We start from the raw sequence: 144179 nt of genomic DNA on the forward strand, positions 1-144179 counted from the left end.
GACTTATTAGCCGAGTGAAGATGACAAAGCAGTGAAACAGTGAATTGGAGGACAGATAATAGAATTTGCCAATCGGAACAAGGAACAAACAGACTCATCAAATAAACGCTCAGAGACCTGTGGGATCACGGTTGGAAACATCCCAAATGATACGGATAGGTTAACAGAAAATGAATGGGAAAAGTTACATAAGGAAAAAACTCACTGAAATAAAAGGCAGGGGTGGCTGTATTAATATCAGGCAAAGGGGACTTCAGAACAAGTGACATCATTGGAGACAAAGAGGGACATTTTACAACGACAAAGGACAATACACGGAGGGCCCCAAACAGTAGAGGCATAAGCACACAATGTAAAAGTTGACAGAAATGAAAGAAAAAATAGACAAATCTACAATTGAAGATGGAGAGATCAGCACCCCACTTTCAGTAATTGATGTAACTAAATAAGGAAAATAAGCAAAAGTATAAAAGAGCTCAACAATACCTTCAACCAACAGGCACTAACTGACACATATAGAACATTGTATCCAACAACAGCAGAAGACATATTTTTTTCAGGCACTCATGAGGTAGTCACCAATATGGACCATAAACCTGTGCCAAAAACCCAAACTCAAATCCTATGATTTCTGTGTATTTTCTGACCTTAATCGACTCAAAGTAGAAATCAGTAACCGAAAGACAACAGGAAAAGCTCCAAACACTTGAGAATTAAACAATACACATCCCAATAATGCATGGATCACCTACAGGAAAAAATTATAATTAAATAAAAATAAGCATATAATATATCAAAATATGTGGGATGCAGCTAGAGTAGTGTTGAAAGGGAAATTCATAGCACTAAATGCTCACAGTAGAAAAGAGAAACTTCTTAAGCATCAGAAAACAAAAAAAAAAAAGGCAAAATATACTCAAAGAAAGAAGAAAGAATAAAATACAAAGCTGATATTGATGAATTTAGAAACATAAAAAGTAGAGGAAATAAATGAAACAGAAAGGTAGTACTCTGAAAAAAATCAAACAAACCCCTAGAAAAACTGACAAAGATAAACAGAGGACAGGAATAACCCGTTTCAAGAATGCAATAGATCATGTCACTTTGCAGTCACTGAAATTAGAGTAAGATAATAACAGAAACAGTTTCACAGCCATAAACTGGACAATTTAGAAGAAATCAACCAATTCTGCAAACCCCACAAACTACCAAAACTCAACCAAGAGGAAATAGAGGACAGAGGAGAAAAAGGGAAGAAAAGAATATTTAAAGGAATAGTGGTTGAAAACGTCCCAAACGATATAGATAGTTTGAAAGTAAATGGATGGAAAAAGTATAACCAGTTCTATAACTGACCATTAAAAAATTGAATTCATAATTAAAAAGCCCTCATAAGAAATCCCCAGTACTATATAGTTTGAATTGAGAATTCTACCCCATGTTTAAAGAATTAACACCAATTTCACACAATCTCTTGCAGAAAACTAAAAAGGAGAGAGCACATTCAAACTCATTTTATGAGTTAATTCTACCCTGATACCAAAACACACAAAAACTCTAGAAAAAAGAAAGCTATAGACCAATATCTCTCTTGAACTTAGATGCAAAAATTCTCACTACAGTATTTGCAAATTGAATCCAGCAATTATAATAAAAAATAATTATAAACTTTGACCATGTAGGATGTATCACAGGTGTGCAAGGCTGGTTCAGAAATCAAGCAGCATCAGCCACCATATTAACATGTAAAAGAAGGAAAATTATACAACCATCTCAATCGATGGAGTTAAAACATTTGCCAAAGTCAGCATGGCAAAAATTCTCAGCACACTGGGAATGGAAGGGGATTTCCTTAAGGTAATAAGAATATTTACCAAAAAAATAAAATTGACAGCAACAACAACACATTCCTTACATTGTAACTAACATTGTATTGATGTGAAAGACTTCACGTGTTTCCATTGCAATCAGGAAAAAGTCAAGGATGTGTGTGCTCTCTCCACTCTTAGCTGACACGGTACTGGAAATTCTAGACAGTGTAATAGGCCAGGTGCAGTGGCTCACCTATAATCCCAGCACTTTGGGAGGCCAAGGTGGGTGGATCACCTGCGGTCAGGAGTTTGAGACCATCCTGGCCAACATTGTGAAACCCTGCCTCTACTAAAAATACAAAGATTAGCTGAGTGTGGTGGCAAGTGCCTGCGATCCCAGCTACTTGGGATGCTGAGGCAGGAGAATTGCTTGAACTCGGTAGGTGAAGGTTGCAGTGACCCAACATCGTGCCACTGCACTCCAGCCTGGGTGACAGAGTGAGGCTCTATCTCAAAAGAATAACAGTAATAATAATAATAAATAGTGCCATAAGGCAAGAAAAATAAATAAAAGGCCTACAGACTAAAAACGAAGAAACAAAACTGTCCTTATTTGTGGAAGACATGGTTATCTACATTAAGAACCCCAAGGAATCTATAAAACAAAATGGAACAAAATTCTCTATAAGTAATAAGTGGAGTTAAGCAAAGTCACAGTATACAAGATCAACACAGAAAACTCAATCGCAGTTCTGTGTATTAATAACAAAGACATGGAAACCAATATTAAAAACACAATGTCATTTACAATTGCCCAAAAGAAAATTAAATTCTCAGATATAAATGTAACCAAGCTTGTATATAATCCTGTATGTTGAAAAATCACAAAATGTGGATGAAATAAGTCAAGGAAGACCTAAATAAATGGAAAGGCATACAATGCTTAGATTGGAAGACTCATCACAGTAAAGACGCCAACTAAAACAATGTTAAAAAAGAAAAGTGAGATCACTATACCTGACATTAAGCTTACTATATACCAAGAGTGATCAAGACAGCACTGTGTCAGTGAACACATACACACAAATATCGGTGAGACAAGATAGAGAACCCAGAAATAGACCCATGCATATACACCCAACTGATTTCTGACAAAAGTACAAAAATAACTCAATAAGAAAGATAATTTTCAGTGGGGCATGGTGGCTCATGCCTATATGCACTTTGGGAGGCCAAGGCAGGCGGATCATGAGGTCAAGAGATTGAGACCATCCTGGTTAGCATGGTGAAACCCCACCTCTACTAAAAATACAAAAATTAGCTGGGCATGGTGGTATGTGCCTGCAGTCCAAGCTACTGGGAGGCTGAGGCAGGAGAATCGTTTGAACCTGGCAGGCGGAGGTTGCAGTGACCTGAGATCGTGCCACTACATTCTAGCCTGGTGACAGAGTGAGACCTACTCTCAAAAAATAAAAACAAAAAAGACAGTTTTCTGGGTGCAGTGGCATGCACCTGTGGTTTCAGCTACTCCAAGTCAGCTGTGATTATGCCACTGCACTCCAGCCTAGGCTACAGAGTGAGGCTGTGTCTCAAAAGAAGAAATAAAGTTTTTAAAATAAATGGTGCCAGAGAAATTAGCTCAACCTAAACCTTGAATGGATCACAGACTTAAATGTGAAACATAAAACTATAAAAGTTTTAGGGAAAAAGGAATAGAAGAAAATTCTCTGGACTTAGGACCAGGTGAAAAGTTCTTAGATTTGACATCAAAAGCACAATTCATAAAAAGAAAATTTGATAAATTGGACATCATCAATTTAAAAACTTTTACTCTGCGAAAGATTTGTGGAAAGAACTAAAAGACAAATCTCTGACTGGGAGAAAGTATTTGCAAAGCACATATCTGACAAAGGGCTTTTGCCTAACCTGTAAACAGAATTCTCAAAACTCAAGAGTGTAAAAAAAAAAAAAATCCAAATAAATCTAATTTTAAAAAGGGTGAAGGACACTGAGAGACTGAATGTACAAATGGACATTGGCCAGGCCATAAGTAAAAATAGAACTTTGGCCCACATCCTGCAGCAACCTACCCAGGGTTCCTGCAACAAACAACGCAGGAAGCCAGCCTGCCGAAAGCCAGATTTGCAGGAAGCCAAATTGCTCTCTCTAGTGACAATCCAGGAAGCTGAACAATCACTTCTATAACATTTGGCCCAGAAGGGCAAGGGCTTGATTAGAAACTGACAGTTTCCCTAATTTTTGTCCCTGCCTCCATCATAGAACCTTCCAGCGTGACCCAAATGTGCTCTCCTAAACAATCACATAGGATGCCTTGTTCCTAGTTTGCTTGTCTACAGCTTTCCAATGCCGGCAGCCTCCAATCAGGGAAAATCTGAAGCCCTCCCATTTTCTGCTATAAGCCTTTCCACTCCCCTGCCTGCCTTTGAGTCTCTGCCAAAATGCAAGTGATGGTGGTTGGCTTCATTGCTCTAGCAAGCTCAGGACAAATAGCCTTTGCTTTTCTCATTTTGTTGATCTTTGTTTATTTTCACAACATGAAGAGACATTTCACTGAAGAGAGTATCAGAACTGGTGCACTCCAGATGCGGAATGAGCACATGAAAAGATGGTGAACACCATCAGCCATTAAGAAAATATAAAGTAAAACCACAGTGAGATATCACTACACATCTATTAGAATGGCTAAAATAAAAAAAAAGTGGTAATAGGAAATGTTAGTGAGGATGTGAAGAAACGGATTACCTCATTCATTGCATATAATGGAAAAGTCTGTAAAATGATGTAGTCACTCTGTCTATAAAATGGTACAGTTACTCTGTCTGTAAAATGATACAGCCACTCTGGCAGTCTCTCACAAAAGGAAACCGATCAATGCATCATCTTGTTTTATGGTTATTTCTGTTGAAACACCACTTACTTAATATTATACAGTATTGATACCGACAGGAGGTGGGGAAATACTAGGTAGAAGATGGCAGTTCCTTTGCAAAGGCCCCACTCTCAAGCCTGGAAACTGTGGTCCTAAATGAGAACAGTTATCCCTGTTTTCCTGCCCAAATGTTACCTTTTTGGCCTTCCCCAACCCCCATCCTGTGCCCATATAAACCCCAGACTTCAGCTGGCAGAGAGACAAGTGGCTGAACATTAAGCAGAGAAGAAGCAATGAGCTTCAGAGACTATGAATAGACACAGCTTAACTTCAGAAGGCATGACTTCAGAGAGGAGCCTGGCCAGAGATGGTGGGCTGCAGGGAAAGATCATCTTCTTCCCACACCATCCCCTTTCCAGCTCCCCTTCTGCTGAGAGCCACTTCCACCTCTTCATACAATTCTTCATTTCCATCACCCTTCAAACTGTTCATATAACCTGATTCTTCCTGGATGCTGGACGAGAATTCAGGATGCCCTGGGTGCAGGAACCCAAAAAGGGTTATCACACTGACTCTTCACTGAGCTGCTTAACACTTAAGCTATCTGTGGATGGCAAAGCTAAAAGAGCAGTAATTATAACACACTCCTAGATGCTGCTGTGGGACTGGAGCCCAGAAGTGCTGGCCCTAGCCCTGGCACCCACTTGCCTGTGTACTCCTTCCCAGGAGGGGTTGAACCCAGTGGGTTGGAGTGAGTGAGGGTCATCCCTGCTGTAGCCAAAGTGGCTGGCTGGACCCAGAGCCACTGAACTCCAGTTCCAGCTTGTGAAGGGGTCAGGGAACTGTCCCATCTCAGTGTTGTCGATTTGCTAACCTTGAACTCACCAACAACAGCATCTTAACTCAGGCCTGAACAATGCTTATTCAACACAAGTACTTTCTCAGCAAGGCACACATAGCCTTTGTGTGCTCAGGAACACTAGACAACGTGTCAGCACTGTGTTTGGGACCATTAGGTGAGTTTTAGTGAATAGTGAGATTGACTCATTGCATACACACACTCACTCACACACCCACTCCCCCCACCCACAGAGAGAGAGAGAGAGAGGGTTGGGAAGGCAGATGGATCCAGCTTTGGAGTAAGTGCTATTGACAGTAAAAAGAAATTTTACACTTTACCAAAGGATTTGCCAAAGGCATTCTTTAACCGCTGTGCTCTCCAGAGATCACAACAAAGGGTTTTGATTTACAAACAGATTTCTTCCATGCTCAGATGCAACCTTTGAGGGCGTGTTCAATTTCTGTTTCAAGGTCTGTACAATTCAACCAACATTTCCCCAAGTTCCTACTAAGCGCTGGCACTGTGCTTGGCACTGCTGGGGAACAAAGGTGAAGACAAGGTCTGTGTTCAAAGGGAACTGGCACCAGCAACTCTCCCAGAGGAGGCTTTTAAAGACAAGCTGCCCAAAAGCTGTGGCCACGGGCAATTTAGCAAGAACCTCCTGATTTTCCAAATCCACCCAGAAGCTCAGATTAAAAAGGCAACTCTGCTCTCACAGACTCCTGGGTGGGGGGGTGTTCAGAGAGTTGCAGGTGCAGGGAGAGGGGTAGCTGGAGATGGAGGCACAGCTCCTCTGCCTCCCTTCCCACCATCATTGTGCATATTCCACTAAAAGAGCATCTTACGAACAGTTTTTTAGGTTATGTGTAGACAAGATGGTCTCTGAAACTATGATAAAAAGAAGTTGGGGGAAGTGTGTGAATTCAAGCCTAGTTTATGCTCAGAGAAGATCAGTGAGGCACAGGTGGTGCTTTTCCAGACCCTTGGCCTCCCACCAACCAGGCATGAACCCAACAGCTCAGCAAGTCACAAGGAAGAGCAAGGTCCTGGGGAGGTCTTGGGCAGTTGGAAAGAACCAGTTCACTTGAATGGACTGTTTTTCTCTGGGCCACTGCCAGCAAATCAATCCTCAGCTGTGCCACCAGGGTTGTACCCGCCTCCCTGCTCAGGGATACCATGAAGAGCAGTAATCTTGACAAGATCCAAATAGAGGTGTGCTGAGTAGTGTGGACAGAGACCACATGCAGGCGGCTCTGAGGGAGTCCATAAATCTGGGCTGATGAATTACCTGGGCAGGTGCCTCTGCCACCAGCCTCCCAGCTCAGGACAGGAGCAGTGTAATTACCTGTCTGGCAGTGGTTGTCTGGAGCGAGCTGGCCCATTTTTCTCTTTTATTATTATTGAATTTCAGGAAAGTGTCCTCTGCAGGCCCCTTTCTAAATGTTGGATTTATGTGATGACCCCACTAGTGACAAGGGCCAGAGTGTGTCCTGTGGTGAGGAGGACTCGGCCCCTGGGCCCGCTGCCCAGAGGCTTCTCTCAGAGGGTGTGATGGGTGGGGTCCTCATAGCCACCACTGTCCTCCCCATAAGTGGCCTCGTAAACATCCCTTCCCGCCCCTTCCCCTGCTCTGTGGATTGGGCCCGCCCTAACCTGAGGCAGCTGGGAATAGCTGAGGTGAGGAAGTCTTTGGGGTGTGTCTGGGGGACATCTCCAAAAGAGACAAAGGAAACCCCAGTTTCCTGAGGGGTAACTGTTTCCTGTCTGCCCAGTGAGGACTCCTGGCTGGCTGAGGGCATGTGGGTGCTGTGTGCTTGTGACACCAATGAAAATGGACAGGGACAACACTCCCTCATCTCACGCCCAGTGCCAGATGCATCACCCCTCCCCTCACTCACTCTTCATAAAATGCCATTTGCAGATCAGAGAGTAAGGCACAGAGAGGTGGTAACAGACGGGAAGTGGCCTTCCTGGAGTTCCAGCTCAGGCAGGAGGGACTCCACACACCTTTGTCAAATGCCAATCCGTGGTCTTCAGTCCCCACAAGGGTCGTCTGACCCTTCATGGACTCACTGCAGCTGTGGCTGGTTAACTGACTGGCAGTGTTGCAGTCCATATCTCCGCCTGCCTAGGTGCATTCTCTATGAGGGACCAGACCCCATCCTCTCCCTACTGTACCCCAGCATCTAGCAGAGGGGCTGGTGCATAGTAGGAGTTTAATAAATGCATGCAGGAGAGTGGAAGAATACAGGCGTGAGAAGAAGTTTCTGAGCATCAGTCCACAAAGCCTGTTTGTTGTTTATGTCCACAGTGTGGGGCGGGTGGGGGGAGGGGGCGGTGTGGCCAGGCAGCAGCACCTGTTCCATTGGTTCATTCATTTGTTCATTCATTCACAAGCTTCTGTTGAGTGCCTGTTATCAGTCCAGCTCTGTGGGGAAGTATCTGGAGAGACCAGGGGTAAGGAAACAAGAGTTCTGCCTTCACGAAGGCAGCAAGAAACGCAGGACATTGAAGAAGCAATGATGGCAAAATGTAAAGTTGTCCCAGGAGCTCTGAAACATAACAGAAGGACTGAGTTACATTATGAAAGGCCGCTCAGAAAAAGTGATGTTTAAGCTGAGATTGAGAGAATGAGCCTAAAAGGGTCTGGTGGATGTAAATTTAGCACAAATCAACACTATTATACACCAATAAACCCTTAGGCTGAATTAATGAATGGCTGATATCTAGAACGTGGGGAGTGAGAGTCTGTCTCTGTCTATTCTGGGCTGGTCAGAGGTTGCCTGAAATGTTGAATTCATAAGAGAGAGGCTATTATTGTCCTCCTGCCTTTTTTTTTTTTTTTGAGACAGTCTTGCTCTGTTGCCAGGCTGGAGTGTAGTGGCACAATCTCAGCTCACTGCAACCTCTGCCTCCTGGGTTCAAGGAATTCTCCTGCCTCAGCCTCCTGAGTAGCTGGGACTACAGGTGTGCATCACCACACCCAGCTAATTTTTCTATTCTTAGTAGAGATGGGGTTTCACCATGTTGGCCAGGGTGGTCTCGATCTCTTGACCTCATGATCCATCCACCTCAGCCTCCCAAAGTGCTGGGATTACAAGCGTGAGCCACCGCGCCCGGTCTATCCTTCTGCTTTTATGAACAAGGGCTCTGAGGCTTAGAGACGTGAAGTAACTGCCAGAGGGTCACTCAGCCAGTGAGTGGCAAAGCTAGTATCACCAAAACCCAAGCTGTGGAAGGCACGGTCTTTTACTTTAAAGGCACAATCCAGAGGTTGCTCCTGTGTGCATCCAGGTACACACAGACACACAGACATGTACACACACATACACGCAACTTCTGCTCCAGCACCATTGGCAGAACTGGGCCATGTGAAGGGAAAATAAATCTCGGGACCCCAAAATCACTAAGCCAAAGGGAAAAATCAAGCTGGGAACTGCACAGGCAAACTTGTCTCCCATTTTATTCTGTTGAATTTCACCCTGGTAATGTACATTGATCACTAATCTTCACAGGTGCAGGACAAAGGACAGAACTCTAAGTCATCCCTCTGCTCACCTGAGACAGATGCATATCTGATTGCTTCCTCCGATGTAAAGATGCAGATTCACTGAGCTAGACAAAGACATAAGTGACTATTCCTCTGCCCACCTCCCATGTAAATTGTGTATTCGGGTAAAGGTTGATCAAAAAGACTCAAAAGAATGCAACCATTTGTGTCTTATCTACCAACACCTTTCATTTGTTTTTTTTTTTTTTTGAGATGGGGTCTCACTGTGTTGCTCAGGCTAGAGTGCAGTGGCACAGTCTTGCTTGGCTCACTGTAACCTCCACTTCCTGGGTTCAAGTGATTCTCCTGCCTCAACCTCCCACGTAGCTAAGATTACAGGCAACTGCAACCGCGCCTGGCTAATTTGTGTATTTTTAGTAAAGATGGAATTTCATCGTGTTGGCCAGGCTGGTCTGGAACTCCTGAACTTAGGTGATCCACCCACCTCAGCCTCCCAAAGTGCTGGGATTAGATGCATGAGCCACCGTGCCCAGTTTACTGACACCTTTTGAAAATTTTTCCTCTTTTTTTTAATATTCACCCTTTCCTCTTTAAATATTGGAGCCCTCAAAATCATCTTTGGAGAAAGGCACAGACTTGCCTTTTGGGCAGACATCCTGAACCTTAGCAAAATAAACTTCTAAATTGATTGGGACCTGTCTCAGATGCTTTTTGGTTTAGGCTCACATGACCACATCTTGTTGCAGGGGATGCTGGGAAATTGTAGTATTAGTAATTGTTCTGGGCAGCCATATGAACACTAGAAACCAAAGGTTCTATTAGCAAAAGAAGCGTGGAAGAAAGCGTTGGGAGGTGACTGGCGGACTCTGCGCAGTGCCGAATGTGCGTTAGAAGAATACCTCCGTGGACTGGGGCGGGCTGGCAGAGGGAGGGAGAATGAGACGGGTCCATTCTGATGTCTCCATCTTCCCTTCCCCTTGGAGACTCCTTTGTGCTTTCTTCATCTTGACACTCACGTGTGGTTCTTTTCTTGCCTTAATTTGGATTTGCCAAACTGCCCTCTAAACCACCTTGCAGATCTGGGATTCTGTGAACTGGTGAGACTACCAGAAAGCATGTTAATGAGGGTGACACATTCCCCCATTTCCAGTGACCACCGTTGAAACTCTTGGTGCCTTCATGAATTCACCCATCTTTACCGGGTACCTGCTCTGTGCTGACACTGGGCCAGGTGCTGGGGATACAACAGTGAGTAGAAACAGAGGTGATCCATTCCTCCCAAAGACTAGACTACAATGGAAGAGAGGCATTCTACCACAACAACATTCATACAGGTATATGCAGAACTGCATCTTAGTGCTGCTGAGTGGAGGCGGTAGGGAAGCTGGAGAAGTCCTCACCGAAAAGGTGACATTTAAGCTGATTACTGAACTTTGAACAGGGGTTTTTCAGGTGAGAAGGGGAGAGGAGAGCATTCCAGGTATAGGGAACTGTGTGTACAAAGGCCCTGGGGTTCGGAGGTCAGCATGATCAGGAGGTATATATGGGTGGATCAGATGACAGGCGAGGAGTCCAGTGAGGTGAGAGGGGCAGAGGCTGTGACCAGGATGGAAAGGGCTTGGTGGGCCACGCTGAAATTTCCACATCTCCAGTAAGGGCTCAGGACTATTTTAAGAGATTTGAGCAGGAAAGCTTAGCTTCCATAGTCAGACAGGTCTCCTTGGATTCTCCTCCAAATGTAGACAGCCAAGACCCCCACTGAAGAGGTGCCTGTGTCCCATGTGGCTTTGGCTTCTGGGCCATCTTTTCTCTGAATGCTTGATGTTGGAGAGGCTGTGGCAGATTCAGAGCATCCTGTGGGATATGGAGAAGGGAACAGGGCGGGGCATGGACTGCATCAGAGATTTCACATCTATCCCTCTGCATAGAGACCCGGAGCACCAGTGGGCTTTGCTGTCAAAGGCTTGCTGTGAGCACCTGCTAAATACTTTCAGGAGATGCAACATAGTCCCCATAAGCCCTTGCTGACCTCATTCTTATCAAAGAATAAAATGTAAAACTGTCTCTGGATTAAACGTAGCCCTCTGAACCTTGACTTCAAAAATAAGAAAGATCAATTCTTTCAGGACACAGTCAGAAGTGTTTTCTCCATTGGGCATCTGCTGTTCCCCACCCCTTCTAACTCCTGGGAAAGTCTGGGGAAGGATGCTTCCAGGGCACAACGCACACTCAGCGCCCCTCACTTTCTTCTTCACATTCTTTAGTGGGGTAGAGGAAAGTTGCAGCTGGCTGAGGGTCTGCACATAACCTCAGTCCACCTCATCTGTATCATGACTGGGTTTATAGGTCCAGGGGTAAAATGAACACTGCAACCCAGCAGGCTTGGCTGGAAAGATCAGCAGAGGCAGGGACCAAGACCCTAGACTGGGACAATATAGATCAAAAGCTTTATCTGCTGAACAGGGTGTCAGAACATCCAGGAGCTGGTGGTTGAGGCCACTGGGGTTGCCAGGTGAACCAAGGGTCAGAGTAATGGACCCAATGGAGCAACACCAAGAGAGAACCCAGATGAAGCAGTTGGGAGCTTCCAAAAACTCTGTTCAGGTCCACAGCTCATAAGCAAGGTACAGAGAAGTTAAGTAACTTACTGAAGGGCACACAGTTAGTAAGCCCCAGGGCTAGAATTCAAATGCATACTTCCCTGGAAGAAGAAGTGGGCTCCTACTCGACATCTTCCACCCACTTGGAGCCCAGAGAGCAAATAGCCTGCTTCCAACATTACGGGTCTTCTTCACCAGCTAGCTGTCCCAGTGAGGAAGGAGACAGAAGTAGATTCCAGAAGCGGGGCTTGGACAAAATTGATTACTAGCTAAAACAGGGCCATGATGGAAGCAGCTTTCCATCAGATATGGCCATCAGTGTGCCATGTCAATTTACCATTGCCATGGCAACACCCAGGAGTTACCGCCTGTTTCCATGGCAATGATACAATGACCCAAAAGTTACCACCCCTTTCCTAGAAATTTCTGCATAAACCATCCCTTAATCTGCATACAATTGAAAGTGGGTATAAACTTGACTGCAAAACTGCCCCAAGCTGCTATGCTCCGCCTACTGGGTAGCCCTGCTCTGCAGGAGCAGTCGTTGGAATTGTGACACTGCCTCTTCAATAAAGGTGTTCTCTTCTACCTCTGGCTTGCCCTTGAATTCCTTCCTGGGCCAAGCCAAGAACACTTGCACTCTAAGCCCCACTTTGGGGCTCACCTGCCCTGCCTCAGCTTGGTGCCCAATAGGGGCACAAAGAAAGAAGATGGCATGAGAGATGGCAAGGCGGTTGCCAAGGCAGCAAGATGATGAGCCGAGAGGTGGGAAAGCAGAGCTGTAGCAGCTGAGCTCTGACACTAACCAAAGCTCTTTTCAGTCATCCTTTTCCCTGGTAGGTGGCAGAATCCAGCAGATGGGTAAGCGGCCATAGTGCCACTGCCTTGCTTGACACCCATGCTCGGCCCCCCTGGCTGGTGGGTTATCAACCCCATGCAGGCCCTCCCATCAGCGGCAGCTGAGCGCATCCATGCTGAAGGATCCCGGAGAAATTTTCACCTGGGTCTCACATGGGATATCAGTTGGTACCATTTCTGCTCTAACAGATGTGTGAGTGTCCCTTCTGCCCCGACTCCCATAGCATCAGGAGAACTAGGGAATAAAATGAGAGCCTTTGGTTAGGTGATCAGTCAGAAGTCCCTTGTTGTTTCAGAGCCCAAAAGCACAGCCCTATCAGCCCTTCCCCCAGTCCTTTTCTCTCCTGACTCGGCTATATTGTTCCATCAGTCATTTCATTTTCAGTCCTAAAACGTGCGCAATATTATGTTTGCTTTTAACGTCCTGTCAATTGTGTGTGGGCAGTTGTTTAAGGCAGGACACTTGGTTGTGACAGGTCCTCCATTGTCTTGACTCTGGGACACCACAGTCATGTTGTTCTGTGTCCCTAGCTGGGTCTGGGGTTCACTGCTAGCTGCCTCCTGGGTGGCCCAGGGTTTTCAGCCTTTGCAAGGGGACCCTTGTCGGTTGAAACTCGAGCATTCCAGGTGTTCAGCTTTGGTGTTTTGGCCACCCCAGGATGCCCTGAGGTCTTTAGCATTGACAGTTCTTCTAGGATTATGGGTTAGAACCTCCCCTTTAGAGTCTTTCCTTTTTCTGCCCTAAGGTTAGAAATATCATTAAGTTGGTGCAAAAGTAATCGCAGGTTTTGTCATTACTTTCAGTGGCAAAACCTGCAATTATTTTTGTACCAACCTCTATTTTCCCAGTAGCCAGTGGTTAGCCCCTTCCTGTGTGCTGTCTTACAACTGCCTTTCGAAAGCCCCTCTTGGCCAAAATAACTGGGAGTTCCCAGGCCTCCAGGACAGCTCCCCACAGGAGTAGACAAGTGGCCACCCAAATATTATTTTCTATGTCCCCACTACTGGGAAGGTTCTCCAACAGATCAGGGCCTCTGTGGTCTCCCTTTGGGCAATGCCCTTTACCCCTTCTCTTCCTCCCTCCCACAGTCAGCATTCACTTCGCCTACCTCTCTGTCCAGTCCTTGCTCTCTGTGAAATTTAGGCTCAAAATCCCACTACCCATTTGTAGCCTGTAATCTGCTTTTGTCACATCTTGCTCTCTATACTTTGTAGAAAGGGGAAAATTGAAAAGGGAAAGTGCCTGGGCATTTGCTAAGCTCAGGCTAACTGAAATCCCCTGTAGAGATCCTTACTAGAAATGAGCACAACAGCAAGCATTCCAAAAGACTCGCCATTATCTTTTAGATAATCGGAGTAAGTTCAAATTACTAGACAAGTTGAAAAAGAAAAAAAAAAAAAAACGCATTTACTATTGCAATAATGTTTGCGTTCAATACAAATTGGGCAAACCAGCAGAGCTGGCCTAAACGTGATTCTTTACATTATAATGATATTGTACAATTAGAGTTGTTTTGCAAAAAGAAAAGAAAATGGGAAGAAGTTCCCTACGTGCAGGCTTTTATGGCCTTCTACCAGGATTCTAACTTAAGGGCTAGCTGTAGAGTCTAGCTCATAATACTCCCATGCACCCAGAAGCCACACCTGAAATCCTGGATGACCATCTCCTAGCTTCTCCCCTTAGGAGTCCTAAATGCTCCCCCTAGGAGGCCTGTGTCCCCTCCTTGTCCTCTTCTCAGTCCCTTTGTTCTGAGGTGGGCCCTACCAGTTCTCTAGTGCAGGATTTCACCCCAAGGTCATCAGACACCCCTCCTCCTTATCCAACAAGCCCTGGCCTACATCCCCCAATACCTGAGAAAGTAAGTGCAACCAGTACCACCAGGAGTCAGGCCTCACATCAGCCCCGCAAATCAAACCTGTGTGCATTGTGAGAGGTAGTTGACAGACATGGAGGGACGGTCAGAGCAGATGTGCCTTTTTCCATGTCCGATTTGGCTTGATGCAAGGAGAAATTTGGTCCATTTTCAGAGGATCCAAGGAAGTTTGTAGAGGAGCTTGTTAAGTTTACCATGTCTTTTGATTTAATTTGGCATGATGTACAGATATGATTATCTGCTTGTCCTAGAGAGGCAAAACAAAAATTCTAGGTACTACTGGGAAACATGCAGACAGAGTGGCTGCAGGTAAGCCAGGCCATGCCATTTACCTTGTGGGAGAGATGCAGTTCTAGACCCTCAGTGGAATGACCAGAGAGGATCTCCAGATGTTGAATGCAGAAACCACATGCTAACTTGTTTGATAGACGGTACGACACAGTGTGTGATGAAGCCAGTTAAAGTGAGAAAAATAGCTCAGGAAGAAGATGAAAATCCTGCTCTAATTCAGGGTTGCTTCGTTGCGGCACTCAGGAAATAAACTAATACAGACCCAGACTCCCCAGAAGGGAAGGTTTTCCTAGGTGTGCATTTTATTACTCAGTCTGCTTCCGACATTAGGAGAAAGTTACACAAAGTAGCAACGGGACCTCTCTGGAAGCGCCTCTTTTGTCCTTGTTGGGTATAGAGGCCACTCTGAGGCCCGACCAGATACCACCTTGTCCCTGTCAATCCTGTTTGCTCTCCAGTGACCCCGATCCAGTGCGGGTGGAAATATAACTGTACAGTAAATATTTCAACCCTGAAAGCCTTGAGGAAGCACCTTCATGGTTGCTGGATTGTCACCAACATCCCCAGGGTAGAGGGTTCTCTCTTCTGGCTCACACATTGCTTTTGGGATTCACATAACAGGGACAGGGCAGAATAAGAGGCAAAAACCAAAAGAATTGGCCAGAAATCACAATTGTTAGCTGCCAATTTAGGCCCCCAGCTGCCTCAGGGTTACCCACTTCAAGGAAATGTGCTGATATTGGCATCTGGGGTACTCAGTTGGGAGTGCCCCACTCACCAGCCTCTAGGCCAAAATCAGTGTGCCGTCTATAAGCAAGAAGGCCACTGGAAGAAATTACAAAGGGCAACCCACAGGGGAAATGGTTAACCCCCTATTAAATCAGGAGACTTAGTCTCACTACAAACTTGGGAAGAAGGATCCCCTGAGGATTAATTACAACCAAAATGAAAAGGCCCATATCAGGTGTTGCTGAGTACCCCCACTGCTGGGAAACTTCAGGGAATAACTATTTGGGTTGCTTGTGCAGGATTAAACCTGTTTCTTATGAGTCGCAGGCACAAAAGGAGGACACCATGACCTGCACCTGTGAGTCTTTGAAGGAGCTTCGCCGCCTGTTTAAAAGAATCAACACTCAGCCAGAGGTGGCAGCATGATGCTGCGGGTGGGAACTGGGGCTTTAATTTTTCTTTTCTTCCCGACTGCAATACTTGTTTTCTGTCACTTTAGCCAACCTCTTGGGAAGCACCTTTTCTGTCTTGTTGAGTGTAGAGGCCACTCTGAGGCTCCACTGGACACCATGTTGTCCCTGTCAATCCTGTTTGCTCTCCCAGTGGCCCTGATCCAGTGTGAGTGGAAATATAACTCTCTAGTAAATATTTCAACCCTGATAGCCTCAAGGAATCATCTTCATGGTTGCTGGATTTGTCATCAACATCCCCAGGTCTATCTTCTGGCTTATCTGGGAAATCTCACCACTATTCCCTCAGACCCCCTAACTAACTGTAGCTCTCCCAAAATACTCCAACCCCTACTAGTTAAGTGAAACTCTACCCCCTCCGCTACCACTATTACCTGGACCTGGGAAGTTGGGTCTCTCCATCTTCAGTGCACTTAAGATTCTGTCTTTTGCACCCACTGTTGTGTTAATACCACTGAAGCGGAAACTTCCCTGCCATGCTCTGATCTGACTCTAGTTACCCAGTTCCCAAGGCCACAGTAAGGTAAGTGGGATTCCACTTGTAAGCAGGGAGACCGTGTATGGTGCCTTCTTACGGATCAGAACACACAAGGGAGAACAACTGCGTAGTCCGGGAAGGCGGGAGTGCTCCCCACTTCTGGAAAACAAGGATTGCCTGATCACCCTCATTGGAACAGGGATGCAGTAAGTGGTGAGAATATCTCTGCGGACCCAACTTGGCAGCAAAGGATAAACTATCACAGCCTGTAGGGCCTCTATTTGTGCCTCAAATGGGATCATTTTTGTTTGTAACCAAAAACAGGAAAAAGTCATACCCCATAACTGCTCCCAACTCCCTAGGGAGTCATTTGTTCTTTTAGGGGCAGTTTTCTCTTGTATATCCCAAAACTTGGGGCTGAGATGAATGTACGTTGGCCATTCTTGATCCTCTAGGGGTCACTGTCTCTAATCCCATAAGACCCAAGGATACCATGAGTGAGTGAATAATAGAATTAGTTATGTCAGGAATTGCGACAGTGATGGGACTAGCAGCACCCCAGGGTGGCTTTGTGTGGGAAGTAAAAAGTTCCTTTTTAAACTTTCCTTCTTGTTAAAGAATAAATCATACGTGTGCTAATCACTCTCTGTTAGAGCCTAGCCTATGTAGCTGTTAGACAGGCCATGCTTACAGGCATATAGTATATTCTATGTCTTTGTACGTTAACCGAGATATCTGTGCTGGACGTGCTCACAGGCATGTCCCGGCTCTCCACTGCTTTTACCTGTATAAAAAAGTTTTAAGTTATTAGCCAGTGGGTTTCAGTTTAGATTGTGAGGTCTGGCTCTAGCCAATGGAGATCAGACATAGCAGTAAGAATGACCCTAAATGCGTAAAGGATTAATATGTCTGCTTTCCTTTGTTCATTGTACTAGTGATGGCTAGTGAGGGTACCCTTCCTGCAGTCCAAGAAGTAAAAATTGCATTGTGGAAAGATCCTTTGTGCTAATTTTTCTTTGCAGCACTGAGCATGTGTTTCCAACACTTTGCTTACCGTGAGTCAACCCTAAGGAACTTGATCAAACCCTTAGCCATCAACACAGGTCAGACATTAAAGGGAATTCAAGAGTCCCTAGACCCTTTGGCAAATGTAGTTCTCCATAACACACTAGCATTGGATTACTTACTAGCTGAACAAGGTGGAGTCTGCGAAGTTATTAATAAAACCTGCTGCACATATATTAACAACTCTGGATGAGGTGGATTAACTTTCAAAAGATCTATGAGCAAGGCACCTTGTTACATAGTGATAACCAGGGCACTGACCCCAACTGTATCTGGTCAGCTAACGGAAGTGCCTTCCCAAGTCTCACCTGGTTTTTACCTCTCCTGAGACCTTTGATGGATGTCTTGCTGCCAATTTTTGGCCCATGATTGCTTAACCTCTTAAAAAAGTTTGAGTTTTTTTAGATTACGACAGTAATCCCAGTAAAAACAAAGCTGGCACCAGGCTTCCAACTCATTTCACCTACTGACCCAGAGGATGAAAGCATCCTGCCTCTGGGCCCCTTAGATCAGATATCCAGAGATTTTTACTCCTCCAGTGCTAGGCAGGGCCTATGCCTATTAACTCAGTGGGAAACAGGTACAGAAAACAGATTTCCACCCTTCTGCAGCCCCCTTAAGATTAAGGAGGAGGTTCTAATCTCTGAGAAGGGAATGAGGTAGGAGGAAGGACTCAACTCTGGGGGCAGGGCAAAGACATCCAACCAAATTGAAGACTAGGTAAAACAGAGCCAGGACGGAAGCAGCTTTCAATCAGACACGCCCACTGTGTGCCAGGTCAGTTTACCATTGCCATGGTAACACCGGGAATTACCTCTCCTTTCCATGTTAATGACACAATAACCCAAAAGTTACTACCTCTTTCCTAGATATTTCTGCATAAATCTCCTCTTAATCTGTATGTAATTAAAAGTGGGTATAAGTGTGACTGCAAAACTGCCGTGAGCTGCTACTCTCTGCCTACGGAGTAGCCCTGCTCTGCAGGAGCAGTCACAGAGCTGTGACACCGCCTCTTCAACAAAGCTGTTTTCCTCTACCTCTGTCTTGTTCTTGAATTCTTTCCTGGGCAAAGCCAAGAACCCAGCGGGCTAAGGCGATGCCTGCCCTGCATCACCAGCACGACTTTCCCCCGGAGTCTCCGCATGACACAAGCCAGTGTTGTTACTGGGGTTGGTGTTACCTGAACCCATTCCTAGGTACTGATTCCATTCCTCCTGTGGGGCTGCTGAGCTCAGAGCTGGGACCCACAGGAAGCTGTGGAAATGGAAGAGGTGCTCAGCTCCCAGCCACGGTAGGTGCTTTGGCCCAGCAGTAGCTCAACTGTGGCCAAGATGGAGATGCCACGGCCCAGGGCGAGGCAGTGGTAGCTGGCTGAGCCTAGAGCCACTTTGCAACTGTACAATCTTGGGCAAGTCGCTCATTCTCTCAGGTAATAACCCCTCTCTGTGAGTTTGCTTAGAGGGAAAAATGAGTGTCCTATGTGAGGGATGGGGCAGACAGCTTGGCACAAAATAGTTCCTCCAGAACTGCCAGTCTCCTGCCCACTGAATGGCCATCACACACTCACACCCTTTGACATACACGTGGACCAGTGGCTCCCAGAGATGGAAGGAGCAGCCCACATCCTTGGGTCTCTGGGACCTTACATAGGGCCCAGCTCTCAGAAGTGCCTGGTGAGCAGTGGGTACCTAATAATTGCTGGTTGACACAGCCAGGGCTGGACTGACATATGCTGGTTTTATCTGACACTTCATTTCTAGAGGTGCAGGAGCCTCACTCTGGGAAAGAGACAAAGAAAATATTCTAATTCCAAAGAGTAAATGTCAGGAGCATGGAAAGGAGTCAGGGTTCTGAAGATAAATACCAGGCACTTGCACCAAAGTGAAGGAGTGAAGGAAAGAGAGAAAGGAGGGTGACCTCCTTCGTGACACTGCCTCCTCCTCCCAGAAGCCTCCCTTGGTGATACCAATCTACAGAGATTTCATCCTTTCCTCTTCTGAATTGTGTCTGCACCTTCTACACGCTTCCCTTCTTGCTCCTTTCAAGGTAGATATCAGAACATAATTTGTATTAGAACCTTCCTCCCCCCATGAGACTGAGCTGCTTTAGGCTAGGGGTTGTGTCTGATTCACTTCTGTGTCCCATCTCTGATAGCAGCTTGGGTCTCATGAAGTGTTTCATTAATGGACTGTTCACTCTGGGTAAGTGCCTGCTCTTTTCTTGATCTGTTTCTTTTCCTATAAAATGGGGTGCTAGTAACACCCAATACGCGCCTCACCGGGGGCTGTGAAGAGACAGCACGGAGATATATATGATATGCCCAGCTCAGTGCCTGCACTCAAGAGGCATTACTGCTGTGAGTGGGGCTGCTGCTATAATGGGAGGGGCTGCTGCTCTGATGGGAGGGGCTGCGGATATGTGGGTGGGTGGGGCTAAGGCTACGATGGACAGGGCTGCTATGATGGGAGGGGCCGCTGCTATGTGGGTGGGGCTGCTGCTGTGATGGGCAGGGCTGCTGCTATAATGGACAGGCCACCACTATGATGGGAGGGGCTGCTGCTATGATGGGCGGGACCACTGCTGTGATGGGAGGGGCTGCTGCTATGTTGGGTGAGACCGTTGCTCTGACGGGCAGGGCTGCAGGGTATCTATCTGGAGCCTCTGGTCCACTTCTTACTACCTCACCTCCACCCAGAAATCATTTGCTGCCATTTCCTGGAAGCTGTTTGGAGTCATCACTGGTCTAAGCTTTTCAGCTGCATTTTACTATTTTGTCCCTACAACCCACAGTGGGGCCGAGATAAAGGTTCCGGGTGATCTGTTTGAGATGCAAACCCCTCCTGTCCTCCCGCTATTTAAAGCCCCTCAGAGGCTTCCCCTGCTCTTAAAGCAAAGACCCAGACCTACAAGGCCCAGCTCCTGTTCCGCCCCATCTTGTCCCACCCACAGCAGTCCAGGTGTGGAAACTGAGGATCTGAGAGGTGATGAGACTCACCCGAGGCTACTCCATTTGGGGATGGAGACTCAAACCCAGAGCCAGACTCAAACCCAGGCCTGCTGGGATCCATTGCCGGGGCTTGGCCAGCCCCGGCAATGGGTGCCCATCCAGTTGGCCTCTTAATAGCTAGCAAAGATGCTTCTTCCCCGTATCTGAGTCACCCATGGCCACATGCTTCTCAAGGTGGTAAAATTTGCCCAGCAAAGGGCACATATTGATCTGAGTGCCACAGCGAGTGGACTCATCCCTGAGACCGCCCATCCTCCGTCTCCTGCAGGCCTGCCCTGAGTTCTGACCCACCCTGTCTGGCTCCCCTGATTTCTCATCTATTGATTTAGAAAGCATGCTGTGGGGGATGCAGGAGGCTCTTCTGTGGCTCTGTGTTTGCCTTCGAAGGGGATTAGAAATTCATAACCACTGTGATTTGGATCCCAGCCTGAGGCCCGTGTGGACATTCTCTGGGCTCCTCATTAAAGAGTGAATAGGCTGGTTTCGGAGGGTCTGAGGACAGTGCAGCCAGTGTGGCTCTTCCGCCTGTTGCTGGGTCTTTCAGGGTGTCTAGTTGTGAGACTGCTGGTGCCTCTGAGCATCAGGGCCTGAGGATCCCTGGCTGGGCAGCTTTGCTGGTGTAGACGCCCCCCAGAGTCCAGCTTACCCTGTGACAACATCGGCCCATCGACAAAAGTTGAGGGCAGAGGGGAGCTCCCTGTCTTCCTGAGGTCTTCTGGGCTCTTCCTGCAGCAATAGCCTAGACATCGTCAGGATCCTGGACCAGCCAATCACCGATGAGCTGGGACTCCAGGCACATTCCCCTTCTCTCCTCCCTTATTCACCAAGGATGGGCAGGAAGCCCTGAGGCCCCGAATTGGGGGCATATGGGCTTATGGATCAGGGTGCCCACCGTCAGGGGCTCCAGCCTGATGGGAAGGGACAAGCATGATGCAGACTGTTGTGCTCTGTTGGGTGGGTTAGCGTGGCTTTGTATTTTGGTAGCATTGAAATGACACAGTGTCACATCAGAGGCTCTGGGGCTCTGAGGTCCGACTGTGCCATTGACTGGCTGTGGAACTCTGAGCAAGTGACATATGCTGAGCCTCAGTTTTCTTCCTTCCTTCCTTCCTTCCTTCCTTCCTTCCTTCCTTCCTTCCTTCCTTCCTTCCTTCCCTTTTTGAGATGGAATCTTGCTTTGTCACACAGGCTAGAGTGCAGTGGTGTGATCTTGGTTTACTGCAACCTCTGGCTCCCAAGTGATGTAAGCCTCAGTTCCAGCAGTTCAAGTGATTTGAGCCTCAGTTTTCTAATCTGTGTAATGAGGATTATGTTAGGATTTGGGAGGAACAGATCAGTTGATGCAATTACATTTCAGCATGGTTTCTGGCACATAGTAGGTGCCTACTGAGCAGCAAGTCTTATTTATGCATCCAGTAAACAGATGTTTAGTGAGCACCTGCTGCATGCCAGACCCTGCTCAGGGGAGTGAGAACTTGGTGGTGAAGAAAAAGCTAAACGCTTTGTCCTCAGACATCTTAGAGTCTGGATCAAAGGACTGAGTGTGAATCACTTACAATCTACTCTGAAGGGGAGGGTGGGGTCCTAGGAGTGTCCGTGACAAAGGACCCTACTGGGAAGATGGAGAGAAGACATGGGCTCAGAGGCACTGGGGTCGATGGACAGGCCTGGCTGCCAGGTTCAGTGAGGAGAGGAGGTGCCCAGGATGGCATCCAGGCTCCTGGCTGCGGCCACTGCACAGACCGATGGAGGTGTTATTCATGGGGCGAGGAGACTGGAGAAGCTGGGCTTGGGGGTGCAGCATTTATGATCTTGGACTTGTATGTGTTGGGTTTGCAGTGATTTTTGAAACTCTGCACTTGATGTATAGTTGGGGGCTGGATCTTACTTTGCAGACCCCTGGTGGGGAGGCCCTGAGGGGAACCAGAGAACGGTCCAGATCTGCTCTCAGGGGCTCATACTTGGCTGTGGAGGATCCATGAACCATCACAGGTAAAGGTCGTTGTTGAGGAGAGGGGACACTCCTACCCTGATGGGGGTGTGGGGTGGCAGAGGTCAAGCTCCACTCTCAGAGTCACCTCTGAGCTGAGTCCTAAAGGATGAGCGCGACTCACCAGGAAGAGAAGGGGACGGATGCTGAGGGCTGAAGGTTCCTGCAGAGGCCCAGGTGCTGAGGAGGGAGAGCCATGTGGTCGTGGAGCTGGAGGGATTCAGGACAGCTGTGTGGCAGCGGGGAGGAGGAGGCTGTCCAGGAGGCTGGGAGCCACAAGGATCAGAGCAGGAGGGGCCTTGAATGCCGGTTGTAGGGTTTGCATTTAACTTGTGGGTCTTAGGGCCTCATCAGCCCATTCCGTTTCATCAGGAGAATGTGCTCAGGGCTGCCATGTTTGAGGAAGGAACTTGGGTGCAGGTGAACAAGGACAGGGGCTCTGGCAAGAAAGAGATTGGCTAAGAGGCCAGTGATGGTGCAGGTGACAGGAAAGGGCAGGGCAGCTACTTGGGGACAGCAATAAGCGAGTGCATGGGAGCAGCCTCAGGGAGACATAGAGACTTGGGCCAGTGAGGGGCACAGCATGGTTTATGGTCAGAGGACTCGGGCACGGGGAAGAGTGGGTAACACTGGATGTTCTGTGGATCACCAGCAGGGATGACAGACGCACCCTGCAGGGTCATCCTGCAGGGGATAAAGTCACGCAGTATGGATTTGGGACAGGACATCATTATACGGACAAACGTAACAATCCTCCCAGCAACCCTGGGAGGGAGGTGCTGCTGTCACTCCTATTTTATAGATGAGCAAACAGAGATGCAGAAAGGTTTAGTAGCTTGCCTAAAGTCACACAACTAATTAGCAGCAAAGCTGGGGCTTGAACCCAGGCACCGGCCCCGAGTCCATGCTCTCGAGTGTGGTGCTGCCTGGGCTGTAGGAGACAACTGTGCTGTGCTGCTGCCTCAGGAGCTCCAGCGCCACAGATGGAGCCACAGGCAAACTGGGTGAAGTGGGCCATCACCTCTGGCTGTGGGAATCAGGAGCTCCAGCGCCACAGATGGAGCCACAGGCAAACTGGGTGAAGTGGGCCATCACCTCTGGCTGTGGGAATCAGGAGCTCCAGCGCCACAGATGGAGCCACAGGCAAACTGGGTTAAGTGGGCCATCACCTCTAGCTGTGGGAATCAGAGAAGACTCCCAGGAGGGGGTGTCATTCTAACTTTGTCCTTAGGGTATGGAGTGTTTGAACAGAGTGGTGGCATGTCAGTCAGGGTGGTCACTGCAAGCAACAGAAAGTGATTGTGGATGATGAAAGCAAAAGCAGATGAGGTTATTTCAAGAGTCACTGGGACAGTCAGAAAGCCAGGGCTGTGGCACCAGGACAAGTGACACAAATCAACCAATGGATGGCAGCGTCTCAGCCTCCTCTGACAAGTCCTGGAGCCTGCAGCTCCACAGGCTTCACCACCTCCACTACCACCACCTGACACTTCGGGCTCCAGCAGAACCCCTTCGGTCTCTTTCCCCACGGAGCCTCCAGCCTCTGCTGCCACCCTTGCCACCATTAACGGAATAGGCTCAGCAAGGAGAACCATTGTCATTGAGCTTCTGGCCCCAAGTCTAGACTGGGAGGTGGGGGGAGCTGATTGCAGAAGCCTCATCACGTGACTTCACTCAAGCTGTAAGGGAGACCCGGAAAGAACATCTTCGGCATTTTCAGGCTCTATCTCCTAAGGTGGGGGTGGGGTCCCCCAGTCAGTAGGAAGAGATTTTTCGATAATGTAACAAACACACTGGACAGGGCCATGGCCATCATGTCAGGCGACAAGGTTGGTAAATGTGATGGTGAAGAGGAGGGAACAGTATAGACCACAGGGAGGGCGGTTGGGTACAGCAGACAGATGGGAACACAAGCTCTGTTCTTAGAAGGTGCTTCTCAGCTGCTATGTATCAAGACAACTGAAAACAGCAGTGACTGAGCAGTGTGTGTACGAGAGTGCTTGTGAGTAGCTGTATCATAACAGGGCTGACACCGGCTCTCCCTGTGCTGTGGCCTCTGTGAACTCTGCTGGCTGAGGCTGAATGACAGTGGCTGAGGATGTACTTTCTGGCAGCCTCTGTGTCCGTGCTTGGCCTCCCCGGGTGCTGGCAGTTGGCTGCCTACCTGCTCTGCATGCAGCATCCCTGCTGAGAGCAGAACCATGACCCGTCCTGCACCTCTATTTCTGGGACATCACAGCCCTCAGCTTTCACTCCTTCACACTTTTACTTACTAATGTGCACTGAGCACCTCCCGTGAGCAGGTGGCCCTGCCCAGCATCCCTGCTGAGAGCAGAACCATGACCCGTCCTGCACCTCTATTTCTGGGACATCACAGCCCTCAGCTTTCACTCCTTCACACTTTTACTTACTAATGTGCACTGAGCACCTCCCATGAGCAGGAGGCCCTGCTCTCCCGACTCCCATCTGCTTTTTGATATTTGTCACCTACAAAGGCAGCTAAGCTGGGAAAGGTGCTGACCAGGAGGTCAGGTTCCCTCTGGCTCTAGTGAATTACTCTGGACACTCGGGCAGGACACTGGACTTCTCTGTGCCCAATTTTCCTGTCTGTGAGACGTGTCCCAATGACCCTACTGTGTGGTTTTTTACTTCAGCACGGCAACTGCCCCTGCTGAGACCACTTCCCATTTTGTGTTCTGTATCTCATCATGAACTCCCACCTCTTCTGGATACTCAGATGTCTCTTCTCCATCACATAGCCTGCGACTCTCAGATTCCCTGTTCCCCTGCTGGAGAAATCCAGGGCTAGAGAGGGAGGTTGTCTGGCTTTTCCTAACCCACAGGACCCAGTGTGTGCATGGATACACCATTTAATGAAGATGCTTTCTTCACTACCAGCTACATTGCATGGCCCTGCCAGGCTGGCAGACCAGCACTCTAGCACTTTGCAGGCCTGGTGCTAAGCGCCCGTGGTGGTTGGGGCTGTGACCCCTCCCCACAGTGGCAAGAGAACATGCCTGGAGAGAAAAGAAGGGGGAAAGAGGAGAAAGGGAAGAATGGGAAGTGATGGAGAGAAGAGAAAGAGGAGAAACAGGGAAGAGAGAGGAGGAAGAAATGAGTGAAGGAGAAGATGGAAGGTGGGGGGTAAGAAGGGCAAAGAAAGAGAGACATAAAAGGACAAGCAAGGGGCTGGGCGTGGTGGCTCACACATGTAATCCCAGCACTTTGGGAGGCTGAGGTGGGCAGATCGCTTGAGGTCAGAAGTTCAAGACCAGCCTGGCCAATATGGTGAAACCCTGTCTCTACTAAAAAATACAAGAATTAGCTGGGTGTGGTGGTGAGTGCCTGTAGTTCCAGCTACTCGGGAGGCTGAGGCAGGAGAATTGCTTGAATCCGGGAGGCGGAGGTTGCAGTGAGCCAAGATGGCGCCACTGCACTCCAGCCTGGGTGATAGGGTGAGACTGTCTCAATCAATCAATCAATCAATCAATCAGTACTACAGGGAGGGCCGAGGGGAGAAGATACAAAGGAAGAAGAAGGGAGGGAGACCGTACAGTAAGGAGGGGAGTGGAGAGGAGAAGGGAGGACAGAGGCAGGGGTGGAAGAAGGGGTTATAGAGGCGGGGAGTGGGCAGGAGGGGAAAGCAGAGAGAGCAAGGGGGAGAAGAGGGGGCAGGAGCAGAGATGGTTGAGGAAAAATGGGGGAGGGAAGGAAAAGAAATAAAAACAAGGAAGAAGCAACTGCCTTAGAGGGTGAAGAAAGGGATGGAGTAGAATGGTGGAGGGGGATTAGGGGAAGAAAGAGGTGGGGGAAAGGAAGGAGAGGAGGAAGGCAGAAGCTGCCCTTAGAGCCAGCTTGCAAGGGCTCTGCCCACCTGGACTTCCCCAGAGCAGAAGGGTTTTGGTCTCTGAGATGAGACTCCCCAAAAGCTTTCCACCTTTGCTCACCAGCAGGTCTGGCAACTGGGGGACAAGCAGGCCTCATGCTCAGTGGCTGCTTGTTAAAGGACCCCAGCAGAAACAGCTCCAACAGGCCTCTCTCTACCCACCAACAGCTCAGCCTGCCTCAGATCCTAGCAGGCCAGGAGGGGCTGGGCAGCAGGGCCAGGGTCCACATGTAAGGATGCCATGTGGCATGGCCAGGCACAGAAGCTCAAACCTGTAATCTCAGTACTTTGGGAAGCCGAGGTGGGAAGATCCCTGAGGTCAGGAGTTTGAGACCAGCCTAGCCCACATGGTGAAACCCTGTCTCTACTAAAAATACAAAAATTAGCTGGGCACAGTGGCAGGCATGTCTAATCCCAGCTATTTGAGAGGCTGAGGCAGGAGAATGGCTTGAACCCAGGAGGTGGAGGTTGCAGTGAGCTGAGACTGTGCCACTGCACTCCAGCCTGGGCAACAGAGCAAGACTGTTTGAAAAAAGAAAAGGCCTGTGGCAGGACAGGAACTTGGCTGGACTTCAGGACAGTTCAGTGCCAGGCACATGTCAGCCAAGAATTTGCTGAGCAACCTTGGTCAAGCCACTTAACCTCTCTGGGCTTCAGTTTTCTTCTCTGTAAAAAGAAGAGCTGGCATGGTGTTCCCTTTCACTTTAGGTTTCTGTGGCTTCTGAATAAGAATAACTGAGAAATACATTGATTACTTACTATGTGCCAGATACATATAGATAAATCATGTATATAAATATCTCGGAAAGAACTCCGTGTCTGTCACTGCTCCAAGTTGCTCACAGGAACTTGGAAACTGCATAATGTGCCCGAGGCCAGGCAGCAAGTGAGTGACAGAGTAGGCTTTCCCCAGCCCACACTTGGGCGAATCCCGAGCCTGCCCCCAAATCGCTCCATTTCCCCAGAGAGAGGGCCGCTTCGTTACAAAGGTCCCTCTCCACAGAGACAGATCATGGAAGCCGATTAAAGCCCTTCAGCTCCAGCATCATTTTTGTAATTGATGCTCTGTGATTGTGAACCGGGCATCTGTTGGCAGCTGTCTAATTTTAGCTGGGTCTTTTCAGGCTTCTCACCAGGCTCACCCGCCCCTGTGAATGGGCAGAGAGGTTCCAAGAGGCAACATCAATCTTTTGACTAAAGTATCTTCATGAAATACAAATCTGCTGTTTCTCAGCCCACCGTCTGTCGTGGCGGCACAGAAGAGATGCCACCGGGAGAGCGAGAACCGTAATTTCACGTAAAACTGCACATCTTGCCTGGTCCCCCGCAACCCATCTCTTCCCTGCCTTGGCCTTGGCCTCCCAGCTCAGTCCTGGGAAATCGATGCCTTGTACTGTTTCAACTTTGGCACAGAGCAATGGGGGAAAGCTGTCGATAGGTGTTAAAGACATTCCCAGTTGTTGGCAAGCTCCCTGTTGGGGGACCCTGGCCTCTGGCAGAGAGGTGGCACTGATTTACTTGCATGAGGGGGATTTAGTGCTCCTATTCTTGGGCACACTGCCCAGTGTAAGTGGCCAAGGAAGCAGCAGGGGAGGGCCTGGGTCCAGAGAATGAAAACACTGTCCTTAAATAGCAACAGCCTCTCATGAGCATAGCGGCCTGACGGGTAGGACCCTTACCCACAGAGGGGGAAAGTGACTTGTTCTAAGGCCGCACAGCAAGTTTAAGTACAATCACAACTTCACCACTTGCTACGTGGCCACAAGCAAGTAATTGGACCTCTCTGAGACTCAGTTTCCTCAATTGTGAAATGGGGTTATGCTTGTACCCACCTTTTAGGGTGACTGGGAGGGTTAACTGAGTAAAAGCACTTTGAGTACTTAGTATGGTGCCGGAAAGACAGAAATCCACTGAAATAATAGTTATTAATACTAGTAGTATTTTTCAACGTTAACCTGTTTGCTTTCCTTAAGATGACATCTATCAGAAGACACACCATCAATTTAATAACAGCTTTTAGACGGAAGAAAACAAAAAAGAAATAGAAAATGAAATGTCTGTCAATTGAAGGATGTGTCTTATTTTAGAACGTTTAAATATATGTCCCAGAATTGAAGAAATACGATATCAACATCAGAGAGCTCTTTTTAGATCTCAGATTCTTGGGACCCTCCCATTAGCTATCGAAGTGTGAGAACGGAAGCAGTGCTGTCTGGGGAGAAGGCCAGAGCTTACTCTGCTACCAAGTGTCAGGGTGACCCCAGGGAAGTCCCTCTTCTTTTTGGCCTCAGTGTTCTGTCTAGACAGTGCACAGGTGGCACGTGATGATCCCTCAGGCCCTTCTAGCCCTGTGTCTGGTGGGAGAGGTGCAAATTCTTCTCTCTGTCCATCCTGCAAAGCTGAGGGCTTCTGGCGTGGGGCCACCTCCACTGCCATGCTAGATTTACCAGCCCACAGGATTTCTGGAAGGCAGGCACCAACAAGGTGCCCAGCTGATTAATCCTCCCTACTAAGGGGCTCCCACGGCTGCCTTTGAGGGCATGGGGAGGAAGAACAGGTGGGCAGAGCCAGGAAAGGGAAGACGGAGGAGCCACAGATTCCAAGTGGGTCTGTTTACTTCCATGCACTTCCAGTTACCTTTAAACAGGATAAAATTACACCCGAATGCCCTTCATCTCTACGTGGTACTTCTAAAAGAAGAGCAACTTGACATTTTAGGAGTTAAAAAAAACATAGAAAACGTGAGAGGTATGTAACATCCAGTGGCTGCTGAGGATGGGGCATTTTTGGGAAGCTCAGATGTAAATTTCCTTGATATCTTGAAAAATAAAGCCAGACCAGAGTCCAACGGCAAGAGGGGAGGAGAATATTCCAGGAGGAAAGCCAGCTCCCTCCAAGGCAGAAAGAAGGCTGGGTGGGGAAGGAGTGGGGACAGGCTGGGCTCTGAGATACTCAGGGGAGGATCTGGGGGCTGATGCAAGAACTCTGGCACCTGTGCTCCCCAGGAATCTGCACTTCTTAATCCCCCAGTAAGCTACTCCCCAACCCTTTGCAAATAGGCTCCTGACCTACCTTTCTATGAAAATGCTTTCCGAGGTAAGTCCTCATCAGTAAATCTCTGCCTTGGCCCTCAGCTCCGGACTGCTTGCCAACACAGCCCTCTTCCTCTTCACCTGTGGCCCTGGCTCCCCCAGCCCTCACTTCTGTCCACTCTGTTTCTTCTCTTTCCTCCCCTTCACTGCTTCCTCTCTGAAGAGGCCCCCAAACTTTGTTTAGGAGACTTAGGAACCTGCAATTCAGGATTGGCAGCAACAGGCACAGGGCACTAGAAGCAAGCAAGACTCCGAGGCTGCTAAAAGATAAATGCTATTTTTTTGTTTGCTGTTTTTAAAAAAATAATACAAAGCCTTAGAGAAATATCTTAGGCAAACTCCCAGGGACTCAGTGCTGGGCTTGGAGCACTGTTGGATAGGATATTTGCACAGCCACTTGGCAGCTCCGACTCATGCGTTCTCATGTTGTTCTATATTCTGGTGTTATGGCTACAACGGGTGGTCTGAGCAGGGGTCTAAGTCAGACCCCTTAGGCCAACTTAAAGCAAAGGCAAGCAACTGGTATTTTTCTTTTTTTTTCAACAGAGGATGGTGTTCAAAATGCTCTTCTTTTAGTAAATTTATCTCCCCCTTTTTTTCTGAGCCACTTGTCCCCTCTCCCAGTAACTCCCATTGTCTTGTGGTTCTAAATTCTTAGCATATCTTGGACAAGAGTCTTTACCTTGAAGGATGCTCCATATTTCATCTTGCAAATGGCCTTTGCCCCGGAGCATGGCTTTGTTTGATGAATGTGCTTGCTGTTTTTCTTGTAAAAGCCCCTTCTGGCTAGGTAGAAAATCACCCCTAAACAAAACGTTTTGAGCTGGTGTGCATCCCACAGGTACACAGTCAAGTCCCCCTAGTAACACCCAAACCCCTCCTAGTTAACCCTTCTGAAAAATATCAGGGGTTTATAGTCATTGGTGCTTTCACTCACAGAGGTGATGGATGTTTTCATGCTGATGTAAGACTGGAGGCAGCGTGTTCAAAGATAAAGAGGATGAACTTGGAAGCAGGCTCATCTGCTTTCAAAATCTGGTTCCATCATTTGCTGATCATGTGACCTTGAGCAAGCAGCTCTCTACCCCCACTCACACTTTTCCCGGTAGCAATGACCGTACAGGGTTACTGAGGAGCTGAGCACGATGCCTGTCACATGGCACAGTGAAACATGGTCCACGGACCTCAGCTGTCTTCTATTAATTCTCCAGTTGTGTTTTAATCATCGATTTATTTGCCTGTAGTCCTCTCAGGCTCAAGAATTCCTTGAGGATGGGAAACACATCTTACTTGTACTCTTGGCATTGAGCCAGTGCCTGTTATGCAGTAGGTGCTTAATAAATGCAGCCTGATTTAGTGGAACATGACGGCATCCTTTGAATACTCCCTTACTCCAGTCATTGTGTTCTTTTCTTCAGAAGCTCTGTGTATGTGTCAGATTTCCCTAATCTGTATTCTCTGTCTATCATTCCCTCTGTATTCATTATTTTACTTTTTTACTTAGAGGTAACAACATGTTTTATTATATAATTTTAGATTTAGACATTTCGTTTTTATTATTATTTTTGAGGTGGAGTCTCACTCTGTTGGCCAGGCTGGTGCGCAGTGGCGCGATTTCAGCTCACAGCAACTTCCGCCTCCAAGGTTCAAGCGATTCTCCTGCTTCAGCCTCCTGAGTAGCTGGAACTACAGACATGCACCACCAAGTCAGGCTAATTTTTTTGTATTTTTAGTAGAGATGGGGTTTCACCATGTCTGCAAGGCTGGCCTCAAACTCCTGATCTCAGGTATTCCGCCTGCCTTAGCCTCCCAAAGTGCTGAGATTACTGGTGTGAGCCACTGCGCCTGGCTCATTTAATGAAAAAGTCACACAGACACACACACACACACACACACACACACACACACACACACACAGACAGCTTTTTCCCTAGCATGTAGTCAACACTATGAAACATGATAGTGGAATGAATGACTTCTTTTGACCTAGATAGCTGCCTTTTTTGGTTACTTTCATTACACTGAACCAGTTTAGTAGATATATACTAAATGGAAAAAATGAAAACGAATTTAGAACCTGTATTTTCTTGACGTGTTTAAGACCGAAGGGTTATTTTTATCCTAACAGGGCTCCAAGGATTGTCTAAAGAAAATGAGGTTATTTATGAACTACCTGGAGCACCTGCCCAGAAACTCATCCCAGGATGAGGTAATGGTATCACAGATTTCTGTGAAAATGCTTTCATTGGCTGGGCATGGTGGCTCACGCCTATAATCCCAGCACTTTGGGAGGCTGAGGCGGGTGGATCATGAGGTCAAGAGATCGAGACCATCCTGGTCAACATGGTGAAACCCTGTCTCTAATAAGAATACAAAAAAAAAAAAAAAAAAAAAAATTAACTGGGCATAGTGGCGCATGCCTGTAATCCCAGCTGCTCGGGAGGCTAAGGCGGGAGAATTGCCTGAACCCAGGAGGTGGAGGTTGCGGTGAGCCAGGGTCGCGCCATTGCACTCCAGCCTGGGTAACAAGGGCAAAACTCTATCTCAAAAAAAAAAAAAAAAAAAAAAAAGAAAGAAAATGCTTTCATTGTATCACAGGCGTCTTCATTTGCTGGCTGAGTAATTGATGATGGTAAAATGATCATGTATGTGAAGTTTGCTCAACTGTATGCACATGTTGACTGAAACATGATTGGATGCTTTTATTAAGAGATCAATTTAAAGATCACCCTTTCTTTTTGAATTCTCCTCCATTAGTTCAGCAGCCAAACCGAGATATAGACATTCCAGGACAACAGAGGACGCTGTGACACGCCTGTGAAATTCTTCCCTAGCTACTAGGGAAACATTTATTTTACCCATCACATGACCCATAAATTCTCTAAGCACCTCTGTAGCTATGAAATACTCTGGCTAGTGGGTGAGGTACAGTAGGCACGAAGGTTTCTGCGAGTGGATCCATGTTGGTGTTGTCCAATTGGGACAGGTCATGACAGGTGGGGGTCCTGAGTGTGGCTCTCATGCCAGCACTGTAGCCCACCTTAAGGTGGCCCTGAGCATGACCCATTGGATGCCATGCTGTGCCTGGGCTACCAGGAAGGGCAGGTGAGGAACTTTCATATATTGAGACAGAGTCTCTCTCTGTCACTCAGGCTAGAGGGCAGTGGCACGATCTTTGTTCACTGCAGCCTCCGCTTCCCGGGTTCAAGCGATTCTTCTGCCTCAGTCACCCAAGTAGCTGGAATTACAGGTGTGCACCGCCATGATCGGCTACTTTTTGTGTTTTTAGTAGAGGCGGGGTTTTGCCATGTTGGCCAGGCTGGTCTTGAACTCCTGACCTCAGGCGATTCCCCCGTCTCAGCCTCCCAAAGTGCTGGGATTACAGGGGCATGAGCTTTCATATTCATTTCTCTGGCTTTGTTCTTTTTTGTTTTGTGTTGAGCGATTTTCTGAAACGGATTTTCTTCTGTGTCTCTGGTGGAATCTCCATTCATGCTTGCTCACTGTTACTGATTTTACAGCACTCGCCTCTGGAATATTTTCATTGTAGTTTCTTTTATTTCTCGAGAGATGCCACTCCTTTTTCGTCTCTCTTAATAATTTTCATCAATAACTCTTCTTCAAGTCCTTTGGCTCTGAGTTTTTTGTTTTGTTTGTGTTCAGGTCTCATGCTAGCTTCTCTGAACCTTTGTTCTGATTCTTGGGCAATCTGTCATATAAAGAAAGTCTCTCGTCTACCTTTTGATTACATGCCTTTTCTCTCATTTCTCTCATTTCTTTTTCTTTGCGAGGCCTGGCTCTGTGTGCTAGCTCCTGTGTTTGTTTCTTGCTGGCCGTTATTTATTTCCGAGTAGTGCTGGCCATTTGCTGCAGCAGAAGAGGCAGGAGCAGGACTGCTTGTCCTTTGCTTGCATTTGGGTTTGTCACTGCAAATGTGTCATTTTCTTTTTCAAAGGGCTGGGGGTAAGGGTCCCTCCATTTTTAGTCACCAAGAAAGAGTTTAGCATGGCCCTAGGCAAATCACATAAGGGCACAGTTTCTCTGTATTGTGCCGTAGGGATCCACCCTGCCTGGTTCCTTCCTCAGGCCTCTTCATTTCAGTGGCATCGGGGAGACCAGGTGTGAACCATGTGGCTGAGGTCTCCTCGGCCCCTCTCCCTCTGCCATGCTGAATCAGGGCCCTAGGTCCCTTGCAGCCAGTCCACTGTCACCTCCCACCCCTCCGCACACACACACCAATCAGAGGGTTACTGCCAGGCCTTTCAAGGAGTTTGATGTACAGCGTTTGGCCTCCACATCTCATGTGATAACAATGTAATCCTTCCCATACTTGGAAGTCAACCCCGATTCCTGTGTTTCTCTCATATCCCATGATGAGCCCATCCACAGACCTTGTTGGCTCCATTTCAACCTGTGTCCAGAATTCATTCCTGTCTCACCCCCTGCATTTTGACCACCCTGCTGTGTGCCATACCTGGACCAACATCTCTTGCCTGGACAGCAGCAATACCTCCTAAGTGGTCCCTCTGCTCCCTCCTTTGTCTGCGAGGCTCATCGCGTCATGTCATTCCACTGCATGGAAACCCTTCCAGGGCTCTCAACGTGAGTCAGGCCAATGGAGCCCTGTCTTCTCTGGAGCTTCAGTGTGACTCTGCTCTGCCTCTCCTCCTCTCCCCTTCTTCTCCAGCTGCCTCCCCCACTGCATCCACACTAGGCTCCTTGCTCTTCCTTGATGCTCCGGGATCCCTCCTGTCTTGCCTTGGCACAGTGGCTTCCGCTGCCTGAAAGATGCCTCTCCCACCTGCATGGCCAGCTTCCTTACAATTTTTGAGTCTTCCTTAAATGTCTTCTCAGCCAGGTCTGCCGTGGCCATGCTCTGCGGCGCCTCATCTTGCCCACACCCTCTGTATCCTCAGCTTCCTTGAACTTGCTTTATTTTTCCTATGCCTTAGTGCTGGTCTCACATTCACTTCTTTATTATATTTGTTACCTGTTTCTTCCTTTTAGCATGGTAAGCTGCCTAAAGGCAGGAAAATTCTCCTATGTACTGCAATATCACTTAGGGCCTAGGGACAAGCCTGTCACACTGTTGGCCTTAATAAAGATTTGTTGAATGAAGGAAGGAGTGAATGCAGAGACACGCAGGTTCTGCTCAAAGTCGACCTGCCATTAGAGCCCAGCCTCGTATTTAATTCAAGATATTTCAGACCTTCAGCAGAAAGAGGAGTTTGGTCCTGTGGCCTTTTCTTTGCCTGATGGAGAGGTAGACAACTTGTTTCCAGCTTTTCATCTTCTTTTTTTTCCCTGTTTGCAGTATTTCCACCCTTCATTGTTAGCAGACCAAAGTTAACATTAACTGGAGAGCCCAGGAAATTGTTCCCAGCCCAGAGTCCCTCTTTTCACAGGGCCTGTGGCTGCTTTGATTCCACTTGGCTGGCATGGTCCCTGCATGTGGACACAGGTACAAGGTGCATCTGGCTGAGGGCCCAAGGCAGGAGGAACAGCAAAATGCAAGCCGGCACACTCCTTCACCAGAAGCTGCCACCCCTGACTACACTCTTAGCTCTAAGACACCACCTGCACCTCTACTTAGTCAACTTTACAAGTTCATGTTCCTCTTGTAAATGATGGTACCGATCAACATAATGGAATGTTCTTATTCCCTAGTGAAGCAAGAGGTAGAGTTTCTCTGCTATCACCAAGTCCATTTCCAAATCACTTTGGCCCCAGCTGCCAATCTGTGGTGGAATGAGTGATGACGGATGGCTGGGGTTTGCCCAACACTCCTGGCCCTCTGGGGTAGCTGCTGTCTTTCTCCTCTTCTGGTTGGAATGAGCTAATCTGCTTTGCAGCCCACCAAGCCTGCTTCTCTCCTTGGATTCTTATTGGAGCCTATTAGGAAAACCAATCTGCCATCAGATGCTGGGCATCTAATGAAGTCCCTTGACATTCAGAGAATGACACTGTAGGGTCTGTCACTCCTCCATCGGTCCTCACTTTGCTGTGCTTAGGGATGAGGCTCTAGTTCCAGTATGTGTAAAAGCCTAGGCAGCAAAGGGAGAAGACTGGGGAGAGCAGGCGAGGCCCTGGACCTCAAAATACAAGGAAGAAAGAGAAGAGTCAAGCAACAAGTCTAATCTGGGCTGTGGTGGGGCAGACAGTCCATCCTTGGGTCATCCTCGAGGCCTCTTTTCCCCACCCACCCCAACGCCAGTACATCCCAACATCCCAAACGTTCCTGGAATCCGCTCATCTCTCTTAGTTCTATTGTCCTGCATCACCATTTCTTACAGACAGCCCAGCTGTGGTCCAGCTGCCTCCCCTGCCCCTGTAGTCCATTCTCTGCACAGCAGCCAGGGTAGTCAGATCCTTCCTCTTTCCAGTGGAATCCAGTGGAATCAGTTAGAGGCTTTAGCTTCAGAGCATGCCATTTCCCTGACCCTTTTAAGGCCCTGCAAAGGTCCCTAGCAATAGGCTTAGCAAGATTTATCAACTCAAGAATTAATTGGGGTTCATGGTTGCTCAAGAATCTTTAAAAAGCCCTGAACTCTCACAGCTGCTATATGAAAAAACACTGATAGAGGTTTTCCCAGACTTATCACTAGTCCTAATGATCTATAGGACATCATCAATAAATTGCAGTGGTGAAAATAAAATATCCCTAAACCATCAATAATAAAAAACCAATTTCCATCAAACACAGCTAGAGGAAAAGCTAAATAATCTCTCTTCTCTCTATGAAAAACGATATTATGAAATCATTGCCACAGAAGATGTATTCCAAGAGGATGTGGCCCAAAAATGTAAAGTACTCTGGAGATGTGTCAGGAGCTAATTAAAAAACATGGTGTTATTTTTCTTGATTCTGCAATGTTTTTGGTAATTTTTAGCTTTTTAAAAACTGTAATGTATTGTGAATTCTTTTCTCACTCTAAATAAATGTTCAATTACATAGCTCATTTTGATTTCTAATTCTGGAGTTCGGCTCTTCTTTTCTAAAAAGGATGCTCCAAATTGTATGTTTCAGGTCCCACAAAATGTGAACCCTCTGTCTCTGAGGGCTTCCCACTCTATTTGGAATAAAACATTGCTTCTTCCTGTAGTCCTGCCCTGCTCACCTCCTACCCCACCTCGCCGGCTCCTCCTCTTTCTCACTGGGCTGCAGAGTACTACAGTTTCTCTCCTGCCCTCTAACTACTGAGCTCAGTCTTGCCTTGGCAACTTTGCTTTTGTCCTATCTCCTGCCTGGCACCTCTGGTGATCTAGGGCCCAGCTCAAGGCTACCTCCTCTGAGAATCCCTGGCGGACATCCCTACTTAAGATGGAGCTGCCCGCTGGCCCTGCCCCACCCTCGTCCCTGCTCTATCCCTCTATTTTGTCCATTTCGCAGTGCATACTTCTGTTTCCCTGAGACTAGCATGTTTCCTCTTCAGTGCCTGTCACCTCCCTCTGCCCGGGGAGAGGCGGTCCTGTGGTCACGTGAGCCCCAGGAGCGGTGGGGTGGGGGGGGTTCATGTCTATCTTGTCTATCATGTCACATAGAATGGTGCCCAGCTCACAGCGAACACCCTATGGACAATTGCTGAGTAGACTGTTGTTTTATAGTTTGAGTTCACAACTTCTTTCTGGAAGATGTGTTGGCAGGATGCTCCAAAAGTGTTAAAATGTGCAAACCCTTTCACCCATGACTCCTATGTCTAGAAATTAATCCCAAGGCAATTATCAGAAGACGCACAAAAAGGGAAGTTAGCCTCCTGATAAAAATCGAGAATCAATCAAATTGGGGTTTTAGTCTTGCATCCGCCAATTAAATAGCTGCAGTGTGAACCTCATCTGAAAAAGGGGATGGTCATAGGAACACAGCTCAGTGCTGACTAGTACGGTATTCCATGATGCTTGCTATGGTGTTGTTTATGCTGGGATGAAATCTAAGAGGTCTGAAATATTTAACCACAGGGGAGTCCAGATCAGCGCCACCCAGTTGAAGTATAACGCAACACAAACCACAAATAAAAACACATATGTAATCTTTAATTTTTCTGTATGCACATTAAAAAGTAAAAAGGAACAGGTAGAATTAATTTTGATAATATATTTGGTTTAATGCAATATATCCAAAATAGTGTTTCAACTTGTAACCAATATAAAAATCATTAGTGAGACATTGTACCTTTTTTGTGCCAAGTCTTCAAAATCTGATTTGTGTTTTATGCTTATGTTTATTTCAAACTATAGAAATGACCCCTGAAAGGATAGTCTTTTTTCTGAGTCGCACTCCATTGCCCAGGCTAGAGGGCAGTGGTGCGATCTTGGCTCACTGCAACCTCCGTCTCTTGGGTTCAAGCGATTCTCCTGCCTTAGCTTCCTGAGTAGCTGGGATTACAGGTGTGTAGCACCACGCCCAGCTAATTTTTGTAATTTTTTAAATTACCTGAGGTTAGGACTTTGAAACCAGCCTTGCCATGTTGGCCAGGTAGTCCACCTGCCTCAGCCTCCCAAAGTGCTGGGGTAACAGGTGTGAGCCACAGCACCCAGCCTGGCAGTATAGTTTTTATGCTTATATTTATTTCAATTCAGACTGGCCATGTTTTCAAGGCACAACAGCCACACGTAGCTAACAGCTACCACATTGGAATATGAAGGTCTAGGTAATTTATAGTGTAACTTTAAAATACTGTACAGCCATGAAAAAGCCTGGTTTCAAAAGAATATCTAATCATGCAAGAAAAAGCTCACAAGATGAGATTCGATGAAAAATGCAGTGTAGAAAACCAGAAAAAGTATGCTCCCACTGTTGTTAATGTAAATATCTGCTTATGTTTACTTGAGAATGTAAATTGATGTGCATATTGCACGGACATGCAGCAAAACCCTAACAGGGGTCACCTGAGGAAATGAAATTGCGATGCTATTCACATTCTCCTTCACTTTTTCACTATATGCCTGCATTCCTTCTAGAATCAGGAGAAATATTGCCATTTTTAAAGTGTGCAAAGTATGGTTGCACCATGACCTGACTGCAGTGGCCATTTGTGGATATGAGATGCTGGATTAGAGAACTGGTCACAATTTTCCGCCTTTCTCTGGACCCATGCACTCTGCCACATGACTGTAGCTACTCCCACAGAAGGCAGAGTAAATCTCTGGCCTCTTAGCTTTGGGTTCAGACCATGACTTCTTTTAGACGATGGTATGTAAGCAAAGGTGATCGTTGTCAGTTCAGAACCCAGGCCTTAAAGGGCACTGTGTCTTCCTGTGTGCCATCCTGTGCCCCTGACATTTTCATGAGAAGAAGATGCCCTGTCTTGCTCTCTAATTCTAGGAAGGTGAGGAGTACACGGGAGCAGATCTGCATCTAATCTGGGGCTCAGAACCGCCAACCTATGGATGTGTGAGAAATACATACTGATTGTAGCATGTCCCGCCAATGTTTGCAGTTGTTATAAAGTGATAGCTGACTCATACAGTGTTGTTCAACTCTTTCACTCTAATCAAAACGGCAAAAGTTGATTGGAATTATAAGTTATAAAGCTGAAATCGAGATGCTATTTGATGTGCTTGAATGTGTCCCCAAAAGTTCACAGGTTAGAAACTTAATTCCCAATGCAGCAGTGTTGGGAGGTGAATCCTAGTAAGAGGTGATCTGATCATGAGGCTGGAGACCTTGTAAGTGGATTAATGTTGTCATGTTGAAAATGAGTCAGGTATTTCGAGGGTGGGTTGTTACAAAAGTGAGCCTGGCCCTTTGTGCTTTTTCTCTCTCTCTTGCATGAACTCTCTCATTCTTCTGCTTTGTGTTGTGAGATGACACAGCATGAAGGCCCTCAGAAGATGCCGGCACGATGCTCTTGGACTTTCCAGCCTTTAGAACCATGAGTCAAATACATTTCTGTTTATTATAAATTACCCAGTCTTAGGTATTATATCATAGCAATGGAAAATGGACTAAGACACAAGAACATTTTGAAAAATTAAAAAAATGCCATTACCAAAGATCTCCAAGGCAAAAGAAGCCCAGGCCTTACCTCTGTAGCCTTGGCTCTGTCTCAGACACTCTTGATTACTGAAACCTAAAGTCAAAAAAGGACATAATTTCCTTGTTCTGAGGTATTACCCAGTCCTGAGGATGCCAACGAAAACTCCCAAACCTCTTGATTTCAGAATATATTTTTCCTCCTTGAAAAATTATTCATGGTCATCATAGAAAATACAAACAAACCAAAAGAGAAGGAAATAAAAAAAGATAAAAGAATTATTACAATCCCATTACCCAAAGATAACTTCTATCAAACATTGGTGTATGTGTGTATCAATATGTGTATGTGTGTTTGTATGATTATATTTTTCCTACAAAAAGGGTAACATACTATATAGAACACACTGTTCTATAATCTTCTGTTTACATTTGCTATGCCATAAAAATTTTGCTTTGCCATTTAACATCTTCCACAGAATAATTTTGAAATGCAAAATTATTGCCTGGTTTTCACTTGAGTGGATATAACATAAATAACTTTAACTCTTGAGGTGTATAGATTACTTCCAGATTATTAGATTATTGTGTGTTGCTCTTTAGCTATTATAAGCATCATCTTATACATTAGATCTCTGTGTGTATCCCTTCCCTGATTGTTACTAAGAATTAAATTCCTAGAGGTGGGATGTCTGGGTTGGGACACATGTTTATAAAGCATCCCCTTATCAGAGTGTCACGTCCTCACCTGTCTGATGAGAGGGACTCAAATCCTGCATCATTGTCTTCCCCTTTCCCCAGCTTCCTATTATATTCAAACACCCCTGGGAAGGAGAAATCCCTGGAACTAACATTGTCCAAAGGCCTTAGCTTGACTAGATCAGACCTTCCCTTCAGAAAGCAGAGCCCTGAGAGAAGTGGGAGCTGGAAAAGGTGAGCAGTGAGGATGTCAAATCTCCCTTCTCCCGCACACAATCCCATACAACGGATCTTCTCCCTGAAGCCTTGTGGGGCAGGTGAGGAAACTGTTTCCAATGGCTACCTGAGGCTAACTCTGCATCTGGACCGATTTCACAGCCCAGAACCCTGGAGCTGTCACTCTCTGTCTCTTACCTGTCATTCCTCCAGGCAACAGAGACAGCAGGTTGACCCCCTGTGTTCATCCTTTCCCTTACTCAGGTAAACCCATTTCTGAGGTTCCACTGGTGACCTGTGACTCTGCCTCACTCTGGAGCACAGCAGGTTCTCCAGAAGATCCTGGGATTCAGGTGCATGCGGGAAACCTGGGCTCCAAGCTGGGCTCAGCTATTAACCCAATGGATTACCTCACACATAATTTCACCTCTCAGGTGTGACATAGACTGTTCAACTATCACCAAGTATTTTTTTTTCTTCCTGTGCACACAGCAAGACTACACCCCCCAGCATCCTCTGTGGGTAGGTGGGACCATGTGACTGTATTCCAGCCAGTTGCATGTGAGCAGAAGCGACATGTTTTGCTTCCACCTTGGGCACTTGAGAACCTCATAGGAGGAGCTCCTTCCCTTTCTGCCAGCCTGATACAGATGAGCCAGATGACCTTTACCTCAGAAACCAGGTGTTGAACATGGCAGAGCTATGAGTTGGAAGGGGCATGGGTCAAAGATTGCCCCCTGCAGGGAGCCACCTACCCATCAGTAAGACCTATCCTCAGCTTTACATGGGAGATAAATTGGGTTTTATCATGGCAGATACTTAAATGTTAGGGTGAGGTTTTTTGAGCTGCTGATATCATCTTTAGTATATGATGATACTATAACTGAGGGCTTTATTTCCTCATCTATAAACAGAGGGAAAGAAGGGAGTCAGCACCCACCAAGGATCTATTCTGTGTGAAACCCAGTGCTCCACACGTTATACACATTTGCCCTTCAACTCCCAAAATGCTACAATCTTAGGACTATTATCCCAGTTTTCTGGGGCACTGACTGAGCTGAGGTTCAAATGCAGGACTCCTGGATCCCAAGTTCACGACAGACACAGCTTTGAGGTTCTGGAGGACCTACCACCCCAGAATCCTGCTGGCTCTTGCTTCCCACCTAGCAAGCAGAGTGATAAAGAACATGCCGACTGGAGTCCAACCGGCCAGGACCTAGGCCCTCACCAGAGGAGGACTTGGGTTCCCTATGTCTCAGTTTCTTCATCTGTCCAGTGGGGCTGCTGTGAAAGTATCCGCCACATGGGGTCATTTGAGGACGCTTTTCCTGATTAGGTTTAGGAAAAGTCTTTTTACTTTTCCTCCATGGGAGATCTCCAAAGCTCTGCCTCGCTGGGGGAATTAGGAGCCCATCATCATTATTCCTCGTTACCTAGGAAGCCAAATTGCCTTTGATGCTTTATTGGCCTGACATTTTCCTTCAAAGAAGCTCCATCCACTGCTGTGAGAGTTGCTGGTTTCTACCAACTTGATGAGATGAGCATCTATTATCTCCCAAGGGGAAATCTGACTCTAAAGGCTCTAAAATCAAAGGGGAAGAGGTTTGATTTCACTGGGGCTGGTTTTGAGGGAACTGGTTTTGGGGGCTGCTCCTGAGGATTCTGTATGTAAATTCCCAGGAGAAGCAGTGGGAGGCCTGGGCTCTGCAGTCACATCTGCTGGGTGACAAAAGCTGGATGGGGAGTCTGTTCCCAGGAAAATGAATCCCGGTGCATGGCCGTGTGTTTCTCTGTGACATCCCACGAGGAAGCCTGGGTTACGACAGCCCTGATCTCCCCACCAGCTCTAATCTCTGTGGTCTGCCCCCAGCTTCCTCCCAGGACTTCATGAAACCTCAAATCCATTTTTGCAACCTCAACTCAAACAAGTCCATTAACTTCCACCCAGTGAAAGTCATTAGCTGTTGCTCGCTTTGCTGGCTCACAGCATTTTCCAACCAGAAAAGATCTTGGATGTTTTAGGACCCCAGCTCCTTCAAAGACTGTGGCTCCTTCACTGCTTCAAGACTCCTGTAGGGCCCACTGGCATTTAGATGGAGTCTGATTCCTTCCACACAGCATTTGATTACTTGCTGATCCGAGAGCACTCCCAGCCTTGCCTCTGTCTTGGCCCTGCCTCTGCCCTGCATGGCTCCTGACCTCTGGCTGTGATAGAAATTGTCTCAGTGTATTAGGCACCTCTTCAGGTCTGGGCGTTTGTACCTGTGTCTTCTCTATCTGGAATACTCTTCTTCTCTCCCACCTGGTGAAAATTTTGGCACCTACCAGACACCAGCTCAGGTGTCCCCTCCTTCTTGAAACCTTCCCTGATCCCACCAGGGGGACGTAGCTGTTCTGCCTTCCATGCCCTAGACACCTCTGCCAGAATTGTCACTCCTGACGCCTGTTGGCTCCTTTCTTTCTGCTGTTGTTTTGTTTTTTTGAGATGGAGTCTTGCTCTGTCACCAGGTTGGAGTGTAGTGGCATGATCTCGGCTCACTGCAGCCTCTGCCTCTGGGGTTCAAGCAGTTCTCCTGCCTCAGCCTCTCCAGTAGCTGGGGTTGCAGGCTCATGCTACCATACTCAGCTAATTTTTGCATTTTTAGTAGAGATGAGGTTTCACCATGTTGGCCAGGATGGTTTCACTCTCTTGACCGTGTGATCTGCCCACCTCAGCCTCCCAAAGTGCTGGGATTACAGGCGAGAGCCACTGTGCCTGGCCAGCTGCTTGTGTGAGTCAGCTTAGACGTCTGCCTATTTGCTATGTCCTCAAAAGGCCTTTCCTCCGTATCTACACATGTAGAAAGAGAGGGAGACTCACTCTTTTCCAGTAAGGCCACCAACCCAATAGGATTGGTGACCTCATTTGCCCTAATTACCTCCTAAAAGCCCTATCTCCAAATACAATCACACTGGGGATTAAGACTTCAATATATAAACTTTGGGAGGACACAGTTTAGCCCACAGAAATAAAGGGCCCTTTAAATTGGGGGCTGCCTTTAAGTTTTGCGTTCCTAGGAGAAGCCTCTATCCTAGGACAAGCCTCTATCCTAGGACAAGTAGAAGAGCCAGCACAGGGAAGCATTGAGTAACCAACTCATCAGACAGCTGAGCTGAGTAGAGAACAAGATACTGAAGACTTTTGAAGATAGAAACCTCTATGAAAAGAAACCTTTTCAGTTTCTAGAAACAGAAAACGAAACACAAACTCTCCAAAACAAAAGAGGGAGTTTGCTGGCCAATGGAACTAAAAAATTCCAGATATGGGCTTCAGGAGTGTTTTGATCAGGGTGTCAGGTTCACTTCTTGATAGTTTTCTCTACTGTACCTTCTTTCATATATTGATTTTGGCCTCAGGCTGGCTTTATTCATGGCGATAAAGCTGCATTAGGTTTCAGTTCAAGGTCCTCATCCCAACCATTCAGAGACATCCATATCATAGAATTCTCAGCAAAAATCCTAGAATTTGTACTGACTGAACCAGTTACTTGGCAAGAGGAATATGATTCCCTGAGCAGCTGACAAATCATGTCCCACCTAGTTTTTTAGATGGTCACTCTCAATAAATCCTCAAGGCTGGACATAATGAAATAGTGGAAAACATGAATTTTAGTCTTCTTCCCTCCTTCCCTTTCTTCCTTCCCTTCCTTCCTCCTTCCCTTCCTTCCCTTCTTTCCTCCTCCCCAACCTCTTCCCTTCCCTATCTCTTTCCCTTCTCCTCCCTTCTCCCCTCCCCTCCCATCCCCTCCTGTCCCCTCCCCTTCCCTATCTCTTTCCCTTGCCCTCCCCCCTCCCCTCCCCTCCCATCCCCTCCTGTCCCCTCCCCTTCCCTATCTCTTTCCCTTCCCCTCCCCCCTCCCCTCCCCACCTTTCTCCTCCTCCCTCCCTCCCTTCTTCCTTCCTTCCTTCCTTCCCTCCTTCCTTCTTTCCTTCCTTCCCTACTTCCCTCCTTCCTTCTTTCCTTCCTTCCTTCCTTTTTCTCTTCCTTTCACAAATTATATACAGCTATTATAAGTGAGACTCTGTACTAGGTGTTAAATGCATATATGAGATCAGGACAAGATTGCAAGTTCAAGCTGTTGAGAATCCTACTTAAAGGGATTTTGAAGATTATCCAGAAGGCAATGAAGAAGCGTAATGAGATTGTAAGAAGGTGAATGACTATATTAGTTATCTATTGCTGCATAACAAACAACCTCAAAATTTAACACCTTAAAACAAAAACATTACCTCAGTCTCTGTGGTTCAGGGATCTGGGCAGAGCTTACCTGAGTGCCTGAAGTTCCAGGTCTCTCATGTGGCTGCAACAGAGGCCATGGCCAGGGCTGCGGTCGTCTCAGGGCTGACTCGGATAGCATCTACTTCCCAGTCCACTCAGGTGGCCCCTCCACAGTGCTCCTTGCAACATAGCACCTGGCTGACCCCATGATGGACAATCCAAGAGCGTGAGAAAGAGTATCCGAATGGAAGCCAAAGTCTTTTATATCTAGTATTAGAAGGAAACCCATCTTTTCTGGAATGTTCTATTTGACGGGAGGCAATATGTCCAGCTTACACTCAAAGAAAGGAAATTATACAGAAGTATGCAAGCCGGAGGTGAGGACTGTTGGGGCCATCAGAAAATCTGCTTGAAAGATAAAGCAATGACTTACCTGCAGCTCAACATTGCAGAGTAATGTCAGCGCCAGTGTCACAGACTGCAACGGCATAATGAGGGCAATGATTAGTAAGGGAGGGTTTAGGGGTTGGCAGGAGAAAATCGTGTTGGGCTTGAATACGACTGGATGGGCTCATTTATTCATTCAACAAATATTTACTGAGTTCCCACCGTGTGCTAGGTGCTGGAGATGCTGCCATGACTGAGAGAGGTCCCCATGTCTCCTCTCATGAACCTCAGTGTCTGGGAAGAAAGATTGAATGAGTGGTCATGTACTCCCTGAATGTCAAAGAGAAGGGCAAGGAGTAAATCTGTGAATAGCACATCTCCACCCTTCCAAATGGGACTGAAGGAGTCAGGAAAGGCTTCCTGAAAGAAGACAGGTTTGAACTGAACCCTGATGGATGAGGAGTCAGGGGAAGAGCTGGGCATAGAGTATTCCAGGGGAAGTGTCAGTTTAGGCCCCCCCTTGGGGGTGGGTCTCCCTCCCCACTTTTCCATCTCTGTTTCTGCTCCTGGCTCAGTCTTGGCCCCAGCCACTGCCCCTGCTTGGCCAGCCTGTGTATTTGTCCATTTTCACACTACTGATAATGACATGCTTGAGACTGGGCAATTTACAAAAGAAAGAGATTTATACATTTATACACGTAGAGTTCCATGTGACTGAGGAAACAAACCTCACAATCATGACGGAAGATAAAAGGCACATCTCACATGGTGGCAGAGAAGAGAAGAGAGCTTGATCCAGGTGCAGTGCCTCACGCCTGTAATCCCAACACTTTGGGATGCCGAGGTGGGCAGATCACTTGAGGTCAGGAGTTCAAGACCAGCCTGACCAACATGGTGAAACCCCTTCTCTACTGAAAATACAAAAAGTTAGCTGGGCATGGTGGTGGGCACCTGTAATCCCAGCTACTCCAGAGGCTGAGGCTGGAGAATCACTTGAACTCAGGAGGTGGAGGTTGCAGTGAGCTGAGGTCGCACCACTGCACTCCAGCCTGGATGACAGAGTGAGACTCCATCTCAAAAACAACAACAACAACAAAAAACAAAAAACCCCAAAAGCTTGTGCAGGGCAACTCCCCTTTTTAAAGCCATCAGATCTCGTGAGACTTATTCACTATCACAAGAACAGCACAGGAAAGACCTGCCCCCATGATTCTATTACCTCCCACCGGGTCCCTCCCACAACACGTGGGAATTCAAGATGAGATTTGGGTGAGGACACAGCCAAAGCATCTCATCCTACCATGCCATCTGTCATTCAAATCCCTGTCCCTCTTTGTCCTTCAGGTCTCAGCTTGAAGGTCACTTCTGTCCCCACATTCTAAGGTGGTTGCTGTCTAACTGTCACTGTGAGTCAGTCCCCATAGTGTCACCCAGTTTTCCTTTCTTCCTTGCACCTGTTCCTACCCAGAACAGTCTTGCCAGTGCATTATTTGCCTGTCTCTTCCTCCCCACTCCAGAATGTCTGCTTCCTGGGGCAAGGGCCTTGTCTGTTCATTGCCGCACCCTAGGCCCGCACACAGTAGGGCCTCAGTGAGCCTCGGTGGAACAAATGAGCCTGCCTCCAGATCCCAGCTTCTCTCTTTGCAGCCTCTGACCGGAGAGATGGATTCAGTGCTTTGTTCTCCCAAAACTCTTGTGTTGAAACCTCATCCCCAAGGCGGTGGTATTTGGATATGGGGCTTTTGCGAAGTGCCCCAAAGGTTGAATCCTCATGAAAGGAATTAGTGTCCTTATAAAAGTGATGCCCAAGAGCTCTCTGGACCCTTCTGCCATGTGAGGACACAGGGAGAAGGGCCACCTCTGAACCAGAAGCAGGTCCTTACCAGACCTGAGTCCCGACCTGCGCTTCTCAGCCCTCAGAGCTGTGAAAAGTGCATTGGTTTGTTGTTTAAACCCCAGCCTATGGTAGCTTGTTATGGCAGCCCAAACAGGCTACGGCAGGTGGCTACCTGGGGGTGACGGGACTCCTGGGTGGTTTTAAGCTCTCAGCAGGGTGACCTTGCCTCACCCAGACCCTCCCCTTGGCTGCCCATCCTGACCTTCCCCACAAGGCAGCACAAGGAGCTCAGAGCCCCAGGCTGGACCTGGCCAGGCCCTCCTCTGTCATGCTTTATGGCTTCTCTCTGGGCTCCCGACACCAGCAGCATTTTGAGAGTTTGGAGAAGGAGCGTTAAGGCTAGTCAAGTGGATAATTCATATTTTTAAAAAATGGGCCAAACATGGGTTTACACAGTAGCCTGTGACAAACGCAGCTTCAGGGGATGATCTGGCAGGAAACATTCGTTTTTCCAAAGGGCATCACTCCCCTGGGAGAAATAATGAGGGCTTTTTTGGGATTCTTATCATTCCCAGGTGCTGATAGGCCAAAGCACAAAGAACCTCTGCTGCTCAGTGCTCATGTGTGCACCCAGCAGGGTCTATTCTTGGGTGTCTCAGCTAAACATCCAGCTCCCGGGTTGGCCTGTCCTGTCCCAGGAACAACCTTGTGGTTCCTTCCTCCCTCCTGCTGACACATGCCTGTCTTTACTGAGGTCTCTGTGATAGCTCTCTGGAGAAGGAGCACTGGGCACTGGGCCTGACAGGGGCCGGGATGGCAGGACCAGGGTGCGGCACAAATGGGAGACATGAGCCCCTCATGATGTCCTTTAGTGCAGGGACCCACAAGCCCCAGGTCAAATTAGTAACTGGGCCATATAGCAGGAGGTGAGCAGCAGGCAAGCATGAATGAGAGAGGCTCCGTCTGTATTTACAGCCGCTCCCCATTGCTTGCATTACTGCCTGAGCTCCACCTCCTGTTAGATCAACGGTAGCATTAGATTCTCATAGGAGTGCAAACCCTACTGTGAACTACACGTGCTAGGGATCTAGGTTGCACGCTCCTGATCATTCCCAGGAGCTGACAGGCCAAAGCACCGAGAAGCACTGCAGCTCAGTGCTCACATGTGCACCTGCACACTCCTCCTGTCACCCCCTGGATGCTCAGCACCTGGTCTGCTGCCAGCTCAGAGGAGAGCACAGGCCATGGAGCCAGACAGAACAGGGTGTGAGACCCTGTTCATGAAGAGGTGACAAAGGACCAGCTGCATTGCTGCTTGGCTGTGGGTGGTGATGCTACCAGGGGTATGTGTATATGTGAACCAATTGGATGGCTGCTGTTCTAGATGCAGGCTTCAGGGCTGGGGACAGTATAGCTTCCAAGCATCCCCACTAAAACAACAGTCCCCAGTCTTTTTTGCACCAGGGACCAGTCTGTAGAAGACAACTTTTCCACAGACTGGGGTGGTGGGGGAGGGGATAGTTTCAGGATGATTCAAGTGCATTACATGTATTGTGCACTTTATTTCTTCTGTTATTACATTGTGATATATGATAAAATAATTCTATAACTCACCATCATGTAGAATTGGTGGGAGCCCTGAGCTTGTTTTCCTACAGCTAGATGGTTCCATCTGGGGGTGATGGGAGACCATGGCAGATCATCAGGCATTAGATTTTCATAAGGAGTGCGCAACCTAGATCCCTAGCATGTGTAGTGCACAGTAGGGTTTGCACTCCTATGAGAATCTAATGCCACCATTGATCTAACAGGAGGTGGAGCTCAGGAAGTAATGAGAACAATGGGGAGTTGCTGTAAATACAGATGGAGCCTCTCTCACTCATGCTTGCCTGCTGCTCACCTCCTGCTATGCGGCCCAGTTACCATGGGGGCCTGCATTAAAGGACATCACCAGGGGATCATGACTCTCATTCATGCTCCACCCTGGTCCTGCCTTCCCAGCCCCTGTCAGGCCCAGTGTCCAGTGCTCCCTCTTTAGCAGCCTGACATGCCAATCTCCTGCCATTCCATCACTGGCTCAGAGCTGGGATCCTGGCCCTGCACTCTCCCGGGTCTGGGGCCACAGGATCCTGCACAAGCTCAGTTGCTCTGGCTGTTGGTCCTGCCTAACCTGGGTCCTATCCATCTCCACTGCCTCCACCTTAGACCAAATCCCATCAGACTCTTTGGAACCCTGCAGTAGCCCTAACATGTTCCCCATTCATTCTTGGCCCCACTTCCTCTTCCTCCTCCATGGCAGTCAGCGACATTTTAGCAAACTTTGGATCCAAATTAAGCCCTGATCCTGCTTTAAACTCCTAGTATCTTTGTTTTTTTGAGACAGAGTCTCACTCTGTCACCCAGCTTGGTGTTCAATGGCACAGTCTCATCCCACTACAACCCTCGGCTCCCAGGCTCAAGTGATTCTCCTGCCTCAGCCTCCTGAGTAGCTGAGACTACAGGTGCATGCCCCCATGCCCACTTATTATTTTTTTTTTGTATTTTGTGTTAGCCAGGATGGTCTTGACTCCTGACCTTGGGATCTGCCCAAATCAGCCTCCCAAAGTGCTGGGATTACAGGCGTGAGCCACTGCACCCTGCAAAACTCCTAGTATCTTAAAATCTGAACTCCTCATCATGGAGTGTCAACCATGGTGCTGGCAGGGAGCAGATGGCCCACATGGGGAGAACTGAAGGGAGTAAAATGGAGGGAGCGTTCTCCAAGGTGTGACAGGGTTACAGGGTTATGGTGAGACCCCTGGGGCTGACAATGGTGGGAGGCTGTTTCCATCTTAGTACTGACGGGACCAAAGGAGGAAGCTGTTACCAGACTCCAGAGAGAGCTGCAGCCTTGGGAGAGGAGCTGTCTGATGGAGCTGGAGCTGTGAGAGAGAAACGCCATCATTGCTGCTATGGTTCAGAGGGAGGGAGCCAGGGAATAAGCACTTATCCTCTCTCTACTCCTGTTCCCTGGTCTCCTCTGGTGCTTTCAGAACCCACAGAAGCTGGAGCACAGGAGGACACAGGAGTCCTGTTGATGTTATCCTTGCAAGTCAGTCTTTTGGCAGGAGGCTGAGGGTGGGTCTGGAGGGCACATGGAGGGTGGCAGCACATGTAGCCCCAAGGCCCACCAGATGTGCCCCTGCCTGCCCCTCCAACCTTATCTCCTACCCTCTGCCCTTACTGTTCCCACTGCCTGTCCTCTGCTTAGTGATATGGTTTGCGTATGTGACCCCACCAAAATCTCACGTTGAATCATAATCCCCAGTGTTGGAGGTGGTGCCTGGTGGGAGGTGATTGGATCACAAGGGTAGTTCTCATGAATGGTTTAGTACCATGCCCACTTGGTACTGTATAGTGAGTGAGTTCTCATGAGATCCGGTTGTTTGAAAGTGTGCAGCACCTCCCACCTTCTCCTTTCTTCCTCCAGCTCTGGCCAGGTAAGATGTGCCCTCTTCCCCTTTGCCTTCTGCCATGATTGTAAGTTTCCTGACGCCTCCACAGAAGAGGAAGCCTCCATGCTTCCTGTACAGCCTGCGGAACCATGAACCAATTAAACCTCTTTTTTTATAAATTATCCAGTCTCAAATATTTCTTTATAGCAACGTGAGAATGGGGTAACACACTCAAGTTTCTCAAATATGTGGAATCCATTCCTGCCTCAGGGCCTTTGCACCTGCTCTTTGCTGTCCCTGGGAGGCTCTTCTTCCTCATCCTCTCACAGCATTGAGATCTCAGCACAAATGTCACTTCCTCCTAGGGGCTCTGCAGACACCCATCCATCTCTGTCCCCACATGCCTCACCATCACTTCTGTCACATTGCGCTCCTTTATTTGTACATAGCGCGGATCTCCATCTAACATTTGTGATTTACTTCTTTTTCCAGAATAGAATGTCAACCTCCCCCTGTCCCTAGGACAAGGACTGTGCCTTAATTATTCCCTTCTACACCCTCAGCACTAACAGCACAAGGCAGCAGCTTAAAGATGGCTTTAGAGCAACTCTCTGATCACAGCAGGAGGTCAGGGTTAGGAGATCAGCCTCTGAAGCAACACTGAGTTTGAAACCCGGCTTTGACATTGGGCAAATTTCTCCACTCCTATGGATCTCAGCTTCCTCCTCTTTGAAATGGGGACAATAACTATGAAATTAAATGAGTAAACATGGGAAACATTTCCACACCTGGCTCCTAGCAGGTGCTAATGAGGCATTTACTATTATTCTTGTTGTTGATTTCCGGGAACATTAAGCCCCCAGGAACTGCGCCCTGCTTTATTCCCTGGGGGCTGTGCTGCTGCCTCTCTCCTTCTGAGACTCTAGACTATGTCTCCCTTCAGCCCCTCAGGTATGCTCTGACCAGCCACTGTGCCCACTCAATGATTTCCCTTCCTCTCCCTTCCCCCACAAATGCCTCCTCCTACAACCATCCTCCTCAGGGAAGTCTGGTGGGGCAGCGGGGATGGGCGGGATCTCAGCTGGGATCAGATCAAGCCATGTTATCCATCTCCTCCCTGGCTCCCTACTGGGGTCATTCATTTCACTGTAATTAACCAGACAGTGTTTGACTCCTCTGCCAGAATCCCTTTGTCTGGTTTCCTGCTGTAGTCTCAATGCCTGGCTCTTTTTGGCATTCCATCAATATTGCAACCTCCTGGCCTCTGAGTCCTTCCAGGTCCCCACTGCCCCACACTCCAGCCAGGTGTTCGGCTCCCTTTGTGGGTCAGGCTCATCTGTGCTGGGGGCGGAGGGGTTCCTGAGCAGGAGGCCTAGCAGGAGACTTTTGGTTCAGGGTCAAGATGCCTCCTCACAGCTGGTAACACAACCTGGGCTCAGCTGTGCCTGGTCACTGGCCTGTCTTCCATTCCCTGGTTACCCTGACTTTTTTGGCCAAGCCTCAGTTCTTCCCTGGACATTTCCTGAGCTCCTCCTCTGGGCTGGGCACTTGGGCTGTAAGTTGCTGCTCTTGACCTCAGGGCCTCCCAACCTCCTAGAGGTGGGAAGTGCTGTGAGAGGATTGAGAAGTGGACACAGATGGAAAGCAGGGGAGGCCCTAACCCAGCCTGCTGGGTTTCTGGGGAGTGATCAGGAAAGGCTTCCCAGGAGAGGTGTCCTCTGAGCTGAGTTTTGAAGGATACAAAAGAGCTGGCCAGGAGAAGTTAAGGGAGAAGCATTCCTCATGGGGAGCAGGGCATGCCTGTCTGTCCAGTGGTGAGAGAAAGTTGGGTGCCTTCTGGGAGCCCCACAGCAGACAGGTGGGGAGAGGTGGAGGGAGGTGGAACTGGAGACTTGGTGTGGCAGATAGCAATGGGCCACAAATTCCTCCCACCTGTGAAGGCGTGCCCTTTGCTCCAGGATGTGGCTGTTTCTCCACACCTTGAATCTGGGCTTGGTCTGGTGACTTGCTTTTGCAAAAAGGGGCATCAATAAACACAAACAGCAGGTTGAAAAGCCCTAGCCCTTTCCAGTACCTGGGAACCCTCAGGCATCACCATGTGGGTAAGTCTGAGCTGGCCTCTTGGAGGAGGGGAGATCTTGCGGAGTGAGGCCGTAGCCATCAAGCTCTCCCTGCTGTCCCGGCTGAGACCCAGACAGGTGAATGAGGCCACCTGAGACCATCCAGTCCCAGTGGAGCCTTTCGAGACAGGAAGAACTGCCCAACCAACCCATGGAATCATGAGACATAATACACGTTTGTTGGTTTAAGCCAATGTATTTTGGGATGATCTGTTATGCAGCAGAAGCTAACTAATACATGGGAAAATGGATTCCATCAGGCTGCTATACTTTAGCCTGGGCGACAGAGCAAGCCTCCATCTCCAAAAAAAAAAAAAAAAAAAATTAGCTCAGATGATGATGATTGTGAAAGCTGAGAAGTCCCCACATTTGCCGTCTGCAAACTGGAGACCTAAGAAAGCTGGTGGCACAGCGTAAAGGCCTGAGAGCCGGAGAGGCAATGGTGTAGACTCTAGTCCAAGTCTGAGAGCCTGAGAACAAGAAATGCTGAGGGTAAGAGACTGATGTCCCAGCGTGGGTAGTGGCACAGAGTGAATTCAACCTTCCTCTGCCTTTTATTCTGTTCAGGCCCTAAAGGGATTAGGTAATGCCCACTTACATCAAGGAGGGCCACCTGCCTTTCTAGTTCACCAGTTCAAATCACAATCTCTTCCAGAAACACCCTCACAGACACACCCAAAAATAATGTTTGAGCAGATATCTGGGCATCCCCTGGCCAGTGAAGCTGACATAACATTAACTATGACAGACGCTTTGACTGTTCTTTCTGGAAATCATTTTGCCAAGGTCTGCGGGTTTATTCCACATACTTTCCATCTTCCAAAGTACTGTCCGTTGCTCTGCAACTACATAACATGAGTCTTCATTTTTCAAACCTGCTGTAGGAGCTTCCTCTTCGCCTTTCCCGCCTCCCCTATTGCTTGCCAGTTTTTCCTAGACTTTCCACGCAGACTTTTTGCCATGTGTCTATCTTTGCACAGTGTCAATTTTACTTCATTCTACTTATCAACCAAGTCATGAGGTCTGCCTGTGTTTTAGGTGAGTGGAAACAGACTCTGCCTCTTGAGGAGAGGAGCTGCCCGTGACTGTGGTTGGATCTGCCCTTTTCATACCCAAGGAGTCCATGGTCAACACTGCTCAGTGCATTTTTAAAAATTTGATGCTTCAAGTGCTGATTGCTATTAATGTGTCTTGCAGTTCCTAAAAGCACTGGAGGTTTTTTTTTGTTTTTGTTTTTGTTTTTTCAGAGTCTGTCGCTCTGTCACCCAGGCTGGAGTGCAGTGATGCAATCTTGGCTCACCTCTGCCTACTAGGTTCAAGCAATTGCAACCTCTACCTCCTGGGTTCAAGCGATTCTCCTGCCTCAGCCTCCCAAGTAGCTGGGATTATAGGTGCATGCCACCACACCTGACTAACTTTTGTATTTTTAGTAGAGATGGGGTTTCATCAGAGTGGTCAGGCTGGTCTTGAACTCCTGACCTGCCTTGGCCTCCCAAAGTGCTGGGATTGCCTGCATGAGCCACCGCACCCAGCCTGGAGGTTGTTTTTAGCCATGACTGGCTAAAAATCACTGAGCTGCGGAGACCTGGACACCAGGTTCCAGATCCCAGTCTCCTGATGTGTTGTAGGATTTTCCTACAGGAGTCACGGTTTCTCCCTGGTTCACCTTTGAGCATCCACTCATTGACTATTTACATGGAGCCAGGAATTCTGTTAGTCACAGATGGAAAGAAAAACAAAGTTGTGGTGGTTTCTACTTGCTGAAGGTTGTGGCAGAAAGTGGGAGTTTCAGTTCAATTGTAGCCTCAGGGACACAATCTATTTTTCCTCCCATGCCTGTTTTACTTTTAATTTTTAGACATAACTGCTATCTGTGATCACACTCACCGAAATTAATAGCAAGCCCTTAGTACCTGCAAGTATGCAGCAATATTCTATTTTCCTGTGGTTTCATAGATGTTTCGTTTTTGTCTTTGTTTGATCATTTATTTGACTCAGGAGTCAAATGGATTTGACACATTGTGATTGGTTGATAAATCCTTGTCTCTTTAATTGAGAGTTTCTCCTTCACGCTTTATGTGCTCTTACAGTTTATTTGTGGAAGAAACTGGGTCATTTGTCCTATAATTTTCAGAACAACCCTTTGAAGCAGCTACTTAAGGTCCACAATCCCTACCCAAACCCTGGGCATCCCCTTGGCTGAGGGCTGCTCACATAGGCAGTGCGATTGTTCTTGGGAGAAGAGACATGATAGAGGCTTGCATAGGATCTGAAGTGGGCTTGGAGCATCTTGGAATTCCAAGGCCCTGGGCAGGGAGAAAGAGCAGGGCATAGGAAGGGAGATGCCGGCTCCAAGAGCTGTGTCCTCTGTGGAACCCTCAAGTCAAGGGGCTGTAGGCAGCCAGAAGGTGGCTGGAGTGCTCTCCAAGGTGAGAATTCAGGGCAGGGGCACCCTTTAGAGGAAGTGGGGGCTAAAGGCAGGGCTGCTTTAAATGCTTCTCCCCTCTCTCTCCCTCCCCCTCCCCTCAAGGCTTCCAGAGCTGCCCATCTCCTCTCCCCTCACCCCACTGCCTGTCTCAGCTCAACCCCACTCCAGTCCACACCTGCCCTCCCCTGCCCCTCTCAGCCCCCCAGTCTACTTGGCTCTGCTTAGCGGGTGCCTGGCTCGGGGAACTTTATAGAAACCTCTAAAAATGAGTTTTCCCTGCGTGTCAATCCGTCATCTTCTCACTGCGCTACTCCCTGAGCATTTTATAGCACAGAAAAAGAGAAAGAAAAAGTCAGCCTGGCATTTATTGAGATAAATAGAGATAGTCTGCGAGGCTGAATTGTTAAAAATGCATCTTCACCTGTGCTGGTGACAGGAATGCAGCTGATAAGTCCTGTCTCCTTTGTCTTCCTGAAGTGTCTCTGAGCAGAGAGGGGGCTTTGTTCCCACCTCCTCCAACAACCTGGCATTCAGGCTGCGGGAATCTTTGAGATGCAGCAATTCCACAGGAAGCCACCTGGAAACACCTTTACCATTCGGCTCTGTGCAGTGCACTGGAACCTGCTGACTGATTTCTCACTGTGTCTCTCCTGGGAGAGAGCGGAGGCGGTGAAATGCAGCCTGCTGCTCTTCAGCATTTGCCTGTTCAGCAAATTTGCTGCTATGGGTCACACCTCCCCAGTGCAGATTAGCCTAGAACAAGAAGCACTGATTTTACTCTCAAGTCTAGGAGCCCAGGACCCCCTTGCGCATGGATCTGTAGATGGTTAGTGGGTAGGCTTTGCTGGTTTGCTTTCGCCTGAGTCTGTGGCCTTGGGTCTTATGGGTTGACCTATATGGCTCTGGTCCTCATGGCCTGGCCTAGGCTGGCCATATTTGCATGCGATTACAGAGTGCTGGGAGGGTGGGGGGAAGGTACAGAGCTTCTTGAGCTCTAGGTGCAGAACTGGCAGGATGCCCCTTTTGACACATTCTTTTGGCCAGGGCAAGTTACAAGACCAGCCCAGATTTAAGGACTAGAGAAAAAGACTCCAAATTCCAATGTGGGAGATGCGAAGTCACATTGTGAAGGGCGAGACGAGCAAGTGGGGTGGGTAATTACGGACATTTTTGCAAACAATTTGCTTTATTTGCTTCATGACATTGAATCCTTGAAGCCCCCCTGTGAGGGAGGAGTTACTAACGCCATTTTTTCAGGTGAGGAAACTGAGGCTGAGAGAACTCCATTTGCTCATTCCTTTGTTTCTTCTCTCTTGATTGGGCATGTCAGGCACTGGGCACTGCTGGCACCAGGGACGTAGCTGTGACCCAGCTATGCTTAGCCCCACACTGGGGAAGATGAAGGAAGGGGCAGCCATGTGAATGGATGAGGACTATATGGGAAGATTCTTGCTAAAGGGGCACAGGGCTGGGGAGACTCAACATACACGAGGGTGAGGTGAAAGAGTCAAGAAAAGTGTTCCCAAAGGAAGTTCTAAGCTGACGTCAGAGGAGGAATTAGCTAGGCAAAGAAGAGTGGGGACTGGGTACAGTGGCTCATGCCTGCAGTCTTAGCACTTTGGGAGGCCAAAGTCGGAGGATCACGAGGTCAGGTGATTGAGACCATCCTGGCCAACATGGTGAAACACCATCTCTACTAAAAACATAGAAAAATTAGCCGAGTACGGTGGTGGGTGCCTCCCCCAGCTACTGGGGAGGCTGAGGCAGGAGAATCACTTGAACCTGGGAGGTGGAGGTTGCAGTGAGCTGAGATTGCACCATTGCACTAAAGCCTGGGCAACAGAGTGAGATTCTGTCCCTCACTCCCCAAGAAAATGAAGGGTGGAAAAAGCTTTACAGATAGAGCAAATAGCAAGAAAAGTCTGAATTGTTCAGTGGACAGGAGGTCACAGGGCTAGAAGCATGAAGCCAGGATCCTGGCCCAGAGGCAGCTGCTGCTAGCATGGGAGTCTCAGGGCAGTGTGGATGGGTCAGCAGGAGAGTTTGCAGAAAAGCTCGCTGAGAAGGGTTCCTGGAAGTCCAGAGACACCGTGGGTGGTCAGGGAGTCCCCACCAAGCCTCCCTCACAGAGCATGGAGGCCACACAAGAAGGTGGTAGCATCCCAGATGGAGAGAACCTGGATCCTTCATCTCTGCTGGAGGCAGTGTCCACCCAGAGGGGGCCCTAGCCTCTGCCTGGGCTTTGCTCCAGAGAAACCAACTTGCATTGAGTAAAGCCACTGGGATTCGGGGTTCCTTTGTTACTTCACCCACTCTGATATTACCCAGTCCCACTCCTCATCAACCTTCATCAGCCAGTATCCATCAAGCTCCTCTGTGTACCAGGCTCTCTGTCACCAGGGCACAGGCATGAATGAGAACAACAGGAAGCCTCAGATGCATTTGGGGAAGCAGCCAAAAAAAATGACTAAATGAACCAATAAATAAAATGATCACCTAGACTGAAACTTGCTGTGATGGAGGTAAATAGGGTGTTAAGATAGCAAATGCCAGATGCAGGGAGGGTGTGTGGGATGCGGAGGGGACTTCCGGAGGACGGTTGGGAAGTGCCCGAGGGCAGGAGGGAGGCACAGGGCAGGAGGAGGTTCCTGGAGAGAGGACAGATGCCATGTGCTCTCAGCTTTATGCAAATTCTTTTCATCCTCCCAGCAACCCTGGAAGGGACGGTTATTGACCCTGCTTTACCGGGAAGGGAACCAGGTGGAGTGAAGGGGCCAGGCAGAGTTCAATCCCACTCTCATGGAGCAGGGATGAACCAGGGCAGGTGGGGCGGGGGTAGCGGAGAGAAGAACTTGGCAGCCTTACTGGGCCCAATACCAAGATCCTATGGGTGGCCTGGGAGTCCCTGGGACCCTGGGGATGTGACCCCAAGGGATGAAAAAGATGCCTTTGGGGCCAGAAATTCAACCAAGTGTCATGAGAGGAGCACAGGGCCGAGATCTGACCTACACTATCCTGGGCTAGCTGTGTGCCCTTGGGCAACGTGCTTAAACTCTCTGAGCTTTCTGCACTCATCTCTAACATGGGGAGCAGCATCAACTCTCAGGGCTCGGGTGGCAGCCAGGGAGAGGAGGCAAATCAGTGCCTCCAACCTGAGACCCGGGGCCCGGTTCTCTGCTACTGTCTTTCATTCCATGGGGCTTTCCTGAGCTTTGATGACACACAGGCTCTGTGTCCACACCCATCATCCGGCTCCCTCCAGGCAGGGGACATGGGAGGAATGTGCACTAGATGGAACGCCATGGGAGGAGGGACCCTATCTGTCCCCACTGCTCTGTCCCTGGTACCTAGGACAGTGCTTGGCACACTCTGGGTAGCTGATTCATATTTGTCGAATGAATGGAATATTCCCATTTTGTAGATGAAAAAACAGAGGCCCGCAGAGTTAAAGGGAAGCACTCCAGTCACACAGCTGGTGGTCAGGGCAGCCAAGACTGGTCCAAGTGTGGAGCCTCCTAGACCCCTCAGGGTGTCTCAGCGAGTGTTTCTCTGGTGCCTGGGAAGTGATCCCTCAGGCTGGGTTTCAGTGCGATGTGTTCAGGAAACTACCAGGAGGCAGGTCCTGGTACTTCTCAGGGACTTGGGGCCTAGCCAGTCCTGGCTCAGCCTGCACCCTTGGAAGGGCAATGTAGGTCTTGGTGGGGGCAAGCAGGGATCAGCCCTGGCTGGGCCCAGAGACAGTCTGTGGGCAGTTTGGCAGGGGGGTGGCTGAGGGCCCCTCTGCTTCCTGGGGCCTGGGCAGGGCTTTGGACGATCTGAACCCATTGCTGCAGTAGGACCGAACCAGACACCCAAGCCCAGCCTCGTGCCAGGGCCTCTGCGCTCGACCATGCTGTGCTGGGATTTTCTCCTGCCTGTGGAATCTCTGATGTGTCCAACTGAGCATGAAATGACCCTTATAAAGTGTGCTTCATTTCAGAGATCTCTTCTGAGATGCAAACTGTGGCCAATTCTCATATCTACCTGAGGTGCAGAGCAATTTGTCCTTGATTAAGTAAAATGTTATAGGTCACAATGTGACCATTTTAAAATCTTTCATCTCTTCTGCTTTTTCCACCTCTCACAAACCATTAATTTTCAATTGTCTTCTCTGCTTCCTAGCTTTACTCTGTGCCTCTGAAACAAGGCCCTTTCTGTCTTTCTCCTTCTCTTCCTCCCACCCAGTATTTTTGATCCTACAGTGTTCCAGGCCCCAGGAAAACAACAGTGCATGAGATGCCTGCCTTCGAGTGGTTTCTAGTCTAAAAGGAGAACAAGACAGGAAAGAGATTAAAGGTGGACAGCACCCCTGTCCCCCTGAGTCTCCTTCATGGGATGTGGCAAAGGCTGCTGGGACCTGGGACCTCAGGATGGTTGATTTTGTGTCAATTTGACTGGACGAAGGGATGCCCAGGAGGCTGGTAAAACCTTATTTGTGGGTGTGTCTGTGAGGGTGCTTCCAGAAGAGACCAGCATTTCACTGGGTAGACTGAGTCAAGAAAACCACCCTACTACTGTGAGAAAGGCTCTGTACCATCTATTGAAGGCCTGAGTAGAACAAAAAGGTGGAGGAAGGGTGAATTCATTTTCTCTGTTGGAGCTGAAATGTCCATCTTCTCTCCTTCCTCGGATATTCAATACTTCTGGTTTTCTGGCCTTTGAATTTGGGGACTGAATTATACCACAGGCTTTCCTGGTTTTCCAGCTTGCAGGCAATGAATCGTGGGACCGCTCAGGTGAGAGGTGAGCCAATTCCTATAATCTACCAATCATCTATCAATCTATCCATCTATCTTGTCTCCTAGTGGCTCTGTTTCTCTGGAGAACCCTAGCTGACGCATGCATAAATCAGTGATGTTCTCATTCCTCTGTGTCATCCCTCTTGATTGGGCATCCCAAGCATCTGGGGTTCTATGGAAGCAAAACACGGGAGGTAAGTAATTGTGATGATCAGGTAAGCTGCCACTGCAAGGTGTCCACTGATTAGTGCACTTCTCTCCCAAGACGACCTTCCCACAAGGACTAGAATTTGTCCCAGTCATCCCCATAGTCTGCGGCCCTGCCTCAGGGTCTGCATCTAATAGGCAACGATACATAAATCTGTTGAAAGAACGAAGGGAGAGTGGGCAGGAGAGAATGGGGGTTTGAGATTTTAAAGAATCGCAGACTCAGCTTCCTGGGTTTCTGTCTGAAAAGCTGATCTGTGCAGAGAATCAATGTGTCTCCCACCCACGCAGGCAGCTGGCTCCCAAAATAGTAGCGATTTTGCTGGCCCCACCCGCACATCAAGAATATCCTCCAGCAGCTGAGCTGATGTATATTTTCCTGCCTGCCTGATGTTGTTTAGCTTCTTCAGTCTCATTACGGAAAAATAGACTGTCAACATGGGCTTCAGAGGCAGAACAGGGAAGAGAAATGGACTAATTTTCCCAACTGTGGACATAATGGGGAGATTCTTACCTTCGAAGGATGCTGCTGGCATGGGGAATTTGCAAGGGAAATCACAGGGCCCATTGGTTGTGCGTTTCTCTGCTGATGAAACACTTTTCAGGATGGTCCACATGGCTGCTGGGGCTGACTGGCTGATGGAATGTGATCTAATAGGCTTATCAAAGGCACTGAGAGACCATAGTCCCTCTCACAGCAGATGGTCAAGGATGCTATTTTCATTCAGACACACCTGGGCCCAAAAGCAAGTGAACAGGACAGTCCCAGCAGCTCTGACTTTATTCTGCCCACCACCTTCTACCTGGGGACTGCCTCCCATCTGACCCCGGATGCAGCTCCATCTGCTCTGGGGAGAGGGTCCTGGGCAGACCTGTCCCAGTAAAACTTAAGTCTCCTCGTGGAATATTCCAGACTCAGAGGACTAAATGTTTGAGAGCAGCAATCTGCAGGCTTCACCTCCCTCCCTGCGTGCTCGTCCCCTCCACTGTGTCCCTTAGCGCCCAGCTTGAGCTTCCCTTCCTCCAAGCACCCCTCGTTGATGCCTCCAGATCATGCTGGCCTCCTAATTCCAGTAGGACAGCGTGGGGTTGGGGAAAGAGCATGGGGCTTAGTGGCGGAGGCTTGGGTTTGAGCCTCCCATGCCATCCTGGGCTGTGTGGGCATGGGCAAATCACTTGGCTTCTCTGGGATTCCGTTTCCTCCATTAAAATGTGGGCAGTAATAACAGGGACAGCTGCCAGGCTGTTTCCTCTTTGTTTTCAGGTCAGCCTCCTTCATGGGATGGTGACGTTCTCCATGGCAGGTACTGTATTTCCTTGGTCAAACCAACACTCCCATTCTAGAGAGTTTTCTAGCTTTTTTTGTTCAGCTTCACTTAGTAGTACCTCAAGAACTGGCCGGACACATCAGAAATATGAGAAAATGATATTTCAAAAGGATCAAAAATAGACATCACTGGTGGCCACTGAATTAATCAGTCCAGCCAGTGTAGACACATACTGTGTGCTGAGCCCTAGGCTTTACAAAGAGCTGGGAGAAGGCGGCTGGTGCATAGTAGGCTCACGATCATTCTTAGCTGTTATTCTAATCATGATGATGATGATGATTATGATGTGAATAATGGTAATGGGGACACTTGTTCCTCATTTCCACAACCACTTTCCATCATCAGTCTCGGCTCCTCCTCACTGTGCACGTCCCCTAAGGCTCTGACATCATAAAGCGGCTTCATTCCTTCTCTCTGGCTTAGGTAATTCTATGACCCACATATAAGAGGAGGTGCACATTTATTTTGGCTCAGGTCACACTGGGTATTAAAGCTCCCTGCAGCCAGGCCAGTGCTAACCAGGATGACATTGTGATTTTTGGTTGCTGGTCATGCTGTGTGTGACTTATTATCAGGCTGATGCTTTTCCTCTTTCTCACTTCTTATAAAAGAGACCATCATAATGGAACTTGTACCATTTTTTTTTTCTATGAACATCTGGTCAAGACTTTCTTGTACAGAATCATACAAGAAATATATGGTCCATTTCTTGAACCACCAACTTGAAGACAGTAGTAGGAGATCATCTGATCCAACTGACTCATGATGCAGTTGGGAGACCTTCGACCCAGAGTGGGCCCAAAGGCACACAGGAAGAGTTCGTGCATCACTTTCCTGATCTTGTTTAGCTGCCTTTCAAGTTCTCTTACAGCACATTGAGCTTCTTTAAGAAAATTATTTTTGAACCGAACACAATAGCTCAGGCCTGTAATCCCAGCACTTTGGGAAGCCAAGGTGGGTGGATCACTAGAGGTCAGGAGTCCGAGACCAGCCTGGTCAACGTGGTGAAACCCCATCTTTACTAAATATAGAAAAAAAATTAGCTGGATGTGGTTGTGGATACCTGTATTCCCGGCTCCTCAGAAGGCTGAGGTGGGAGAGTTGCCTGAACCTGGGAGGCAGAGGTTGCAGTGAGCCAAGATTGCACCATTGCACTCCAGCGTGGATGAGAAGAGCAAAATTCTGTCTCAAAAAAAAAAAAGAAAAGGAAAGAAAAGAAAAAAGATGCCAGGTGCAGTGGCTCAGGCCTGTAATCCCAGCACTTTGGGAGGCCAAGGCAGGTGGATCATGAGGTTAGGAGTTCAAGACCAACCTGGCCAAGATGGTGAAACCCCGTCTCCACTAAAAATACAAAAATTAGCTGGGTGTGGTGGCAGGTACCTGTAATCACAGCTACCCAAGAGGCTGAGGCAGAGAATTGCTTGAACCTGGGAGGCGGGGGTTGCAGTGAGCCGAGATCACACCACTGCCCTCCAGCCTGGGTGATAGAGCAAGACTCCATCTCAAAAATATATATTTTGAATTCTTTGCTGGTTAATTAAGAGATCTCCATTTCTTCAGGGTTGGTTTCTAGAGATTGATTATTATGGGACCATGTTTCTGTTTCTTCGTATGTCTTGTTATTTTTGTCGATGTTGTTGGGATTTTGGGATTTTTGCATTTGAAAGAAACAGTCACCTCTCCTAGTTTTTATTGACTGGTTTTATACAGGAAAGATCTTTACCAATCAGCTTGGCTAGACGTTCTGGGGGTCTCTTAAACTGATAACAACTTTAATTGCCCACCCCTTTACTTATCCCTGCTTCTATGTTATTGGTGTCACAAATCACACATCTCTACGTTTTGAATTCCTTGGCATAGTTTTATATTTATAGTCTTTATGATTTTATCTTTTAAAATTCTGTACCTACCTTAAATATGATTTATATGCCACCACTACAATATTACAGAATTCTGTGCTTGCCCATATATTTCGCTTTACCAGAGATCTTTGTATTTTTATATGCTTTCATGTTGCTGTCTAGCATCCTTTTGACAAAGACCCATCTTGGGGTTGTCTGTGGACCCCATCACTGCATGTTGGTGTGTTGTCAGCTCCCCAGTGGCCCCTTTCCTTCCTTCCTACCCCCTGAGCAAGTGGACATTTAAAAGTGGAGCTAGTGTGGACCTCAAGCACAGGCCCAGCCTTTCACCTGCATTAGCTCATGAACCCACACTGCAGTTCTAAAAGGCAGGTGCTGTCATATTCTTTATGTTGCACACGAGGGAAATGAAGCACAGAGAGGCCAAGTCACCTATCTGAGGTCACACCTGGTGAGTGAGGAGCAGAAATGAGGTTTGAACCAAGGTATGTTTGACTCAAGCCCGTGCCTGGGACTCCTCGTATCACCAGGAGGAGGGAGCATGAGGGCAACAAAGTGGGAGGGGGTGAGGCAGGCACAGGCAGCCCCGTCTCTGGGGTCCGCCTTGCGCTCTTCTGCACCACTCTTCTCAGTCCTGCCTGGCCCTTCTGTATGACTCTGTCTCCTAGGCCAGGCCACATCCTCTCTTGGTCTCTGGTCTGTGAAAGTGAAGGACAGAGGCCCCCAGAGACTGGGTGCTATCATTATCCCCACCCACAAATGAGGAAACTGAGGCAAAGAGAGATTAAGTTACTTGTGCACCATCAGATGATTGACTTCAAAAATCTGTGAACAAGTTCAAATACTTCATGTAACTTTTTCCAAAACCCCTCCTATCTGGGTACCTAAGAATTGGCCACATCTGGCTCTCAATCTTCTGCTGTGACTGAAGTTCTAGGTTTGGCCTACTCCTAGTGAAGGCAGTTCCTGCCTCTGTGCCTTTGCTCATGCTGTGCCCTCTCCCTGGAGCACCCTCCCCCCTTGCCTATCCATCACTCCTACTTACACTGGGTCTATTCAAGACCCAGGCCAGACATCACATTCTGTGGACAGCCCCCACCCCCACCTCCAGACATCCCTGCACCTGGCACATCCTTCATCATAGCACTTAGTGGGTGGGGCAGAGGGGACAGGATTCCTGCCTGTCCTCTCTGTTCACTCGCCCCTTCCTTCCAGCAACATTCATGGAGTGTGACTTTGGTCCGAAAGCCTGCATTTCTAGGATGACCAACCCCATGGTGATGGCATCATTACCTCCATTTTAGAAAATCTCCCGCTCAGGTTTTGTGATTCCTGAAACCACAGGCCCCACTGGAAGGGAGTAGTCTGGGAACTCTGACCCTGCTCCAGGCTTCCAAGGTCACCTTGGAGGTCATGGGGGAGCTCGGAGGCTGTAAGAGTGCCCCCTCCCCTCATCCACTTCAACCCCTCTTTCCTGCAGCTGTGCGTGCAGGAAACGTTCCTCCTCCGTGTCACACATCACAACACCATTGCCGTTCAATCAGTAGTCGCAATAATTAAATATGAATTGATTGTGAGAGCAGTTCTCGAGATGTAGAAGTGATACACTTAGGCACCAGGTAATTAACTCAAAACAACGGACAATAAGCATGGAGCCAGGTTACTGCAACTACCCGCTGACATCGTTTAGATTCTTTTTACCCCTTGACTTTGAGGCTCACCTGTGGCTGCCCAGTTCTTATCGATTAGCAATCCGTTAAAAATGTATGACAAGTTGAAATTAATTGGCCCCAGTGAGGGGTGAGTTTGATCCAGGCCAAGGTTCTGTGTGGCCTGTCCAAGGCAAGACTGGAATGAGGACCACACAGACACTCTCAGGGGCATCGACCCTCAAATGGCTCTCACAGGCTCTCCCTCCCAGCCAGAGTCCAGGCTGCTCTTCTCACTCACCTTCACCATGGCCCGGGCCTCCAGGGTTACTGGCTCCAACCCAAGCATTTCCCCCTGATGGCAAACCTGGCCAGAAGCCAGCCATGGCCCCTGCTCCCCAGGCAGCCTCACCCCAGCACTCAAGGCCCTTCCTGATACCCCCACCTTTTTCCATCTCCATCTTCCTCCATGTACCCACCTTGTATCAGTCCACACTGCAAGATTCCCGGCACTTTTCCTGAACTATTTTTCAGGACTCTGAGCCTTTGAGTGTGCTGGTTCTTCTGTTCTTTCTTGTGCCTCTGACTGTTTCCCCCTCCCTTAGCAGTCATCTTGCTCCACTCCACTGAGGTGGGACAGCTCTCTGCCCTGAGCCTTCGCTTTCCGCCAGCCCCTGACTGCTCTGGGGCTCTGAGCTTCTCCCCTGCCATCAGATGACTCCTACTCCAAGGAATCAGAAACAGAATGAGACCCAGGTACTTGGCAAAAGCCAGAGACAAGGCTTCCTGGTTGCACGAAGGAGACTCATTCTGGTCCCACAGTCCTGCTCCCAGGCCTGTCCGGTAACAATAACAATAATAACAGCCTTGACTGTCCTCTGCGTCCAGGCAGCCCCATTATTGTTAGAGTTCTTGAGTTGCTGGAGTCAGAGTTCTCAGACTGCTGCCTTCTAGTGGGGCCTGTGGTCTCAGGACTTACAAAACCTGAGCGGGAGATTTTCTCAAATTGAGGTAATGATACCATTACCAAGGAGTTGGTCATTCCTCTAGAAATGCAGGTCTTAGAACAGACATCACACTCTATGAATGTTGGTGGAAGGAATGGGCCAGTGAACAGAGAGGGCAGGCAGGTGCTAGGGACAGAATCCTGTCCCTTCTGCCCCACCCACTAAGTGCTATGATGGAGGATGCGCTGGGTGCAGGGATGCTTGGAGGTGGGGGTGGGGGCTGTTCTGAGAACATGATGTCTGGCCTGGGTCTGAAAGTATAAGTAGGAGTGATGGACAGGCAGGGGGAAGGGTGCTCCAGGGAGAGGACACAGCATGAGCAAAGGCCTGGAGGCAGGAACTGTGTTCATGGAGGATTGACCAAACCCAGAACTTCAGTCACAACAGAAGATCGAGAGTCAGATTCTAGAGCGCTAGAACTAAAATGTGGCCAATTCTTAGGTACCCAGATAGAAGGGGTTTCGGAAAAACTTACATGAAGTGTTTGAACTTGTTCACAGATTCTTGCGAGCCAATTGCCTGATGTGGGACAAGTTACCTAACCTCCTCATGCCTCAGTTTCCTCATCTGTGGGTGGGGATAATGGCAGCACCCCCTCATTGGGCTGGGGTGAGGACTGAACCCATGTGCAGTGCTTCCAGCAGTGCCCGGTTCCCCACAGCTGTCATGAGGGCCGCTGCTGGGATCCGTGCTCATGAGGTGCCCTACACTGGTGTTTCCTTTTAATCCTCGGAAGCACTAGGCAGGTGGGTGGATAGGACCATGGGTCTCATTGAAGAAGCTGAATCCCAGGGAGGTGAAGTGGCTTCTTCAAGGTCACACAGAAAAGTGTTAAGATCTGCCCCCATCTGACACTGGAACCCAATCAGTGCCCAGCACAGTGTCTGACTCCTGGTGGGGGCTGCCCTCTTCCCTCCAACCCTCTTGGAGACGTGCCTATAGCACCAGCCCTGGCGGAGCCCAGGCGAGGCGGTTAACACAGAGATCTCCAGCCAATCAGCTGAGAACACCCCCACCCATGCACACAGCCAGCCCAGACTTTCTAGAGTGCTTTCACTCCCATCCCTCCATCCCAGGCCCCCAGCTCTGCTCACAAAGGCCTCTTCTCAGGTGATGGGGGCCTTCTCCCTCCTCTGAGCTTGCCCATTAGCCCTGCCTTGTAGTGGGTGCAGGAATAGTGCCTGTGTTAAAATCCATGTCTGGATGTGCCCTTCGGAGGAATTAGCTCATGTATACACAGAAAATTTCTGCAGACTTGTCTTCTAATATTTATTCTGGAAACTGGAACATGCAGATAAGACAAACACCTGATGCTAAAACTGCAGAATAAATTTACATTCTCTCAGCTGTAGAGAGCTGCAACACATACACCCACTTTATGAGCCAGGAAGAGGGAGGAACCCACTTCCGGTGATGGAGGGTTTTGGCAGGTGCTTCTCCAGCAGCAAAGGCCACCACTGTGGAATCCTGGCCTCTCAGGACCTAACAGTCCTCAAATCCCAGAGTCTTAAATTTCCAAGTCTTAGAATCTTTACTTGATAGAATCTTAAAACTAACATTTCTTGAAGTGGAACCCAGGATCTTAGATTCTCAAGCCTTAAGCTTTTTACTTAATGGAATCTTAAAAAACTATAAAACATTGGGTCAGAATCTCGGAACCTGAGGCTTATGTCAGTTCTCAGAATCTTAGAATTTCCAGGTCTTTAACTATCAGCTTGCCAGTTGCTCAGCCCACAGCCAAGTTCCTTCCACTCTGTACCAACAAGTAGACTTTTGGCCTCAGATTCCTCCAATGCCTTCTCCTTCAGGAAGCCCTCTCTGATCTCTAACTAGATCAGAGTCCCCGTTACAGGTCCCATGGCTTGATCTGTATTGCCTTGTTAGGTCCCCTACAGGTTCCATGTTACATTTATTTTCACGATGATGTCATTGAGTTTGTCTCCTCCCATCTCCAGAACTGGGAGCCCCTTGGGTGTGGGTTCAGTTTCCTTTGCTCTTGCTGCATGCCTAGCACAGGACCTGGTACATAGCAGGTGCTCAATCGGTATTTGTCAAATGAATGACCAAAGTAATGAATGATTTCAATGAAAGAGTGGTTGACTGGTTACCAAAGTCTCTGCTCTTCCCACAAGGCTACAGGGAACCCCCCCATCACCGTGTATCTGTCCCAGAAGGCGTGGTTAGTGTCAGCAGCATGCCTGGGTAACTGGGAGCTCACATGGGTGAGGGTGTGAGGTCAGTGGTTAACCTTCCCCCAAGCCTATTCTCATCCACTGAGAAACTTCTGGTCTCTGGTGTTGAGAGTGGCTGCGTGGCCACCATGGCTAAGAGCATAGGTCGTGGTGTGAGAAGCCTGCATTCAAACCCAGCCCCTCCATCTAACAGCTGAGAAACCTCAGACAAGTTATTGGGCTGCCTGTGCCTCAGTTTCCCCAGCTATAAGTTGGGATTGTGCAAGTTCCCATCTCTTTTTAAATAAACTCATTAAGCTCCTAGCACAGCATGGAGTGCACAGTTGACATTTGGTGTGACTCCGAACATGCAGCCAGGTGGGAACACCCAGCAGATTTTGATGTAGAAGGTGGATCACATGGGGCCTATGTGGCAGGACCCCAGGAAGAGAGAAGCCATCCTTAGGGAGTCAAAAAGACAGACTCAGTCACAGGGTCTGGGGGCAGATGGAGGCCTAGCTCCAAATGGTGTGAAGGTGGAGCCTGAACTCAGGCTGGCCCACCCTAGCAAAGTCTGCATCTGTGCTTGGAAAACGGCTGCAGAGGCTAACAGAAGCTGGGGCCTATAGAACCCAAGCTGCCCTGCTCTGAAACACACAAGGAACCTTGCAGTGAGGAAATACATTGAATCAGGGGTGAGGAAAGGCCTGTCTGAGGAGGGGAACTTTGAGCAAGGACCTGAGTGAGTAATGAAGGAGCAAATCATGCCAGAAAGCCTTCCAGACAGAGAGAACAGAATGCGCAAAGGCCGCAAGGCAGGAATGTACTTGGTGTAGTCAAACAATATCAGATCTGTTTTGACCTCCCTGGGCTGGGAAGACTGTAAGGCTTTGGGGCACATCAGGAATAAGGGAGAGGATGCTTCCCCCAGCACAGTCGACTTGAAGGTGGATTCTGTGCGCACAGTGAGTGCTTAAGAAGAAATCTGTTCAGTTCAGGACCCTGCATGGCCAGGGAGGTCCAGACAGCAGGTGCACTGAGAGAGAGGGCCAGGGTGTGAGGAGTCTGGAGCCCCTTTAAAAGACCTACCTCACTCACCCCTCCAAACCTTCCTACATTTGTGAGAAAGTCCTCATATGAACCCATTTTACAGCTGAGAAAACTTAGGCCCAAAGAGGTGAGTAACTTGCTTTTATGACACAGTTAGAAGCCAGCAGAGTCAGGATTCAAGTCTTTAACCAGCAGACACAACAGACTGGCTGGTCGGCCCCACCTCACACTTCTCCCTAAGGACAAGGTGTTCTGAGTGGGTGATGGGAACCCACCGTCCACCACGGGGACTACAGAGCAGGTGTTTCTGTGTGCAGAGGAGGCTTTAGGGTCAGGGAACCTGGGTCTGAATTCTGCCTCCTACATTTGCTTGCTGTATGATTCTGAGTATGTTTACCTCACTTCTCTGTGTCTGTAAAATGGGAATGACAGCCATTACCTTGGATAGCTGCTGCAGTGATTAAATAAGAGAACGATGTAAAGTTGCCCTACTCAATGTTAAAAATGCTCTTCAGAGGCTGGGCATGGTGGCTCACGCCTGTAATCCCAGCACTGTGAGAGGCCGAGGCGGGTGGATCACTTGAGCTCAGGAGTTTGATACCAGCCTGGCCAACATAGTGAAAGCTCGTCTCTACTAAAAATGCAAAAATTAGCTCTGTGTGGTGGTGCACACCTGTAATCCCAGCTGCTCAGGAGGCTGACACAGGAGAATCGCTTGAACCAGGGAGGCGGAGTTACAGTGAGATGAGATTTCCCTACTGCACTCCAGCCTGGGCAACAGAGCAAGATTTTGTCTCAAAAAGAAACAAAAACAAAAACAAACAAACAAACAAAAACTCTTCAGGCACATAGTAGGTGTTAAAAAGTTTGTTCCTCTTTTTAGGGACTCGGACCTTCAATATTCTCCTATCTCTCATTGATTCCAGAAGACGTTCCTTAACCACACATACGGGTGAGAAACACACATGCGCAGAAGCCGCAGGATGCTGAGACTCTGGTGCCCCCACTGTGCGGGCCCCTACAGGTCACTGCGTTTCTGACTCTCGGTTTCCTTTTCAATGAAACTGGAACACTATACCCCTGCAAGGCTGTTGTGAGGTTGAATGCGGTGATATAAATTGAGGGCCAGGCTTGGAGCTGGCACGGAGTAGACACTAAAATATGCCAGGCTTCCTCTTTTGATGAGAGGAGCTGAGAGACTTCTGGCCTGAACGTGCAGCGGACCGGAAGGGCAGTGAGACCGGAAGTGGGAGGAGCCTGAGATGGACTCCTCTGCCCCGGCCTCACTGTGTCTCCTAGAGGGCCACCACACCTCCCTGACTCTGAATTTTTCTTTTCTTTAAAACAGAAAATTATACTTGCCCCTAAGCTTGAGCTGGTGGCCACATTTCAGCGATGCCTCAAGGTCCTTCTTTCCGGGACCCAGCGAAAGGCATGAGAATCTGGAAAGTGAGACAGACCTTGTCTGTCTCTGTCATGCAGTGGGAGGGACACAGAATGATATACTGAGAGGCACCCCATTTGGAAGCAAACACTTCCTTACTGAGCAAGTTTTCATAACATTGATTGCATTGCCTGTTCTCTGCATTTTTAAATTGCGAAACCAACTAGCGTTCTGGCAAGGGGAAGGGAAGGCAGAGCCCCGAATGTCTTTGTCAGCTCTGCCTTTTATCATGGCCCGAGCAGTAAGACAAGGTACATGGCTATAGAGGGTGGCTGTGACAGGGAGGCTGCTTGCCACAGTATCATCAGCCCCATCCACAGGATGAGAAGACCCTCTGAGACTCTGGGGTCCTGAGGCTGGGTGAGACCCCTCAGAGCAGGCTGGTGGAGACTGGCTGGGGATCCCTGGGGAGGTGAGCTGAACAGCCACAGATCAGATCAAAGAGTGGACACTCCCTGGCGGTGTTTGAAAGTGGCCCCACGCCAGGCGCAGTGGCTCACTTCTGTAACCCCAACACTTGGGGAGGTTGAGGCAGGCGGATCATGAGGTCAGGAGTTTGAGACCAGCCTGGCCTACTAAAAATACAAAAATTAGCCAGGTGTGGTGGCACCGCCTTTAGGCCCACCTACTCAGGAGGCTGATGCAAAAGGATCAGCTTGAACCCGGGAGGCAGAGGTTGCAGTGAGCAGATCACACCATTGCACAACAGAGGGAGACTCCATCTCCAAAAAAAAAAAAAAAAACCCACACATACAAAAAAACAAGTAGCCCCACATCAACCCCGTCTCCCCCAGGACCTCTGATTTTTTCCTCATTTGCCTCCATGTATGTTTCTTTGAACACAAGCAGCTCCTTGACTGTTCCCTGCTGCATCCCTGGCACCTGGAACCTGGCACGTAATAGGTATCAATATGAGTGATGGTTACACAAAGGAATGAGGGAAGAGACCGCAGCTTATTGGAAGAGAGGGGTTTTGTAATCAGAGTAGACCTTGACTCGAGGCATCCCCGGGACAGGGAGTTTGCTCTGTCATTGGGAGTATTGGGAGTGAGCTGGGAGGCTCTGTGAAGATGATCAGACAGAGGTGATTCTAGCACTGACCACGAGATATGTTTGCCCTTAGGACCCTTAGCCTGCCCGGCTCAGGACCCTCTCCTCCACCCTTTTGCAGAGATTTTGGATTCCTCTCTCTCTGAGGGAGGCAGTGATTTGTTGTGAATCAAACATGAGTTCTATCCCAGCTGCCACCGCTAGCTAGGTGGAAACTCTGTGAGAAACCAGCATGTTTCAGTTGTTTCATCTGTAAAATGGGACTCGTAGTTCATCCAGCTTCTCTGGTTTGTTGAAAATGGATAGAAAAGTGCTTTGTAAAAGATTCAATGCATGCGCATGTGTGCCCTGCTGGAGCAGCTGCAGCCTGTTTTAGAGCAAGTATGGATTCATCAGCGCAGCAGGAGGTGAGAGGGGAGGATTAAGTCCCCGGGGCAGCTGGGGGGATGGGTGGGTGCCGGGAGGGGGGTGGTCATCCTCCTAAGCGTGCCAATCAACAGACAGGTCTGAGAGGGAGAGTTCTTGTTCTTGGGCTTCTTGAGAGCCTCTGACCAGGCAAGAAGAGAAGCTGGCAGTGGAAGAGGGGAGAAGGGGAGAAGACATCGTGCTAGGAAAAGTCATTCATTGGTGAGGCAGGGCTTCTGCTTTTGAGGATCCCTTGGGTAATGGTTTCTCCTGCCTCGTCGTTGCTTTCTGCAGAAAGTGTTGTATGCTGAAGTTCACATGAGCCACACGTTGGTTACCAGGCAGTCCTTAGGCTGTCCATCCCTAAGCTAAGCAGCCTCAGCTTTGAGAAGACACACGGATTAACTCAGAGGACCTTGAGGCTGACCCAGCTGAATGGAGTCATATGGGGGTAACTGCAAGTGGACCCTGGGCTGGCTCAAGTGAAGAACACTTCTCCCCTCCCCACGAGCAGGCGTGCAGAATCCCCACAGGCCTTGGGCGAGGCCATTTCCAGGGGAGATGCCAATAGCCTATGACCCTGTCTGCTTCTCTCCCAGCCCCGGACCAGCCACATAGGGTTGAGGTAAGAGGGTTGGGGAAAGAACTGGCACATCCACGTCCACCTCCACTATTATCTTGAAGAGACACTGCCAACCTTCTCCTCCTCCTTCTCCTTTTTGAGACAGGGTCTTACTCCATTGCCCAGGCTAGAGTGAGGTGATTCAATCACGGCTCACGGCAGCCCCAGTTTTCTGGGCTCCAGTGATTCTCCCACCCCAGCCTCCTGCAGAGCTGAGACCACAGGCATTTGCCATCATGCCTGGCTAATTTTTAAATTTTTAGTGGAGACAAGGTCTTGCTATGCTCCCCAGGCTCATCTTGAACTCCTGGGCTCAAGTGATCCTTTTGCCTCAGCCTCCCAGAGTGTTGGGATTACAGGCACGAGCCCCCATGCCTAGCCTCAGTCTTCTTATCTGTAAAATGGGATTGATGATAACACCATCCTCGTAGAGGTAACATCATCAGCAACTATCACCCATCTGGGATGTAAGAATACAAGGCTCACAGGATTCCTTTTACAACCTGCCAAATCACCCTGAATCTGGAGGTTAAACGCCTACACTCAGCCCTGCCTCAGTTCCCCCAACTTAGCCAATATGAAGAGCTGGGATCAGCCAGACCACCCACACTGTGGCTTCGTGTCTCAGCCCTGTGACACTGGACATGTCACTTAACCCCTTTGTGCTACATTTTCCTCTTGGAATGAAGACAGTGGAACCTCCACAGGGGTTGGGTGAAGCACAGTAAGGGGTAGTCCTGGGGGGACACGCAGGAAATGCTCAGTACAAAAGCAGCATCTCCTCCCCTCCTCTTTTCTTTCTCTATCATCTTCAACTCCCTCTTCCCCTTCCTCATCCTCTTCCATCTCCTCCTCGTTCCTCTCCCTCTCCTCCTTTCCCTCCTCCTTCCCATCCATCTTATCTCTCGCTGCACATACTGAATTTTATGTAATTGGGATCATACAATTTATTCAGCTATTCAGGTTTTTTAAAACAAACTCACTGTATATCATCAGCATTTTCCCCCGTCATTGAAAATTCCTCAAAAGCGTGATGTTAATAGCTTCGTAATTGTACCTCATGTAGATGCACCATCATTTACTCACCATCCTCTACTGTCAGATGCTCGAGGCTTCCGGGGCTGTTCTCATACACATCAGGCTGCCACGAACAGTTTGGGCACCGTTTGCCTGGGTCCCTGACCACTTTCAGCACAGATTCCTGCAGGTGGGATTGGGGCATCAAGAAACAGGACACTTCCCAGGCTAGGAGTCTTTATCACCCAGTTGCTTTCCTGAAGTCTCCCTAACTGGCACCCCCAGCAGCCCCATGGTGGGTGCCTGTCTCCATTGCCAGAGCCTTCGCCTGGGGCGCTTGACTCCCAGTGACACGATCAACAAATCAGATCCCCACATGCCCAGGAAGCCTGGTGGCAAACACAGGAAGCAGGCTGGGGTTGGTGGCCCCGGCAGGGAGTCAGGGCAGCTGGTCCCACCCCTGTCCTCACCTGCTATGTGCATGGGCTTGTCCTTTATCCTTCGTGGGTCTCTATGTAGTCACCTGTGCAAAGCCTACCAGCTACTGTCCCTCCCTCCAGCCCACCCAGTACCTAGAACACTACATGGCACACAGTAGGTGTTTAGTCAATATTTGTTGAAGCTTGAACTACCAAGTGCTCTTTAAACACACACACACACACACACACACACACACACACACACACACGGTCACCACATCCTCCCCTTTTCCTTTGCCTGAGCTCCCATCATTTGCATTTCTTTCCTTCTCCCTGTGCTCTGCTGAAGACAGCATAGGATGGTGATTGACAAGGCATATGGGAGTCAACCACATTCTGCAGCCACACGGGCTGGGCTGGAAAGTTGCTTCATCATTCTCTGTCTCAGCTTCCCCTCAGTAAAACTAGGCCTGCTGTGCTTACCTCATAGAGTTACGGTAAGAATTAATTAGTGTTATGGAGGAAATTTTAGAATGATACTTGGAGACAGAAGCACTAGGTCAGTGAATTTGAGATGCTGCTTCCTGTATCAGGGTTACAGATGTAAAGCCTATAGGCACAGAGTGAAGATGGCTCCTGCCGACTCATCTGTGGTTTTCCAAGCCTACTTGGAGCAAGGAGGAGCACACCTTCCTGCTCCCCTTACATTATTTGGGTTCATGTGACCAGATCTCTGAAAAGAGTTGTAAGCAGACGAGGCTTAGGATGCCTCCAGGATGAAGCACTTAATTTCTAGCACAAGACCCTTCAGTGCTCTCTTTCCTTGACCTGGGCATCTTGGAGGAGGCCTCATGCTCTGGTGGTGGAACTGCAGAGGCAGTCCGAATTGCCAAATCCCCTGGACCTACAGTATGAGCTGTGTGAAGACAGTGAGATTGGGAGTGCTCTCTGCAGCCGAGCCTCGCTTACCCTATTTACAGGGATTCAAGCAGGGACATCAGTGTGTGGTGGCCTCCTCGTGGGTGGTGGCAATGTGGGGAGCACCTATCACCACTTGGCCTCAACTCCTGCAATAGGAAACAGGGTCCCAAGTGGTCACATATTCTCATTTTTCAGGAGAGGCCAGAAATGAAAATTTTTAGTTCAAATCTGAAAACTTTTCTTGGGAATTAAATAAAAAGAATTTTAAACCTTGAGCAAGTTAAAAAAAAATTCTGCTTGCAGGTTAGATATGCCCAGAGGCCACCTCTGGCCTACATGACCAAACCTAACCCCTGTATCCTGGCATTTAGAGCCTGTCATGGTTTGACTCTGACTGGCCCCTCCCACAGCTTCCAAACCCTGACCCTGAGCTCTGGCCATACTGGGCCAATGATGGGACACTTACCTGGACCTTCCATCCATGGGAACTTTGGGCACAGATACTACTTGGCATATGGTGGTGGCTTGATTGCTCAAGATTTTATCTGTGGTTACCTGGGAAGATGTCCCAGTGGAGGACCACTCCGTGGCAGGTGCAATGATTCAGGCATTCAAAAGATAAGAGGTTTAGGTGACAATACTTATAAAGGCAGCAGAGTTGGTTGGTACCTACCCTCTGTGAAGACAACTCAAACATTTTTACTTTGTTGAGAATTGAGTCTAATTTCTATTTCCACCATGTGGAAGGGTAATGAGAAACAGGGGGCTCTTAATAAGCCCTTAATGGTGTGAGAACCAGCCATCATGTGGCTCACAAAGAGGCCTCTATCCCTTGAGGGGAAGAGAAGACTGCTGAAAAGCAGATCAAAGATCTGATTGTCAGAGTCATAGCCTTCTAGACATGTTTAAATGCTGCTCAGTCAAGGAAAGTCTGCTATACAAAGGTCAGGGCCTTGAAGGGAAAAAATCTGAAACTCTGGAGCAGGGGACAAGGGTAGCAGAAGATGTTAACCCTGCAACCCTCCTCCAAACCCTCTGGCTTTCAGATATGGCCTACCATTCTCTAGAAAGGTCCAGAACTTCTGCTGTGCTGAAAGATGCTGCAGAGGCACTTCCATAAGGTAACAGGAGCCTCCTTCAGCATCTGACTCACCCTCGCTTCTGGCTGCCAGGCTGTTATATAGGGACTCAGTTCTAGTATAATCTAGCTTGGGAGCATTCTGGGCCTGATAAGCAGGAAAGAAACTATCCAAGAGTGGCAAGAATTAGCTAACATTGTACCATTGGAGCAGAGGAGTAGATTTGATTTATGTTGATCAAGGAGTCGTCATATAAGACTGCTTGTCTTGTGGCTGCCTGAGACCATGCTTCTGTCTGTAAGTTCCCCCAATAAAACTGAATCTGTCTGCCTTATTCTTTGATTTCTCTACTCCTTCAGCATTTGGGAGTCTTATTGCATATGTAACCCTTTCATGGAACATTGGGGGACACAGGATTTAATAATCCAGCAAGGTCCCCAGAATATGCGCAGGAAAAAGTGATGGCTGATTCTTGGTGATGTGAAAGTGCCTGAGTTGCCTTGGCAGGTGGCAGAGGAAGGAATAGAGGCTGAGTGGAGTGGGCAGGCTGGAGTGGATTATGCCCACAGGAGGGCCCTGGGGACACATCATTCACAAAGCCATCAGGAATGCACTGGGGAGAGGGGCACCTGTGTCCCTGAGAAGTGAGAAGTACTGTGTCCCTGAAAAGTGGTGTCTCTCGTGAGAAGTGCTATGTCCCTGGGAAGAGGGGCACCCATGTCCCTGAGAAGTGGTGGCTCTCCTCTCATCTGGGATGAGGGGTCCTGAGTAATAGAGGCCAGCTGGTGGCTCTTACCACCAGAAGCAAGGGGGCTGCTGTTACTAAAATGACTGGTAAGGTCAGTGGGAAAGCCACAGGAACTGGATCTGTGGGAAAGTGTAGAGAAAGATGGCCACAGAGGTGCCACTTAGCAATGATGGCCAATAAAAGACAAAGATGGATGCTCCTACCACACAATACCATTCAACAATAGAAAGGAGCACACTCTTGATAGTAGAAACAACTTGGGTGGATTTCAAGGACATTACATCAAATAGGGAAAAAGTCAGTCTCGAAAGGTTACATACTGCATGATTCAATTTATATAACATTCTTAATATGACAGAATTATAGAAATGCGGAACAGGTTAGGAGTTGCCAGGGGTTAGAAATGTGGGAGTGGGAAGTTGGTGAATATGACTTCAGAGGGGTAGCTTGAGGAAGATCTCTGTGGTGATGAGATAGTTCTGATGTTGATTAGGGTGTGGTTACAAAAATCTACACATATGACAAGATGGATGTATAGAATTATACATCCAAATTGCACCCATGTCAATTTCCTGATTTTGATATTGTACTAGAGGTACATGAGTTGTAACTACTGGGGAAAACTGGGTGAAGAGTATGTAGGACCTCTCTGCTATTTTTGAAACTTCATGTGACTCTATAATCCTCACAAAATAAAACTTAATAAAAGACAAGAAATGGGGAAGGGCTTACAGAAGCCCCTCCAGTAAAACATAGCAATCAGTTGCTCAGTTATCAGACCTGAGCCAATTTTCAGATCTGGAAGCTACTGAAGCGGTGGCCAAGTTCTCTTCAATATGGTAAGTGGAGACCATGATGATTCCCCTAGTCCTTCCCCAAAGGGACTGACAGCGAGTCATGCAGGTGACTGTCCTCTGGGGAAAAGAGAATAACCAGACATTTTGAGGACAATTGGGCACAGAGTCTGAGATGGCACTGATTTCTGGAGACTCAGCGTCATCAAGACTCCCTTGTTAGAGGAGGGGCAGATAGGAGTTGGGTAGTAAACAGAATCCTGGCTAAAGTCTGGTTTACACGGGGCCCACTGGTTCTGCAGAAACACCCAGTGGCCCATTCCCCAGCCTTAGAGTGAATAATTGGAATTAATACACTTGGCAGTTTGCGGAACCCCGAATTTGGGCTCTTGGCTTGTGAGATAAGAAGGAAGAAGTGAAAACCTCTGAAACAATCCCGTTCCTGGCCAAGATTACCTTGAACACAATATCACATCTCCGGTAGCGGGTGGAGGATGGTGGAGATTAGTGACATCACGGAAAGTGGAACAGAAACAGTGTTCCTATCATGTCTCCATTTGATCTGCAAGCCTGGCCTCCGTGGAGATAGAAGAGCCTGGAAGATGACCTTAGGCCCCTGCAGGCTCCATCAGGTAGCAGCCTTGATTGGAGGCGACGTGCAGAACGCAGCATCACTGCTGGAACAGATTAGAGTTCTCAGGAAGGAAGTACACAGCCATAGACTTAGGAAATGTGCTCCTCTCCATTTCTATTAGAAAAGGGGATAAGAAACAGCTCACATTCACATGGAACAGACAGCAAGGCTTCTTTACAGTTCTGCCACTCTGAGCTCTACAACTTTGGAGATCCTGGTCCTCAAAGACACATACTCTCGCTAAGACATACAGCAAGAGTCCCATTGAAACTACAATTTATAGCCACCCTACAAGACACATTTTGCAGAATCAATTTCTGGGGAGAAAAGCCAAGAAATTAAAGCCTGCCCCAAAGGCAATCTCCAAAAGAGTGGAGTCACAATAGTGGCTGAGGGGATGAATGTTGGTTGGTAGGAAGAGGCAGGGTTGCCTTTATACAAGGGGGCAGAGGAGAAGGCTTGTGAGCCCGGGTAATCCCTTGGGCGTCTGCTGGTGCTCCCTGGTCCCATAGGCACCGTGAAGGAATGCAAACAGTACTCCTGGCTTGAGAATGGTATGAACAGCAAGGGTTTACCAGTCTCCCTTCCCAGGAATAGGGGTTTATTCTATGACATACTGGGCAGGAAGTGCTATCTGAGATTCAGTGCATTTTAGAAAGCAGAGGAGGAAGATGGGAGGATGAGGTGGGGTGAGGTCAATAACGGAGCTGGAGCTTGCTTCCTGTGCTTAGCTTCAGGAAGGGAGGCCATGGGGGCTCTGGAGGTGCAGTTTCCCAAGCTCATGTGCAGAGGTAAAGCAGGACAGCATGCTGGGTGCCAGTGAGTGGATGCTCTGAAAAGGAGAAAGGTGTTCAAAATTGGGAGTGGTGGGAGACTGAGTTGTACCAAAGAAGGAGGAAGAGGGGGAGGGGAAACAGGAACTCACAAGAGGAGGAGATGGGAGGGGAATCCATTTGAGGTCCACGTGGGTTGGACAGCAATGGCGTTTTCTCATCCCTTTCCAGTGACTTGCTGTGTGGTCTTGTTCACTTCTGCACCCCAGGGCCTCAGTTTCCCCATCTGGTTGGTTAGTCCTAAGTGTGTTATAAGGGATTATCAGGCTAATGTGTGTAAAGAACCTAGAATATGACCATGAGAGCTCAAAATACAGCAGCAATCACTGGGACTCTGACCCCTGTGGGCCTGGCTGAACCTGCAGGTGGGGAATGTCTCCATCCTGGAAAACCCACCCTGGCCAGCAATGAACTGCAGTTCCCTCTGGCTCTCCTCCCTGGGGGCTGCAGTGGCTCTACCTGCTCCTCCCCCTCCCCTCCCTGTCCCTGTTCTTCTCCCGCTTAACAAACAGCTTCACTTAAAAAGCCATCTGGGAGGATGGATGGCACAAGGCACATTTTGCAGAATAAGTTTCCAGGGAGAAAAGCCAAGAAATTAAAGGCATAGCACTTACGATTCTAAACTCATTAGGCCCATGACTCTGACTGCTGGAGAATTGTATTTCTGAATTATGAATGTATCCCTCACCTCCCCCCCATGGCCCAGTGTTCTAGGCTTTGTCCCATTTGTCTTCCAGGGGGCCTGCTCCCCTTGTCTCCAGTTGCTTCCCTCCCTCGGGGTAAACTCCATCATCTTTCACCAGGATGAGCTGCCTCTGGGCTTTCCTCATCCGAGTCTCTTCTCCTGTGTAGTTGCCGCCCCACCTCCAGTGGCTCTTGCCTCTCCCTACAGGAGTCCTGAGTGAAGAGTTGTCTTCTGTGGAGTTTCCCAATGGAGGTTTGGGGCCAATGAGTGGATGCTCTGAAAAGGAGAAAAGTGTTTAAAATTGGGACGGATGGATGGCACTGGAGAGCTGTAATGAGCTCCCCATCTCTGGAGGTGTGCACAGAGGAAGGGTGAGGACTCAGTAGAGAGGCTTTGCAGGAGGCAAACATCAGAGAGGCTGAGAGCATGGGTTTCAGAGGCTGAGAATTCTGGACTGAGCCCTGTCCATGTTACCCACCAGGTGTCTGACCTTATGCAACCCACCTACCCTCACTGAGTCACGGTTTCTTCATCTGGAAAATCAGGCAGAATAATAGTTCCTGCTTCCCAGGGTTGTCATGGAGACAAAAGAACATAATGTGTGCAAATCACTTATGGTACTCAGGAGGAGGAGGGGCTGGGTGTGACACCCTTGAGCAATCTAACATGCAAAATTGTTGTCCTTTTAAAAACCGAAGACCCTGAGATCCAATGATTCAATTATCCTAAGAGTACAAGTCTTTAAAATTTTAAGGCTTTAAGAAATGATTTTGTATTCTATTAATTCTACTCACCTAAGGCTTATTAGTAAGGTGAAGCTGTGTGCTTCGAAGAAACCTGCTCAGAACCTTCATCTCACTGGTGGTGCTCATCTCAGTCCTGCACTGTATGATGTCTGGGGAATATTTATCCCTGACCCTCTGTGACTTTAAGTCTTCCATCTTTATTCCCACCAGTCCTTCTGTTCCACTGGAGACCACTTCTCCTAATCCCAGCCTTACCTACAGAGTCCTTTGTCCCCAGCCACACCTGATTCCTCAGTGATTCTAAACCTTCTGCACTCCTGGTTGATAAGGTTTGGCTGTGTCCCCACCCAAATCTCATCTTGAATTGTAGCTCCCATAATCCCCATGTGTCATGGGAGGGACCCAGTGGGAGGTAATTGAATCATGTGGGCAGGTTTTTCCCATGCTGTTCTCATGATGGTGATTAAGTCTCATGAGATCTGATGGTTTTTATAAAGGGCCGTTCCCCTGCACATGCTCGTTTGCCTGCTGCCATGTAAGACGTGCCTTTGCTTCTTTTTTGCCTTCCGCCATGATTGTGAGGCCTCCCCAGCCATGTGGAATGTGAATCCATTAAACCTCTTTTTCTTTATAAATTGCCCAGGTTTTGAGTATTTCTTCATAGCAATATGAAAACGGATGAATACAGGCTTTTTCTGCCTTCACCTCTCAACACTGAATCCATAGCTGCCCACTGAAATCTCACCTCCAAGATCTAGGTTGAAAGCAGAACTTCTCAGAGGCTTAGTTCACGTTGCAACTGAAATTAACAATAATCGATGCCCTGCTTGGTGTTTCCAGTAATCACAAAGATAGCAACAACTCTATCAAGTCTGACTCATTATTATTGCTGGGGAGGAAACTTCTGACCTTCATTTGGTACCAGACCAACATGTGGTGCCTTCTAAGACCTTGTTCTACTCCCCAAGGGAAGAAGAGGTTGGTCAGAGGTGGACACTGACTGTGCCACCATCACAAGCAGACAGGGTCAATGCACGGAAGGTGATGGTGGCCAACCCAGCTCTCTCCCTTCCACACGTTTCTGTCCACCACCTGCAACCAGGAGGTAAGTCAGCTCTGCAGATCCAGCCATGGTGAAGCCAGGGTGGGAGGAAGCAGGAAGTCTCACTCAAGTGTCCCTTGGACCTCTAATCATGGTGCAGTTGGCAACAGAAAAACCACACTAGAGATTTAGGAAAGGGTCCATCCCCGTGAAGGGTCCATCCCTAGTGAAGGATGCAGGAAACTGGTTATAGGTAGGAGAGGGATGAGCTGAAGAGCCAGACAGATGATGAGGCCACCCACAACACAGCAGTAGTGGAAAGCAGCGGTCATTCCTAGGACTGAAAGGACACAGAGACAAGGTGGCATGGCTGGAGCCCAGAAGCTGGAATTATCAGGGGTGCCAGAGCTCTGGGAGAAGGAGAATGTCCAGAGAGCTTGGAATCGCAGAGACAGGGGCTGTGCAATGGGAGTTGGAACCACAGAGGAGAGGCAGCTGCTGCTAAAAATGGCACCTGAAGCAGGAAGGCAGCATGCTACTCCAGAATCTTTCCCAGCTTAATCTATTAGGAGGCCAGAAGGCCTAGAAGTCTGGAGAGCCTAGATTCCTGAGACATGAGGCATGGAAAGGGGAATAAATGAACAAATGAACTGAAGAGCAGATGGTTCACTGGTGGGCATAAGGTTTGAGCTGGGAACTACCAGAGGCCCCCAAATGGTGGTTGTGGTAGCCACCTCAGGTATTTACATAGCTATTAATAAGACTTCTTAAGTCAGTCAAGGGTCAATCAGGGAAGCAGAAATGCTCTAAGTGTTGTAGAAAAAAAGGTGAGTTTGTCCAAATGGCCCTTGCTTTGATTGGGTGCCACCACTGAATAAAAACCATGAGAATATGTGACAGGGGAAGAAAGAACCAAAATTTCCCAGGCCCTGCTTTTCCCATAAAAGTACTTTAAAAATGAGACTTGTGTGTATTTTTAATTTACATGTTATGTTTTTGGACAGATTGTTGGGGTCAGCCATTTTTAATGATCTCAGATGACCAAAGCAGCCTTGAGCGAGTTCTCTGTCCTGCTTCTGACTTCTGACTCTATTTGTAGTAGGACCATGTTCATTTTAATATCAAACGGGGAAAATCTTGTAAAAAAAAAAAAAAAGCAGGAGCAACAAAAACCCGGTCTTATTTTGAGCATTCCAGTAACTGTTGTTGTGAATGTACTTAGCCATTCTACAAGTCATTGGTTTGTATGAGATGGTGAAAAAGACCAAAGATAAAACAAGTAGTGTATTTTCTCCGGTGGCTCAAAGGGCCCTTTTTGCCTATGAAGTTGCTGCTCATTTATGTATTCATTTTGGCCTGTTTGTTTTGACTGGGGTGGGGAGGTCCTTAGCATCCCCTCACCTTCATGCCTCCAGGGGCTCAGTAGCTCTGCTAGAAACTCACTGTGGAATCCCCCACTGCTCCCAGCAGAATGTGCTCTTCGATGTGTTAGGGAGTGTTTGCTGAACACCTACTACATGTGGGGCCATGCATAAGGGGGCTGTGTGTGTCTGTGTGTATCTCTGTGTGTGTGTCTGTGCGTCTGTGTGTGTGTGTGTGTGTGTGTGTGTGAGAGATAGAGAGATCCAGATTTTTACCTGATTCCACAAGGACTCACATACCCAACACCTCCTGTGGGGTCCCCCGAGCTCACCCCAACCACTCCGTCTGCCCCAGAAGAACAAGAGGGCCTCCTTCCTCACCACCATAGCAAAATCCCAGCAATGAGTTCCATGACTCAGCTTGGGTCCCATGCCCGACAGGGATCCACTCACTGCACGGCCGAGAGAAGGCCCTGCCTGGCTGTGCCCTGCCCCACCCCACAGAATCACATGAACTGAGCAGGGTTGGGAGGGACAGTTCCCAAAGAAAGATGGGGGCTCTGACACCAAGAGGAACGGGGGCTGCTGGGCAGAAAGACAGTGGGGCCCTGCAGGGCACTCAGGGCGGCCAGTGGCTCCAGGAGGCAGACAGGGCCAGGGAAGGCCCACCAGGCCCTAGTGCTGCAAGGGTGGGTTTCAGGATCCAGGACCAGCCTCGGCCACATGGGCAGAGGATCGGGAAACTGGGACCAAGCGCTGCTGTGTGCTGTAGGCCAACAGGACATACAAGGGCCCCGAGAGGCCTGGCTGGGGTTAGGGCTTTGTGTCAGGGAGAGGCATCTGCAGAGAAGTGGGTGCTGGGCATGAGGACTCCAGGCCTGCACTGCCCACCCCTCAGAGCCTCAACTCTTTCCAAGAGAAGGAGCAGAGGGAGCTGAAGGCCTGTGAACCATCACACGCTCAGTCCTGGGTCCTTCCAGGCTCGCTCCATGGCATCCGTTTTCAGCCCCAGCAGCTGAGGTCTAAATCTGAAGGTGCCTGACCGAGCCTGGGCTCCGCTCCTCTCCACAGGCAGAATCTTGGTGGTGAACGAAGGCTGCTCTAGAAGAAGCTTGAGTCCTCTGCCCTGGGGACCTGAAGGGATGGACAGGTGGCTTCTACCTGCACAAGGGGAATGAGGATCACAGAACCCAGGGACCAACACCCTACCTAGGCTCAGATCGACTGGGCTCTGGATACTGGAGCCTGGCTGAGGGGTCTCTGCTCAGGCCAGCCATCCCAGCCACCCGTTTCCATGGCAACCAGAACCCTCTGGCTGAGGTTGAGCCTCACGCCCACCCAGGCCCTGCCACTGGGAAGGGACAGCCTGAGGGCTGACTTTCCTGCCCTAGGCATGTGCCCTGACATAGGCCATGATGGGCAGGGGGACCAGGTGACTGGCCTGGCCTGAGCAGATCAGCCAGGCTGTGAGATCCATAACCAGGTGATGTGGGGGCTCATTACAAATCCCAGACTCCTTCCTCTCCCCTGCTTGTTTTAATCAAAATCTGGGAGGCATTAGCTCAGGGAGGAGATGTGGGTGCGTTTTCTCAGCCTGTGGAGCCGAAGGCACCGCCCTCCTCCGAGATGTCAGAACTGGGCTCAGGGCAGAGTCAGATCAAGCCTGTGCACTGGAGTGGGTGGGCTCTAAAGGCTGCAGGAGGCCAGGGCTGCAAGGGGAGGACTCCTGGGCGGGAGTCCCAGCATCAGAGGCCTGGCTGCTCCCTGGCTCAGCCCTACTTCTGTTCTGGAGGCTGAATAGAACCCTGCCCTGGTTCCTCCCCGGCTGCCTTCTATTGATTCCTCCACAGGGTGGATGGTCCCTGAGAGAGTGTCAGGTAAGGCTCAGGCTTCAGGGGCAGCAGACCTGGGGTTGTTTCTGCCTCCTCCCCCTCTTCACATTCTCCGATCAGCACACACTGCCCCCAGGTCTTCTTTAGTCCCTCCAACGCACTACTTCCTGCCCCAGGGCCTTTGCACATGCTATCCTGCCCCCTAGACCACTCTGCCCTGCCCCTACTCTTCACGTAGCTCTTCTTCAGGCCTCAACTTAAATATCTGCTCCTAACATCACCCCCTATCTGAGTTAGTCCCCCTCATTATCCTCCCACAGACTCTTGTATGTGGCACACTTGGAGACATCTGAGGTCTAATTACACATTTGCCTGTGTGCCTCTTCCTTGTAAGAACATGTCCCCTCCTGACTGTGAGCCTCAGGAGGGTGCCACCTTGTCTGAGTTGTTTGTTTCTCACTCCTGCCCCCAGCACATGCCCAGCACATAGGAGGGAAGAGCTCAGCAAGTGCCCTGGGTGAATACATGGAGCTTTCAGAATGGAAAGAGTGAACCATGCAGAAGCCCGTGTCTCTTTAAGTCGGGCAGAAAGAACTGAGTGTTGTTAATTGTTTTTATTTGGGGGATGTTGGTTTTCATTTTATTTTCTCTTTTAATAACTCACACTGCATAATCAGCTGGTAATTACAGCTTCCATCTCTGGTTTCTGGCTCCCTGACTCCGGCTCAGAGGATGGGAACCGTTTCATATTTAATCAGTATTTGAGCCAGAACGCTCTCGGGGGAGCAAGCTCATGGGGCGTGGAGTTTGATTCTCAGTGATGTTAATTAGAACAGAAAAACAGCCTGAGCTCAGAAAGGGCTTCTATGGGCCCTGGTGACAAGATGAGAGGCCACACCCCTGCTCACTGCACCCCCTTGGCCCATCCCTGCCCAGGGCTGGGGCAGAACTGGCTGTCCCTCCTGTTCCTGGGGTGCCTCTGCCAACCCTCCCAGGGAGGCAGGACAGCCATTGATGGGCACAGGGGGAATCAGCTGCCTCACCTGTAAGTCCTCCTCAGGAGCTTTCTGGAAGACCCAGGTGGTGGAAGGAGCAGGGGGAATTATAGGGAGAGATTAGGGGCATTTCTAGACAGTTGGCCCTATCTCCTCTCCATTGGGGACAGGATTTTCCTTAATCAACCACCACTCTCTGTTCTCACCTGGCTGCCTGTGTTGGCTCCAGCCACTGTCCTCCAGCCTCTTCCAGGGAGGGAGCCCCGCCCTCCAGCTGCCCCCAAGGAAGGGAGCCCCACCCTCCAGCCGCCCCCAAAGGAGGGAGACCCACCCTCCAGCCACCCCCAAGGGAGGGAGCCCCGCCCACCTGCTACCCCCAGGGAGGGAGCCCTGTCCTCTTTGAGCTCAAAGTACCCCTGTACTGAGACCAGAGGAGCACAAGGGCTTGCTACAGAGCAGAGGTTAGAGCCTCATCTTCATTTGTGGACCAGTGATCCTTCCCCACTCCTGGCTGCAGTTCCAAGGCTTCCTTTTGTTAATAATTCTAAATTTATTCATGGGAAGAGCAAGAACCATGACCCCAAATGGCTCCTGGGTACATAGGCTGTGGTGCTTACCTGCTTGTCCTTCCAGAGAGGAGAAAAGCTCTTCTCTCTGGGGGTTGGGCACTGGACCCTGGGGCATGCTTGTCAGCTTTTCAATAGCAGACATGGGTAGGTGCACGCAGGCTGGGGGCAGGGATGGTCAGGGGCAGAGGGAACAGCTGTGCAAAGTGGGTCAGTGTGACCAAGCAGATAGTGAGGGAGGGGTGACTGCAGAGGGAACTTGGGAGCTACACGGAGAAGTTTGAGCTTGACCCTGAGTGACATGGGGAGTCCTGGAGGGCAGGAGGCCTTGGGGATACTGGGCAAGACGTACATTTTAGAAATATGAGAGCCACTGCGTGAGGGTGGGTTGCAGCAGGAGAGATGGAGGAGGACCAGTTGCAGGAGGCTGTTGCCTCACCCAGGCCAGACATGATGGTCCCTGGAGCAGATCAAGACAGCTGGGATGCAGAGAAGGCCTGGTGTACAGAGAGATTGGGGATGGAAGGAGGGAGAGGCCGAGGAGACAGAATGTGACCATCTTTAGATGTGGATTTGAGAGAGAGGGTGGTAGGGGGGTGTGGTGACCAGATCTCCAGCCGGGGAGACAGCAAGGTCATCAGCAGGGCCACTTGGAGGCCTCTTAACTATGAAGCCACTCATCTCCTAAAAGGCCCAGTGTGGGGCCCAGGAAACAAGAGTAGCCCGAGGAGTCACATCGAGTCTCATTACTCTTGATGGGGGTACCTGCAAAACCTCCTCGGTGACCTGGAAACTGCTTAGGGTCATCTGGGCTCCCTCCTTCCTCCCACCCACACACGGCAAAGAAAAAACTGCTCTGAACATAAAAGTTTGGCTGGAAGTAAACAAATTAGTGATGGTGATGTGCTGGGACTTTATTAATTACTTGCTCTAAATATGTTCAAACCCAGGCCTTTAATTTAGATTTATTGGGATAATTCAGATTTATAAGACCAGCTATTATGCATTAAGTACATAAAATGCCGATTGGTTTTCATAGGAGATATTTATTGAAGGATAAAAAGGAAAATATGTAAAATCTAATTGCCCTTGAGTTTTTGCTTCAGAGCTGACAGGGAAGTACAGGAGTAGGGCCGATCCACCCACCCCACGAGACGCTCTCATTGCTGTGGATCGTAATTTGTCCTCCCCTTGCTGTTCATTTAAATAAAAACCAGACATCATGCCATGAAGAGGACCTGACCACAGTGGAAGTTGCTGTCTGGGGCTGTGTCTGAACCAGCGTGAGGGTGAAAGGAAAAGTAGGGTCGGGGATGCATGGTGGAGCAAGCGCTGGATCGGGAGTCTGGAGCCCTGGGCTGTGGTCTCAACTCTGATCCTGGCTTCTCTGGGCAGATCTATGACTGGGAGGGGCTGTGACTCGGGATTCTGGATGTCATCTCCAGCTCTGGAGTGTGAAGGATCTGAACAGGTGTCCCACCCCTAATGGTGGATCGTCACTCAGTCTTTCCCAGCTGTTGCATGACAAGGCAGAGCAGCTTGAGGAGCACCGTGTCGGGCAGGCCTCCCTCCGGTGGGGTCCGGCCTCTACCGCAGGACTGTGTGGACGAAGAGAATGAGAGCTTGAAGGCCAGGCTCTGAGCTGGGCTCGTGGTCTGGTGGGTGAGACACGACGCCCAGCCAGCTGGGATCCAGCTCCGAAATCCAGGAACTGGATTTGAAAGAGGCTGGCAGGCTGTGAAAATGTCTGGGATCCTCCATGAGGAAGGAAGTTGGTGGTCATTACTCTAACCTTTTCCAGAGGGCTTTTGCACAAGGCCCCGCAGCCTGGTAGTGACAAGTGGAGAGACCTGGGATCTCCGGCCACCTCTGCTGTTGGGCAGCAGTTTGACAAAGCACCTCAGGGTGAATGTTGACCTCTGCCAGCAACTTCTCCCGAGGCTGTCTCTGGGAACCCAGGATAGTGACCTGTGCCCACCCCCAACCCTTCTTTCTTTCGTCTCCAGGAACTGACTCTGCTGAACCAGCCATTCCTCGGGAATTCATGGACAGGAGCAGCCCCAGCAGGGTTGGGGAGGAGGAAGGTCTGCCTCCCAGGACTCCTTCCATGATGACAGCAACAATGACAGCCACAGACAGTTTTGATATTCACCAAGAACCACTTTTTGTAGACCGTCTTCTCTAACCCTCCTGAAAGCTGTCTGAGCAGGGTGCTATGGTCCCATCCAGATGCCGAGAAGGTCTCAGAGTAGGTAAGTACCCTGGCCAAGGTCACACAGCTAGAAAGAGGTAGAGTGTGGCTGTGTTCCCAATCTGCTGGCCCCAGCCCTTTCCCCAGCCCAAGCTGCCTCTCTAACTGGTCTGCCAGCAGCATCTCTCTGTTACTCACAAGAATGAGTCTTACCTCTACCTGTGGGTACTAATCACCATTCCCAGTCTGACCCTTTCAGCCTCTTCACCTGCCTTCCTCTTCCATCACTACCACACTCAATGACAAATCATTCCCCAGACAAACCCTGGGGTTTCAGTAAAGGAGTCATCAATGCCACCAATGGTCCAGTGAGCAGCCACGTGGTCTCATTTAAGTAATTTTGATGCCACTGCATCTCAGGCACTACCAGACTCCCATTTTCCACTGGTAATGAGGTCCTCACTGCACGTCAGACAACTGATGCCCAAATCCCATCCCTGATGGTTTGTTTCCTGGGATCACTCCTATTGGCAAGTGCTGTAGCTGTCAGGGTTCATTTAAAAAAAATCTGAGAAAAAAAGACTTTGAACTTGGCAGATTGATTCAGGGAACTCCCTACAACTGTCTTAAAAGAGCTGAAAGAGAAAAGGTGAGACAACCCCAGGATCAGTGACTTGGGAGGCGCTGTCACCCCTAGGGCTGGAGGCACAAACAGCAGGAGGTGACGCCACGGGCTCAGGACTGTGCATCCTGCTGACTCTGGCCAGGCTGGTTTGCGCCGCTGCTGCTGGTGTAATCCATCACTGGGCCCATCACTGCCAGAGCCACCCACCTACTGGGCAGCTGCAGCTGGCCCCTGTAGCTGCTGCCAGACCCACAGAAGAAGCAGGAACTTCTTTCTTTTGCATATGCCAGGAAAAAAGAGAGAAGGAACCGCCAGTGGCACCTCCCCTGCTCCTACCTTCCCCTGGAAGCTCCCATCCGTCACAGCGAACTGCAAGCCCAGGGCCAGGGAGCCTGGGGAAAAGGCTGCAAGAAATGGCAAGTAGGAGAATGAGGTGCACAGTGACTTGGGGCTTGAGGTTTTACGACAAAAAGACACGTGTTTGAAACCCAGCTCTGCGATTTACTGGCTGTGTGACTTTCAACAAGCACATGACCTCTCTGAGTCATGGTTTCTCCATAAATGAACTGGGGGGCGGGGGGGCAGTAATAGCATCCACTTCACAGGGTTCATATGAGGATGAGATGAGATCAGCTCTGCAGAAGTGCCTACCACAGAGCCTGGCATATCATATGCCCATATTTTACTCCATGCCCTTGAACAAGCGCCTGGGCCTCTCTGGGCTCTGTTTTTTCATCTGTTAAATGAATGAGGTTAGACTAAAGGCTCCCTATGGTTTTTCCAGATTTGATGGCTATGAATCAGCCCGAGGTGAAACAGACAAAGTCGGACTGCCAGGCAAGCCAGAAGGAGGATCTGGCTGTTACGATCTGACTGTGCTTGAGTGTTCTGAGGGGTGCATTTTGCCGGAGAGTGTGTCCAAATGACAAACAGATCATACTTCAGTGCCCTCAATGTTAGTTCTAACTCTTGGCTAATGCTTCCCGTGGCAAGGGCACCTGTGGTCTCCATTCCCCTTGAGATGCTCACTGCCCAGAGAACAGGAATGTGCCTGGAGCAGTGTGTTCTGCACACTATGCAAAGGGAAGAGAAGTGGCCTCCCCTAATGTCCCTCATGTAGATTCGGTTTGTAAACTCTCATACCTTCCAGGGACCGGGGCTCCTGAGCTTTGAGAGTCTGAGTCCTGACTCAGGGCTCAGGTTTAGGGGTTGGTTGAGCGGTTAGGGGCCTCATGCTATGGAGTGTGGAGTTTTTTGAGTCAGGCAGAGATGGGTTTGAGGTTCTTCTGACCAGCATCATTTATACACTTCTCTGAGACTCAGCTTTCTTATTTGTTAAATTGGAGGCTGGCTGTGGTAGCTCACGCCTGTAACTGCAGCACTTTGGGAGGCTGAGGTGGAAGGACTGCTTGAGGCCAGGAGTTTGAGACCAGCCTGGGCAACATCACTGTGACTAGACTAGAGACTGTCTCTACAAAAGAATACAAGAATTAGCCAGGCATGGTGGCTCATGCCTGTAGTCCCAGCTACTGGCGAGGCTGAGGCAGAAAGATTGCTTGAGTCCAGGAGTTGGAGGTTGCAGTTAGCCATGATCTCACCATTGCACTCTAGTCTGGGCTACACAGCAAGACTCGGTCTCAATAAATTAATAAACAAATAGGAGTAATAATATTTACAGTGTGTGTCCTCTCATATCTTTCCATCTTTTTGATGCCTGGACACCCACCCACTCTATGTCTTTAGGGCAGCACTCACCACCTGCTCCCCAGACCACACAGTTCTGGCAGGATCACCGGTCACAGCCCTGCCTTATCTGCTGAGATGGGAGTAAAGGGCCCAGGCTGTGCCCCATATCCGTGATGGATCTAAATGGTCAGCATGTGACTAACCTGATTCCTTTCTGGGATTATAGAGAGGGATACTGGGAGAGAATAACCCTGTCTTCCCTCTAGAGTCACTGAGTGAGATGAAGTGAACTTAAAGTTGCCAACTGATATGATTCTCACTCCTCTCCCTGCCTCCTCTTGAAGTCCAGCAAACAAGGGAGAGAAAGTGCCTCCCACCAAAAGTCCAACAGGCAGAGGCGGCAGGAGGTGGGGAGGGGAGAATGAGCAATCCAGTGGCTGAAGTGGAATGAATCCAGCTCTACTTGAAGCTGTTTGTCTCTATCTTTTCCACTTCTACAGCCATTACATTTCCTATTTGGGAAAACCAGCTTGAGTTAGATCTCTGCATTTTCAACCAAGTACATTCTAACTAATACATGTAATTCTTTATTATGTGGTCAAGATTAAATGAGATAATTTAAGTAAAGGGATTAAAATAGCTCATAGTCCTTGTCCAGTAAACATTAGCTTCTACTACTGTTGCTCTTAGTTACTTGTCCCTTCTATCTGTCTTTGGCCTGTGAGTTTCTGTGACACATGACCTTGGCACCTGCTGTTGCCTCTGCCCTAAACACTCCTCTCAGGTCTTCACACAACTTCTCATCATTCAGGTATTAGCACATCTGTTCCCTTTTTTGAGGAGCTCTTCCTGACCATCTGCCTTTGACCTCCTCATCAAACTCTCCTTGGAGCACTACCCAATATATTTCCCTCATCATAGATTTCATACTCACTCGTTGGTGGTTTGTTCATTGTCTGTCCCCTCCCACCAGACTGTGAGCTCCAAGAGGGCAGGAGACATGTAGATACTGTCACCTGCATGCCCCCGTGCTAAACACAATGCCTGACATCTGCCAGGCACTTATATCAGTCAGCTACTGCTGTGTAACAAACCATCCCAAAACCCAGTGTTTAAAATAATGACAATGTACTCTCACTCAGGCAGCATGGCTTGGCTGTGGTCCATGGCTGTAGGGGCTGGGCTTGGCTGGCTGGATCTTCAAGGTGCCGGTTTGCCTGAGCTTGTCTCCTTGCTATGTTCTGGGCTCAAGCCTCCCATGTGTGTTGCTGAGCCAGTGCTCCTATATACTGCACAGCAGCACTAGTCAATCTAAGCCTGAATGACATTAGCTACTTGAACCATCTCTCCACCCTGAGCCAGGCTGCCTTCCCCATCCAGACTCTAACCAGGCTCTGGACCAGCCAAGCCCCACCATCAACAGCCTTTCCATGCCCAGTGCTGGCATGAAACACTGTCCAATCATCCCAGTCTGCTGAATTCTCACGGTGAGGGTGGCCTGAGTCAACAGGAGCTCAGGAGCTGAGAACTCATTTTAAGAGAAAGGACACTCATCTAAGCTCACCTCCTACTCTCTCCCGGGGGTGAGAAAAGGGAGCCTACCCAGAAATATTTTCTGCTAATTTCAAAGTGTACAGTGCACTTCTCTGTGCTGTTTTTTCTCTTAATGCATGCTGTCTGAAGAGAGCTGGGGGCAGTCCCTCCCCTGAGACCCCAGTCCATGCCCAGTCCTGGGAAATCAGAGAAACCCCTGCTGCTCCAGCCTCTTCCCTGCAGAGTCCTCTGCTGCCCTCCATCCTCCCCAGCCCTCCCTGTTGTGGCGTTGTCTCCTCTGCCTCTCCTCCCGTCTCAGTCCTCAGCTTCCTCCAGCTCCCCTCATCTTGGCCTCTCTCTTTGCCTCCTCCTCTTTCAGATCTATCTTGAGAACGATCTGGTTGCTGTGCAAAGATAAGAATTTTTCTGAGAACTTGACCAAAATGAAGCACTGAAGAACTCCTGCCTTGATTCAACCAACTCCTCCTAGGGTGCTTTATGAAGGGATGACTTGGAAGCAGCCTGCGATATCTGGGATCTGTGCCACCCTCATTTTAAAGATTAAAACAACTAACATCTGAGCTTCTCTAATCAGCTTCCAAAAAGTTTTTCCACCCATTAGTACCAACTATTTCATGGGATCCTTTGAGAAGCCTGTGAGTTTGGCTGGACTGATCCTATTCATTCAATCAGTGGAGACCCAGAAAGGGGAATTAACTAGCCCAGAATCAAGGAGAAAGTGAGAGGGAGAATTGCAACAAGAGCCCCTTAACTATGTGACTTCCCACACTTCCCACAGTCTAATGGATGAAAGAAGGTGGGAAGCTAGTGGGGCCCTGTCCCATCAGCTGGCATTTTCCTGGAGCAGCTATCGAGATCACCATGTGTTGAGGACTGGTCCCTGTGTGTTGAGCAGTTTTCAGCACATGGGAGGGCTGCAGAAAGCACCACTAAATGAATCGGTGCCTGCTGCATCTACAAATGGTAAGGGTGGCCTGGACTAGCAGAAGCTCAGGAGCTCAGAGAGCTTTGTTATGAAAAATAAAATGCACTGGAACTCTCCTCCCACCCTCGCCATCTCTCTGGAGTGGGAGGAGGAACCCGCCCAGAAATGTCACTTCTGCTCATCTGTGAACTGAGCAGCCTCAGCGAGCACAGTATCACCCATCCCTCCCATGTCTTTCCCATGGTCTCCCTCACCCTCAGGGATGATTCCAGGCTGCTGCCTTTCTCAAGCCTCATCCCAGTCTCCTGGGCTCTTGCTTGCTGCCAGTCATCTGCCTCCTCTGATACTGAGGCAATGAGGCCAGGAGCAGTGCACTCCCTTTCCCTTCATCTGGTTCTTCCCCATCCCAGGGCCAGAGGTGCCTGTCCCTGTGGAAATTCATCCCTCCAGCTAGTCTCTGGAGCCTCTCCCCTTCTGCCTCTGTTGGGGCCAGCTCTCTCCAGCATCCTACCTCTTCCCCTCTCTGACCCTTTTCTTCCATTCCTCCACCTCAGTCTCCTGAGGCTTCTCTCATCTAAGCTGCCCAAACCTCTCCCCTCCTTGGCCTTAAAACAAGTCCTCAGGTGCTCTCCTGGCCCTCAAGCTATTTCTCTCTTTCCTGTCATGGCAATATCCTGCCTCCCATCCTTAGGTGACTCCAGCTGCCTGGATATGCCACTCCCATGCCTGCTTCAGCTGAAAACTCTTACTCATCCTTAGGTCCACTGAAAGGTCACCTGTTGGAGGAAACACTGCAGCAGATGCCGGTGCTACCCCACCCATGGCCCTTTGGCCATCCTGAGTTGTCCCGCAGGAGTGGGATGCTTCTGGTACACTGACAGCCATTTTCTTCAAATGCCCCCTTCTCTCTTCTCCTTTGCCTGTGGGTTTGTTCTGGCACCAAAGCATCCAAGTGCAGGGCCCTAAATGCATCCCAGGGACAACTCTTGAACTGTGGGGGAGGAGAGTCACTGGACAAAGGCCCCAGCCTCCCCAGCCACCAGGAGGCCAGTCCTGAGGTGTGCTCCAGGGGGTTCCTCAGGGGTCCCCAGAGGGAGGATCCCAGCTGTCCACACAGCTAACTACTTATGGAGACACTCTCTATTGGCTTTTCTCCTTTCACTACACTCCTTCACTTGTGTTTCCTGGAGTCACAAAATCCTTCCCAACACTTCCAGAAGTTAAGTCCTTGTCTCAGGTCTGTTTTGGGGCGCTCACTCTAAGATAGATAACTTTCTCATCTACCCATGCCCAAGGGAGTTAAGGGCTCCAATGTCTATTTGAGCACATCTTATGAGAGTTTTCCTCCTGAGCAAGACTGGGCTCCTCAAGACTAAGGGAAAGTTCCTATTTCTCTGCGTCCCCATCATCCAGCAAACAGATGGTGCACAAATGTTTCTTGAGTGAGTGAGAAAGTGAATGCACACATGACTGAATGAATAAAGAGTTGTGTCTCCGGGATACCTAAGCCAAGTGGACAAGTCCTGCAAAACAATTATGGATTCATGCCAATGTGTCTGGTCCTTTCAAAGCCAGCCTTCTCTGCTCACATCAAAAAGTCTGCAAACTCGGGCCGGGCGCGGTGGCTCAAGCCTGTAATCCCAGCACTTTGGGAGGCCGAGGTGGGTGGATCACGAGGTCAAGAGATCGAGACCATCCTGGTCAGCATGGTGAAACCCCGTCTCTACTAAAAATACAAAAAATTAGCTGGGCATGGTGGCATGTGCCTGTAATCCCAGCTACTCAGGAGGCTGAGGCAGGAGAATTGCCTGAACCCAGGATGCGGAGGTTGCGGTGAGCCGAGATCGCGCCATTGCACTCCAGCCTGGGTAACAAGAGCGAAACTCCGTCTCAAAAAAAAAAAAAAGTCTGCAAACTCTACACTCCATTCAACCCCAGGGGCCCTTCTCTTTGCCTCCCCATTCTATTATCCATAATACAATCATCTGCATACTGCCAGGACAGCCTCCTGTTAGGAAAACTTTTCAGACTCAGCAGGAGCTCCTGACTCTAGTTAAATAAAGGTTAAAGAACAGAGGGAATTTCTATGACAATATGACATAAGTCAATGTGCCTCCCAGAGAATGCCACTCCCGAGAGATAGATTTGTCCCAGCTGGACTCCAGGGCTTATTCAAAAGTGCTCAGACAACTGCCTGCTCAGAGCTGATGAGAGCAGCCTGGGGAAATACTGAGACACATGCATTTACCGAACCCACATAGGTGCACTGGAGTTTCCAGCAAAAGGAATCAAATCATCGTAGAGGAATTAAAGTGACTGCTGCCTGGCTGAGATCACCTGAGTTGTGCAGACCATGTAAGGCTTGGATCTCCTTGGGGAGACAAGATACTCTAAGCACAGGTGACATATCCTGGGAACTCTAACTCAATACCTGGTCCAGCAAAAGATCATTCGTCAAATGAGAAAACAGGCTACAAACACCAGGTCAATGACAGTCCTGAGACTCTAAGCCTAATCCAGGCAGCTTCTGTTCCACCCATGGCTTTTCTGAAGAGCAAGCAGGGTGGGAATCATGTTGCAAAGACAAAAAAACCTCAGAGCTATTCACAGGCAATGTTCCCCATGGGGAACTAGAAACCCAGAGCCCTGAGATCTAATACTGGCCACCTTGCTGAGTTGCTTTCCTTCTCTTAGTTTCCCTCCTCATCTGTATAAGAAGAAGGTTCATAATCTTTAAGGTTTCTTCTAGCTCCAAAAAAATATGTTCCTCTGGGCCTCAGTTTCCTGTCTTTCAGGTGGGCGTAATATTCAACTTGCCCAAATGCTGTGAAGATCATATAAGGTCCAAGGCCACTTCTGAACCACTGGAAAGAGCCAAGGGGGAAACTGATGTTAGTTCCCAGACAAGCAGCTCTAGAATCAGGGGAAGGTTTCAGGCAGGGCTATAGTGATTGGAGTCCCTGGAAAGCTCCTTGTGGAATGAGGGGAGGGGTCTTCAAGGCAAAATTTCCTTCACTGTCATGGCAATTGACTTGGAATCACAGATCTCAGGCTGCCTAAGTCCACAGGAGAGTTGGACATTCTGGAGTGTGGGCAGAGAACCAGTGGGAGGTGAAAGAATGAGTAGGAAAAATAAAGGAACATAAAGCAGGAGGAGCAGAAAGAGGATGAAACCCTCTCCATAGTGCAAAATGCCAAAGGTGTATTTTCTAGGGTCAGAAACACCTGAAATCAATTATCCCCATCGTTCATGAGTTAAATGATTGAGGAAAACTCACGCTTTCTGGACTTCAATTTTCATATCTGTGAAATGGAGAATGAGAATGGTACCTCTTTCATAAGAATAATGCTGGCGAAGTACATTATATCTGGTCCAGGGAATTTCTAGCAGTGGCAGCAACAGCAGCAGGAATAGTTGTTTCAAATCTACAAAGCTGTGTGTTCTTAAGGAGGGGAGGAAGAATCCATATCACTGATAGTGGAGACAAAAGGAGAAAGGGCCATGTTTTCGGAGAGAGGCAGATGGGTTGGCTTAAATGAACAAAACCTGAAGAGGCACAGATATCCAGGCCTTACAAGTGAAAGAATGCAGCTAACAGATTTTATTATGTTAATGAGAGCAAGGATTATTCATGTCAGTCTAACAGCAATTATATTAGTGGGAGAACAGTTAAGAATCGATGTTCTAATGGTGGCTGTAATGAGTATTGTAATAAGAAGCTCAAGGCAAATTTTGTCTAGTAGATCAATCAAGAAGAAATTTAAATAGAGAATTATGAGTGAGTCATTGTCTTGTGTGCAAAACAATAAGTGCAAATGTTAGAGCAACAGGAGAGGGGAATTCATATGACTCAGCCTGACTGTGAATGACTTCCCAATGAGGTAAGCAGCCAATCTCACATAATGCTTCAGAGATAAGTGACATTTCTAAAATCCCACAGAGAGTGAGTAGTGGAGCCTGGGCCCAAGTTTAGTTCTATCTTATACCAAAGCCCCACACACTTTTCAAAGTTGACTGACTTCGAGCCTTTGTCTGTGACTGTCCCTGGACTCCTTTGCCCAGCAAGACTGGGTATCAGAATGGCTCAGAACAAAGGAGTGTGGACAACAGCAGGGAAGGTCTCCTTCAATGATGATAGACTATGCAGAACAAATAACAGGGAACTATAGTTTGCAAAGTTTACCAGGATCATCTGTAAGATTGTGGGGAAAACCCACACACACACTGTAATATGGAGGTTATAGAGTCTTTATATTAAGGAGATTGTTCCTGGAAAGGCCCTTGAGATCGTCTGGTGCAACCTCTCATTTTAAAGATGAAGAAAGTGAGGTCCCAATGATGAAGGTGACTTGTCCAAGGTCATGGCATGAGCAGCTGAGAGGAGTGAAGAACTAGAGCCAGATTTTTCTGATCCATACATTGTGCTTTCCCCACCATGACCATGATGACAGTCTCTGGATGTTTGTAAATATGAGGCTGTCTAGATAACATGCTATGCAGAAGGAATTTGTTGGACCAGGTGACCTATCATAACCTGTCCCGACATGTCTTGACACCAGTAGCCAGAAGACACCAGGTTTCTGCCTTGGCTTGAACAATGCAGACATCTCCCAGCCCTTCTTCCCTGTGGATGTCTCTGTCCATGGTACTGAAATAGGGTTCTTACAGATGCATTCTTGTCTTAAGTTCTGTGTTCTGTTCCCACCCTTTGAGAGATGAATGAAGACTAGATGGACTAAGTAAGTACTATTGCGGGCTGGGGAGTACATTTTTAAAATCAATCCTATTACATTGTGATTTACAGAGTATAAAAAATGGACACATTTCTAGTGTGTAGGGCAAGTACCTTTGACAAATTTATAATCATGTAGATAGACTATTAAGGAAAGTTCCTCCATACCTCTTAGCCATCAACTTCTCCCCATTGTTCCCTGTTCAGTATTGTAATGTATTACGGTAAAGAACAGGCACCATGAATGGTAAAACCAGGGGAGGGCAACGTGAGTGTCAGAGAAGTCTTCCCAGGGAGGATGAGCTTTAAGTTGAGACCAAATTGAACAGATGTTAGTCAGGCAAACAAGAGGTATAGAAAAGACTGTAGGTCTGTATTTTGGGTTGATACCATTTTTGCATATATTTTTAGCTTTGCTGTTTTGGGGAAGAAGAATACCTCTTTACCCCTCTGGAATCACATCTCACTCAGATGCTATTATTTTCAAGTCATCTAAGCTCATATCTATGTCTGGGAAATATCAGCCAACCCTTCTTCCCAACGACCATGGTTTTATTTTTAAGTGGCTACCCCAAATGAGAAAGGAGCAAAAGCAGCCCCATCCAGCCTCCACCCTGGGACACAGGGCATCAAGCTGGTCTGCTGAAAAGTAGAGAAAACCACATCTGCCATCATAGACACAAAGTGTCTTTTGGAAAAGCAGTTCCAAAGTGGTTCCTGAGAAATTTATATGAAAGGTAGTAGATACATAATAATAACATGTATGCATATACCAGAACACGCACATAGAAGCACATTGACATGGGTCCCCATATGTAGGTATGCATTACCACATACATGTATGTACACCCTTTGCCTCACACCAAGTTAACAAACAGATGAAAATTTCATGATGCAATCCAGCCCTCTAAACTCCATAAACTCAGATCCAGGTACAAGTAAACCACAGAGACTCAATAAAGCCATAATTTGTGAGTCAGGGCAGCCACTTGTATTTTGGGGGCCTCAGGTTCCTCAGCTATAAAATAGGAGCTAGAATGGTTGTGGATAGGAATTGAATTGGATTGATTCCCTAAGAGCTTTACAATTATCACTGTAGAGGTTGGGACTTCCTGACCAGTAAAAAGTGAGTAACAGTAGACTCTTTCTTGACAAGTTGCTGGAGGATTACATGTGAAATGTTTAGTGTCAGGCATGACAACTAGAAAAGGTTCATCATGGGGGAGTTTATTATTATCAGCTAGGATAATAATATCACCTTCAGCGAATGTGGTGATTGGGAGGAGACCAAGCGCTGGTGCCAGTTCTGCTCTGGTAGGCTGTGTAGCTTAGGGAAAGTCCTGTCCCCTTTCTGAACCTCAGTTTTCTCATCCGTAAGATGAAAGTGATTGGATAGGGTGATGGAAGGCCTATCCAATACTTACAATTTTTGAACTCAAAGCTGAGCTTGTACTAAACCTGTACCTCTTCTTGCCTTGTGTAAATCTCACCTCCTTTTCTGTTTCCTCCCCATTTGCTTTATCCCAAACTAATAGTGCCATTGAGGACTTCTGTCATCTGTCCTGGGAACAGCCCTTTATCCCTGATGAGCTCTGGCTACTGCCTTGCCAGAGGCATCAGTAAGGGTCCCAGGGCCACCAATTGAATGATTGTTGTCATAGAAACCCTTGCAATTCTTCAGACATTTTTTCCCTCAAGAACTTAGTTGAGAAATAATTGTCATATAAGCAACTGTGCATATTTAAGTGTAAAATCTAAGAATAAAATAAGCACCTTAGACAAGATACTGAGTGTACCTATCATCCACAACAATGTTAGATGTATCCCTTTTTAATCAGCCCTCCCAACTTCTCCCCTCTCCCTCACCATTATCCCAAGTAAACCACTGATCTACTTTCTGTCACAAGAGATTAGTTTGCATTTTCTAGAATTGGAATCATATAGTATGCTACTCTATCTGGCTTCATTTGTTCAGTATGATACTTTTGAAATATACCCATATTGTTGAACATATCAATCCTTCATTTTTTATTGCTGAATAGTAGTTTATTATATGAACATATTAAAATTTGTTTCCTCATTGGCCTGTTGATGGAGGTTTGAGTTTTTCCATTTTTTAATTATTATTATTGTAAATGAAGCTGCTATGAACATTTGCATGTGTTTGTATGAACATATGCTTTAATTTTTCTTGAGTAAATAACTAGGAGTGAAATAGCTGGATCACATGGTACATGTATGTTTAACCACAAAGGAGCTATATCATTTTATATTCCCACTGGAAGTGTAGGAGAATTATAATTTTTTCATATTCTCACCAACACTTAGTACGATCAGTCTTTTATATTTTAACCATTAAAATAGGTGAATTTTAGTAGCTTGCCGTGGTTTTAATATGCATTTTCCTGATGACTACAGTTGTTGAGCATATTTTCATGTGCTTATTTGCCATTCATAAATCACTTTGATGGTATTTGTTGAAAGCGTTTGCCTTTTAATTGGGTTGTCTGTTTTTTTATATCAGGTTTTGATTTATATGTGAATATATGTCTTTTAGCAGACCCACGATTTACAAATGTTTTCTTACAGTCTGTGGCTTATCTTTACTTCTCTTTAAAAGCGTCTTTCAAAGAGCAGACATTTTTATTTTGATAAAGTCTGATTTATCAGTTTGTTCCTTTATTAATTTTGTTTTTGATGTTATATCTAAGAAATCTTTGCTTAAACCAATCTCATAGAAGCTTTTTCCCTGTGCTTTCCTCAGATGCTTTATAGCTTTAGGTTTTACATTTGGTATGGATCAAAGTTCATCTTTGTTTGTTTGAATATGGATATCCAATGGTCCCAGAACCAGTTTTTGAAGAAAAGCCGTATCCCTTTGAACAGGATTATTTTTACATCATTGTAAAAAATCAAGTGTCTGTATATGTGTGGGTCTGTTTCTGGACTCTATTCTATTTCACTAGTCTGTCATTCTTAATGCCAACAGCACGTTGTCTTGATATTGTACTTTTAGAATAAATTTTGAAATTAAGTACTGCTAGTCTTCCAACTTTGTTCTTTGTGTTTAATATAGTCTTAGCTATTCTAGGTCTTACATTTACATATAGATACTAGAATTGTTTTTTTCAGTTTCTGCAAGGTGGACTGCTGAGTTTCTGATTGGGATTGCAGTGAATCTATAAAACAATTAGGGGGAAACTGATAGTGTTTTGTTGTTTCCAGTGTGTAGAACTTCTGTGATATTTTATGTTATTGTAAATGTTATTGTTCTTCTAATTGTTATTTTTGATTATTTATTGCTAACGTATAGAAATACACCTGATATTTGTATATTGCTCTTATATCCTGCAGCTTACTAATCTTTTTCTGCAATTCTAGTAGCTTTGTTTGTATTATAAATTCCATTAGATTTTCCACCTAGGTGTTCATGTTATATGTGAATAAGGAGTATTATTTCTTTCTTTCTGTACTGAATGACTAGCTTTTCCTTGTCTGATAGGACTGGTCAAAACCTCTAGTATAATAAATGAATAAAAGTGGTGAGAACAGACATCTTGTCTTTTTCTTGATTTTAGGGCAAAATAGTTACTCTTTCACCATAAATAAGTATGATGTAAGCTATAGTTTTTGTAAATACTCCTTATTAGGTTGAGGAAATTCACTTCTATTTCTAGCTTACAGAGAGTTTTCATTAGGAATGAATGTTGAATTTTATCAAATTTTTTTTTCTGTAGATATTTTGTAGAGTTTTTTTGTTTTTTTTGAGTTTGTTAATATGAGGAATCACATTGATCTTCAAATGTTAAACCAATCCTTTATTCCTGGCATAAGTCTCATTTAATTATGATGTATTACACACTTCACATATTGCTGTATTTTATTTGTTATAATTTTGCTTAGAAAATTGTCATCTATTTTCATAACAAATGTTGGTTATAGTTTTCTTTTCTTGTTATGCCTTTGTCAAGTTTTGGTATAAGAGAAATGCTGGCCACAAAGAAAGAGCTGGGAAGTTTTTACTCATCTTTATTCTGGGGGTAGATTTTTTAAAAGATTGCTATTATTTATTTCTTAAACGATTGGTAGGATTTTTCAGGAAAGCCATCTGAGCTGCACTTTTACTTATGGAAAAGATTTTTAACTACAAAATGTAGTTTTAGTAGATTTACTAAAGTTTACTTTAGACTTAGATTTAAGAAATTTACTTGAGTTTTTGGTAGATTTACAACTATTCAAGTTATATATTTATTCCTGAGTGAGCTTCAGTAGTTTATATTTTTCAACGAATTAGTCCATTTCTTCTAATTTGTCAACCAAAATGGCATAAAGTTGTACAAAATATTATCATATTATTATTTTAATACCTGTGGGATTTGTGCTAATTTCACCCCTCTCATTTCTGATATTTGTTCTTTGTGTCTTTTTTCTTTTTTTCCTGATGGTCTGGCTAGAGGTTTATCAATTTTACTGATCTCAAAGAACTGGCTTTTGGTTTTATTGGTTGTTTTTATTATTTTTTGTGTTCTTTTACAGCACTGATTTCACTCTGATCTTTAATATTTCCTCCCTTTCTTTATTCTGATTTTCATTTGCTCTTTCTTCTCAAATTTCATAAGATTGAATCTGAGAGCACTGATTTGAGACCCTTCTTTTCTATTGTAAGTCACTAATACTAAAATGAAAGCTTTAGGTACTGATTTAGTGCCATCTCACAACTTTTGATATGTTGTTTTTAATTTTCATTGAGTTCAAAACACTTTCTAATTCCCATTTTTATTTTAAAATGTGTTATTTAGTTTTCAAGCGGTTGGTGATTTTCCAGAGAGATCTTTCCATTATGAATTTCTAATTCAATTCCATTATGGTCAGAGAACATGCTTGGATTGCTTGAATGCTTATATACTCATTGAGACATTTTTATGGCCTAGAATGTGATTTATCCTGGTAGGAGATCAATGTGCAGCTGAAAGAATGTATTTTCTGTTATTGTTTGCAGCATTTTTATAATTGTCAGTTTGGTCAAGTTGCTTGATTGTACTATTTAAAACTTCCAAATCCTCACTGATTTTTGTTGTTCTAAATTCTATGGGAGTTTATTTGCTTCTTGCTGTTCTATCTTTTTTTTTTTTCATGTATTTCAGAATTCTGTTATTAGGTGCATACACATTTAGGATTGTATGTCCTCCTAATAAGTAGACTTCTTCAGAATTAAGAAATTGTCTTCTTTATCCCTGGTAACATTATTTTCCCCAAAATATACTTGAATATTAATGCAGTCATTGATATGGTTAGGCTGTGTCCCCACTCAAATCTCATCTCGAATTATCCCCACGTCAAGGGAGGGAACTGTAATCCCCAGGTGTTAAGGAAGGGAAGTGACTGGATCATGGGAGTGGTTCCCCCATGCTGTTCTCATGATAGTGAGTGAATTCTCGTGAGATTTGAGGGTTTTTAAAGTGGCAGTTTTTCCTGAGCTCTCATTATTTCTCTCCTGCCACCTTATGAAGAAGGTGCCTGCTTTTCCTTTGCCTTCTGACATGATTTTAAATTTCCTGAGGCCTCCTCAACTATGTGAAACTGTAAGTCAATTAAACATCTTCCTTTATAAATTACTTAGTCTAGTATATTTCTTTACAGCAGTGTGAAAATGGACTAATACTATCACCTGATTGACTTCTGATTAATGTTTGTGTGGTGTATCTGTTTCAACCTTTTATTTTTAACCTATACGTGGCTTTATATTTAAAGTTTATTTCTTGTGTAGATGGCATACAGTTGGGTTTTTCTCTTTTTTTTATCCAATCTGACAATCTCTGCCTTTTAATTGACCTTTTTTTTGACACGTTGGGTTATTATGAGGGTTAAGATATATGTAAAGATAAACATCAACTAGCGCTTCCCCTACCTCCTCACCTTCTCTGTTGCACATCTTTTAATCTTTACAACTGACTTCTCATCATGTCTCCCTTTGTGGCCCTTATTACAATAGGTAAGTATATGTTTCTGTGTAATCCCCTGTTCATGGCACATTTTCCAGACTAGCAACTTGAAATCCCAGGTTGGAAGATGCTAGTAAATGTATGAATGACTGAGTGCACCAATGAATTGATGATAGAGTACAACCGAGGCCCTCGCTCTGCACCTTTACCCACCTCCTACCTGCTCTCAAGAGAGAACCCCAGTCCTAGAAGGCTAGAGACAGAATTGAGATCACCAGCCTAGCCCAGGCCTTGGGCCCCTGACCGACGTCATAGGTCTCTCCACTCTTGCCTTCTTGGCTCCTCTACTCCTGCCTGTGAATACAGGCTTGTGTCCTTTCCCTCTGAGCACACTGAGTACAGTCCACATCACCCAGCAGGGCAGAGCTCTGGTTCTGCTGTTCCGAAAGAATAAACCTGGGTTGACTTCTATTGGTTTATTTTATCCTTTCAGTCTTATCTCCGTGCGTGGTGCCTGCATGAGATTGAGGAGAGAATTCTTGACCTTGACTGTCCAGATCAGCTGCAGCTAGAGAGTAAACGATTGAGCTTTTCGGGGATTTCCCTCACTCTCTAGCCGAACTGTGGTTCAGTGAGTCTGTGACAAAGATAGAGGTTCCGTGCAAGCTAAAGCCTCTGCCATACAGCCTGCATGCAAGATCACTGGGCCAGGGGCTCCAGGTGGCTCTCAGGGTGGACTAATGGAACTGCAGCTGTGTGTGTCAGCATCATGCATGGCCTGGTCCTGAGAGGTTAGAGCAGAACTGGGCAGCTCTCACAATGATCGGTCAACAGCCCTACTGACACATGCTCTGTGCCGGGCCTGTCCTGGGCTCAGGGGCCATAGGGATGGGCTTCCAGACCCATCACCCCTTCCCTTTTGGAGCTCACAGACTCAGGGCTAATGGATGAATGACAGCCTAGACGCAGAGAGTGGGTATAACTCAGCACAAGCTCCATAACCAGGCAGTAGGTACGGTTGGGACAGAGCCTAGGGCTCCTAAAACCTGGGCTGCCCGACCAGGACTTGCTATGCAGGTGCCAGGCCAGCGTTAAGGATCAGACAACGTTTTTTGAGGAAAGATCCCAACTTACAGTGACAATTGTGAATGGCGATGAGATCAGGATAAAACAGACTTACCAACAGCCATCCCCCATCAGGTTCTAGGCACCCAGTGCCTGTTCTCTTTCTCCAGTATTATCAAGTTTTGTCCTCAAGAGATGCCCTGGACCAATCACGAATTTTTCACTTGAAAGTGACAGAAAACAAAACAAAACAAAAACCAAACAAACAAAACCAGCTTAAGCAAATGTAGGAAGTCAGCGGCACGGCTGACCGAGAACTACAGAGTAGGGTCTCCCAAGGTGCCCTTTGACCCTGGGTTCAGGCTTGGGCTCCATTTCTCTGGCATTCTCTCCTCTTTCCTCCTCCACATGCTGCTGTCCTTGCTGACCAGTCACAGCCTCACTCCATCAATGACCAGAAGAGATGGAGTCTTTTCTCTGAGCTCCCGCTGAAGAGAGGGGTGGCTCCTTTTTCCCAGAGACCCCAGCAAACATCTCCTCTTTCATTGGTCTGAAATGGGTCCTGTGCCATTCCCTTAACCAATCACTGTACAGCAGGATAAGATAGACTGGCAGCTTAGGCCAATCAGAACCCAGCCCTGGAGCTGATGGTAGGTTGTTTAAGCATAGGGTTGGTCTGGTGGACTTAGGGAGAAGCTGTGAACTGGAGGCTGGGGAGGCAATAGAGCCCTAGGACAGTCACTGTCACCTAAGATCATGAATATGATCCAGTCAATCAGAACTCCTCCTGCTGCTCCCGCCCTGTCTCCATGGCCTGCCTTATGGCCAAACCTGCCGCTTAGTGGCTTGGAGTCCCCCTCCCCAGTACCGTCTCATGACTCCATTCATTCGCCCTTGCTGTTCTCTCCATTTGGTATTTTCTTCTTCTCTGACATATTAGATCCGTAGTGTGACAACGTCACACTTAATTAGGTCCTTGTTGGGGTTCCCAAGGCTTCTTGTGTGCACAATCATCCTGTCACTTGCTACAGTTACAGTTATGTTTCTAGGTCGTGTCTGCCCTTCCCAGCCCCCAAATAAGCACACAGAGACACACACACAGCTTGTGAGTTCCTTGAAACGATGAGCCAAATCTTAATTAATCTCTTTATTCCCAGCCTCCAGCCACTGTCTGGTTTACGGAAGAGACTCAGTAAATATTTGTAGAATGAATGAAAATAAGTTATTTTTGTTGAATACATAGTTGTTGTTAGGTATTTGCATTTTTTATGAAAGACAAAGCCACCAGCGGAAGCTCCAATGGAGGGATTTCAGGCTCCAGTGAGCTGGGCCTCGAAGTCTATTCTATTGTTTAGTGGCTGAAGGATATGAATGTCACAGCAGGTGGAGTCTTCCATTCATTGCTTTCCAGTGCAAAAGTGGGAAAACAATCACTTTGTCTCCTGAAAACATAAGTGTGTCATGGCAACAAACACGTTTCTCTTTGTCTTTCTTGTGGGGAGGAAAGTTCCCTAGTCTTACCGGGTTTTGCTGCCATGGTGTGTAGGCAGATAGTTTCTTCCTGACACCCCTACGGGCTATGAGGGGATGCCCTGGCTGACTCTCTAGCCATCTCAGCTCTCCAACCTCTCATTCACGGAGCCCCCATTTGCAAACAGAGTCCTGCCCAGGTGGGAGGAGTCTGATGTTAGCTACAGGTTGAAGGAGCCACATTCAGTAGCCAGGGCATTTCAGAATCACATCCACAAACTTGGCTGCTTCTCTTGAGATGACCTTGGTCTAACTTGATCGCTGGGTCCCTCCCTGGTCCTCCAGCTGACCTGCCCTCCTGGCACCGAAAGCTCCATGAATCGACCAGCCCCTCTACCCTCAAGCTTGTCTCTTCCAGCCTGCCCTCTGTTTGGCCCAAGAGTGATCCTCAGCAGCACTAAGGGGCCTTCTTAGCTGGAAACCCTTACCAAATCCAATGGTGCCCTTGAGTTAAAGTCATGCAGAGGCACAAAGATCAGCCAGGTACACAGCAGGCAAGCATCCACCCCTGCTTTTGCACCTGCCCTTCCCTCCTTATCAGAATGGTGAGCTCTTACATTTCAGAACCCAGCACCCATGGAACTGCTTCTGTAAACTTTATCAAATTAATCAGGAAAAAGGGGAGGGGGAGGGATGAAAATAAACGAAGCTTGCAGCACATCCAGCATGAATCATTAGGTCAGCTTTCTCTCTGAACTACTTCCTCCTAATGTTTGCTCCCTATTGGCCAGAATCCCATAGAACCCAGATTATAGCACCCCTTAACAGCTCTGTAGATAACAGCTTGAGCATTAGAAATGTTAAGCTTACCATTTGAGATATTATTTCAGGACTTGTGTACTGATGAAACCACTGACATCAGCTAGTCTAAAGAACCCCACAAGGAGCTGACTGTGGAGGAAAAGTTAAATATTAAATTTGAACTCAATTTAACACGGACACAAACAATGGTCACCAAGTCCTGGAACAGGTCATGTGAGCCCCTTGAGGTGTTCACAGAGAAATCTCTATTTCAATCTATTCCTCTACATTAGTTATTGAAAAACAATAGATGGTCGGAAAAACAAGTTGACCTTTTTGTCTTCCTTGGGCCCAGTCACAAAGGGCCCTTGAGACTAGGCCTCAGGCCAAACAACTCATTATAAAAAGAGTGTAGTGGTGTGACCTTGGCTCACTGCAACCTCTGCCTCCTAGGTTCAAGCAATTCTCCTGCTTCAGCCTCCCAAGTAGCTGGGATTACAGGCACGTGCCACCATGCCTAGCTAAATTTTCTGTATTTTTTGTAGAGATGGGGTTTTACCATGTTGGCCTGGCTTCAAGTGATCCACCTGCCTGGGTCCCCCAAAATGCTGGGATTACCACCTATCTTAATCTTAAATTTATAATTTAAAAGCATTTTATAATAATGTGCCTATTTTGCTACACAGTAATCATCATAACAGGTAATGTTAATGAGTGTTTATTCCATGTCAGACCACATTCTTACATATATAGCTTACATATATCACTTACATATACAGCTTACATATATCACTTTACAAAAAGTGTGCTACTTTTTGGCCACAAGGACAGGGCTGAAGGCTCGGAAAATTTTCATACCCTAGGATGTGAACTCCCGCAGTTCTCCTGCTTGGCGATTGAATGTACAGGGGAACTGCCTTTGTGAGACTTGGGAATCTAAATTAGCGCATTTTAAACCTTTGACTGTGTGTGAAGTGCTGCAGGGGGTTCCAGTTGGCAAAGGAGATGCTGAGGGGATCTCCTGGAGTGGAGGGTGTTTACTTACTGCTTACAAGTTAATGTGTCAAGATAGGGCTGGCCGCTAGGAGAGAAATGTAAGCTGGAAAAGGAAAATGCTAATCTGACTTCCAGACTGACCCTGGCCCAAAGCCAGGCCTATGTCTTAACTGATCAGATTCAAAGCTACCAGCCTATTGCTGAAAAAAAGCAGCTGTTTGAGTGGTGTTGGTCAGAGTAAAACTGGAGAACTAGTCAGTGGGGGCTTGAAGCAGGTAAAAACCTGGCTGTTAGCTCAAGAATGATAAATTAACCCTAGTAAAATTCAAGGACCTGCACAAACTGTAAAATTCCTTGGCATCCTATGGAATGCAGAGAAATAGTCCATTTTACCAAAGGCTAAGGCTAAAATACTAGAACTTGCAATCCCTACCACTAAAAAGGAGGCCCCGAAATTTATTGGCCTGTTGGAATTCTGGAGACATCGTATTCCCCATTCATGTAACACTTTATGGCCTCTGCAACGCAGTCACTAGAAAACGCCAAGGCTTTCACTGTGGAGAGGAAGAGAGCATGGCTTTTGAACAAGCTGAACAAGCAGTGCAACTGGCCCTGGATCTATGCCCCATATGGGATGGGCCAGTAGACCTGCAAGTAACTGTCCTAGATCAACATGGCAACTGGAGCCTTAGGCAGAAACAAGATGGGAAAAGAGTGTCTCTGGAGTTTATAAAAGAGCTAGGGTCCCAGACTACGCCGAAGCTTCCTGAGACCTTTCCTCGTTTGTGCACGGACGAGTGGCCAGCTCTGGAGCCCAGGCTGCTGCTTCCTAGTCTGGTGGTGAATCCTCCATAGTCTGGTGAGTGTAAACATATTCCTTTCTCCCCTTCCCATTGCAATTTGCTTATTATATTGATTTGCTTATTTTATTAATTTGTTTACTGTATCATCTGCTTATTATTTTTGCGGTGCCATTTGCATGGGATAAAAGTTGTTGCCTTTTCTTCTTCCCTTGCACGCCCCCCACACAGAACTCTGACTCACCAAAAAATGCAGATTTTGCCTCCTGATGAGTTTATCTCTCTTACCCCCACAAATCAATGACCCCAATTTTTTAGCCCCTCGCCCTCTATGATCTGCTTAAGAATCTCAGCCTAGAACACTTTGGAGCACGAATTTGAGGATCCATCTCATCTCGCTGCTTGGCCACCCCGTGATCACTAAACTCTTTCTCTGCTGAAAACCCTGCCCTCTCAGTGTATTGGTCTATTACTGTGCAGTGAGCAAGGAACCTGATGGTCCTATAACATCGACATTTTCTCTCCATAATAGAACCAAACAATTGCACCAAGACCCTTCCTTACTACTGTTATAATAATAGTAGTAGCAGCAGCAGTAATTATATCTGTCATTTCTAGAGCACATTCTGTGTGCCAGGACCCACTCTTGGTACTTTTCCTGCCTCAATTGTTGACCACTTCACAATCCCTTTGTGAGTTTGACATGATTAGCAGGTCCGTTTCATAAAGACCTCAAAGAGGTCAGGATCTAATCCAAGGTCACATCATGAAAAAAATTAACTCAGAAGTGTCTGGCTCCAATGTCTTCATTTGCTGCTACTGTGGATCTACAATATGCCAAATGTTGTCCTACAGCCTTGGGATAGAGCAGGAAGGAGAATGGCCAAATCCCTGCCCTTGTGGAGCTCACAATCTAATATACGGTATAAAAAGGGGACAAATAATAAACAAATACACATATAAACAATATCAGGGGTAATAAGGGCTAAAATAAATAAATAAATAAAACAGGGTCAAGAGTGCCAGAAAGTGATGAGCTGGGATAGGTGACACTTCAGGGATATCTGAGACCTAAATGAAGTGGAGGGACAAGCCCTGGCTACAGCTGAGGGAAGCAGATTCCTGGCAGAGGGAACTGCAAATGCAGAGGCCCTGAGGTCAGAATAGGCGCTGTTGGTTTGATGATTGACAGGAGGTCAGTGTGGCTGGAGCACAGTAAGTAGATGAGAGGAGAAAGGAACAAAGACACAGGGAGGCCTCTGGGGGAAGGGGATAGATCTGGGCACCAGGGAGGGACTTGTGTGCTATGCCTGGGACTCTGATATTTCCTCTGAGTGTGAAGGGAAGCCATGGAGGGTTGGGAGCTAAGAGGCCTCAAAGTTGGAATAGATTTTTGTATCTACTTCTGTCTGCCACTTCCATGGACTATGAGCTCTGTGAGAACAGAGAGCATCCTATTGTATTCCCTGTTTCTAACACATAACAGGTGGTAATAAAATATCTTGTATAAGAGTCAGAGAACCAATGAATAAATAAAAAAAATTTGAAGACTTTAAATAGGACAAAACTACAAAAGAAAAAAATCAATAAATTGGGTTTCATCAAAATTAAAAACTTCACTTTACAAACTGTGCAAAACATATTTTGCTTTGCAAAATGAATGCAAAAAATGCAGTAAATAATTTTTATCCAGACTATATAACAAACTCTTAAAACTTGACAATATAGAGACAAACATCTCAAAAAAATGAGCAAAAGATATGAACTTTATTAAAGAAGATATTTAAGACGTCTTCGAAAGTTCATGGAAACTTATGCATGGATTTCTAATTTTTTGCACCAAAATAAACTTGTATTAACTTGTTATAATATGCCTGAACAAGAGCTAGTGAAAGGCACAAACAGGGATAAGACGTCAGTTTGAAAAGAGCCCCTGTCAAAATTAAAACAAGAAAAAAACGTTAAATTTATGGTGAAGTTTTGGTGGAAGAATGGTGAAATCATTGATGTTTTAGGAAAAGTTTGTGGAGACAAAATGCCCCACAGAAACTGGCAGTTTACAAATGCTTGGTGTTTTGTTATTGCTGTTGTTTGTTTGTTGAGGTCAAGTCTCATTCTGTCACCTAGGCTGGTGCAGTGGCACGATCTCGGCTCACTGAAATCTCTGCCTCCCAGGTTCAAGCGATTCTCCTACTTCATGAGTAGCTGGAATTACAGGTGCACACCACCACACTCGGCTAATTTTTGTATTTTTAGTACAGACAGGGTTTCACCATGTTGATCAGGCTGGTCTCAAACTCCTGACCTTATGATCTACCTGCCTCAGCCTCCCAAAGGACTGGGATTACAGGCATGAGCCACTGTGCCCTGCAGATAGCTTGTTTTAAGAAGGACAAGACAATGTTGAAGGTGAGCCTATGGTGGCAGACCATCCATGTACATTTGCAAGGAAATAAATAATCTTGTTCATGCCCTCGTTGAAGAGGACTATTAATAGCACAAACAACAGCCAACATTATAGACATCTCAATTGTGTTCAATATATGTAACTCTGAGTTTCCACTCAATGGATGCCAAAACTGTTATACCCAGATCAGCTGCAGACAAGAGCAGTGTTTTCGATGAATACTTTAAATAAGTCAGATCAAGATTCTGAATTACTTCCTCAAAAAATTGTAACAAGTGATAAAACACATCTTCACCAGTATGATGTTAAAGACAAGGCAAAACCAAAGCAATGGCTACCAAGAGGTGGAAGTGGTACAGTGAAGCAAAAGTGGACTGGTTAAGAGAAGGTCACTGCAGCATTTGGATGGGGGGATGCTCAAGGCATTTTGCTTGTTACTTTTCTGGAGGGCCAAAGAACAATGACATCACCTTATTATGAGAGTGTTTTGAGAAAGTTAACCAAAGCCGTAGCAGAAAAACAGCCAGGAAAGCTTTATCAGAGAGTCCTTCTTCAGCATGACAATGAGCCTGCTCATTCCTTTAATCAAACAGGCAATTTTGCAAGAGTGCTGATTTTACAGTGCTGATTTGGCTTCTTCTTACTTCTTTTTGTTTCTTCATGTTAAAAAAAATCAGTGCGTCAATTTTTTCTTCTGTTAATAATGTAAAAAAGACCACATTGACAAGGTTACATTTCCAGGACCCTTAGTTTTTAAGGGATAGACTAGATGGCCAGTGTCTTGAACTTGATGGAGCTTATGTTGAGAGATAAAGTTTATGTTTTTGTTTTTATCTTTTTTTTTTTTTTTTTTTGAGACAAAGTCTTGCTCTGTCACCCAGGATGGAGTGCAGCGGCATGATCTCAGCTCACTGCAACTTCTGCCTCCCGGGTTCAAGTGATTCTCCTGCCTCAGCTTCCTGAGTAGCTGTGATTACAGGTGTGTGCCACCATGCCCAGCTAATTTTTTGTATTTTTAGTAGAGACGGGGTTTCACTATGTTAGCCAGGATGGTTTTGATCTCCCAACCTTATGATCCACTCACCACAGCCTCCCAAAGTGCTGGATTACAGGCATGAGCCCCTGTGCCTGGCCCTTATTTTTATCTTCTAATTAAATTTTCCATGAATTTTTGATGTCCTCTTATATGAATAGCAAATAAGCACATAACAGTTTCTCAACATCAGAAGTCTTATGCAAGCAGAAATTAGAGTCACAACCCCACTAAAATGATTAAAACTGAAAAGGCTGATAATGCCACATTTTAGCAAAGACATGAGGAATAGGCACTGCTGTAGGCTGCTGGTGGAATGTAAAACTATACAATTGTTTTGAAAAATGCTTGGACCATTTCTTTAAAAGTCAGACATACACCTACCATATAACAGGGCCATTCCCCTCCTCTGTACATACCTGAGATAAAAGAAAGCACTTGCTTAAGCAAAGGCTTGTATATTACATGTTTCATTACACTTTGTTCATTACATTTTTATTTGTAACCATCCCACATGTCCACTAACATGTGAATGGACAGATTAGTTGTGGTATATCTATACTATGGAATATTACTCAGGAATAAAAAGGAACAAACTATTGATAAACATACCAACATGAATAAACTCCAAAATTATTATGCTGAGTGACTCTATAATTCTACTTATAATTCTAAAAAATGCACACTGACAGCAGTTCATGTGAGGGAAGGGTAGGAGGCTGACAAAGGGATACAAAGAAAATAGGAGAGAGGAGATGAAGATGATCATTATCTTGATTATGGTGACAGTTTCATGGGTGTAGATGTATGTTCAACATTATAAAACTGTACACTTTAAATATGTGCAGATTGTGTCCATAAATTTTACTGCAGTAAAATGATTTTTTAAGCCCTCAGAGCCCTTGAATAAGACTGACACTTGGGGCTGGGTCCCTAGGAGTGCCCAATGGTTTCCTCAACCTGTGTGTGACCCACCAATGATCCCACGGAGACAGTAAGAAGGACTCCCCAGTGACATACTCAGGAACATTAATACACTTGATTCCATTCCTCACTTCTTTCAGGAAGATTATAACATTTTGACAACTTGGATGAACTTGATGACTCAAGTATCTATCAAAGTGCCACTAAAATGTCAGGCAGGACCCCACTTGTGTGCCTTGAGGTGGAGGTACCCATAGGAACACATTTTTTTCCTGAGCTTGTCAGAAAGGCTGTTTTCCAAGGTGAGGGAGGTGGGGAGGCCTGTGGAGGCTCGGGGTCATTGAGAAGCTGGAGATTCTAGCTAACTATCTCCTAATAGGAGGGCCTCAATTCTAGCTAACTATCTCCTAATAGGAGTGCCTATCAGTGCTCAGTGTGTGATTGGCTGAACAAATGAATTCATCTAATTAGTCCATCTGACAGGAGGCAGCTTCTGATTGGTTCCTCTGTGATTTGCCTGCTGCAATTACAGACAGCCGTCTGATTGGTTGGCAGTGATAAATGCCTCATGCCCAACCTTGGATTATTTATAAGGCACCCAATTTCCTATTGTTTCTTCATTCTGTCTGCACTCCTTAGGCAGCCTAGCAGAGGCCCGGAACCTGAAGAGCTCCTGGGGTATTACTTCTTCTTCTTCTCCTTCTTCTTCTTCTTCTGGAAGGAGTTTTGCTTTTGTTGCCCAGGCTGGAGTGCAATGGCACAATCTCGATTCACAGCAACATCCGCCTCCCGAGTTCAAGCGATTCGTCTGTCACAGCCTCTCGAGTAGCTGGGATTACAGGTGCCTGCCACTACGCCTGGCTAATTTTGTGTTTTTAGTAGAGACTGTTTCTCCATGTTGGTCAGGCTGAACTCGAACTCTCGACTTCAGAAGATCCGCCCCCCTTGGCCTCCAAAAGTGCTGGGATTACAGGCATAAGCCACTGCGCCCGGCCGACATTACTTCTTGCAGGGGCTAGGGGATAGTGGTGGGGGCTGAGTTCCGCCTCCAGTCTCTCCAGTAATCCTTTCTATTCTGTCACCACGCAGACAGCCCAGGGGCTGATGAGGTACAGTAGGGTTTCCCCCCTCCTCTCAATGCCTGCCTCACCCCCCTGATCTGGCTGTGGATCTGTCTTTGCCTATGGTGTTTGGACAGAGTGGCTGGGGTACCAGCCCGCTGGGCTCACTCTCACGTTGTGTGAGCTTGGGTGGGGGGTGCTCCAGGCATGCAGGGAGACCCTCTTTTTCTCCATGTCATGTGGAAGACATGTGAGCGTTTCACTCCCTAGCACTGCCGCAGCCATCACTGAGATTTGACATGTGGGCATTTGGAGAGAGACAGTCCCTCTTCTCCAGAACTCCAAGCTGTAAGGACCATGGAAGCCTTTTCTGATGCAGCTTTTCCACAGTGAGGAGAAAGCCTTCCAAAGCTAAGAAAGGAGAGGAAGGAAGGGGGAGACCAAGGCAGAGAAGCGGTTTGAGTCCCTGACTTCAGCTGTCCCAGAAGCCAGTCCACCCTCCGGTATTTTCCAATTATGTGGGCCAATAAATCAGTCTACCTTTCCTTATTTGTTTTCTGCCACTTGCAACAAGAAGTTCTGCCTAAAACAAGCCACAATCAAGGGCTAGAGCCAAACTCCAGAAGGAAAGCAAAGCCTTGAGCTGAGATACCTGGAACCTGAAGCAGGTGCGTGAAGGCTGGTGGGACCGTGGGCGGAGCTAGAGGCGGGTCTGGCTGTGCCGATCAAAGTTCCTGGCCAATGGGAGCCCCGCCACACCCGAGAAGGGACTGTGCATTTGCGCTTCTTTGTTCCTTTCACTCATAAAAGTTCCCTGCCTGGCCCCTGTCCCTGTTGGCATTCGGGTCTGGGATCCTTGGTGAACAGTAATAAGAATTTAGAATTCTTGAATAACAGGCATAGACTCTTAGAATCATAGTGTTAGATTGTTAGAATTCATTACTTCATTCAGTAACTATTTTCTGAATGCTCCCTTTGTGCCCTGCGCTGTGCTGGAAATAGAGGATTGAAGAAGACAAGTGTGATTTCCATGCTCGTGGGCAGTCCAGAATCATGGAAAAATCGGAGGTGAGGGGCCAGAGAAGGGCTCCTCAGCTTTATCTTTTCATTTTCCCAGAAGAGGGAATGGCAGGCTTGTGGAGTGCCTGGGATAGAAGGGGAGGTCAGAAGGAGCATGAATTGGGAAGATTCTTCTGATCCCAGGAGAAAATCAGTAACAAAGCATGACTAGAGAGTGTGCCTTCATCCCCGTCCCATGGAGTTCAGTCCCCAGTGTCCTCATTGCCTTAAAGTAACTGCTCTTGCTCCAGGAGATCCACCTGAGTGTGAGTTGCTGCCAGCAAGGCCACTGCAGAGAAAGGCAGTCATGGAGTGGCCCCTGCCTGAGGCTGCTTGAGCTCCATGGTAGGAGGCCAGAGTGGCAGCAAGGGGCCTGGCTGCCCACCCCTCCCCTCGTTCCTCTAATAACCACCATTTCTATCTCCACCAACTCTGGAACACTCACCTGCAGGTTCAAGACCACTCACACTTGGCACTGATGAGCCTTTATGGGGGTCAAAGAAGGACCCCTCAGGCAGTGGAACGTCTCAGGTGACCCCTGCCAAGGGACCAAGCTCAGCTTTTGTTGCTTAGCCTTCTCCAAGGAAGACCCTCCTGAGAAAATTCTGATGACCACCACCTCTGACCAAGCCATACTTCCTGTAAACACCAGAAAGAAAGTGGTTCGAAGCTCCATGAAACCCTACGGTTTCTACAAAATAAAGTATATGGCTTTTAATGCTCAACGTTCTTAGTTATAAGTATTAGCTTTTATCTTTAAAGTAAATGAGCTCTTTCAGCTGAGTCAACTTAAGGAACTGAAATTATGTTGTGTTCCAACCTTACTTTTGAATATTTTGTGCCTATATGGCTCATGCATATGGTTTTAAAAATATTAGGACAGAGACTGATCATAAAAAGTTCACTCCTTGAACTCTGCTCCTCAGAGGTAACCAATTTTCATTTGTGAAGCTGTGTCTCCTATTCATTCTCTCATAAAGCTAAATAATACAATACATTTGTACCACTACCTCCTAGCTTCCTGCTGTGATGCTTATTTCTAGACTAGCCCATCTCCCCTTCTGCTGATATTATTATATTTGTAGTTCTTCTCTGGGTTACCTTGGAAACTTTACTTAATGGACCCATACACTTATTTCTGTAAAAGTAATGTTACCTGTTTTCAGGTCCAGGGAATCACATTTGCTGGCTCATGTAACTGGAAAATATGAGGAGTAGAATTCATTTGGTTTCTGGCTGGACCTGCAGCACTATTTCATTCCTTCTATTTTTTTATTTCAATTTTTTATTGCATTTTAGGTTTTGGGGTACATGCACATGAATGTTTCTTCTACTTCTTATCTCCACTTTCCTCTCTGCTGACCTCATTCTCAGGCAAGCTTTCTCCACATTGAAGCACAGATACTTAAGCTACTTGGGTTCTATTCCTTGCAATGAGAGGGTCTGCCTAAAATAAGCCAAATTCAAGAGACCAACCAAAATACCTAAAGGGAAATGAGGCCTGGAGCTGAGACATGGGTCACATTTGCCTAAACCAAGCCCCTGACTGCCCAAGGCCCTGGGGATTTCCATGTGAACCAAGACCAACACAGTCTCTGACCTCATGGAGCAGATAGGTCTAGTATAACAGACAGATTCCAAAGAATACCATAAATTAGTGTGAATTTCCAACTGTCATAACTAATATGAAAGAGAGGGCTGAAGTGCTATAAAGGCATGTAGATAAGGGAATTGTCTTGTCACAGGAGTTCAGAAAGGACATCCCTGTGGGGAGATTAAAGAGTGAGAAGTGGACTGGGGAAATGGGGTCAGGGGAGCATTCCATCAGAGGGAACAGCCATGCAAAGGCCCTGTGGCAGGAAGAAGTATGTCACTCAAAGGAGACTAAAGATATGTGAAGATCTGGAGATTGGTGGGGGAGGGGGATGGACATGTTAGGTATAATCCCAGAAAGGGAGGGGGGAATGAATGTGACAGAGCAGGGCTGTGCAGATCAACATACTAGGTCTATTTTGTATCCTAAGAGAAAGGGAGTCATGGAGCAAAGCAAGAGAGACCAGGGAAAGAAGTAACCAGTTATGTGTTTTGGGAATATTCCTGGGCTGCTACATTGGGAACAAATTGCAGTGGGAAAGTAGTGGAATCTGAGAGCCCAGCTAGGAAGTGCCTGCTGCTGGACAGGCCCCTAAGCTAAGGAAGGGCCTCCTGTTTGCCCCAGCCCATGCACCTGCCCCCTGAGCCAGGAGACAGGAATCATCCTCTTTTGAAATAATCCAACATCTTTAAAAAAGCAAATAAACAAAAACCTTTCAAGATGTCCAGGATAAAGTCCAAAATTATCAGAAATATGAATAATATAAAAATATGAACCAAAATGAGGAAACTGATAATCAATGAAGAACAATCTTAAAATTAAAATAATCCAGATGTTAGAATTATCAGACACAGATTTTAAAGCACATATTATAATTAACTAAAGGTTGTAAAATACATATAATCTCAGAATAATAAATGAAAAGATAGGAAATCCCAAAAGTGAAATAAAAACTCTAAAAATGAACCAAATGAAAAGTATAGAACCAAGAAATAGAATATTCTAAAAATTCCTAAATAGTGTAATCAAAAATTGAAGGCAAAAGAAAGAATAAGAAATCCCAGATTTGGTGAAAGACAGATATTAACAGATTGAAGAAACTCAGCAAACCCCAACTGGAATGAATGCAAAGAAAATTATACCAAGGCACATCATAGTCAAACTGCTAAAAACCAAAAAAAGATTTTAAAAGTTGAAAACAGAAAAATGGCACATTATATATATGAGAGAAACAAGTTGATTGATTGCTGATTTCCAATAAGAAACAATGGAGTCCAGAAGATAGTGGAATGACATATTTAAATCATGAACGTTGCAGAATTCTATACCCAGCAAAAATATCACTCAAAAGCAAAAATGACATAAAAACATTTCAGATAAAAGAAAACTAAGATAATTTATTAGCAGTAGCTCTTAACTGCTATAGAACAGAACTGCCATACAACTGCCAAGAACTTAACGGATAGTTAACTCAATGTATAAGAAATGCTAAAGAAAGTTATTTAGGCAGAAGGAAAATGGTAGCAGAAAATCAAATATTCAAGGACGTAGTAAAAAACAAGAGAAATGATAAAAAAAGTGGGTAAATCTTCATATAAAATTATATTTCTCATTTTATTATCTTTAAGATACATTAGATTCTTTAAAGCAAGACAATACAAGATTGTATTGTGGAGTTTTTAATGTCTGTGGGTGTAATAATACATATGAGAGCTATAACTCAAAGCATAGTGAGAGAGGACAGAAAGTAGACCCATAAAGATGCAAGGTGAAAAATTAGAGGCATGTTTTGTCATCCTTGGATCCATCACATAAAAATTTAAAAAACAAAACAAAAACAAAGAGGGATAGCTAGAATACCAGTAGATAAGTAAAAATGAAATTCTAAAAATAGATTCGGGCTGGGCACAATGGCTTATGCCTGTAATCCCTGCTGAGTGTATGATAGATAATATTGTTTGCTAACAACAGCAGCGAGGAAAACTGGGCTGGCCCCTGCAAGCAGAAAACTGCTTAGGGTGTTCTAAAGTAGTAAGCAGTATGTGCATATCATACACCAGTTAAAACTAATTCTTTAAGCACGGGATATGTGACCCTGCCCCAGTGGCTCCCTCATGGAGAATACTTTTTAGTTTGTATTTGATCAGTGATAAACAGGCACCAGGTGTCTTCCTGGTCTATCTTTGTTCTATGAGAAAAGACAGAACACCTGTTTGTTAATAATAATCGCCTGTTCAGAGGGAATAAATACTGGGTCAGAGTCTTCTTGAGGCTCTCAGCCTGGAATGCTGTCAGCCCTCTGAGGCTTTCAGCTCAGAAGGCTGTTGGCCCCTGATAGTCCCACCTTGCAGTTCTAGCTGGGTGTGTGCTTCTTAATTCCCTCAGCACCACCTGGGTGGGGGTCTCTATGGCCAAGCTGGTCTCAGTAAATCCCAGCACTTTGGGAGGTAGATGTGGGTAGATCACTCGAGGTCAGGAGTTCGAGACCAGCCTGGCCAAGATGGTAAAAACCCATCTCTACTAAAAATAGAAAAAAAATTAGCTGGGCAAGGTGATGCATACCTGTAATCCCAGCTACCTGGGAGGCTGAGGCAGGAGAATCACTTCAACTTGGGAGGTGGAGGTTGCAGTGCTTCTGTCTGGGCAACTCTATCTCAAATAAAAAAAACCAACAGATTCAACTAATTGAAAAGAAGGCAGCAAAGAAGAAGCAAATAAACAAAAAACAGTGGAGATGAGCATATCAATTGCTGGATAGCAAATCTTACTTCGACCGCATCATGGTCATATTCAACGTGAATAGTCTAAACGCTAATGAGCAGAACCCCCCTTCTTCACTTTTCTTTCATTTGTTCCTTGCAAACCTCTCCCTACCCTGAGACATAGCCAAAGGCATGGTTGTGCTACACTTTAGAGAAAAATCCATGGTGCAGAAAGAGACAGTGGGTCAGTGGCAGAGTCCAGGATGGGAACTTCAGCCTCTCATTGACCTTCATGGGGCTAGGTTTTTCTTCGTGGCTCTGATGAGGGGCGTTAGGAAGTGGTCTCTCCGCTACTGGGAGTTGTTCCAATAAATAACAAATAGAAAAAAAATGAACCTCAGGCTGTAAAAGGTGGATTAAACTTTGTTTAGGGGACTCAGTTCCCATGGAGAGGATCATGACAGCATGGACAGCTCCCTGCAGATGAGATCCCAGCTCCAAGATAACTCACACAGAGACAGTGGGGGAAAGAGATGAGGGGCAGCGCTGTGCTAAAATGGGGCAGCATGGTGCTGGAGGTGTATCAGGAGCTCAGGCATCCTGTATAGATCTGAGTTCCCCCAGCCAGCCAGAGAGATAGGAGCAATGGCCCCATTGTACAGATGAGGAAGGTGAGCCCTGAAAGGGAAGCAGCTCCCAGAGGATGCAGTGCTCAGACCTGAACCCAAGTCTCTGCCCAGTGCCCCATCCTCCCTGTGTGCAGGACAGGGACTCAGAGAACAGTCAGGCCTGTCAGTGCCAGGAAAATTGGTGCTGTGTGTGTGTGGATGGGGGAGTGGGGGTTGGGGTTGCTTTGATCTGCTTCCTTCCACAGAGAGCCACCAAGAGGTGAGTCTCCATGGCGAGCACTGGGTCCCTGAAGGGGGCAGGACCAACACTGCTGTGCTCACAGCGCTCCCTGCTGGTGGAGATTCAGAGCACCAGGGCTCCTGGGAGGAAGCTGGTTCGCACCTGGGTCTGGGGCTGCACAGCATCTTCACACCTCACTACCACCCCCACGGGGGCACAGTGGGCTCCACTGTGTGCGGCTGAGGTGAAGACAGACCCAGGCTTGCCTAGCTAGGGAAGAGCAGGTCCATGGCAGGGCCGCCTGGGCCCAGAGCTCCATGCCAGCCCCTCTGAGGTCTCATTCTGAGGAAGGCAGCAGTGAGGTGAAGACACATGTCTGCAGCTGGCCTGCTGCTCCCAGCTCTCCAGCCCAGATGCTTCAGCAGCAATTGCTTTATTATTTAAATCACATTGAATTATTTTCACCCCTTTGGCTGGACATTGAGAAAGGGTCTCAGCCACCGGGGTGGAAAGTGAACATGGCATTCAATCAGGTTCAGCTCGATAAAGGTTGGGGAAGTTCAGGATGCCGTGAAAGACCCAGGCCAAAGAGGCCAGCCAGGGTCAGGGTGGTGGGCTCCCAGCAATCCCATTACCAACTCCTGCACGCTGGAGAACCAGGGAAGCTGGTAGCGAGGCTCAGCCCAAGTCCGAAGGCCTGAGAACCAAGGGAGGCCACCGGTGTAACCGCCAGTCTGAAGACAAAGGCCTAAGAGCCCAGGGAGCTACTGATGCGAGTCCTGAGTCCATACGCTGGAGAACCTGGAGCTCTGATATTTAAGGGCAGGAGAAGAAGGGCATCCTGGCTCCAGAAGAGAGAGCCAGAATCAACCGTTCTTCTGCCTTTTTGTTCCATTAGAGCCCCCAGCAGGATGAATGGGGCCCGTTCCCCCACTGAGGGCTGACATTCCCACTCACTCCACTGACTCCCATGCCAACCTCCTCCAGAAACACCCTCAGAGGCACACCTGGGGCAGCCCAATCATTCCAATCAAATGCCAAGTCACCTGGAGTTTCCTTTCAGCAGAAGAGGCCCAGGCTCCACGTCTGCTGAAGCATTGGGAGTAATGAGTGCTTTCCCAGCTCTCCAGGCGTCCCTTAACCCAGACACACTGACGTGCAAATCAACCAGCACAGGTCGTGAGGATCATTCTGCGCAGAGGCCACAGGGACCCTGGGATTCAGGATAAACAAACCCTCTTTAGAGCTGAGGTCCTGGATTTCCATCCTGACTCTCTACTAGCCTAGGGTGTGGCCCTGGGCAAGGCACTTCCCTTCCCTGGGTCTCAGTTGGAGGATGGAGGGGCATTTGCTGACCCTGTGGCCTGGACCAGGTGTCCTCACCTGAACGTGGGAAAGATGGTAGGACCAGGGTAGTCATAAGTAACAGAGGAGTCAGGAGTCCCCCTAAATCCAGCTCCACCTTCTCCAGCCCCACTGCCTTAAAGGGCCTGCTCTCTCCAGAGCACATAGTGAACTCCCACTTAGGCAGAGCATGCCCCTCTTGCCCAGTGCAAAAACTGCTTCCTCAAAGGCAGAGCAGGTACTTCAGCGGGTGCCGCAGACAGAGCCTTGTGTAGATGAGGACTCCACCTGCTCCTCAACCAGATTAGGCCGGGGAGGCCACCCTGACTCTACCGCTCCTAATCATATAACGGGGAGGTGGCTGAGGCTGCCCCTGGCTCTGACCCCCAGGACCAAGCACAATGTCTGTGCACAGTGGGTGCTCTGGTCATCCCTGACATTTGAGGGGCCCAGGGAAAGAGCACAAATGGACATCCACATTCCCAAATATTTAAAATGATAAACCAAATGAACAAACTGGTGAGCAAAAGATGTCCTACACTTCTCCCTTAACAAATGCAACTTATAGCAACCTAGGAGGCCAGTTTTGAGTTTAAAGTGCTCAGGCCCCCTGGGGTCCCACCCCAGCTGTGGAGGTGCAGGGAGAACCAGCCTTGACCCCTCCTTGACCCACTCCCTTCTTTTCCTACCCCAGGTCCCTCCCACACCATGAGGGGCTCACCTGCTCTTGGACACCAGAGCATATCTTCAAGTCCCTTTCATAACCCCCACAAACACTGGCCACTCCTCAGGCCTGGGTGTGCACTCACAGTGCAGGCCACCCTCAGGAGGATGGATCTGGGGAAGAGGCCCAGCTGGGCTCAGGAAGTGGGCTTTGGGATATCTGGGCAGGGAACGCTGCAGTCCCAGGTATCAGGCAGTGATCTAGAACAGTGGGAGGTGTCAGGAAGACTTGAAGTGATCATGTCATCCCGTTGGCTCCATGGATTCCTTGGGATTTGGGGAGATGCATGGCCAGAGCAGGATCTTCTAAAGTGAGGGACCCCAGGGCACAGGCCTCTTGCCCAGGTCTGAGGATGCTGTGAAATCGGCCCTGCTCCACTTGCCAGGCTGTCTGCTGAGCTCTACCATGAGATGGATGCCATCTGGTTCAAGCCATTAGGGAGAGTGAGACTCAAAGACCCCATTCCAAAGGCCATGGACAAGGGTCTAGAGACAGGACCCAAGTTCGGGCATGGAGGCCTAAGGATAGAGTCAGACAGAAAAGGAGCCTGTACTCCAGGGAGCCATACAGGTGAGAGGATCCTGATGACCTGGCTGCTTTACCTGGCGACACAGGGCTAAGAGACCTACCTGAGCTGCATGGCTTCCCCAGGTGTCACAGTTTAAAGTGGAAGCCATGAGCACCAGTTAGGAGCAGCTCATTCCCGACAGTTCCCCCTTGTAATGTCGTGTTGCAGTGGCCCACGAAACTGTCTGCGCTTACACACTCACAGAGCCGTATTTCATGCTGCAAATGTTTTTAGGAGCCACAACTTTCCAGGAGTTCATGGATTCCCAGAATCATCCCTCTTTTGATAGCTTCCATGAGACAGAAGAATGAGTAAGAGGTGTTGACATTTAAAGAAAACAAAAGCGGGGAGAAAGGAAGGACTCGCGCAGTGGAAATGTTGTTTTTTACATAATATGTCTTCAAAGTGTTGGCTGCATTTTCCCAGGTTGTTAGAGACGAGCCCCTCAATGGTGAGGGCAGCCTAGGGGTGGGTGATGCAGCCTGAATTGCTCAGAGACACAACACAGGCCCCTGACATGTCTGTGCTCTTGTCATTCACTGGGTAGAGAAGAATAGCAATTTCAGGTAGAGTCACAAGGTCACGAGCACAGAGAATCCATTTCTGCACACCAAGCTCAGACCAGACCCACACTGCCAACCTAGGTAAAGAGTGAGAGAGAAGTACAGGGGGCAGAGAGAAACAGCTGTTACGTGGGGTTCTGGAAGGGACAGGCAGGATAGCTGTGGGAATGACAACCTGTCCTGTGGTCGACTTCACTGTCTAAAAGGCCCCTGCAGACCCCCAGCTCGGGGTGATACCCATGGCCTGCGCCAGGCACTTTATGGGGATTATCTCCCTGGGTCCTTGCCACAGGCTGGAGGAAGGTGCTATTAGCATCTCCATTCTGCAGAGGAAGCTGAGGCTCAGGGAAGGAGAGGGACTTGTTCTGTGTCCAATAGCCAGCAGGCAGCAGAGCAGGACACAAGCCCAGAGGTGCAACTGCAGAGCCCACAATCCTGACCCCTGGGGAGTCCTGGCAGGGGAATGGGGAGGGAGGCTGTCTATCAGGTACTGGCCTGAGCATGTTACCCAATGTATGCCTAGTGATCCATTATTGGAATGCTAAGCTTGCGGGAGTTATTTATATCCTACCACTCAAGGTCATCGCCAAGGTCTGATTTTTCACATGAAAAATTTGCAAACTTCGACATAAATGGGTTAAGGTTATCTCAGTCTTCGCTGCAGTCCTGGGATGGGGCATTCTTCTCCCTGATCCTGGGTCAGAGTGGTGAGGTCACTGGCCACCTGGGGCCACAGGACTGTGTGCATGAGGCAGGGTCCAATTCCCTCCACTCGCTCCACACCCAGAGGCCCTTCCCTGAAGAGAGTAGCCCCTGGGACATATCATCTTCCAGCCACTCTGACCCTCTCTGTCCTTCCTATAGCTGCCAGCACTGGGGCTCCTGCCCCTCAACCTGTTGCTGCTGCCCAGCCCCCTCCTGGTCTTGCTCTGCTTCCAGGCCCCCTGCTGGGCTCACCCTCCACCACTGCAGCGTCTCTGCCTGGTCTGAGAGGGGTCCCTGCTGCTGGGCTGATGGGAGAGGGGCCGGCTCACGCCTTCCAGGCAGCATGGGCTTTAATTGGTGGCTCCGGAGACAGTGCGCTACACACAGCTTCTTCAGAGTTGGGCCTGGACTACTATGTTGTCCAGGGGTGCGATGCCCTGGTTAGGGGACAGAGGTGGTGGAAGAGAGAGTCTCTCGTCTGTGGTAGGTGTTCCTGACTGTGTGCGCTCAGAAAGGTCACTCCTGATGCCCTCCCGCACTGCCCAGACCTCAGTATCCCTGATTATAAGGTTATGTGGCTGTGTTCGCTCAAGGGGCCTTCCTAGCCCCAATTCTTTTTGAGGCCTTGAGCCCTGGATGAGGGGTTTCATTACATTCTCACGATCCCGGGTGGCCTGAGTCCCTGGGAGTTCAGGGAGCCCACGAGAGGCCTAAGGTCCAGTCTTCCACGCTTTGGAGCTGTCAGCATCCCTCACCTGCTCACAGGTGGCACCTCACAGCTGTCCCCTACTATTCACAGTCTTATTCTCTGAAGCCTCAGGCCCCACTTGGACCACCCCACCTGCTCCCATAAAGCTCCCGAGTCCTTTCCCCTTCACTGCCAGGCGCCCCCTCATCAAACCTGACAATGCATGGAAGCTCCAGCCCCTCCTGCCTTTTGGGGTGACTCAGCTCCACTCTCTTCCTCATTCCCCAGAAAACAGGTCTTCCCTGACTGACTGGGACTCCAGGATGCCCCCTGACCCCCACCCCACCCTCCTTCCAGCCCTGAAGCACCAGGTCCCACAGAAACACGCAGTGGCCTTCATTGCAGACTGCACAAGGGGAATCGAAAACCAGAGCCACACTGTGAGGTTCAGCCCTTGAATTGAGATCCTCGAGATCTGCTTTTCCTCCCTCCGACTCCGGCCACACATCTGGAGCGGCTGCTGATTCACGTGACTAGAAACCCAGATGTGTTTGTGCCTTGGCTGCGCTTCGGTTGCTCTTCACACAGCCAATCTCTTCTTTCTCTCCAGCCTCCAGCCGCCCACTTTGGGGCCCACAGGCTTTCTCCTCCTACTGCATCCTTTCACATTCCTGCAATTGCTTTTGGTCCCAGCAACACAGGTCTCCAACTTTGCATACTCTCCACCCTTGGAGGGTACATCCACACCTACCTTTAGCTTCCTCCCACCCAGACAGACTCCCTGATTTCCTGAGCCCCAAAGCAAGATGAAATAGCACGTTTGCTGTGAGAGAAAGCTCTTTTCCATCTTGCTGAAGTCCATGAACCAGCCCAGAAGGTCCACCTGCCATGTCTACCAGTAAACACACTTCCCACGGAGAGATGGAGGCAAGCAGATGTGGGACCATCATAGGGATATTGGCAGGAGCCACCAACACCATGGCAATCACCTGGCAGGCCGCCGAGCTCAGATCCCTCGGACACGGCCTGTTTGCTCTCAGCAATGCTGGGAGGGTGCTGGGGTTGGCCACACCAACTCGGCTAGGCACAGCTCCACTCTCTGCTCCTGTTTCCTGTTACGAGGGGAGTTCACGCACAAGCGTTGGTGGCAGAAGAACAGCAACACCCATGTTATAGTAGCCATGTTGTCGTGGATCTGCCATCCCATTGAGAACAGAGGAGTCGGGCCTGCAATTGCTGTTCATTCTCTCCAGATCCTGACCCCCTTCTTTCTATTCTCCTATTGGCTCTGCTCCTCTGGCTGAGCCCTGACTGATACATACAAAGTGGGAACTACTCATATCTCTATTCTACAGCTTACAAGTGGAGAAGAATGTTGCCCCAGAATGGGCCATATGAGGAGTCTCGCCAGACACCTGTTTTAGATGCTCTTCATGATGAGAGTTAGGGCTTTTGAGCTGAAGAGATTTAGATGAGATTTTGCACTCTGAGGTGATGCTGTCATGGGTTGAGACTTTGGGAGATATTGGGACAAATTGAATGAATTTTGCATTTGGGATGGATGGGAATCTTTGGGAGCAGAGGGCAGACTGTAATAGGCAGAATATGGCCCTCAAAAGATATCCACACCCTCTATCCCTGGAACCTGTATATATGTCACCTTTCCTATCAAAAGGGACTTTGTGGGTGTGATTAAATCAAGGACTAGGGATGGAGAGATTACCCTAGATTTTTCCAGATGGTCCCCATGTAATCACAAAGCCCTTATAAGGGAAAGAGGGAGGTAGGAGAGTCGGAGAAAGAGATGCGATGACAGAATCAGATCAAATGATGTGGGGCCACGAGCCAAGGTGTGTGGGCAGCCTTGAGAAGCTGGAGATCAAAAAGGCCACAAAGGAAAATCAAGGGGAAAAGGGCAAGTTCTCCTAGAACCTCCCGAAGGAGTGGAGCTCTACCGACCCATTTGAGGCTTCTGATCTTCAGAACTTGAGGATGATAAATGTGTGTCATTTCAAGCTATTAAAATTGCGGTGGTGATTTATTGTAGCGGCAGAGGAAACTCACAGAGACTTGAGTACTGTCAAGTTTGGTTAATCACATCACATATGTTGACAAGCCAATGGGCCTTCATGTCTAACCAGATGCTTGCTCACACACCAAAGAGAACACCCCCTCCCCCAGGCCCTGCAGGCACACGCCCTCTGCACTCACGAACACACGTCACTGTGTGCACTGATGAAAGGTCTTCATGTGTGCACGATGGGTGTGCCCTGTGTATACCAATGATGCCCTCCCCTGCACACAGCTGACCCTGGTCCCTAGGCATTCTGGATCCAGCCTGGCACTGGGCTCTGTAATGAGTGCGTTTTCAGTACACCTGTAAATCCCCATCTAGGAGGCCCATTCCAAGTTCAGGGCTGCTGTTGTGGAAATGCTCACTAAGAAATGCATTCTTTTACTCTCCTTCCTCGACAGTGGAGCTCCACAGACACTGGAGAGGCTCCGCGAGTTTTGTCTCTTCCTCTGCTTAAGCTGATTTAACCTTTGACAGAGACCCTAATACGGTGGGGATGCTGGCAAAAAATAAAAAGGAAAAGCTCCGATTTGCCAGTTTCTGTGTGTAAATATTTCCACCGTGGCCAATTCCAAGCTATCAATGGTTTTGAAACTGGCTTTGAAAACTGAACATTTGGCTGTCAGTTGGCTTTTGTGAACTCCAATGCATACCCACTGCCCAGTCCCAGAAGTCAGCCTCACTCCTGCAGCAGAAAAAGACAATAAACGGCAGTTGTCTGGGCTTAATCAACTCCAAACACAGAAAGACAGTCGTAGGAAAGGAGGCCCAGGTTGGAGGCGATGTGAATTATGTGCTCCTGGAGCTTCATTACCCTCAGTTACCATCTTATTTGTCTTATCTTTATTCATTCTTGCAAATTAAATCAGCACTGTCTTTCCGATCTCATTCTCCCAGTAGAATTAAACTACAGCAGCAGAGTGCATTGGTCATAATGAAGGTGTTTAGCACACTTTTGACCTCTGCTCCCTGCCTCTTAAAGTTCCCAAACCTGAAAAATACCAGCAGGCACACCTCCTGGGGAAAGTGGTTTGGGGCTCTGGTGAGAGCCTTGCCTCTTCCTTATCCAGAGGGGAGGGGAGTCTGCAATGCCAGGTCCAGGGGTACTTCTCCAGCTACAGGAGCATTCGGCACCTAATTTGTCCCACCAAATGAGTTCAAAGCTGGTATCAGTATAAAGAGCACAGGCCCCTGGGGACTAGAAGTTTAAATAAAGGCTGGTCTCAGGATGCCAGGTGAACTCACAATCCAGCAGCAGGGAAGATGAAGAGCAAGAAGAAGAGTTTAGCTAGAGGGACCTCTTTTTAAAGCTGGAATGATCTTTGAGCCATCTCACAGCCCTCAGATCTGGGGACCCTCCGCTCCGGAAGTGGCCAAATGTATCTGCCTATTCATCTGTGAGACAGGTTCAAACACAGATTCCTGGACCACAGAATATCACTCTCCAGGACTGTGGCCTGGGCACCTTTATTTTCCGAAAACTCTCCTAATGGTGCTGATGCAGCTGGTCTGCAAATAAGCATTTAGAACCCACTGCTCTAACCCAAAGCTTCTTCACTTGGGCCATCCAGGTCTTGTGCTAAACAAGACCCATGCTCTTTCCTATCACGGTCTCCTCTCCTTTCTGAGTGCATGAAAACTACAATTCCCAGCTTTCCCTGCAGGTAGGCAGGCCATGAACCAGTTCCAGCCAGTGGGAAAGAGACAAGTATCACTTCTGAGCTGAGGAAGGAAAAGGCCCCTGCAAGCCTTCAGCTCTCTCTTCCCGGTTGTGGAAAAGTATAGAGGCTTTGTATTAAGATGGGCAATATACATTACAGCAGCCTGGATCCCTGGGTCACCCAGGACTGCAGTCACAGGAGAAAGTAAACTGCGCTTGTTAAATTACTGAGATTCGAGGGTTGTTTGTTGCTACAGCATGAGCCTGGCCTAGGATAATGAGATCCCAGGAAAAGTGCTGCACACATTATTGCTGGGGGAGGTGGCAGAGCCCGGGCATCAGAAAGTGGCTGATTCACAGGCTGGTCAGAAGAATTTACCAACAATAGTATAGGTTTAAAATAAAAGTGGTTTTTTTTCCATGCAAATATATACAACTGTATTTTCACGGCACCCATTTACTTAGTCTGGCATTCTGAAGTCCTAGCAACATTCCTTTCGTTTAAAAATATTTTTTAAATTTTAAGTTCCAGGATAGATGTGCAGGGTGTGCAGGTGTGTTAGACAGGAAAACATGTGCCATAGTGGTGTGCTGCACCTATCAACCCATCACCTAGGTATTCGGCCCTGCATGCATTAGCTATTTATCCTGAACGTCTCCCTCCCCCTGCCCTCACCCCGAGACAAGTCTCAGTGTGGAAAGGAAAGTTTTATTAGAAAGAAAGAGCAGTGCAGAAGAGTGCAGTGGGGAGCCTCAGCACGAGCGGACTGAGCACACCCTTATGGATTTTCCTTAGGGGTATTTATGGACCTCAAGGCGGGAGCTTAAGCGTAATCTGGGCCATATTAGCCACATAGGTCAGGATAAATGATTTCCTATGTGGACATTTTGGTCCCTTAATGTCAGCAAGGGTTACACAATGAGTGTCGACATGTGTGCATTCAGAGCTGTATAGAAATTTTTGTTACTTATATATATTCTTTAAAGCCTGGTACCGGATGCCTGCTTTATGTAAGAGGACAGTCTAATTATTTCTGAATTCCTCAGATGAAGAGTTTTGCCTCTGGACAATCTGCTTGATGGCCACCAGGTGATCTTTGCTTTCCTTGAATATATCTGGGGTTCCCTGGGTATCTGGTCCCCTTGCCTCCTTAAAATCCAGGCACCATTGGCTTAAACCCTGCTAGTTTTACACTCTGTTGGCCAGATTTATGGCAAAAGTGACATTTTCCTCCCACCGTTGCTCCACCTCCCAGCACTGCCTCACCTTCCGTGGTGGCCTCTGGAGCTCAGTCCCTGCAGAACACCCAGCCCTCTGCTCCCCACCCTACCTGGGATGCTCATAAACTCACCCACCAACAGAATATGTAAAAATTGTTACATTATTACAATTTGTAATGTATATGTAATATACCTTACAATTAGGGTTTGGATGTCCCTAAAGCTCACTGACAGACCTTTGGTGAAGCACTTCAGCTCCCTGAGGTTTATGGGGAAATTCTCCAGGACCTATGCCTGTCCAGTGCAGAATACTGAGAAGATTTTGCAGTCAAAGACTGAGCCCAACTTTTGGAACCTCAGGCCTGATGGGGACAACTCCCACCCCACCCAGTGGCACCAGCAGCTGAAGCTTGGGCACCTGGTTCTAGTCACAGAGGGGTCTCCCCACCTCTCTGGCCCACTCCCTGGTGACTGAGCAGCCAGTGGGAGGCTCCCCTAAGGGCAGTGGTCACTATGCTACATCCCTCAGGGCTGATGGAAATGTAGATTGGCATCATGGTCTGAGGCTCCCCCAGAGCAAACCTGTGTGCTCCCATTTTATCACAAGTCATCCCCACAGATAAACTCCTGCCTTCCCAATTCCCTCTCAGTGTCTGCTTCCCAGAGAATCTGGGCTGACAGGCATGACATGGCTGCCCCACAAAATGCTCTCTGGGCTTCAAAGTCATAACGATGCCTTCTGCATGAGGCTTATCTCCAGGGCTTCAGTTGCTGAAAAGTACCAACATTATACAGATCTGAGATTCCTCCTGCCCAATTTCTGCCTCCTCTGCAGCCTGGTAAAGGGCGACTCCCTGAATCACTGGGACCTGGATTCAAATGCCAGGTCTGCCTCTTGCCAGCTGCCTGAGCCTACCAGCCTCTGCTGTGTGGTCTGCGTGTGTATGTGTGTGTGTGTGTATGTGTGTGCGTGCGCACCCGCCTGCCAGCCTCTGCTGTGTGGTCCACGTGTGTGTGAGAGTGTAAGTGTGTGCGTGTGTGCGCACCTGCCTGCCAGCCTCTGCTGTGTGGTCCACGTGTAAGAGAGTGTGAGAGAGTGTGTGTGTGTGTGTACCCACCTGCCAGCCTCTGCTGCGTGATCTGCATGTGTGTGTCTGAATGTGAGTGTATGTGTGTGTGTCAGTGGGAAGGTGTGTGTGTGTCCCTGTGTGTGCACATGTGCCTCCTTCTCTGCTTGTGCATGAAGTCTACCTCAGTGTCTTCTCTGTGTCTCAAAGCATGGATGGAATTTCTCCCCCTCTCTTACGCACTTGCTCCTCCCACCCCATGTTTTCTGCTGGTACCAACATGGAAATCTGGGAGACTCAGACAGGTGGGTTTCAAGGAAAGCTGAATCTGCTTCTGTGCAGGCAGGCAGCTCTCAGCTGGGCATTGGGAAGGAAGGAACATGTTACAAATCCAAGGGGGGGCCCAGAGTCATCTCATCTGGGGCAGCGGGAAAAACACGGGACTCTGAGCCAGAGAATCAGAGCAGGAGACTGCTTCTTCTACTTCCTGTGTGACCTTGGCCAAGTTACTGAACTTCTCTGACTTCGGTTTCCTCATCAATAAAATGGGGCTGCTGTAAAGATTCAGTGAGTTCATTGCTGTAGAACTGAAAGCCCAGTGCACGGCACAGTGGGTGCAATAAACAGATGGACGAGTCTGGACTGAAAGGCTGCCCCGAGTGGTTGCAGGCCCAGAGGAAGACGACGGACAGAGGAACTGCCGGAGGTCAAGGAAGGAGGCATCCTGGAGGTGGATGCAAAGGACAGGCTGTTGCACACTGTGGGTTCTTTCTCCTTGGCCCAGCCTTGAGCCTCTCCCTCCCCCGACCCCATGCACTCCGTTCTCCCCACAGAAGGGCTGCTCCTGGGGCTCTACAGAGGTAGAAAGCCCATGGGTCAGTGAGCCCACACCACGAAGCTGTGAAGGATACTGCTGTTACAAGATCTTTGGGGCTTTGCTCTTCTGGTCAGAAATCTTTGTGGCTGGTGGTAGCTTTGTCCGAGTTCTTGTTCTGCAACCAGGAAGAATGAGGTAAGCAGACAAGTGGAGGGTGCGCAAGATGAAGAGGAGCTTTACTGAGTGTTGGAACAGCTCAGAGGAGACCCACAGAGGGTAGCTCCTCTCTGTAGGCAGATCTTCCCATGGAGCTTTGAATTCGCAGCAGAGGAAGCCCTAGAGATGGTAGCTCCTGTCTGCAGCTGGTCATCCTATCATCTCTGCACTCTCTGCCCTGCTCTGGCTGAGCTGGGGTTTTTATGCACCTCAGAGGGGAGGATGTGTGAGCAGATTGGTCCATGGGCAGCCATGAGCAGGCCCAGAAAAGGCTTCACAAGTCCCCACTCAGGTCAGCGGGTCTGGCAGCCCTGCCTCCAGTCTTTAGGCCCTCTCTTGCCTGAAGGTGGGGCTTTATGGGGGACCCCCTCTCCTCCCACCTAGAAATCTGTCTGCCTCCTGGTGCCGTTCATGACATCCAGGCTAGGCTCTGACTTTGCTCCAAGATGGATGCAGGGCCAACAGCAGGGAGAAGCCAGGCAGAAGGAGCAGGCACTTCAGAGCTGCAAGGGCAGGGGGTCTTCCTGGGCCCCAAGAGTACAGGGATGCCTGAGGCTGCATCCACCAGTTTGGGCAACTGCAGCTGCGCCTTGAGTGGCAGGACTCCTGCCTGCTTCCAGCTCTCCAAGAGTACACAGAGGCCTGGGTCTGCTAACCCAATGTGGATGGCTATAGCATCAGGGGTGCTGGGTGAATGTCCAGGACAGGGCAACATCACCAGGAGCTCCCCCATTGCCTTGGCATTCAGGGGTGACCCAGGGCACAGCAGATTGCAGCCGGGGCCTGGCCAGAGTGGTAGCTCGGTGGTCACCCCGACGTGGGGCGACTTTGGAGATACGCCCAAGCAGCCCCACACAGAGCCTCCTCCCAAGGCCCGGGAACCCAGCACCCTTGGCAGGTTGGGCGCAGTAGCTGCATTGCTGGCCAGGTTCCTGGAGTGGGTGCCACTCCCACTTCCCACCCCAGGTCCCTGAAGTGCAGCCTCAGCTCTGCATCAGGGGCCCTTTCTGCCCGACACTGCTGCTCCCCTGCTGTGCTGCTTCCCCACTGGCAGGTGGCCCAACCCAGTCCTGTCACAGTGGCCCCTGCCCACCTCCTCTCTGTGCCCTCCCTGTAGTGGCCAGCATGATAGCTATGGCCACACTGGACGGTCCGCTGCTGCCATCACTGCTGTTACCGATTTTACAGACAAGGACACTACAGTGTGGGAGGCGACCTGGCTCCAATCTGCCTCCCTCTTCTCCTCCTTTCCATGTCAGTGTCTCCCCGTCCCCTCCTTCTGTCACTCTTGCTCTTCACTTTTCCATTTGGCCACGCTACGTCCTGGCTTGGTGCCTCTGGTCTCCAGTCTGTCTGTTGTCTCCTCTGTCTGGGGCTTTCTCTGTATCCCTGTCTCTCTCTGACTCTGTGTGTATGTAGATGTGTGTGTTTCTTTATTATTATTATTATTTTATTAAATAGAGACAGGGTCTCTTCATGTTGACCAGATCATCCTCAAACTCCTGGGCTCAAGTGATCCTCCTGCCTCAGCTTCCCAAAGTGTGGGGACTACAGGCATGAGTCTCTGTGCCTGACCAGATGTGTGTTTCTGTCTAGCTCGCTGTGTATGTCTCTCTATATGCATCTGTGACTCTTTATATTTTCTCTGCCTCTCTCCAACCACACACACACACACACACACACACACACACACACACACACACGTCTTCCCCACCCCTCTCCTGGCTCCTTCCTGCTTCCTGGGCACCTGGCCCTTCTCTGGTGGCTGCTTGGTGGTTGACCAGGCTCCAGGTGTCTATTCCACTCTTGCCCAGGCACAGAAGCAAAGCAGGAGCCTCCGGGTGTGGGGGAGGGGTAGAGAGCCCGGACTCAGCAGGAGGGTCCCAGCTGGACCTGAACCTTCGAGGGAAGGTGTGGTTTTCCAACTCCAGACATATCAAGCATTTCCCTTGTCTTTTTCTCTGTTTTTTTTCCACTGGCCAGCACCTCCCTCTCTTCCTTTCTATCATCACCCCAGAGGGTACCTGCTCAGGCCTTTGGGATGCCTGTGGGGCAGGATGCTCTGGGTGCAGAGCTTTAAACAGGTGGGAGGAAAGAGGGATGAGGGAGGGGAGAACCAGAGGCAGGGAGGGCCTCTACTCAGCCAGCTGAACGTCTCCAGCCTTCTCCATGGAACCCTCCAGCCAGCCCCCAGGCACCCTCTCCATGAAGACCTGGCAGACATGAGCCCCGGCCTGCAGCCTCCCCTACATCTGCGGCTCCTCTGGCATCCAGATGCGTTACCTCACTGCGACCTTCAGTAAGATGGAGCAAACACGTGTATTACACCATATTTTGTAGATGGAAAAATATAACAGAGGCACAACTTGCCCAAGGTCACTTAGACAGTAGGTGCAGAACCTGGACCTGGGACCCAGGTATCCTGATTCCCTCACTGAACTCTCCAGACTCCCCAGGGTCTCAGGCCCCCACTGCTCCCTTTACTCTTCCCAAATCTTCATTTGCTGGCTTCTTTTCCACACTCTAGTCTCTGCTCAAGTGAAGCAGAGACTACGGTGTGCCTAGTCTCCTTCCTCCAAGAAGCCCTCCCTGACCACCCCAACTAAAGCAGGCTCCTCCCCCTGCCTGGCACTTATTAACATCCCATCCTGTTTTCTCTGGTCATAGCCCTGATCACATATGAAACCAGCGTGATCACTTGTTGGGCAACTCACTTCCTCTGAGCCTAAAATCTTCACTACTAAAGCAATGTCTATGGTGGCCCTGCCTTGCAGGGCAGAGCAGAAGAGACAACTCCTCCTCATGCCAAGCACCTGCCAGGGGCCCAGTGAGGGCTCAGAGACGGCTGGCTGCTGTGAAAGAAAGAGCAGCCCCATGTCCTGGGTACTAGGCCCTGGGACACAGGGGCAAGAGAACCTGATTTGGGGGTACTACCAGGAACATCTGTAAACAGCCACCCCACAAGGAGCAAAGCCTCGACTGAACAACAACAAGAACCAAAGGGCTGCAAACATGATCAGTGCAGCCTGGGGGGCGAGAACCTTGGTCTCATACCACGGCCAAGAAAAAGAGGCCTAGAGATGAGAGGTGATACATGTGGGGTTGCAAGATTATTCTGCTAGTAGGTGACAGAATCTGGATGAGACCAGACTGACCCCCACGCTCTTCTTCCCCTCTATCCCATGATAGCTCTGAAATCAGCTATGTTTTTAAATTGTAAGACGATTATCCATGAAGGAAGTCGAGGAACTCCCTGGGGCGCCAGCTGGGCAGGAGCAAGGAGGCCAGTGTTGCTCATGTCACTTACTGAATGCGACAGTGACCACTGCTCGGCTCGATGCCCCTCCACAAGCTGTACTGCAAGACAAGGAGTTGATGTCTGGCTTCTCTTCACTGGTGGAGCTGCCTCCAGCCTCCTGGAGGGCGACCAAACTCTGAAATATTCTCTACCCAGAAAGTCCCAGCTACTCTCTTTATTAAGAGCAGTAAATCCCTGAGCTCCTCATCGCTCACCAGGGCAGGGGGTGAGGGAAGTGGCACCAGCAAGGCTTGCCAACCCCCACAGTCTAAAGCTGGCAGCCTCTGAATGTGTCACCTCTAATACCTCCTCCTGCCGGCACTGGGGGCTCATAGACTTCCCTTCTCAGCCACGGTCTTCAAGTGGCTCTAGTTCAGCCCTGTGTGACACAGAATCTGCTTCTACACCTGAGGAGGAGCTCACCACCCACCTAGACTCCTCCAGGCCAAGCGCCACTTTGGAGCATGGGAGGGGGAAAAGAGGGGAGGCTCTTGAGGGCTGGGGATGCCCAGGCAGTGCAGAGGGAGTCTAGGCCTTGCTGTCGGGGTCACAGGCTCAGGAGTAGGGTTCCGAATGGAATGCCATTGCCCCTGGTTTAAGACTGGCTCCTCCTCTGACCAGCTGTGTGACCATAGCTAAGATACTCAGCCTCTCTGAGTTCACTGCTCCCTCTGTTACCAGGGGTCATGAGAGGGCCTACTCCAAGGGAGCGTGGTCAGGACACAATGAGACATTGAATCCAAAGTGCAAAGCCCGGTGCTTAATAACTGCTCATTGTTGCTGTAGATGAGCTTAGGGGTATAGCCTTGTCCCATGCTCCTCTTCCACCGTGTCCTTGACAACATTTTGAACAAATGGCATCACTCCAGTTGACAGATGAGGGATCCGAGACTGATGCAGAGAAGGAACCTACCCAAGGCCACACACAGTCCCATGGCAGAAGACAGAGTTCTCAGCCCCAGGCAGAAACTCATCCATCCACCCTGCTCTCCCCACCAGGCTGAAGAAGGCTGCCGTCTCTCAGTAGTTCTCAGCATGTTCTTCTCAGATGGCATCTGGTCGATACCCCTGAGGTTGCCCATTGGCAGGGGAAACTTGCAGTCAAAGCCTGGCTCCATCAGAGCAGGTGCATGGGCCCCCATTCAGAAGGGAGTTGGGCTCAGATGGGCCCAGAAGCTCCAGATGGCTCCAGGAGCCTTTGAAGGCTCGGAGTTAAAATCTGGCCCTGCCCGACTCCTGCATCTGCCCTTGAAACTTAAGACAACTCCAGAGGAGGGACTTCTGGGGCGAGGAGAGTTCAGGGAAACTCAGGACTTCAGATATGTTTTTAATGGAAAAACCAGGAAGAAATATGTCAGAGGGAGGCCCACATGGCTTTGCCTGTGTGCTGAGAATGGTGATGTCACTAGCTGCTGACTCCTACCAAGCCTTGGTCTGTGCAAGCCACTGCGTTGAACGCTTGGGGTATACTATCCCACCATCATAGCCCATGAGATAGACCCAGCTGTTATACCCATTTAACAGATGAGGAAGCTGAGGCCTGCCCAAGGGCTCAAACCCAGGGCCAGAAGGAGGTGAAGCTGGGATTGAAACCTAGGCCTATGGTCCTGAGGATGAACTGTCAGCTTCCTACTTAAGCATACAACATAGAGATGCCAGTTGGAACTTCCTCATGGTGAGTTGGAGCAAACTGAATCTAGAGTCCACTGGGGAGGATGCCTGTTTTCTTGAGAGCTGGGTCCTGAGGATGATCAGAGGTGAGCTCAGGAGTGTATAAAGAGGTCAGGGGTCCACCACTCATTCCCTCTCCTACCTACAAGAGCTCTTCCTTCATCTTAAAAAGGCAGGAGGAGCCTGGGTCCAGCACCTGGCTGACCTCTCCTGACTCAGTCCATGGGTACAGATGCAAAGGGAAGGATCTGGAGTGTGTGTCTTGGGGACAGGGCAGCCTAGCAGTTAGGAGCACTGGCACTGGAGTCTCATGGAACAGAGATTGAGCTCCAGCTCTGTTATTCATAAGCTGTGCATCATTAAACAAGTTACCTTACCTCTCTGTGCCCACATTTCCTCGCCTGTGAAATGGCATTGAGGACATCTGTATTTTAGGATGGCTTCACTGATTAAATAAGGAAATAAAAACAAATAGAGCTATTATTATAAAATGTGCACTTGGTGCCAGGCACTATTCTGAGTACTTTAAACTGTATTAGTAGATGCTGAGACATGAAGGGCCATACAGGCAGGCTGAGGCCATAGTCTATCCTCTGAAAAACTGTGACGAAATGAAGGCAAAGTACTTAGAGCAGGCCGGGAATATCCTAAAATCAGCTTTTCTCCATGTGTGGTCTGCATACCACTTTTCGTCAGAGTCACCTGGGGAGAGAAAGGCAGCAGTGAGGTGGGGGGTGTCTACTTGATTTACAGATTCCTCGGCCCTGTCTGATACAGAATCAGAATCACTGGAGCCTAGGAATCAGCATTTCGAATCGACACATTGCCTCTTGGCCAGGTGATTCTTAAGCCTCCTGAAGATTTGGACTCAGGGACTGAGTGTGCAATGAAAGAGGTTATGAGTGTATGTCACCAATTTCAAGGCCAAACAGCCAGTGCCCTGGATTCTAGAGCAAGCCCTATCACAAACAAGCCACAGCATCTCGAAGGCATCCGCATTTGTCTCAGTTTTTCTGCACGTATAACAGGGATTCTGCTCCCACACCGCCCAGCTTATGGGACACACACGAGTGTGAAGGTGCTGGTGACTGTGGACATGGCCTGGTAACTGTGCAGGAGGCCCTGAGTCACCCTGACCCAAGATTTAATTCTAGCTCTGCCATTGATGTCATTTTAATTTCCTTGTTGTTTCTTTAACTATATTTTAAAATTATTTTTTGGTGGTTGCCTTGGAGATTACAATGAACAGAGTAGTTTAAAACAATTTAGCTCAGATTAATACTATCAATAGTGCATAGAAACTTTGCTCTCACGAAGCTCCATTACCTCTCCCTTCCTTTGTGCTATTATTCTCATGCAAATGATCTTCATACATTAGAATCACACCAACACGGATTTATAATTACTGACTGCATTGTTTCAGTGGTCTTCAAAATCAGACATGAGAAAGAAAGGGTTACATGAAATGCATTTACATTCTCTTTTACATGTACCTTTTGTATTTACCTTTTACAGATACCTTTACCCGTGCTCTTGAGTTCTTCCTGTGAATTCAAGTTACTATCCCTTCAAAGTCCTTTCAGTTCAGCCTGAGGCACTCTCTTCCGTACTCCTCGTACAGCATCTCTGCTAGTGACAGATTCTTTCCGGTTTTGTTTATCTGGGAACATCTTAATGTCTCCTTCCGTTTTGAAAGATAGCTTCCCTGGATATAGCATTCTTTTTTTGTGTGTTAACACAAATGAGTTTATTATTATAACTTTAAATAAAGGAATATGTTTACGTTTTTAAATTCCCAATTTTATTTTTTCATATGGTAGATATTGATAGATATGACCCACCCACATAGTCAAAAGATCATCAGTGAGTTGTTTTTAATTTGGTGCCCTCTCTTTCTAAATTAATTAATTATTTTTAAATTTTATTGTAAGTTCTGGGATACATGTGCTGAACGTGCAGGTTTGTTACATAGGCATACATGTGCCACGGTGGTTTGCCGCACCCATCAACCCATCATCTAGGTCTTAAGGCCTGCATGCATTCGTCTGCAACCATTTGATCTTTGACAAACCAGGCAAAAACAAGCAATGGGGAAAGAATTCCCTATTTAATCAATGATTCTGGGAAAACTGGCTAGTCATATGCAGAAAACAGAAACTAGACTCCTTCCTTATACTTTATACAAAAATTAACCCAAGATGGATTAAAGGCTTAAACGTAAAACCTAAAACCATAAAAACCGTAGGAGAAAATGTAGGCAATACCATTCAGGACACAGACATGGCAAAGACTTCATGAATATAGAATTCCTGATTCACTTTTTACATTTTTCCTTTGAGTACTTTGCATCTGTATCACACTGCTTTCTGGCCTTCAAGGTTTCTGATGAGAAGTGCCAGCTGTTAATCTCACCAAGTCTTTCTCATATATAATAAGTCATTTGTCTCTTGCTGCTTTCAAGATACTCTCTTTGTCTTGGTCTTTTTGACAATTTGACTATCTGTGTCTAGCATGTATTTCTTTGCATTTATCCTACACGGAGTTTACCGAGCTTCCTGGGTTTGTAGGTTGATGTTTTCTTCAAATTTGGGAAATTTACAGCCATTATTTCCTAAAAATTTCTGGTTTTTTCGCTCTTTCCTCTCATTCTAGAAGTCCCATTTTGTGTATGTTGGTATGCTAGATAGTGCCATACAAGCTTCTGAGCTTCTGCTATTTTTCTTCTTTCTTTTTTTCCTATTTCTCAGAATGAGTCATCTCTCTTACCTATTTTCTCATTCACTAATATTTTATCTTCTGCCAACTCACATCTATTACCGAGTCACTACTGAAATTTCCATTTCAGTTATTGTAGCTTCCAGCTTCAGGATTTCCATTTGATTATCTTAAAATGTAATTTCTGTCTCACTATTTAGAGAAACATTGTTTGTAGACTCTCCTCTATTTCTCTGGACATGGTTTCCTTTTGTTTTCTGGACGTATTTATAACAGCTATCTTAAAGTCTTTGGTAAGTCCCGACTCTGAGCTTTCTCAAGGATAGTTTCTATTGACCACTTTTTTTTTTTTAACCTGTGTATGAGTTATATTCTTGTTTCTTTGCATGCCTTGTAAAATTCTTCTGTTTAAACCTGAACATATTAAATATTCTAATGAGCAACATATGAAATCAGATTTTTTTGAGGCGGAGTTTCACTCCTGTTACCCAGGCTGGAGTCCAGCTAATTTTTTTATTTTTAGTAGATATGGGGTTTCACCATGTTGACCAGGATGGTCTCGATCTCTTGACCTCGTGATCCACCTGCCTCGGCCTCCCAAAGTGCTGGGATTACAGGCGTGAGCCACCGCGCCCAGCCCTGAAATCAGATTTTTAATGACCTCCTTGGACTTTGTTGGTGCTGTTTCTGCTGCTGCTTCTCTGTTTAGTGATTTTCTTGAACTTAGTCATTAAAGTCTGTATTTCTTATCCTGTGAGGCCACTGAATTCTCCACTCAGATAACTTAGTGGTCTATGATTTTATGGAGATTTCCTCAAATACCTTGAACCAATCATCTCTCACCCTTTGCAAAAGGCCCTGCATGATTTCAGACACGCCTTCCACATTCCGATAGTTTACAGCTCTGCCTTGGCCCCATACTTCCTGCTTGCACAGGGCCTTAAGGTCAGCCAGAGAAGAAAGATGAGAGTTTTCACGAGTTTTCCTGGGTATAGGCTCAGCCCCGTACATGCACAAGGCCTTCTGGAGCCCCAGGAATATGCTGACACTTTTCAATTCCTCCTACCTATGGATATTTAACTTTCCAGATCCTCTTTTTCAGTTTCTCGGCCAGCATATTGTTTGCTTCAACTGGTATTACTGTCTCATCAGCTGCAAGGGTAAACAATTTCTGCTGATTGTTTTTAACAAACATCCTGAAGATAGGACTTTCCCCAGTGAGTGACCTCTGAGTTAGATCAAGTAATGGTAAGCCTTGTAATGGGGCTTATCCAGTGAGCTGCCTGGCGGGGAAAATGGTGACAGTTCTCTGGGTCTTTGGAGGAACGCTCAAACTATGGTCTTCCCTCTCCAGCACCTGCTATGCTGCTGGCTCTCACAGCTAACTGTGGCTGCTAAGTTGTTGCTTTTCAAGGTACTGCACAGGAGGAGCAGAACAGGGCAAGTTAAACCACCACAAAGCTCTCTGTTCTTACTGAGATGCAGTAGCTGTTCTTGAACAGATGCTCCTTGGATTGTTGCAAGCCTTTGATTAACTTTCAGACTTTGTGAAAAAGTTGATTTTGACAATTTTACCAGTGTTCTTGTTTCTTTCATAGAGGAGCAGACTGTTTAAAGGACCTTGCTCTGCCATTCCAGAATTCCTACCTTAAAGGCAGCTATTTGTGCTATTATATTTTATAATAGCTTTATTGATGTATAATTCACATATCATAAAAATCACCCACTTACAATGTACAATTCAATGGTATTTAGTATATCACAGATATGTGCAACCATTACCACAATCAGTTTTAGAACATTTTTATCACCTCATAAAGAAATCCCATACCCTTTAGCTATCAAACCCTTATTCCTCCATCCCCCATGCCAGAAATAGCCACTAATCTATTATGTGTCTCTATGGATTTTCATCTTCTTGATGTTTTATATAATGGAATCATGTAATATATGGTCTTTTGTAACTATCTTCTTTTATTTAGCATACTGTTTTCTAAGTTTCTTCAAGTGGTAACATGTATTAATACTTCATTTCTTTTTATGTTCAAATAATGTTTTTTTCCTGTGGTTAAACATTTTGCTTATCCATTAATCAGTTGATGGGCATTTGGTTTGTATCCACCTTTTGGTTATTATGGGTAATGCCACTGGAAACATTTGTGTACAAGTATTTGTGTGAACATGTGTTTTCATTTTTTTTTTTTTTTTGAGACAGAGTTTCGCTCTTGTTACCCAGACTGGAGTGCAATGGCGGGATCTCGGCTCACTGCAACCTCTGCCTCCTGGGTTCAAGCAATTCTCCCACCTCAGCCTCCTGAGTAGCTGGGACTACAGGCACGCACCACCATGCCCAGCTAATTTTTGCATTTTTAGTAGAGACGGGGTTTCACCGTGTTGACCAGGATGGTCTCGATCTCTTGACCTCGTGATCCGCCCACCTCTGCCTCCCAAAGTGCTGGGATTACAGGCGTGAGCCACTGTGCCCGGCCGTGTTTTCATTTATCTTGGGCTCAAACCAAGGAGGAAAACTAGGGGTTTTGTGATGACTCTATGTTTAACACTTTTATGAATTGCCAGACTGTTTTCCAAAATGGCTACACCTTCTACATTCCCACCTGCAGTATGTGAGGAGTCCGGTTTCTCCGCATCCTTGCCAACACTTGTGACACTCTTTAGATTTCTCCGACTTTTCTAGTAGGTATGTAGTAGTATCTCATTGTGGGGTTAAATTGCATTTCCCTGAAGACTAATGATGTGTGGCACCTTTCCGTGTGCTTACTGGCAATTTTATATCTTCTTTGGATACATACATATTCCAATCCTTTGCCTATTTTGATTGAATTATTTGTACTTTTATTGTTGAGTTATAAGAGTTCTTTATATAATCTGTTCTTTTTTTATTATACTTTAAGTTCTGGGGTACATGTGCAGATCTTGCAGGATTGTTACATAGGTATTATACACATACCATGGTGGTTTGCTACCCCCATCCCCCATCACCTACATTAGGTATTTCTCCTAATGTTATCACTCCCCAACCTCCCCACCATGCTATGGCTCCCCTAGCCCCCCACCCCCAACAGACCCCAGTGTGTGATGTTCCCCTTCCAGTATCCATGTGTTCTCAGTGTTCAACACCCACTTATGAGTGAGAACATGTGGTGTTTGGTTTTCTGTTCTTGTGTCAGTTTGCCTAGAATGATGATTTCCAGATTCATCCATGTCCCTGCAAAGGACATGAACTCATTCTTTTTTATGGCTGCATAGTATTCCATGGTGTATATTTTTCTTTCTTTAGTCTATCCTTGATGGGCATTTGAGTTGGTTCCAAGTCTTTGCTATTGTAAACAGCGCCACAATGAACATACATGTGCATGTGTCTTTATAATAGAACAATTTATAATCCTTTGGGTATATACCCAGTAATGGGATTGCTGGGTCAAATGGTATTTCTATTTCTAGATCCTTGAGGAATCACCACACTGTCTACCACAATGGTTGAACTAATTTACACTCCCACCAACAGTGCAAAAGTGTTCTTATTTCTCCACATCCTCTCCAACATCTGTTGTCTCCAGATTTTTTAATGATCACCATTCTAACTGGTGTGAGATGGTATCTCAATGTGGTTTTGATTTGCATTTCTCTAATGACCAGCGATGATGAGCATTTTTTCATATGTTTGTTGGCCAAATAAATGTTTTCTTTTGAAAAGTGCCTGTTCGTATTCTTGGCCCACTTTCTGATGGGGTTGTTTTTTTCTTGTAAATTTATTTTAGTTCTTTGTAGATTCCGGATATTAGCCCTTTGTCAGATGGGTAGCTTGAACAATGTTTTCCCCATTCTGCTGGTTCATTCTAATAATTGTTTCTTTTGCTCTACAGAAGCTCTTAAGTTTAATTAGATCCCATTTGTTTATTTTGGCTTTTGTTGCCATTGCTTTTGGTGTTTTACTCATGAAGTCCTTGCCTACTCCTATGTCCTGAATGGTATTGTCTAGGTTTTCTTCTAGGGTTTTTATGGTGTTAGGTCTTATGTTTAAATCTTTAATCCATCTGGAGTTAATTTTTGTATAAGGTGTAAGGAATGGGTCCAGTTTCAGCTTTCTGCACATGGTTAGCCAGTTTTCTGAACACCATTTACTAAACAGGGAATCTTTTCCTTATTGCTTGTTTTTGTAAGATTTGTCAAAGATTAAATGGTTGGAGGTGTGTGGTATTACTTCTGAGGCCTCTGTTCTGTCCCATTGGTCTAAGTCTCTGCTTTGGTACCAGTATCATGCTGTTTTGATTACTGTAGCCTTATAGTATAGTTTGAAGTCAGGTAGTGTGATGCCTTCAGCTTTATTCTTTTTGCTTAGGATTTTCTTGGCTATGTTGGCTCTTTTTTGGTTCCATATGAAGTTTAAAGTGTTTTTTTTCCAGTTCTGTGAAGAAGGTCA

The sequence above is a fragment of the Callithrix jacchus genome, chromosome 7, assembly GCF_049354715.1.
Source record: "Callithrix jacchus isolate 240 chromosome 7, calJac240_pri, whole genome shotgun sequence".
In the NCBI taxonomy this organism is placed as follows: Eukaryota; Metazoa; Chordata; class Mammalia; order Primates; family Cebidae; genus Callithrix; species Callithrix jacchus.